Source organism: Petromyzon marinus, chromosome 52 (genome assembly GCF_048934315.1).
Source record: "Petromyzon marinus isolate PM22_M1 ecotype Great Lakes invasive population chromosome 52, UKy_Petmar_22M1.pri1.0, whole genome shotgun sequence".
Classification (NCBI taxonomy): Eukaryota; Metazoa; Chordata; class Hyperoartia; order Petromyzontiformes; family Petromyzontidae; genus Petromyzon; species Petromyzon marinus.
The window spans coordinates 1,806,345-1,950,523 of NC_133718.1; positions in this window are offsets into that span (position 1 = coordinate 1,806,345).

Below are 144,179 nucleotides of genomic sequence, written 5' to 3' on the forward strand. Positions count from 1 at the left end.
AATCTAACACGTGGACAATGAAAAAATCTAACACGTGGACAATGAAAAAATCTTCACGTGGGCAATGAGAAAATCTTCACGTGGATAATAAAAAAAATCTAACACGTGGAAAATGAAAAAATCTAACACGTGGACAATGAAAAAAATCTTCACGTGGACAATGAAAAAATCTAACACGTGGACAATAAAAAAATCTAACACGTGGACAATAAAAAAATCTTCATGTGAACAATTAAAAAATCTTCACGTGGACAATGAAAAAACCTAACACGTGGACAATTAAAAAATCTTCACGTGGACAATGAAAAAATCTAACACATGGACAATGAAAAAATCTTCACGTGGACAATGAAAAAATCTAACACGTGGACAATGAAAAAATCTAACACGTGGACAATGAAAAAACCTATCACGTGGACAATTAAAAAATCTTCACGTGGACAATGAAAAAATCTAACACATGGACAATGAAAAAATCTTCACGTGGACAATAAAAAAATCTAACACGTAGACAATGAAAAAATCTTCACGCGGACAATAAAAAAAGTCTAACATGTGGACAATGAAAAAAATCTTCACGTGGACAATGAAAAAATCTTCACGTGGACAATAAAAAATCTAACATGTGGACAATGAAAAAATCTTCACGTGGACAATGAAAAAATCTTCACGTGGACAATGAAAAAATCTAACACGTGGACAATGAAAAAACCTATCACGTGGACAATTAAAAAATCTTCACGTGGACAATAAAAAAAATCTAACACGTGGACAATGAAAACAATCTAACACGTGGACAATTAAAAAATCTTCACGTGGACAATGAAAAAATCTAACACATGGACAATGGAAAAATCTTCACGTGGACAATGAAAACAATCTAACACGTGGACAATGAAAAAATCTAACACGTGGACAATGAAAAAATCTTCACGTGGACAATGAAACAATCTTCACGTGGACAATAAAAAATCTAACACGTGGACAATGAAAAAATCTTCACGTGGACAATGAAAAAATCTTCACGTGGACAATAAAAAAATCTAACACGTGGACAATAAAAAAATCTAACACGTAGACAATGAAAAAATCTAACACGTGGACAATAAAAAAATCTAACACGTGGGCAATGAAAAAATCTTCACGTGGATAATAAAAAAAATCTTCACGTGGACAATGAAAAAATCTAACACGTGGACAATGAAAAAAATCTTCACGTGGACAATGAAAAAATCTAACACGTGGACAATAAAAAAAATCTAACACATGGACAAATAAAAAATCTTCACGTGGACAATAAAAAAATCTAACACGTGGACAATAAAAAAATCTAACACGTAGACAATGAAAAAATCTAACACGTGGACAATAAAAAATCTAACACGTGGGCAATGAAAAAATCTTCACGTGGATAATAAAAAAAATCTAACACGTGGACAATGAAAAAATCTAACACGTGGACAATGAAAAAAATCTTCACGTGGACAATGAAAAAATCTAACACGTGGACAATAAAAAAATCTAACACGTGGACAATAAAAAAAATCTTCATGTGAACAATTAAAAAATCTTCACGTGGACAATGAAAAAATCTAACACGTGGACAATGAAAAAATCTTCACGTGGACCATGAAAAAATCTTCACGTGGACAATGAAAAAATCTAACACGTGGACAATGAAAAAATCTAACACGTGGACAATGAAAAAACCTAACACGTGGACAATTAAAAAATCTTCACGTGGACAATGAAAAAATCTAACACATGGACAATGAAAAAATCTTCACGTGGACAATAAAAAAAGTCTAACATGTGGACAATGAAAAAAATCTTCACGTGGACAATGAAAAAATCTTCACGTGGACAATAAAAAATCTAACATGTGGACAATGAAAAAATCTTCACGTGGACAATGAAAAAATCTTCACGTGCACAATGAAAAAATCTTCACGTGGACAATAAAAAAATCTAACACGGAGACAATTAAAAAATCTTCACGCGGACAATAAAAAAAGTCTAACATGTGGACAATGAAAAAAATCTTCACGTGGACAATGAAAAAATCTTCACGTGGACAATAAAAAATCTAACATGTGGACAATGAAAAAATCTTCACGTGGACAATGAAAAAATCTTCACGTGCACAATGAAAAAATCTAACACGTAGACAATGAAAAAATCTTCACGCGGACAATAAAAAAAGTCTAACATGTGGACAATGAAAAAAATCTTCACTTGGACAATGAAAAAATCTTCACGTGGACAATAAAAAATCTAACATGTGGACAATGAAAAAATCTTCACGTGGACAATGAAAAAATCTTCACGTGCACAATGAAAAAATCTTCACGTGGACAATAAAAAAATCTAACACGTAGACAATGAAAAAATCTAACACGTGGACAATAAAAAAATCTAACACGTAGACAATGAAAAAATCTAACACGTGGACAATAAAAAAATCTAACACGTGGGCAATGAAAAAATCTTCACGTGGATAATAAAAAAAATCTAAAACGTGGGCAATGAAAAAATCTTCACGTGCACCATGAAAAAATCTTCACGTGGACAATGAAAAAATCTAACACGTGGACAATGAAAAAAATCTAACACGTGGACAATGAAAAAACCTAACACGTGGACAATTAAAAAATCTTCACGTGGACAATGAAAAAATCTAACACATGGACAATGAAAAAATCTTCACGTGGACAATAAAAAAAGTCTAACATGTGGACAATGAAAAAAATCTTCACGTGGACAATGAAAAAATCTTCACGTGGACAATAAAAAATCTAACATGTGGACAATGAAAAAATCTTCACGTGGACAATGAAAAAATCTTCACGTGCACAATGAAAAAATCTTCACGTGGACAATAAAAAAATCTAACACGGAGACAATGAAAAAATCTTCACGCGGACAATAAAAAAAGTCTAACATGTGGACAATGAAAAAAATCTTCACGTGGACAATGAAAAAATCTTCACGTGGACAATAAAAAATCTAACATGTGGACAATGAAAAAATCTTCACGTGGACAATGAAAAAATCTTCACGTGCACAATGAAAAAATCTAACACGTAGACAATGAAAAAATGTTCACGTGGACAATAAAAAAGTCTAACATGTGGACAATTAAAAAAATCTTCACGTGGACAATGAAAAAATCTTCACGTGGACAATAAAAAATCTAACATGTGGACAATGAAAAAATCTTCACGTGGACAATGAAAAAATCTTCACGTGCACAATGAAAAAATCTTCACGTGGACAATAAAAAAATCTAACACGTAGACAATGAAAAAATCTAACACGTGGACAATAAAAAAATCTAACACGTAGACAATGAAAAAATCTAACACGTGGACAATAAAAAAATCTAACACGTGGGCAATGAAAAAATCTTCACGTGGATAATAAAAAAAATCTAACACGTGGAAAATGAAAAAATCTAACACGTGGACAATGAAAAAAATCTTCACGTGGACAATGAAAAAATCTAACACGTGGACAATACAAAAATCTAACACGTGGACAATAAAAAAATCTTCATGTGAACAATTAAAAAATCTTCACGTGGACAATGAAAAAATCTAACACATGGACAATGAAAAAATCTTCACGTGGACAATGAAAAAATCTAACACGTGGACAATGAAAAAATCTAACACGTGGACAATGAAAAAACCTATCACGTGGACAATTAAAAAATATTCACGTGGACAATGAAAAAATCTAACACATGGACAATGAAAAAATCTTCACGTGGACAATAAAAAAATCTAACACGTAGACAATGAAAAAATCTTCACGCGGACAATAAAAAAAGTCTAACATGTGGACAATGAAAAAAATCTTCACGTGGACAATGAAAAAATCTTCACGTGGACAATAAAAAATCTAACATGTGGACAATGAAAAAATCTTCACGTGGACAATGAAAAAATCTTCACGTGGACAATGAAAAAATCTAACACGTGGACAATGAAAAAACCTATCACGTGGACAATTAAAAAATCTTCACGTGGACAATAAAAAAAATCTAACACGTGGACAATGAAAACAATCTAACACGTGGACAATTAAAAAATCTTCACGTGGACAATGAAAAAATCTAACACATGGACAATGGAAAAATCTTCACGTGGACAATGAAAACAATCTAACACGTGGACAATGAAAAAATCTAACACGTGGACAATGAAAAAATCTTCACGTGGACAATGAAAAAATCTTCACGTGGACAATAAAAAATCTAACACGTGGACAATGAAAAAATCTTCACGTGGACAATGAAAAAATCTTCACGTGGACAATAAAAAAATCTAACACGTGGACAATAAAAAAATCTTCATGTGAACAATTAAAAAATCTTCACGTGGACAATGAAAAAATCTAACACGTGGACAATGAAAAAATCTTCACGTGGACAATGAAAAAATCTTCACGTGGACAATGAAAAAATCTAACACGTGGACAATGAAAAAATCTAACACGTGGACAATGAAAAAACCTAACACGTGGACAATTAAAAAATCTTCACGTGGACAATGAAAAAATCTAACACATGGACAATGAAAAAATCTTCACGTGGACAATAAAAAAATCTAACACGTAGACAATGAAAAAATCTTCACGCGGACAATAAAAAAGTCTAACATGTGGACAATGAAAAAAATCTTCACGTGGACAATGAAAATATCTTCACGTGGACAATAAAAAATCTAACATGTGGACAATGAAAAAATCTTCACGTGGACAATGAAAAAATCTTCACGTGGACAATAAAAAAATCTAACACGTGGACAATAAAAAAATCTAACACGTAGACAATGAAAAAATCTAACACGTGGACAATAAAAAAATCTAACACGTGGGCAATGAAAAAATCTTCACGTGGATAATAAAAAAAATCTAACACGTGGACAATGAAAAAATCTAACACGTGGACAATGAAAAAAATCTTCACGTGGACAATGAAAAAATCTAACACGTGGACAATAAAAAAATCTAACACGTGGACAATAAAAAAAATCTTCATGTGAACAATTAAAAAATCTTCACGTGGACAATGAAAAAATCTAACACGTGGACAATGAAAAAATCTTCACGTGGACCATGAAAAAATCTTCACGTGGACAATGAAAAAATCTAACACGTGGACAATGAAAAAATCTAACACGTGGACAATGAAAAAACCTAACACGTGGACAATTAAAAAATCTTCACGTGGACAATGAAAAAATCTAACACATGGACAATGAAAAAATCTTCACGTGGACAATAAAAAAAATCTAACACGTAGACAATGAAAAAATCTTCACGCGGACAATAAAAAAAGTCTAACATGTGGACAATGAAAAAAATCTTCACGTGGACAATGAAAAAATCTTCACGTGGACAATAAAAAATCTAACATGTGGACAATGAAAAAATCTTCACGTGGACAATGAAAAAATCTTCACGTGCACAATGAAAAAATCTTCACGTGGACAATAAAAAAATCTAACACGTAGACAATGAAAAAATCTTCACGCGGACAATAAAAAAAGTCTAACATGTGGACAATGAAAAAAATCTTCACGTGGACAATGAAAAAATCTTCACGTGGACAATAAAAAATCTAACATGTGGACAATGAAAAAAATCTTCACGTGGACAATGAAAAAATCTTCACGTGCACAATGAAAAAATCTAACACGTAGACAATGAAAAAATCTTCACGCGGACAATAAAAAAGTCTAACATGTGGACAATGAAAAAAATCTTCACGTGGACAATGAAAAAATCTTCACGTGGACAATAAAAAATCTAACATGTGGACAATGAAAAAATCTTCACGTGGACAATGAAAAAATCTTCACGTGCACAATGAAAAAATCTTCACGTGGACAATAAAAAAATCTAACACGTAGACAATGAAAAAATCTAACACGTGGACAATAAAAAAATCTAACACGTAGACAATGAAAAAATCTAACACGTGGACAATAAAAAAATCTAACACGTGGGCAATGAAAAAATCTTCACGTGGATAATAAAAAAAATCGAACACGTGGAAAATGAAAAAATCTAACACGTGGACAATGAAAAAAATCTTCACGTGGACAATGAAAAAATCTAACACGTGGACAATAAAAAAATCTAACACGTGGACAATAAAAAAATCTTCATGTGAACAATTAAAAAATCTTCACGTGGACAATGAAAAAATCTAACACATGGACAATGAAAAAATCTTCACGTGGACAATGAAAAAATCTAACACGTGGACAATGAAAAAATCTAACACGTGGACAATGAAAAAACCTATCACGTGGACAATTAAAAAATCTTCACGTGGACAATGAAAAAATCTAACACATGGACAATGAAAAAATCTTCACGTGGACAATAAAAAAATCTAACACGTAGACAATGACAAAATCTTCACGCGGACAATAAAAAAGTCTAACATGTGGACAATGAAAAAAATCTTCACGTGGACAATGAAAAAATCTTCACGTGGACAATAAAAAATCTAACATGTGGACAATGAAAAAATCTTCACGTGGACAATGAAAAAATCTTCACGTGGACAATGAAAAAATCTAACACGTGGACAATGAAAAAACCTATCACGTGGACAATTAAAAAATCTTCACGTGGACAATAAAAAAAATCTTCACGTGGACAATGAAAAAATCTAACACATGGACAATGGAAAAATCTTCACGTGGACAATGAAAACAATCTAACACGTGGACAATGAAAAAATCTAACACGTGGACAATGAAAAAATCTTCACGTGGACAATGAAAAAATCTTCACGTGGACAATGAAAAAATCTAACACGTGGACAATAAAAAAATCTAACACGTGGGCAATGAAAAAATCTTCACGTGGATAATAAAAAAAATCTAACACGTGGACAATGAAAAAATCTAACACGTGGACAATGAAAAAAATCTTCACGTGGACAATGAAAAAATCTAACACGTGGACAATAAAAAAATCTAACACGTGGACAATAAAAAAAATCTTCATGTGAACAATAAAAAAGTCTAACATGTGGACAATGAAAAAAATCTTCACGTGGACAATGAAAACATCTTCACGTGGACAATAAAAAATCTAACATGTGGACAATGAAAAAATCTTCACGTGGACAATGAAAAAATCTTCACGTGGACAATAAAAAATATAACATGTGGACAATGAAAAAATCTTCACGTGGACAATGAAAAAATCTTCACGTGGACAATAAAAAAATCTAACACATGGACAATAAAAAAATCTAACACGTAGACAATGAAAAAATCTAACACGTGGACAATAAAAAAATCTAACACGTGGGCAATGAAAAAATCTTCACGTGGATAATAAAAAAAATCTAACACGTGGACAATGAAAAAATCTAACACGTGGACAATGAAAAAAATCTTCACGTGGACAATGAAAAAATCTAACACGTGGACAATAAAAAAATCTAACACGTGGACAATAAAAAAAAATCTTCATGTGAACAATTAAAAAATCTTCACGTGGACAATGAAAAAATCTAACACGTGGACAATGAAAAAATCTTCACGTGGACCATGAAAAAATCTTCACGTGGACAATGAAAAAATCTAACACGTGGACAATGAAAAAATCTAACACGTGGACAATGAAAAAACCTAACACGTGGACAATTAAAAAATCTTCACGTGGACAATGAAAAAATCTAACACATGGACAATGAAAAAATCTTCACGTGGACAATAAAAAAATCTAACACATGGACAATGGAAAAATCTTCACGTGGACAATGAAAACAATCTAACACGTGGACAATGAAAAAATCTAACACGTGGACAATGAAAAAATCTTCACGCGGACAATAAAAAAAGTCTAACATGTGGACAATGAAAAAAATCTTCACGTGGACAATGAAAAAATCTTCACGTGGACAATAAAAAATCTAACATGTGGACAATGAAAAAATCTTCACGTGGACAATGAAAAAATCTTCACGTGCACATTGAAAAAATCTAACACGTGGACAATGAAAAAACCTATCACGTGGACAATTAAAAAATCTTCACGTGGACAATAAAAAAAATCTAACACGTGGACAATGAAAACAATCTAACACGTGGACAATGAAAAAAATCTAACACGTGGACAATAAAAAAAAATCTTCATGTGAACAATAAAAAAGTCTAACATGTGGACAATGAAAAAAATCTTCACGTGGACAATGAAAACATCTTCACGTGGACAATAAAAAATCTAACATGTGGACAATGAAAAAATCTTCACGTGGACAATGAAAAAATCTTCACGTGGACAATAAAAAATCTAACATGTGGACAATGAAAAAATCTTCACGTGGACAATGAAAAAATCTTCACGTGGACAATAAAAAAATCTAACACGTGGACAATAAAAAAATCTAACACGTAGACAATGAAAAAATCTAACACGTGGACAATAAAAAAATCTAACACGTGGGCAATGAAAAAATCTTCACGTGGATAATAAAAAAAATCTAACACGTGGACAATGAAAAAATCTAACACGTGGACAATGAAAAAAATCTTCACGTGGACAATGAAAAAATCTAACACGTGGACAATAAAAAAATCTAACACGTGGACAATAAAAAAAATCTTCATGTGAACAATTAAAAAATCTTCACGTGGACAATGAAAAAATCTAACACGTGGACAATGAAAAAATCTAACACGTGGACAATGAAAAAACCTAACACGTGGACAATTAAAAAATCTTCACGTGGACAATGAAAAAATCTAACACATGGACAATGAAAAAATCTTCACGTGGACAATAAAAAAATCTAACACATGGACAATGGAAAAATCTTCACGTGGACAATGAAAACAATCTAACACGTGGACAATGAAAAAATCTAACACGTGGACAATGAAAAAATCTTCACGCGGACAATAAAAAAAGTCTAACATGTGGACAATGAAAAAAATCTTCACGTGGACAATGAAAAAATCTTCACGTGGACAATAAAAAATCTAACATGTGGACAATGAAAAAATCTTCACGTGGACAATGAAAAAATCTTCACGTGCACAATGAAAAAATCTAACACGTGGACAATGAAAAAACCTATCACGTGGACAATTAAAAAATCTTCACGTGGACAATAAAAAAAATCTTCACGTGGACAATGAAAAAATCTAACACGTGGACAATGAAAAAATCTTCACGTGGACAATGAAAAAATCTTCACGCGGACAATAAAAAAAGTCTAACATGTGGACAATGAAAAAAATCTTCACGTGGACAATGAAAAAATCTAACACGTGGATAATAAAAAAATCTTCACGTGGACAATGAAAAAAATCTAACACGTGGCACAAGCGTCGTGGTGACGTCACCGCCACTTAGTGGCGAATGGCGGTTGTTGTTGTGTGTGTCAGTATGTGTGTGTGTCAGTGTGTGTGTGTCAGTATGTGTGTGTCAGTATGTGTGTGTCAGTATGGGGAGCGATAGTGTAGCGGTTAGCGCGCTGCGCTATGAACCCGGCGACCCGGGATCGATTCCCGCTCACGGCCAACACCAGTGACGATTATCTGAACCGGTCCCGGGCCTCCGCTAGGTCGACTCAGCCTCAAATGAGTACCGAGTGCGGTGTGTAAACATTGCCACTAGGGAGACAAAGGCGGTCGGGCGTGGTGCTGGCCACCCACCCCTCGTGTACCTTTCCGGCCTTCATAGGTGCTCGCTAACAGCACTTGCCCCTACAGTCTGTTAAGGCTATATGGGGGATCTTTATCTTTGGCGTCAGTATGTGTGTGTCAGTATGTGTGTGTGGAGAGTTTCCCATACCTGGGCAGTGTGCTTATGACCGGCTCCAGTTTAACAGCAGTGGTCTCACTCCGAATCAGTCGAGCGGCAATATCTTTTCATCGGTTGCGTAACGCTGTGTGGAGCTACCTGGTCTGTCGCTCCGCACTAAGCTGCAGGTCTTCTCGGCCACGGTCATTCCCTCCCTTGTCTACGCTTGCGAAACGTGGACCCCCTTAATGGAGCATCTTCGCCGGTTGGAAACATTTAGGCTGGCCTGCCTACGTTCCATCCTGGGTTTAACCAGGCTGGATTGTGTGAGGAGCTCACAAATCCTTGAAAGATCTGGGCAAGGTCCCATCGGTGAGCTCTTCCGGCGGGCAAGGCTGCGATGGCTGGGTCATGTAGCCCGCATGCCCAGCCACCGCATGCCGAAATAACTTTTGTTCGGCCGGATCGAGGGGGCTAAACGGGCGCGGCACGGGCTAGAGAAGAGATGGAGTGATGTGGTACAGGAGGACGTGGAGCTTAGTGGACTTGCCGATGACTGGTACCAGCGGTGTCAAGCTCGGCCTCTGTGGAGGAGGCTCGTGAAGGACGCTACTGGGCAGTTGGAGGCAGTCGCCCTCCAACAACAACGGAGGGCGGAGGAGCGACGCTCACAACAACGAGCGGAGCGCCGGGTGGCTAAAGCACAGCAGATTGGCACAGTAGGGAGCAGAGGTGGTGCATCAGCCAGTCATCTCGGTCATCTTAGTCAGTCGACCCGTGGCACTTGGGTCTGCCCTGTGACCTTCTGCCAGCGGGCGTTCGACACTTCACGTGGCCTCAAGGTGCACATGGCCTGGCACAAGCGTCGTGGTGACGTCACCGCCGTTGTTGTTGTGTGTATGTCAAAGTGACTGACTGGGGTTGTGCAGAGGTCGTGCGGTGGATAGCGCGCTGCGCTGCCTTTCGCACCGTACGGAGCGCCAACCGTGCCAACCGGAGGTGCGCGTGGGGGGGGGGGGCACGAGATAAACACGAACCCGGCGACCCGAGTTCGATTCCCAACACCAGTGACTATAAAGCGAAAGAAGTTCAACATACATACATAAACACGTGTTGCTTCCTGCTCCGTGTGTTTCTCTCTCTGTGTGTGAGTGTCTGTCTCTCGGTGTAATGTTTGTTCCACGCCCTCTGTCAGCGGCTCCACGTTTCTCATCCACGCGTCACGCAACTCCGATTTCACTCACCACTCACCCACTCACCACTCACCCACTCACCACTCACGTTCAAACCAAACCAAGGCATCGACTGTGGGGATTCGTGGCCGGTTGGCGATACGGAAAGTCAAGAGGGGGGCCCTCCCCACCCACCGCCCGTCCCACTCTGCCCCCCACCTCCCTCTCCTCGCCCCCCACCAACACCACTCCCCACCACGCTCACTGCCCATTGTGTTTGTTCCTCCCTCCCCAAGATTTAGTGCGGCGATGATCCGTGAACTCCCCAGCGAGGGCTCCCTAATTCCTCCTGATGGATGCCTTTCATGATCGGCCTGGGCGGCCGATAATGAGAGCCACCGCCACCACCACCGCCACCACCACCACCCCCCCTCCCTCCCCACCTCAACCAAATACCGACGACAGTCACCAATCGCCACGTAAGTGACGGTGACGTCACCAGTGTTGTGAAACTAAAATAAAAAAACTTTTGTTACTTTGCCAGCTAAGGCCCACTGAGCTGCCCCGTAGCTGTTTTTGTCAGACGCGACCCGGCCTATCACAAGATGATAGCCCGGCGAAGTGGTTGATGTCGTCACGTGGAAATGTATATCAAGCCCCAAAATAAAAGCCATCTTCGTCTGTTATACGCCCGCAGGCTGAACGGGTCACGTTTTAACTCGCTTGCTTGGAATGACGTGCCAGGATCTTTAAGGTCCTTTACGAAAGCAGACGACGCGTGTCTAGGCGCGAGCTTGCGAATCTTCAGATTAATTTGAAAAATTCTCAATATCTGTAGTGGTCGTGTATGGAGACGGAGTCGTAGTAGGAAGCAACACGTTTTATTTATATCTTTAACAACACTCGCTAGAACTTAACACGAAGGGGTAATGGCCCCTTCCACCCACAACCTGTGGAGGTACAACCCCCCGGGCTATCTATCCTAGCCACTGACCTACTCCTATAGCCCTCCGGCTGGCTGGAGCTAAGGAGGCTGACCCACCGCTGGCACCGGTGGGTCTCTGACCACTGGCCCGTCCAGACCCGGCCCTTAGAAGGACGTCGGGCTGAGGGAACCTCAGGGTCCTAGCCTCTCGACCTCTGGCACCGCACTGAGCCCCGGCCCTTAGAAGGGCGTCAGGGCTTGGGGTCCAGGGTCTCGTCTCCAGGTGGCTCCTCGACTTGGGCTTGAGGCGAACTGAGCTCTGCTCTCAGGAGCCCGCCTTTTATACGATTCCCCACCGAGGGGCGGGGTTCTGAGGGATCACAGATCCCCCACAGCCCCCTCCCCTCAGGAGGGGTTCTGGTCACAGGTAGTCCAACAGATCTGTGTTTGTTTATCCCGCTTTCTGTCTATGGGCAGGGTTCTGGGGGATCACACACACACACTCACAACACACACACACACACTCACAACACACACACTCAAAACACACACACTCACAACACACACACTCACAACACACACACTCACAACACACACACTCACAATACACACACTCACAACACACACACTCACAACACACACTCACAACACACACACTCACAACACACACACTCACAACACACACACTCACAACACACACACACACACCACACACTCACAACACACACACTCACAACACACAGTCACAACACACACACACACTCCACAGCCTCCACCCCTCAGGCGGGGTCTTGGTCAGGGTTATCAATGATCCCGCTCTGGTAGGTACTGTGTAGCGTCTGTGTGTTTACAGAGAGACCACCACATCTATTTTAGAATTTTTTTAATTAAATAATATATTTTAGTTTTTTTTACCAGGTAACTGTGGAGTGCGCAGGGATTTGGGGGAGGTCTTCATCCAGCAGTGGATTTATCATGGCTGATGATGGTGATGATGATGGTGATGATTTATGCATCCCCGCACCAGCTCGTCCGATCGGCGTTCTAAAACATCTAAAAGCAACAACGGGGCCTCGATTGCGTGTTTGATGTTGGGATGGTTCCGAAACTAAACTTTAAAAAAAAAATTATTACACGCTTTTATTTAAACTCTGTTGTTGTTTTATCCTCACATCTTGTAACTCAATTTTAACCCACTTCCCAATGTGGTATCGACTGCAAACTTGATATACTTATGTCATACTGATGACAATACTATATTCTATCATAAAAATGTTTTTTTACAATATTTTTTATATGTTATGTTTCGGCTTGGCTATAATTGTCCACGCTCAAGTGACGTTGGCTGTAAATCACCACGGCCCCTTACGTGATGGCAAGCTTCGGGGTCACTTCCTGGAGTCAGTACGGTACATTTCATTAAAGCGTGTTTTAGCCCGCCCGGCGGTCCGCTCGTTGTTGTTGTTGTCGTTGTTGTTGCGAGCGTCGCTCCTCTGAGGTTGTTGGAGGGCGACTTCCTCCAAGCGCCCAGCAGCGTCCTGTGTGGAACGTGGTGGGCTGTGCGTGGCGGGATGGATGGAGCTCGGTTAGTGCAGTGCCGGATTATCCGAGTAGCAAAAGTCGCTACATATGTAGTAGCTACTACAGCCAATTTATAACATTTTTGACATACGTTTTTCTGGATTTTTGTTGTTGTTATTCTGTCTCTCATTGTTCCAATAAACCTACCATTAAATCTATAGTCTGATCATTTCTTTGTCAGTGGGCAAACGTACAAAATCAGCAGGGGATCAAATACTATTTTCCCTCACTGTATGTAGTAGCTACGAGCCCCGCACTTTCAAGGGCCCCGCGCTAAACGCTTTCAAGCTATCAATTCCGGTTCAGTGATTCTGCACTTGCTCTATTACTATAGTACTATACCACCTTCAACTTTTATAAACGGCCGGGTGTTTGAGGTTAGCGATTTGTCGTATTAACTGGCTGTATAGCAAAAAAAATACAATTACTTTACTATGCAAGTAAAAAAAATGTGTGTTTTAATATTTATGTGTTTTAATTTTATATTCAGTGCCACTTAATAACAGATGCTACAGGCCCCGCACCAGCTGAATCCGGCACCGGGTTCGTGTGAGTGGCCGGTAAACCTCTCCAGCTGACGCCTCTCTCTCCTATCAAGCGCCGCGGTGGAAACACCAAAACGAAGCCCCCTCCCCTCCCCCCCCCGACTACGAAGAGCGCGGGGCACTCGAAGCCGCAGCAGCCTCCGTCTCGGTCCGCCAGCCCCTCCACAACGAAACAAAAAAACCGCCAGAGCTTTCAACTCTGATTACATCTCCGCTAAGCTGAGCCCAGACGTGCATTTGTTATGATCCCTCCTCCCTCCTCCACCTCCTCTCTCCTCCTCCTCCTCCTCCCCCCTCCTCTCTCCTCTCTCCACCTCCTCCTCCTCTCTCTTCCTCTCTCCTCCACCGCCACCGCCGTCTCTGCCCCAGTGATTGCGGAACCACGTGTCGGTGGCGACAGACGTGGGTCGCTCCATAATGAAGGTGTTTGTTTGTTGTTGTTGTTCGGGTTAGATCGCGTCGATATGAACGCGTCGTGAAGCCCGCCTTGTCAACGTGAACCAGACGTGCTGCTTTGTTGACTGCTGCAGCCGGCCACGTTGAAGTCGGAGAGGAAACCCCCAGAGCGTTCACAACTCGAGACATTTCACAATTGTGGCCACGCATTTTCTGGCCGTCGCCTGATGAAGCCGGTTGCAGTCAGCAATGAAACGCGTCCTATTGCTGCTGAGTGCCACTAACGCTGTGGACCGCGAGATATCCGTCCGGAGAGCCACTGGGAGGCTTCGTATTTTTAAATCACCTTGACTGAAAACTCACTTCATATTTAAAAAAAACTGCTTTTTGTTGGCCTTCCCCCAAGCAGTTTCGATTAGCAACGGTTGGCTACGTACGGTACGAAAGAAGTTTAACACACCGCGCGTACTTCACACGGGAAGGTTACGGGGTTTAAGTCGTGGTCGTGGGTTGACTTGCCACCCCATCCTCCTCACCGCCACCTCTCTCACTCTCTCTCTGTCACTGTGGTGGGTAAAATAGGTACCGGTTTGTGGAGTGATTGTCCTCACGGAAATTAAATTGTCGAGGGGTGACCGCACGATCCGCATCGGCCATGGAAGGCTGTGAGTTTGAAGTCCCAGTCGCGAGGTTAAAGCCCATCCCTTGAAGTCTCCGGGTGCCGATGAAGTGTGTACCGATGTGTGATTTTGTCCGACAGAAATTCCATCTGCCCGGTGTGACCCACCGAAATTCCATCGCCTTCGTGACAAGGTCGAGCGAGGGGTGGTTTCAAACGGCCCCCAACTTGCAGGGGAAGTGCGCTTGACCCGTGGAAATGACACGCGCCCGGCATGGGAACGTGGAATTTCCCACGTCGACTTTGCGCGGGGCTCTCAACGGGGAGGTGAGTTTCGATTTAAAGCTTTCGTGACTGCAAGGATTCATCTTCTTTGGTCCTTTCGGTAAAGTCACGTAGAATGAGAATAAAATAATAAATTGATAAAATAAAATAACACAATAAAATTCTCACGACGTTTCGGCCACAACACAAGGCCGCTTGTGTTGTGGCCGCAACAAGGCCGCTTGTGTTGTGGCCGAAACGTCGTGAGAATTTTATTGTGTTATTTTATTTTATCAATTTATTATTTTACTCTCATTCTACGTGACTTTACCGAAAGAACCAAAGAAGAAGGGGAGGTGAGTATTCGCTGGCACGGCGCTGGGCACTATCATCATGAGCGTTGCACACTTGTGGCAATACCATCATGAGTAGAAACGGTGCCCACCGTGTAAGTGCCGTGTTGTGTTGTGGGAGGAGACGTGAGGGAGCAGGACGCCGTGCAAGTGAACGCCACCATTTGTCGGCATAGAGAAGGCGTCTGTGCGTCGCCAATTCCCGCGTCTCTCCGTCTCTTTCCCTCCTCTCTCTCTTTACGATCAGAGGAAACAAGAAGAAGCTCGGTTTAGTCGACACTTTGCTTCGTTCATCATTTCGTTTTTTTTTTTACCCCATTGCATTGATTTATGTGCTCCCCCCACCACACCCCTCTTTTATAATGAAATATTTTACGTGTTTTACCATTGTGCAACAAAATCAATCTGTGCTACTTTCTCCGTAGACACAAACATCAAGACGAAGAATTACGCTCTGCTCCTCCTCCTTACCCCTTCCCTCTCTACCCCCTCTCTCTCTACCCCCTCTCTCTCTATCCCTTCTCTCTCTACCCCCTCTCTCTCTACCCCCTCTCTCTCTACCCCCTCTCTCTCTACCCCCTCTCTCTCTACCCCCTCTCTCTCTCTACCCCCTCTCTCTCTACCCCCTCTCTCTCCCCCCTCTCCCTACTCTCTCTCTACCCCCTATCTCTACCCCTTCTCTCTCTACCCCCTCTCTCTCTACCCCCTTCTCTCTCTACCCCCTCTCTCTCTAGCCCCTCTCTCTCTACCCCCTCTCTCTCTACCCCCTCTCTCTCTACCCCCTCTCTCTCTACCCCATCTCTCTCTACCCCCTCTCTCTGTACCCCTTCTCTCTCTACCCCTCTCTCTACCCCCTCTCTCTCTACCCCCTCTCTCTCTACCCCCTCTCTCTACCCCTTCTCTCTCTACCCCCTCTCTCTCTACCCCTTCTCTCTCTACCCCCTCTCTCTCTACCCCCTCTCTCTCTACCCCCTCTCTCTCTACCCCATCTCTCTCTACCCCCTCTCTCTGTACCCCTTCTCTCTCTACCCCTCTCTCTACCCCCTCTCTCTCTACTCCTTCCCTCTCTACCCCCTCTCTCTCTCTGCCCCCTCTCTCTCTACCCCCTCTCCCCCCTCTCCCTACTCTCTCTCTCTATGTTACTACGACAAGTACTGAATCTACACCTTGCAGTTCTATAGCCTCCGACGGTAGCTCGTGTCTCCATGCAGAGCTCTCCGTCTACCACCGAGCACACGGCATCCTCCAGCGTCCCCCTCCCCCATCTCTCCATCCCTCTCTCCCTCCGTTTACCCCCCCCTCCTCGCTCTCTCGGAGAATGAGATAGAGGCCCCGTGGCGGGCACTCACCTTGATTCTATATAAGGGGCTGTATTGATCGCGGAGGGAGGGAGGGTGGTGGTGGTGTAGGGGAGTGGGGGTGGAGGGTCCCCAGGGATTGATTGATGCATGGTGGAGGATGGAGTGCTCCACGGTGACGTGAAAGTGCTGCCCCCACCCCCCCCCACCTCGCGACGGGCACGAGGCAGCGCCGTCTAATGCACGGAGACCGCTGCGCGGTCACTAAAACCCGAGCACCATCAGGGGTGGAGAGGGGGGGTGAGGTGGGGGAGTGGGTGGAGAGGGGGGTTGGAGAGGGGGGGGGTGAGGGGTGGGAGAGGGGGGTGGGGTGAGGGGTGGGAGAGGGGGAGTGGGTGGAGAGGGGGGTGGGGTGAGGTGGGGGGTGGAGAGGGGGGTGGGGTGAGGCGGGGGTGGAAAGGGGGGTGGGGTGAGGTGGGGGTGGAGAGGGGGGGTGGGGGGTGGGGGGTGGGGTGTGGGGGGGGGAAGTTGGGGGGAGGTGGTGGGGGCCATGGCCCATTCACGCGGGACCTTTAAACTGCTCGGGCACAACACGCGCTGAGAGCGAAAGCGGCTCTGGCTGTGATGCTGCTGCTGCTGATGATGCTGATGATGCTGATGATGCTGATGATGCTGCTGCTGATGCTGTAACAGCGCATCGCGTGCCGTGGCTGGCGAGAGAGCAGATCGCCTGCTGCTGCTGCGGCTGCTGCTTCTGCGTTGGCAGTGGTGCACAAGCACAGACAACAACAACACATTCACTCACCCACTTACAGTTGGCTACGTACGGTGCGACAGAAGTCCAACATGTACGTACATACAAACGGTCACGTGCTCCACTTACCGCGTGACATCTGCCGGGCCGGGTTTGTCCGCGACGGGACCCCCCCCCCCACTATCGCCCCCCCCCACCCCACTATTGCGCATCACCCCCCTCACTGTCGCCCCCCACCCCAATATCGCCCACCGCCCCCCCCCCCCGCTATCGCCCCCCCTACCCCACTATCGCCCACCGCCCCCCCTCACTATCGCCCCCACCCCAATATCGCCCACCGCCCCCCCCACTATCGCCCACCGCCCCCCCCCCCCCCCCCACTATCGCCCACCGCCCCCCCCCCCCCCACTATCGCCCACCGCCCTCCCCCCCTGCCGAGGAGTTAATCTGACGGTGATAGACCGTCTCTGGCGGAGTTCTCGGTCCATTCGTTAGCGATCGGCTGTCACGACACGGCGAGTGGCACGCGTCCCCCCGGTTGGTTTAAGTGGGGGTGGGGCGAGAGTGAGTGATTGTGAGTGGCAGCTCATCGGGCAATCGAGGCTGCGTTGGCTGGGTCACGTAGCCCGCATGCCCCGCCACGGCATTCCAGAGCGACTTCTGTCAGGCCGCTGATTGGCCGGCTCCGTGATTGAGAGTGTTATCTGCACGTGGGCAGGGCCGGATTTATATTGTGTTTGACCCCTGGGCTGCAGGCACCGCGAAGGCCCCCAGTAATATTTTCAAAAGGAAAACGAAGTTAAAGAAAAAATAAATGTAAATGTTTTACAAGGCTAACAACAAATGAAATTCAGCGTTCACAAAATGAAATAACTTTTCACTTCATCTCCGGAGGCCCTCCAGCTGGCGGAGGACCCTGGGGCTACAGCCCCTAAAGCCCCGTGCCTTGATCCGGCACTGCACGTGGGCGTGAGAACCGCAGCGCTCGGAGAAAGCCCCAGGCGCTCGCGAGCGTTGACGCTCGGTCTGCAGCGATTGTCCAAGCTCTGTAGTCCTACAGCGGGAAGGTTTTGGCCAACTCCACGGACGAGTGTTTATTCAGTTCGCGTTGTGGAGGTCGCGTTACACGGGTCTCCCGTCCGAGTGACCGAGCGGGCGGGCGGGGAGTCTTCTTCGGTCAACGCTTTAACAGGGAGGTTTTATTTATTTATTTTATTTTTCTCCCCGATCCCAAGCAGCTCCGTGAAATTCAAGAATCATAACCGGGGGCTCGGACATCCCCCCCCTCCCCCGCCCTACTACCCCCCCCCCACACCCCTCCCCCCCTCGCCCCCTGGGTGCGAGCTGACAGATTAATTACCGCGCTATCGCACGCGGGCACAGGGCCCTCGGGGGTAGGGGGGGGGGGGTTGCTGTCGAAAAAAAAACCTAAACATTTTTATTTTGATATCCACCTCTTGATCCGTTCGTGCGCTTTCCCCAGGTCCACCCGTGTGTGTGCGCGCGTCTGTTTTGGCGGTGACTCCATCATCCATCAATTTCATCCATCCGTCCGTCCGTTCGTCCACCCGTGGCTCAATTTCTCACTGAAAATGTCGGGGTTTTTGTTTTGTTTTGCTGCTTGCCGGCGGTAAGACGGGACGAGACAGCACACCCGACCGCGACGTCGTCGCCACGGCGCAGAGCGACAGGTATCCTGGATGCGGTGTGCCGGATGCGGCAATATTTTAACTGCCCTGTTGCCCTCACCCCACCAACGCCCCCCCCCAAAAAAAAACCTCCCCACCGTATGTCCGTTCCTGCCATCGAGCGGCCGCGCTGAGAGATAATTGGTGCCGTCTATCACATGCGGTGCCACGGTGGCTAGGAGATGTTGACTACCTCGCCAGGTATACAGGAGGTCGTGGGTTCGATCCCGACCCTGACGCCTGCTGCTGTATATTTGGAGTTTGCGGTGTCTCTCTCTCTCATCATCATCACGGTGGATAGGAGATGTTAACTACCTCGCCTGGTATACAAGAGGTCGTGGATTCGATCCCGACCCTGACGCCTGCTGCTGTATATTTGGAGTTTGCGGTGTCTCTCTCATCATCATCACGGTGGCTAGGAGATGTTAACTACCTCGCCAGGTATACAGGAGGTCGTTGGTTCGATCCCGACCCTGACGCCTGCTGCTGTATATTTGGAGTTTGCGTCTCTTTCTTTCATCATAATCATCACGGTGGCTAGGAGATGTTAACTACCTCGCCTGGTATACAGGAGGTCGTAGGACTCGATCCCAGTGGGGAGCGATCCTGCGGTGAGTGCTGGTGAACGCGTCAGCTCCCGGTAGTCCGGCGTCACCGGAGCCGACTGTCGAGCCAGCGAGGAAGTACCCGCTCCCCTTTTTCGGCAGATTCGCTGCGTACTCACCTTGGGGAATGGCCAGGGGAAGAGAGCGCTTCTCAAATGCAGGGCTAAAGAAACTGTGCTCTCGCGCGGGTCACTTCCATCGTCAATGAAACGCTGACTCCTCTTCGCTCCCCGAGGAGCAGAACGCCGCAACAAGCCCACGCCATGGCGGGCGGTCTTTAGCAGTTTCCTCTAATGTCGCGCAAAGACCACGCATGCCCTGCGGTGATCGTGTGACCACCCCCCTCTCCCCCCCCCTCGTTATTGGGAGGTGTTCTGCTCCATAATAGAGGGGGTTTTATTTTGGAGGGGGTTATAATATGAAATGCGTCGTTAAACCCCGCCACCACCCGAGGCAGCCAATTAGTCAAGCGTTTGTCTACGTCAACAGGACGCGCCAATGAGTTGAACAACTTCAGCACACGCCGGGTTGTGCGTGGCAGAGTCAACCCAGAAATGTGTCTGTTGCCCGACGATGCTGCTTGTTGTAAAATCAGCAGCGAAACGTCTCGAATTGTAACTGCTGCGGTGGGGATTGCTCTCCCAACGCACCCGTGTGCCGAAGTAGTAAATTATTGATTTGAAGCTTTCGTGACTGCAGGAATCCATACTCTTTGGTTCTTTTGTTAAAGTCACGTGGGTATAAAATAAAATAAATCACGACGTTTCGGGAGCAACACAAGCGTCCGTCATCAGGTACTTTGCCACCTGATGACGGACGCTTGTGTTGCGCCCGAAACGTCGTGATTTATTTTATTTTATACCCATGTGACTTTTACCGAAAGAACCAGAGAGTAAATGATTGGCACGTTTTGTTTACCTTGACAAACCTCGCTGATTGGCTGTGTCGGGTGGCGGCGGGTTTAACGACACATTTATATTTATGCGATCTGACCCCAAAAAAAATAATTTGTTTGTGGATAAATATTGGTCGCGAAAGTCTCCTTCCTGTTAAACGGTGTCACTGTAACCCCTCATCTAAACGCCAGGGTGATCTGAGCTGAAGCCTTGCCCATGGTACGGTGACCCCCAATAACCTCTGGCACATTTCACAGATGGCAAGCCAGAATGTTTATTCTGCGTGGAACTGAAAGAATTGCCCTTCGATGTATTGATTATTAAAAGTATCGCCTCGCCTTTTAAAGCTCCTACGAAATATACGGATCCTAGGATGGAATGCGCATTATACGTTTGAATTATTACTTTGTTATTCGTATGAAAAATTATGCCAAATGTATCAAGGGGGCTCTGTGAAATTAGTCACAAACAATGCGAAGCTGGCGAAGGGAGGGAGGGGAGGGAGGGAGGGAGAGAGGGAGGGAGGGAGAGGGGAGGGAGGGAGGGAGGGAGGGAGGGAGGGAGGGAGGGAGGGAGGGAGGGAGGGAGGGAGGGAGGGAGGGAGGGAGGGAGGGAGGGAGGGAGGGAGGGAGGGAGGGAGGGAGGGAGGGAGGGAGGGAGGGAGGGAGGGAGGGAGGGAGGGAGGGAGGGAGGGAGGGAGGGAGGGAGGGAGGGAGGGAGGGAGGGAGGGAGGGAGGGAGGGAGGGAGGGAGGGAGGGAGGGAGGGAGGAACGATTCCCAGAGGCGTCGTCGATTCGTCGCGGTCGGAAATGGAAGTTGAGATTTACGACGCTCCGTCCTGCGGGATCACTCCAGTCGGGTCCCCGGCAGAACATTCCCGACGGCACGGGCAGGGCGAGTGCCCGGGTGGTGGCAGCAACTATTGGCCAAAAGCTAAAAATAAAAACAAGCAAAGGGTCAGGATCCCCCAGGTGGTTCAAAAGGCAGCGGGATTCATGAAAACGATCGGTATCACAAGATTATGAACTTCATGATAGACGTCATAATAAACATCACAACATAATGAACATTATAATAGACATAATACCATCATCATACACGTAATAACATCATCATACACGTAATCACATCATATACATAATCCCATCATAACAGACGTAATAATAGACATCACAAGAAATTGAACTTCATAATAAATAAAAACTTTATTTCCATAGCACTATTCATGCAGTGCACCGTGCTTTACAGGCATGAACAATACAAGTGAAATTGTAGGAAAAATAAAATCACGTTGTAATAAATTTCTAGCAAGGGCGTAATAAAAAAAAACAACACATTAAGAGAATCCCAATTAAAATAAAGTTTTTAAAAAGTTATTTTTGTTTCGATTCATTTAAAAAGTGCTCAATGATTCACAATACATAAACACCATCACAATGGAAGTAACAATAGCCATCACGAGGCGAGGAACGTCTCCCGTTCGCCAAGGCGGGCCATTGTGCTTCACGGACACACACGTGGCGTGCGGTGGTTTCTCGCGCAACGCCCCAGATGATCCTTGATGATCGTGGCAGGCGATGGATGATCGCGGCTCGCCTTTCCCGTCCCGTTGTCGGGGCCCTCGGCTCATCTCACCGCATCCTCGACTTGCGGAGACTTCTCTCTCTCTCTCTCCCTCTCTCGTCAACGCCTCTCCCTGGTCTCTGCCTCTTGTCTCAGTCTCAGCTCTACCTCTGAGACTGAGACACCTTGTTGGGGGGAGAGAGGTGGTGGGGAGGGGGTATGTGGGGAGGGGGGGTGGGGAGGGAGTGGGGGGAGGGGAGTGGGTGGAGGGGGGAGTGCTACCGGTGTGACTGCAGGTGATCTGCATTCAGGAACTGAATTAGCGGAGCGTTTCAGGATCGAATTGCCCCCCCCGCCCCACCCACCCAAAAAAACTGTAAATACTGCGGGCGGTTTGTGGACGCACATACGACAAGTTTACATGCTCCACGACATCACTACCACCGCCACCACCACTACTACCATCACCACCACCGTCATCACCACCACCACTACCATCACACCACCACCGTCACCACCACCGTCACCACCACCACTGTCGCCACCACCACCACCACCACCACCGTCACCACCACCACCACCATCATCACCGTCATCACCACCACCACTGTCGCCACCACCACCACCGTCACCACCACCACCGTCATCACCACCACCACCGTCACCACTACCACCACCATCACCGTCATCACCACCATCACCGTCATCACCACTACCACCACCGTCATCACCACTACCACCACCGTCACCACCACCATCGTCACCACCACCACCACTGTCGCCACCACCACCACCGTCACCACCACCACCACCGTCACCACCACCACCACCACCGTCATCACCACCACTACAGCGGTGTGGGCGCAGGAGTCGTAACGGCCGCTCTTTGCGGATCGTCACATTGTGTAACTGTTTAACATGTAGGCTGTCGCGAACAATATCATCCATGATGAAGCTGGTTGTAATTACTGCCGAAACGTCGTACTCAGATTGTAAATGCTGTGGCTTGGCTCTCCAACACACCGGCGTGCTGTACCAGTGACGATGTGGCCACGTTCTGTTTTCGTGACAACCCTTACTAGTTGGCTGTGTCGGGTGGTGGCGGGTTTAGCGACACATTTATATATTTACGCGATCTAACAAACAAACAAAAACTCTATTATGGATGTTATTGTTGTTGTTGTCATTTCGTTCACTCGTGGCTGCCGTGGGTGTTTTTAAAATTTTAATTATTAGATAGTTTTTTTTTCAATTATTGGATAGCTTTTTTTATTTTCATTATTAGATAGTGTTTATTTTCATTATTCGATATTTTTTTTTATATTTTTTTCATTTTTAGATCGCTTTTTCTGATTTTAATTATTGGATAGGTTTTTTTTTGTCCCGGAGGAGAAACTCTCGTGGAGTTCCACGCTGGAGTAAAGTGGAGATGTCTGAATCCTCGCGGCGCTCGAAGAGGCCGCCTCCGACGCTCCCGGAGCCGACTTGGGAATGTTTATTTAGACCCGAGGGAATCCGATGAGCCGTGAAGCTCTTTCTCACAGGTGTCCAGTAAACTTCGTCCGACAGCGACGCCAGCGAATAACCCCGCGGCGACCATTCTCGCTGTTCAGTGAAGACGTTCTTACTACAATAGCTGGGAGTTTACGGCCTGCCCCATCGCCCGACCCCGTATAGCCGACAACAGATTGATAGGGGAAGTGCTGTACGCGATTAGAGTCAATATAGGGCTGGCATTATGGCACACGAGGGGGTAGGTGGCCTGCAAGACGCCCGACCGCCTTTGTCTCCCCAGTGGCGATATTTACACATCGCACCAGGTACTAATTTGAGGCTGAGACGACCTAGGGGAGGCCCAGGACCGGTTCAGATCATCGCCTCGGTTGTTGGTCGTGAGCGGGAATCGAACCCGCGCCGATGGGTTTGTAACGCAGTACGCGACGTACAATACGACCGCTCCCCCACAAACCAAGATCCCCCGTGTAAAAACTAAACAATCTTTTGTATTTTACCAGGTAAGGAGGCCCCAATGAGCTACACTGGATACACTTTTTTTGCAGAAGCGACCTGGCTGCCGCAAGTGACAGCTCAACGAAGTGGGCTTAACATCAACATCATCATCATCACGTGGCAATGTATAGCAGCTTGCCAAACAACTCGAGACGCGTGATGTTGGTTATAAACGTGGAGGGGAAGAACCGGAGGACCCGGGAGAGATAAAACGACGCGACCACGGGGAGAGAGAGACACGCAAACTCCAAGTTTACATCCATAAAACAGATTTTTTTTTGGGTTAGATCACGTGAATGTAAACGTGTCGTGAAACCCGCCACCACCCGACACAGCCAATTAGTGAGGTTTGTCACGTAAACAACAACAAAAAACCCGTGCCAATTCGTGACTAGTACAGCAAACTGGTGGTGTGTTGGAGAGTACACACACAGCATTTACTAATTCGTGACTAGTACAGCACTAACCGGTTGTGTGTTGGAGAGTACTCACACATCATTTACAATTCGTTTTCCGTGACGTTTCGCCAGTAATTCTTTATAAATCATCTAGACACATACATTGATTTTAAAGCGCTTTTTGTATTTAGGTTGTTACCCTTCCCCCGTAACCTCAAAACCCCTTATTTTAACCTTTATTGTGGAAACAAAAACCTATGTTATGGAGAATATTCAGGATAATAATCATGGTCGCGAAAGCCTAACCACGTGTTAAACAAACCGCACTCTGAACATTTGTAACAGATAACATTGTAGCGCTTGTCTTAGAGTAAGCAAGGCGCTAACGTCGTTTATTATTGTTTATTGTTGTTGTTGTTATTATTAATGCACAGAGAGGTTGGGAAATAAGAGGACGATGGGAGGGAATTCTTCCACAAGGGATCTGTTGTTGTTGTTTATCTGTTCATTAAATGTTAACGAGCACGTGTTGGAGTGTGAACCGTTCTGGGTTACCAGCCCCGATATGAAGAAACGCACATTGCTCGCTGTGGCTACGTTCAGAGTGGTGATGCACAAACAAAGATCATTTTTTAAAATAAAAACAACAACATCACGATTCAATTTTTATTCAATTAGCACGGTGGGCTACGTACGGCGCGAAAGAAGTTCAACATGCTTAGTCGTGTTGTTGAATCTTAGCCATGGATCCCAGCAGCTGTGGTGCAAGGACGAACGCAGTCCAGGGCCGTCGACAGTCGCTGCAGTTGCAGGACACTGCAGTTACATAGAGTTCCATAGAGTTGCATAGAGACCCGAAGAGTTCCATAGAGACCCGTTGAGTTCCATATAGACCCATAGAGTTACACAGAGATACATATGATTGCATAAAGATGCATAGAGTTACTAAAAGATCCATCGATTTACATAAATATCCCTGGAGTTATATCAAGAGCCATAGAGTTGCATAGAGACCCGTAGAGATCGATAAAGATCCATAGAGCTGCATAGAAATCCATAGAGATACATAGAGTTGCTTAGAGACTCACAGCGATCCATAGAGATTCATAGAGTTACGTAGAGAACCATAGAGTTACATAGAGACCCATAGAGTTACATAGAGACCCCTAGAGTTACATAGAGACGCAAAGAGTTGCATAGAGACCCATAGAGTAACATCGAGACCCATAGAGTTACATAGAGACCCATAGAGTTACATAGAGACCCAGAGAGTTACATAGAGACCCATAGAGTTACATAGAGACCCATAGCGTTCCATGGAGACCCATAGAGTTGCAGAGAGACGCACAGAGTTACATAGTGACCCATTGAGTTACATCGAGACCCATAGCATTACATAGAGACCCATAGAGTTACATAGAGACCCATAGAGTTACATAGAGACCCATAGAGTTATATAGAGACCCATAGAGTTACACAGAGACCCATAGAGTTGCATAGAGACCCATAGAGTTGCATAGAGACCCATAGAGTTACGTAGAGACCCATAGAGTTACATAGAGACCCATAGCGTTCCATGGAGACCCATAGAGTTGCATAGAGACGCATAGAGTTACATAGAGACCCATAGAGTTACATAGAGACCCATAGAGTTACATAGAGACCCATAGAGTTACATAGAGACCCATAGAGTTATATAGAGACCCATAGAGTTACATAGAGACCCATAGAGTTGCATAGAGACCCATAGAGTTGCATAGAGCCCCATAGAGTTACATAGAGACCCATAGAGTTACATAGAGACCCATAGCGTTCCATGGAGACCCATAGAGTTGCATAGAGACGCATAGAGTTACATAGAGACCCGTAGAGTTACATCGAGACCCATAGCATTACATAGAGACCCATAGAGTTACATAGAGACCCATCGAGTTACATAGAGACCCATAGAGTTACATAGAGAACCATAGAGTTATATAGAGACCCATAGAGTTACATAGAGACCCATAGAGTTTCATAGAGACCCATAGAGTTGCATAGAGACCCATAGATTTGCATAGAGACCCACAGCGCTCCATGGAGACCCATAGAGTTGCATAGAGACCCATAGAGTTACATAGAGACCCATAGAGTTGCATAGAGACCCATAGCGCTCCATGGAGACCTATAGATTTACATAGAGAACCATAGAGTTACATCGAGACCCATAGAGTTACATGGAGACCTATAGAGTTGCATAGAGAACCATAGAGTTGCATAGAGACCCATAGAGTTACATCGAGACCCATAGAGTTACATGGAGACCTATAGAGTTGCATAGAGAACCATAGAGTTGCATAGAGACCCATAGAGTTACATAGAGACCCATAGAGTTATATAGAGACCCATAGAGTTACATAGAGACCCATAGAGTTATATAGAGACCCATAGAGTTGCAAAGAGACCCATAGAGTTGCAAAGAGACCCATAGAGTTACATGGAGACCTATAGAGTTGCATAGAGACCCATATAGTTACATAGAGAACCATAGAGTTACATAGAGACCCATAGAGTTACATAGAGACCCATAGAGTTACATGGAGACCTATAGAGTTACATAGAGACCCATAGAGTTACATAGAGACCCATAGAGTTACATAGAGACCCATAGAGTTACATAGAGACCCATAGAGTTACATAGAGACCTAAAGACCACAGCGCAGAATCGTCGGTAATGGCGGCAGCGTTAGGACACTGCAGGGTGGAGGGAAACCTGCAACATCATGGACCCTTCTTTTTGCGTGCTCTGAAGAAGAGCCGTTGCCCGAAACGTCGCCTGTTATGTCTAAGGCCACACGCGCGCGCATTGACGAGGAATGGTTTCAGGAAATCCTTCACTGCCCTCGCCAGATTCAAATCGTGCAGCCCCCCCCCTCCCTCTCTCTCTCCTGTCATCCCCCCCAACCCCAGCCCCTCCCCTCGCCTGCCTTCACCCCCCCCCCCCCGCATGTAGGGATGTAATCGCGTGTACACATCAAGGGATCTATCGATCCCGGTCTTTATTAAAGATTAGCTCGCCCCTTGCTGGGGGATTGGCCGCGTGTGGCGAAGCGCTCCGCCGGCTTTGTTACGGGCAGCACGGATCTCAGGCGTCGGGCGGCGGTGGTGGTGGCGGTGGCGGTGGTGGTGGCGGTGGTGGCGGCGGTGGTGGTGGCGGTGGTGGTGGTGGTGGCGGTGGTGGTGGTGGCGGCGGTGGTGGTGGTGGCGGTGGTGCTGGTGGTGGTGGCGGTGGTGGCTGTGGTGGTGGTAGTGGTGGTGGCCGTGGTGGTGGTGGTGGCTGTGGTGGTGGTGGTAGTGGTGGTGGCCGTGGTGGTGGTGGTGGCCGTGGTGGTGGTGGTGGCCGTGGTGGTGGTGGTGGCCGTGGTGGTGGTGGTGGCCGTGGTGGTGGTGTAGCGGTCAGCGCGCCGCACTCCGAACCCGGCGAACCCGAGTTCGATTCCCGTTCGCGGCCAACGCCTGTGACGATTGTCTCGAACCGGTCCTGGGTCTCCCCTAAGTCGGCTCAGCCTCAAATGAGTACCTAGTGCGGTGTAAAAAAAAAATCGCCACTGGGTGATACAAAGGCGGCCGGGCGTGGTTGTTGGCCACCCACCCCCTCGTGTGCCGTGCCGGCCTTCACAGGTGCGGCTGCCGCTCGCTATCAGCACTTGCCCCAACAGCCCGTTGAGGCTACACGGGGGATCTTTGGCCTGCGTCTTTTGATATCAGCGGTGCGAGACGAGAATTGCTTGACTCGGAACGTCGTCGTCGTTTTATCGTCGCCAGTGCGATGACCCCCCCACATCCACCCTCCAACCTGCACATTCTGTCCTCGTGTGTTGGGTTTGTAGCCTTTGAGGCCGACTTCCTCTCGTCCTTAACCCCTTCACGCGACCCACGCGCCCCCACCGGACACGAGACCGTGGAGTTCACCAAAGCGATCGATTGTCATTATCGGTATCCGCCCGTAGAGACGCAGAGACCACGGGCCCAGCGGTAAAACGATGGGAACGATGGGAGGGAGAACTGGCAGTAGAGGACGAGGCTGCAGAGAGCGTGGCCGGGTGGCGTTGAGAGATTGGTGAGCGCGGAGAGATGGGGCATCGCGTCGGCGTGTAGGCACGGGCAGAGAGGGGAGTGGAAACAAGTGACAAGTTATTGCGGTGGACACCTGCGGGTTTCCTGCCCATGGAGGTTGACGATGATGGCGATGGTGATGACGACGAGACGGGCGAATGGTGCAGGAGGGCGCTGGTGGCTACGCTGGAATGCCGCCTGGCAACGTGTTGTTGCCACAAAAGCACCGTGCGTGGTTCATGCAGACTTTTATTTATTTGGTGTTTGAAAATGTTAACACCTTCTGTTTTATTGCCAGAAAGTGGGAAGGCTATTTTTTTTCCCACATACTGGGATACAGTGTTGCTCCCTCGCTCGCGTTTTCTCAATTGGCTGATATCACCTTCATATATAGAGGACCGCAAAGCTTGGGCGCCGGCTCTTGGGGTGGCTGGACATCTGTGAGAAAGAGCTTCATAGCTCATCGGATTCCTCCAGGGTAAAAAAAAAATGTTCTGTTTACGATTTTGGCCGTCTTTGGTTCCTCCTCCAAGCGCCTCCAAGTTGTTCCCTCCCTCACTCCCTCTCTCTGTCTCTCTCTACGAGAGTGAGCGAATGCTGTTGCGGCATTAATAGTTGAGATGATATATACGGCACTGTATATCGATTTAATTCTAACCGATAAAACTCCTCCTCCTCCTCACCGGGAGTTGAATTCCCCCGTGAAAAGTCTCAATGCCACCATCGGATTTCTTCGTGTCGACTTTTCACGCGGGGCGAAGCGGACGGCACTCGACCGAGGGCTCGGCAAAAACCGACGTAACAAGGAGAGACGTTCGGGTTGTTTCTGCGTTTCTCTCCCTCGACGATGATTACTTGACGAGCCGCACTCGCGCTGCGGGTGAACACGAGGCCCATGGCTGTCCCTGAATGAACAACGTCACGAGGCAGTCCTTGCAGAGCCGCGGGCGGCTTCGAAGCCGCCCCACGGCATCATAGACGATAGATGCCACTTATTTATTTATTTACTTATCGCACTAACGACAAATAATCGCATCTAAATCTCGGCTTAAAGCTTTCGTGACTGCAGGAATTCATATTCTTTGGTGGGTCTTTCGGTAAAAGCCACGTAGATAGATAAATAATAAAAACATATCACGACGTTTCGATCGCAACACAATAAATCGTCATCGGTAGCTCTCCCGCTATATTTATTATTTTTCTATCTACGTGGCTTTACCGAAAGACCCAAAGACCATGAATAATCGCGTATATTTATGAACGCGCGATTTAAAACAACAACAACAACATCAAATATACAATTGAGAGGAAGAAGATTATTTGAAAGGATATTTTTCAAGACTTGAAATCCTATCAATGATTCTCACCGATCAATGCACTGGTCACATACAGTATAAACAACAACAACAATCAACATAACTCATACGGCAGGGGTGTGCGATCGTGGTGCCGTGCGTGAAGCTTCCTCAGCAGGGTGTTGGTGGAGGGGATGGATCTCATTGTAACCCCCGTCCCGTTCACTCTGGGTCCAGGCCTTCAATTCTGAAGGCTGGGCCTGCCCTTGCCGCTCCCATCCTGTGCATCTGCCAAGTCATCTCAGTCAGTCACTCAACCCATGGCCACCTGCTGGGTCTGTCCACGTGACCTCCTTGCCAGCAACGAGCCCTTCGACCCTACACGTGGCCCTCCGAGTACACGTGGCCTGGCACAAGCGCCGTGGTGACCTGCACCGCCACTTAGTGGCGAATGACGGCCGTCGTTGTTGTTGTTGTTGGCGGTGGTGTCTCTGTCGGTCATGCGCGCCCGTCACGTGCGACCCCCCTGTGTTTGTGTGTCGGTCATTAGCGCCACCTTTGACCTCGGCAACGCCCGCGACTTTTTGAATCGACAGCCGCTGACGAACACCGGCGGGGAAGCCCTCGCGGCCACAGCCAATCGGTGGGGGCCAGGGGCCGGAGTGAGCGTGAGGCGACGTTAACTACCTCGCCTAGTAGACAGGAGGTCGTGGGTTCGATCCCGACCCTGACGCCTGCTGCTGTATATTTGGAGTTTGCGGTGTCTCTCTCTCTTTCTCTCGCTCCGTGTGCGCATGTATATTTATCAGGGTCCTCCGGGTTTTCCCCTCTACATTTAGAATCAACATCACGCGTTTAGAGTATTTTCCTGCTACTACACATTTCCACGCGATGATGATGCTGATGTTAAGCCACTTTTGTTGAGCTATCATTTGCCATAGCAAGGTCGCTTCTGAAAAAAAATAACAACTCTGTAGCTCCACGAGCCTTACCTGGTAACATACTAATAGTTTCGCAAGTAAAAATAATAAAAAGTTAGGGTGGCGAGGGTGTAGAGGTGGAGGTCATGACCCTGCCGAAATTCGTCGTGAGCTATCCCACTCCTTATCTTCAGCGACCCTATCTGCCCCGTCCCTCTAAGCCAATCTTTGTGCGCGGTGTCCTTTGCTTATTTATTATTTATTAGTACAATCATAGCCAATATCTCGCTAGGGATTGCTGCTTTTTTTTACAGGTCGAAGGGACAAAAGGTCGCGGTCGCACCGCACCCCCACCCAGCCCTAAAGATCTGTCACGGAGTTTGAAGGGAGAAAGTGGATCGCATTGTGGTAGACGTAATGGCTGGCTCGCTCGCTGGCTGTCCGCGGGAGTAGGTGGGTTAGCTTATGGGTGTGGAGGGAATGCGTCCATTTGGAGCCAATACTCCTAAAAACTAAACAATCTTTTGTATTCTACCAGGGAAGGCCCCACTGAGCTCCACTGTATAAGCTCTTTTGCAGAAGCGACCTGGCGCGAGTGGCAGCTCAACGAAGTGGGCTTAACATCATCATCATCACGTGGCAATGTATAGCAGCTTGCCAAACAACTCGAGACGCGTGATGTTGAATCTAAATGTGGAGGGAAAGAACCGGAGGACCCGGAGAAAAATTCACGCGACCACGGGGAGAGAGAGACACGCAAACTCCAAGTTTACATCCATAATACAGATTTTTTTGGGTTAGATCACGTACATATGAACGTATCGTTAAACCCGCCACCACCCGACACGTTCCAATTAGTTCGTCACGTAAACAGAACGTGACAAATCGTTGCTAGAACAGCATACCGGTGTGTTGGAGAGCAAAGCCACAACATTTGCAATCTGAATACGACGTTTCGCCAGCAATTACAACTAGCTTCATCAGGCGACAACAAGATTCCAAGTAAACAGCAGGCGTCAGGGTCGGGATAGAACCCATGCCCTTCCGTATACCAGGCGAGGTAGTTAACATCTCCTAGCCACCGTAATGATGCTGAGAGAGAGACACGCAAACTCCAAATATACACCAGGCGTCAGGGTCGGGATTGAACCCACGACCTCCTGTATACCAGGCAAGGTAGTTAACATCTCCTAGCCACCGTAATTATGCTGAGAGAGAGAGACACGGAAACTCCAAATATACACCAGGCGTCAGGGTCGGGATTGAACCCACGACCTCCTGTATACCAGGCGAGGTAGTTAACATCTCCTAGCCACCGTGATGATGATGAGAGAGAGAGACACGGACACTCCAAATATACAGCAGCAGGCGTCAGGGTCGGGATCGAACCCACGACCTCCTGTATACCAGGCGAGGTAGTTAACATCTCCTAGACACCGCGGCGCGCTCGTGTCTCTCTCTCTCTCCGTCCAATGAAGTGGACCGCACGGTGCTGTCGGTTCGAGAGTGGAGGTCACCCAGAGGTCAGCGTGGCCACTGCCGCTGATTGCCACCACGAAACCTCGACGCTGCTCCCGTGTCCGTCCGTGCGCCCTGCTGCAGTTCGTCGTTGTCGTGAAGTTGACCGACGCGTGACCTTCAAGGACGGCTTTTAAGGCCAATTTTAAGCCCTATGCGTAACTCGCTTGTTGGGGGCCAGCCACCCTCTCCGTTTGTACACTCCCCATGAGATGGCAATAAATATATAGACAGGAGATAGAGAGATGCAGTGAGATGGAAAATATATACAAGAGATAGATATCTTGTGAGATTACAACGAAATAATATTAGAGGTTGAAAACTCATTGCTTTGAAGCTGTTTCAGTTTTTAGCTTGTTGTCCTTAACCCCGCACCTCCGATTAGCGCGGTTGACTACGTACGGTGCGAAAGAAGTTCATCATACATACGTACATATAAAGACGAGATATAGCTGCAGTGAGACCACAGAAGATATATAAACAAGAGAGAGAGAGAGCTGCTGGGGGTGAGGGGGGGGGGAGAGCGACCTCGCCGGGAGAGGGAGAGAGAGAGTGAAAGGGAGTGGGGCGCTACATTGTTAAATATTTATGCTCACATCGTGAGGTTTGTACATTTGGAGTTTGCGTGTCTCTCTCTCTCTCCCCGTGCTCGCGTGGATTTTTCTCCGGGTCCTCCGGATCGCACCCCCCCCCCCTTGCCCCCACATTTGGAATCAACATCACCACGCGCTCAGAGTGTGTTGGCTGCTATGAACGCCCGCATGATGGTGATAAGCCCAATTCGTTGAGCTATCATTTGTGGCAGCCCGGTTGCTTCTGAAAAAAAGAGCGCTACATACCTCCAGTGGGCCTTATTTGACAAAAAATAAAATATTTATATATAAAACCGGGAGCAAGCGAGGGCTTTACCATTCTGGCGAATTGCCCGATGATGCTGGATGTATTTACCAGCGAAACGTCGTACTCAAACTGTAAATGTGGATTCACTCTTCAACACACCGGTGGGCTAAAGTAGTGAATTATTTGTCTTTTTTGTCAACGTGACACTTTTTTTGCTGATTGGCCGTGTCGGGTGGTGGAGGGTTACGACACATTTATAAATAAACGCGATCTAACCCAAAAAAACCTTTATTATGAATAAAATTGGTCGCGAAAGCCTACATGTTAAACTGATTTATATTTGAGTTTATTATCTACTTATTTGCTTCCGCTTTGTGCGCGCGAGACGAGAGCGTTGACAGTTTTTGACGCGAACAGCGGCCAGGATGGGATGGGGGGGGTGTGTCGCCTCTAACTCCTGGTGCAAACCTTGTCCCGTGTGAACCGGGTAGCCAGACACGGAGCACTCTCTGAGAGAGACAGAAACGGAGAAAAAAGACGGAGAGAAAGAGACAGGGAGACAGAAATAGGGAGACAGAAAGAGGGAGAGAGACAGAGAGAAAGAGACGGAGAGAGACAGAGACAGACAGAGAAGCTGCCTGCAAATGCAGCACTTGTCGTAGTTTTGAAAAAAGCGAGAGAGTGAGCGAGAGAAAGAGAGCGACATGGAGTAGGAAGAGAGGGGGTAGAGAGAGAGGGGGGGGGGCAGAGAGGGTGGGTAGAGAGAGAGGGAAGGGGTAAGGAGAGCAGAGCGAGAAATCTTTTGTTAAATCTTTCATTTAAACAGGGGGGGGGGGGGTGGGAGTTTACATAAATCAAAGCATTAAAAAAACGAAATGATGAACGAAGCAAAGCGCCGGCTACACCGAGCATCTTCTTGATTCCTCTGATCGTAACAAAAAAGAGAGAGAGAGAGAGAAACAGCAGAGACGGGTGAAAACCAACAACCAGCGAGACGGCTCTAACACCGAGCCGCAGAGAGCATCCCACGGAGAACAAGGCCCCAATTAGCAAACAACCATGGCTTTTAGGCCTCGCTCCACCCCTAGACCTCGCACCACCCAAACCCACCACCTGTGACAATATTTTTTGTTTGTTTTGGCCAGGTAAGGCCCCACTGAGCTGTGACGTCCTTTTTTTTTAAAGAAGCGACCTGGCCACACGTAATGATAGCTCAACAAAGTGGCTTCTCATCATCATCATGTGGAAATGTATAGCAGCAGCAGCCAAATACTCGAAACACGTGACGTTGATTCTTCACGTGGAGGGGGGGGGGGGAACCGGTGGAACCGGAGAAAAATCCACGCGACCACGGGGAGAGAGAGAGAGACGCAAACTCCAAATATACAGCAGCAGGCATCAGGGTCGGGATCGAACCCACGACCTCCTGTATACAAGGCGAGGTAGTTAACATCTCCTAGCCACCGTGATGATGATGAGAGAGAGATACGCAAACTCCAAATATACAGCAGGCGTTAGGGTCGGGATCGAACCCACAACCTCCTGTATACCAGGCGAGGCAGTTAACATCTCCGAGCCACCGTGATGATGATGAGAGAGAGAGACACCGCAAACTCCACTAATACAGCAGGCGTCAGGGTCGGGATCGAACCCACGTCCTCCTGTATACCCGGCGAGGCAGTTAACACCTCCTAGCCACCGTGTTGATGATGAGAGAGAGAGACACGCAAATTCCACATATACAGCAGGCGTCAGGGTCGGGATCGAGCCCACGACCTCCTGTATACCAGGTGAGGTAGTTAACATCTCCTAGCCACCCTGATGATGAGAGAGAGAGAGACACGCAACCTCCAAATATACAGCAGCAGGCGTCAGGGTCGGGATCGAGCCCACGACCTCCTGTACACCAAGCGAGGTAGTTAACATCTCCTAGCCACCGTGATGATGAGAGAGAGAGACACGCAAACTCCACATATACAGCAGGCGTCAGGGTCGGGATACGTCTGCACAGTCAAACGAATTATTCCTTCGTGCTGTTGCGCTGAGTGGTGCACAGTCAACAATTGCTATCTTTGCTCATTATACATAAACTGTTTCGCCTTCATCGTGGTCGGAGCAACATTCCCGCCTAGCATTGCAGTCACCCCCAGAACGTGGAGTGTGGTGGCCTTCAGTGCGGCCCCTGAAGTGCGTCCACCGACACAACACACACACACACAGTGACAACACCGTCCCATCACCATCATCATTGTCGTGCTGCTGCTGCTGCAAAACCCAACAATGGTTCCAAACAGTGTGGTGACCCTCGCACTGATGATGTCTTAGCGGCGAGAGTGGCACCCCCTCTAAAAATGAGTGAGGAACACTGGGATAGTTGTTGTTGTTAATTTTAGTCTACCGGCAGAGAAACGACCCTGACGCCTGCTGCTGTATATTTGTAGTTTGCGTGTCTCTCTCTCATCATCATCACGGTGGCTAGGAGATGTTAACTACCTCGCCTGGTATACAGGAGGTCGTGGGCTCGATCCCGACCCTGACGTCTGCTGCTGTATATTTGGAGTTTGCGTGTCTCTATCCCAGTGGTCGCGTGGATTTTTAACAAATTCTCCGGTTTTTCCCTCCACATTTACAAACACGCATTTGGCTGCTTTACATTTCGAGAAGATGATGAGCCACTTCGTTGAGATATCATTGGTGGCCACGTCGTTTCTGAAAAAAGAGTTGCATAGCAGCTCAGTGGGGCCTTACCTGGTAAAATAACATCAAATATGAAAAAAATATATAGTGTTTGCCCCTGTCGGGTGGTGGAGGACCTTACGAGGCAGATTTGGCCAGTCTATTACGTGGACAAGCACACAAATCAGTCGTGAATCAATCGATGGACGAGTATACGTAAGGATCTATTCATTCAGTTAACGCTGTCTGCGTTAATAGAGCCGATTCGAATTAAGATGAAGATCTCTGTAAATATGTGTCAGTGTACAAGTGCTCCGTGCGTGTGCGCGTGTACACATTCAACATGCATACACAGACAGCCTCAATTGCCTAGCGCATCACGTCGCACGTGTTTAACAATCAGCGTGGAACGAGTTCGTTTGTGTTTGGGAGGAGTACATTCATGGTGGTGTCAGACTGGAGTTAGGGAAGCCCTGCAAGTTTACCTAAAAACTAAACTGAACATTTTGATTTAAAGCTTTCGTGACTGCAGGGATTCATATTCTTGGTTCTTTCGGTAAAGTCACGTAGAAGGGAAACAATAAAATTGTTTTATATTTGTATTATTTTATTGTTTCCCTTCTACGTGACTTTACCGAAAGAACCAAGAATATGAACTGAACATGTTTGTATTTTACAAACATGTTTTACTATATATTCTTGGTTCTTTCGATAAAGTCACGTAGAAGGGAAACAATAAAATAATAAAAATATAACATTTTTTTTTATTAAATATGAATCCCTGCAGTCACGAAAGCTTTAAATCAAAATGTTTTACTATTTTTTGGAAGCGACCTGGCTATCACAAACGATAGCCCAATGAAGTGGCTTATCACGTGGCAATGTAGAACAGTAGCCAAATACTCGAGAAGCATGATTCGACATGTGGAGGGGAAAAACCGGAGGACCCGGAGAAAAATCCACGTGACCACCATTGGGAGAGAGAGAGAGAGGCGAGGTAGTTAACATCTTCTAGCCAGCACGGCTGCCGAATCCTCTGGCGACTCGTTCCTTATCTGGGACACGCGCCGTGCCTGTCAGAGTGACCACTCCACTGCGTGTCCACCCACCTTGAGCCGCCGGCTGTCAGAGTGACCTCTCCACTGCGTGTCCACCCACCTTGAGCCGCCGGCTGTCAGAGTGACCACTCCACTGCGTGTCCACCCACCTTGAGCCGGCTGTCAGAGTGACCTCTACACTGCGTGTCCACCCACCTTGAGCCGCCGGCTGTCAGAGTGACCACTCCACTGCGTGTCCACCCACCTTGAGCCGGCTGTCAGAGTGACCACTCCACTGCGTGTCCACCCACCTTGAGCCGCCAGCTGTCAGAGTGACCACTCCACTGCGTGTCCACCCACCTTGAGCCGCCGGCTGTCAGAGTGACCTCTACACTGCGTGTCCACCCACCTTGAGCCGGCTGTCAGAGTGACCACTCCACTGCGTGTCCACCCACCTTGAGCCGCCGACTGTCAGAGTGACCACTCCACTGCCTGTCGACACACCTTGAGCCGCCGGCTGTCAGAGTGACCTCTACACTGCGTGTCCACCCACCTTGAGCCGCCGGCTGTCAGAGTGACCTCTACACTGCGTGTCCACCCACCTTGGGCCGCCGGCTATCAGAGTGACCTCTACACTGCGTGTCCACCCACCTTGAGCCGCCGGCTGTCAGAGTGACCACTCCACTGCGTGTCCACCCACCTTGAGCCGCCGGCTGTCAGAGTGACCACTCCACTGCCTGTCCACACACCTTGAGCCGCCGGCTGTCAGAGTGACCACTCCACTGCCTGTCCACCCACCTTGAGCCGCCGGCTGTCAGAGTGACCACTCCACTGCCTGTCCACACACCTTGAGCCGCCGGCTGTCAGAGTGACCTCTCCACTGCCTGTCCACACACCTTGAGCCGACGGCTGTCAGAGTGACCACTCCACTGCCTGTCCACACACCTTGAGCCGCCGGCTGTCAGAGTGACCTCTCCACTGCCTGTCCACACACCTTGAGCCGACGGCTGTCAGAGTGACCACTCCACTGCCTGTCCACACACCTTGAGCCGCCGGCTGTCAGAGTGACCACTCCACTGCCTGTCCACACACCTTGAGCCGACGGCTGTCAGAGTGACCACTCCACTGCCTGTCCACACACCTTGAGCCGCCGGCTGTCAGAGTGACCTCTCCACTGCCTGTCCACACACCTTGAGCCGACGGCTGTCAGAGTGACCACTCCACTGCCTGTCCACACACCTTGAGCCGCCGGCTGTCAGAGTGACCACTCCACTGCGTGTCCACCCACCTTGAGCCGCCGGCTGTCAGAGTGACCACTCCACTGCCTGTCCACCCACCGCGCGCCACTCGCTGTCCGCCCAGCGCCCTGTCCGTCCGATTTATTATTCCAAACCAATTTGCTGTCCGTCCTGCGCTGCTGCTGATCTCATCCCTGACGGCACGTGACCCCTCCCGACCGCTCGCCCGCCCGCCACAAACCACATCCCCTAGAAGCGACAAGACGCCGTACCCCCCAACAGCACCCCCCCTCCCCACCTGCAGAGCACAGTGATGTAGGTCAAGGTCAAGAGGTCGTCACGGTCAGTGCCGCACCGCCACAACCAAGGACGTCGCGGCCTTCCCCCGCTGCTTGTTTACTCGACCTCTATAGAGTGCTCCAAGGGAGACAAAGGCGGCCGCGGGGGGGGGGCGTGGTGCTGGCCACCCACCCCCTCGCGTGCCACAGTGCCAACCTTCGTAGGGGCTCACTAACAGCACTTGACCTAATTGACCGCGAAGGCTATACGGGGGATCTTTGTCTTTGTGTGTGTTGGCCACCCGTCCACTCGTGTGCGGTGCCGGCCTTCGTAGGTGCTGCTCGCCCACATCGCTTGACCCAACACTCTGTTAAGACTATATGGGGGAGCTTTGTCTTTGTGTGTATGAGAAACGAGAACAGACATCGAGGGGACACGGAAAGGTTGGACTCGGCAGCCCTTAAACTGTATCAGATGTCAGTTGTAAACCGATCACGGAGCTATTAAAGTTCATTTTTTTATCATCTCCCCTCTTTGAACCTCCTCCAAACCACCATTCACTTAGCCCCCTTCGACTGCCAAGATGCGAACGCTGAGCGACGTCGGATTTGGATGTCGCTCCGCGTGGCGGTGCGTTGGTTGTTGGTGCTGGACGGGGGACGTCGATGGAAGAGCACGTTTGGATACGTACGGCGCGAAAGAAGTTTAACAGACGTTATTTTAACTCTTTTTTTTCCCACCAGGTGAGGCCACACTGAAGCTATACTGCGTAGCTCTTTTCCAGAAGCGACCTTGGCTACAGATGATAACTCAGCCAAGTGTCTAATTATCATCGTGTGGGCATTTATAGCAGCTACATTACTCTAAATGCGCGTGATATTGATTATAAATGTGGAGGGACGTCAAACATATATAGGCATCGTTAGGGTCGGGATCGAACCCACGACCTCCTGTATACCAGGCGAGGTAGTTTACATCTCCTAGCCACCGTGGAGCCCGATTGTCATCTTTATCATTGGCGACCATCATCATGAAAATAAATAATCATTATAAGTGAACGTCATCATTGTTATCATCCATCATGTCATCATAAATAATCGTCGTCATCATTGTAAATGATAATATACAATTAGAATCAACAGTTTTACATATTAGTATCAATTAACATACATAGTACGTGCAAGCTAGTGTGTGTGTGTGTGTTTGGTTCCAGGTTGTGGAGGGGAAGATCGCCACTGTGCCCTCTGTAACCTCCCTGCCGTGACCCCTTGGTTATAATCGATGGCACTTTGCTTTGACCGCTACACTCCAAGTGATTTTATTATTAACGCTTTAGCCGCAACCCCCACCGAGCAGGTGACGTTGGACTTGCCCAATGCCACTGCTTTAACTCCCCCGTCTTCACCCGGGTGTGCTTGGTTGATTTTTGCCGATGTTCTTGATTCGGACGAAACCAATTCGTGCCGAGGGAGGATTATGGAGGGGGGTGTGGGGGGGGGGCGGTCTCACCAGTCACCGGTCGGTCAGCGGTTAGAGCTCTGCGCTACCAAGCCCGGCGACCCGAGTTCGATTCCCGCTCGCGTCCAACAACAGCGGCGAAATATCTCGAACCGGTTCTGGGCCTCCCCTCGGTCGCTCCAGCCTCACACGAGTGCCCAGTGCGGTGCGTGGTACAAATCGCCACCAGGTAGAGACAAAGGCGGCCGGGGGGGGGCGTGCCGATGGCCACTCCACCCTCCTCGTGTGCCACGGTGCCGGCCTAAGTAGGTGCTCGCCATGACAGCAGCACTTGCCCCGACAGTCTGTTAATGCTATACGGGGGATCTTTGTCTTTGTGTGCTGGCCACCCACCCCCCTCCTGTGCCGTAAACCTCCGATTAGCGTCGGTTGGCTACGTACGGCGCTGCGAATGAAGCTCCAACGTAGTTACACGCCATCGCTGATAATGCTGCTGCTGCTTGGGTCGAGAGGGACTCCCACAAAGTCTCCCTCAAGTCGGGGACGACTCCTTCCGCCAGCAATTGGCGTGAGAAAGGGGGGGGGGGGTGGGTGGTGCTGCAGGGCGTGCGTGACGTCGTCACGTTGCTTTGTGACGTCGTCACGTTGCTTTGTGACGATGTTGGCCGTCACACACACGTGGCGTCGTTTTCGTCGTCCGTTTATCAAGCGATTCGTCTTGTGACCGACGTTATCTCCTCATCATTCTCCCACCTCTCTGACCCTCGGCACCCCCCGCCTCCAGCCACGTCTGCACTCATCCCACCCTTCCCACCCATCCCACCCATCCCACCCATCCCACCCATCCCACCCATCCCACCCATCCCACCCATCAAAATCGTCACCTCTTTCCCCTCTCTCCTGATCGCCGCCTCGAACGATTGACATCCATTTAACGCACTCTGCACGTTGCGGTTCATCCATCATTCGCGGGCGGGTGGGGGGGGGGGGGCAGGGAGGGAAGGGGGTGGGGGCTTGAGACGGCTTGCGGCTCTGCATGTTATCACGGTGGCTAGGAGATGTTGACTACCTCGCCTGATGCACAGGAGGTCGTGGGTTCGATCCCGACCCCGGCGCCTGCTGCTGTATATTTGGAGTTTGCGTGTCTCTCTCATCATCATCATCATCACGGTGGATAAGAGATGATAACTACCTGGCTTGGTATACAGGAGGTCGTGGGATCGATCCCGAACCTGATGCCTACTAAATATTTGGAGTTTGCATGTCTCTCTCTCTCATCATAATCACAGTGGCTAGGAGATGTTAACTACCTGGCTTGGTATACAGGAGGTCGTGGATTCGATCCCGACCCTGATGCCTACTATATATTTAAAGTTTGCGTGTCTCTCTCTCTGTCCCTGTGGTCGATGTGGAATTTTCTCTGGGTTCTCACGTGTTTTCCCCCTCCGCATTTAGAATCAACGTGCGCTCAGAGTGTTTGACTGCTGTATATTTCCACACGATGACGATCAGCTATCATTTGCATCCGCGTCGCTTCTGAAAAAAAAGTGACCCTGTATTGCTTCGGCGGGCCTTGCCTGGTAAAATAAAAATAGTGTAAAGAGTGTTGTCTTGGCCACTGCTCACCACGATGTCTGCAATGTCCCTTTAACATCCTCCATGGGTAGAGTAATCAGCGGTGGACCAATAGACCCAGCGGCGCTGAGATCCATTTGTTGGACATCAACGGGCTCCGCTCAATGATGCGCTATGAAAGCTGCGAGCGGCAATTGCAGCGCGTAGACTGAGCCCAGCACTGTGCTGCCATTAGACGTAACACAGTTGCCGGGAGCCGTCGATATGGGTGAAGTAATTTTTTTTAACGCGTTGAATTCTCGCTCGACGGGCGCATCATCATGGTTTATTTTTGGTGTTGACATCGACCGTAAGGGAAATTGTCATGTGCTCGTGTTGATGGAGTGGTGTTGCGTGCACTGACTTGTCCTGAGTGACAGCAACACGTGATATGTTTAGATCCACCCCGTTGCGATGCAATCCACGCAGCCACCGCCTCCGCCGCTGGTGGTGGTGCTGGAGATGAAACCAGCTCGAGATGAAACCAGCTTGAGATGAATCCAGCTCGAGATGAAACCAGCTTGAGATGAAACCAGCTCGAGATGAATCCAGCTCGGGATGAAACCAGCTCGAAATGAATTCAGCTCGAGATGAAACCAGCTTGAGATGAAACCAGCTCGAGATGAATCCAGCTTGGTATGAAACCAGCTCGAGATGAAACCAGCTCAAGATGAATCCAGCTCGAGATGAAACCATCTCGAGATGAAACCAGCTCGAGATGAATCCAGCTTGGTGTGAAACCAGCTCGAGATGAATCCAGCTCGAGATGAATCCAGCTCGAGATGAAACCAGCTCGAGATGAAACCAGCTTGAGATGAAACCAGCTCGAGATGAATCCAGCTTGGTATGAAACCAGCTCGAGATGAAACCAGCTCAAGATGAATCCAGCTCGAGATGAAACCATCTCGAGATGAAACCAGCTCGAGATGAATCCAGCTCAGTATGAAACCAGCTCAAGATGAAACCAGCTCGAGATGAATCCAGCTCGAGATGAAACCAGCTCGAGATGAAATCAGCTCGAGATGAATCCAGCTCGGTATGAAACCAGCTCGGTATGAATCCAGCTCGAGATGAAACCAGCTCGAGATGAAACCAGCTTGGTATGAATCCAGCTCGAGATAAAACCAGCTCGAGATGAAACCAGCTCGAGATGAAACCAGCTCCAGATGAAACCAGCTCGAGATTAAACCAGCTCGAGATGAAACCAGCTCGAGATGAAACCAGCTCGAGATGAATCCAGCTCGAGATGAAACCAGCTCGAGATGAAACCAGCTCGAGATGAAACCAGCTCGAGATGAATCCAGCTCGAGATGAAACCAGCTCGAGATGAAACCAGCTCGGTAGGAATTCAGCTCGAGATAAAACCAGCTCGAGATGAAACCAGCTCAAGATGAAACCAGCTCGAGATGAAACCAGCTCGAGATGAAACCAGCTCGAGATGAATCCAGCTCGGTATGAAACCAGCTCGGTATGAATCCAGCTCGAGATGAAACCAGCTCGAGATGAAACCAGCTCGGTATGAAACCAGCTCGAGATGAATCCAGCTCGAGATGAAACCAGCTCGAGATGAAACCAGCTTGGTATGAATCCAGCTCGAGATAAAACCAGCTCGAGATGAAACCAGCTCGAGATGAAACCAGCTCCAGATGAAACCAGCTCGAGATGAAACCAGCTCGAGATGAAAGCAGCTCGAGATGAAACCAGCTCGAGATGAATCCAGCTCGAGATGAAACCAGCTGAGATGAAACCAGCTCGAGATGAAACCAGCTCGAGATGAATCCAGCTCGAGATTAAACCAGCTCGAGATGAAACCAGCTCGGTAGGAATCCAGCTCGATATAAAACCAGCTCGAGATGAAACCAGCTCGAGATGAAACCAGCTCGAGATGAATCCAGCTTGAGATGAATCCAGCTCGAGATGAAACCAGCTCGAGATGAATCCAGCTCGAGATGAATCCAGCTCGAGATGAATCCAGCTCGAGATGAAACCAGCTCGAGATGAAACCAGCTCGAGATGAATCCAACTCGAGATGAATCCAGCTCGGTATGAAACCAGCTCGAGATGAAACCAGCTCGAGATGAAACCAGCTCGAGATGAATCCAGCTCGGTATGAAACCAGCTCGAGATGAAACCAGCTCGAGATGAAACCAGCTCGAGATGAATCCAGCTCGAGATGAAACCAGCTCGAGATGAATCCAGCTCGAGATGAAACCAGCTCGAGATGAAACCAGCTCGTGATGAAACCAGCTGGTGATGAAACTAGCTTGTGATGAAACCAGCTCGAGAGGAATCCAGCTCGAGATTAATCCAGCTCGTGATGAAACCAGCTCGAGATGAAACCAGCTCGAGATGAAACCAGCTCGAGATGAAACCAGCTCGAGATCAATCCAGCTCGAGATGAAACCAGCTCGAGATGAAACCAGCTCGAGATGAAAACAGCTCGGTAGGAATCCAGCTCGAGATGAATCCAGCTCGAGATGAAACCAGCTCGAGATGAATCCTGCTCGAGATGAAACCAGCTCGAGATGAATCCAGCTCGAGATGAATCCAGCTCGAGATGAATCCAGCTCGAGATGAAACCAGCTCGAGATGAATCCAGCTCGAGATGAATCCAGCTCGGTATGAATCCAGCTTGAGATGAAACCAGCTCGAGATGAAACCAGCTTGAGATGAATCCAGCTCGGTATGAATCCAGCTCGAGATGAAACCAGCTCGAGATGAATCCAGCTCGAGATGAATCCAGCTCGAGATGAAACCAGCTCGACATGAAACCAGCTCGAGATGAAACCAGCTCGAGATGAATCCAGCTCGAGATGAATCCAGCTCGAGATGAATCCAGCTCGAGATGAATCCAGCTCGCGATGAAACCAGCTCGGTATGAAACCAGCTCGAGATGAAACCAGCTCGAGATGAAACCAGCTCGAGATGAATCCAGCTCGAGATGAAACCAGCTCGAGATGAAACCAGCTCGAGATGAATCCAGCTCGAGATGAATCCAGCTCGAGATGAATCCAGCTCGAGATGAAACCAGCTCGAGATGAATCCAGCTCGAGATGAATCCAGCTCGAGATGAAACCAGCTCGAGATGAATCCTGCTCGAGATGAAACCAGCTCGAGATGAATCCAGCTCGAGATGAATCCAGCTCGAGATGAATCCAGCTCGAGATGAAACCAGCTCGAGATGAATCCAGCTCGAGATGAATCCAGCTCGGTATGAATCCAGCTTGAGATGAAACCAGCTCAAGATGAAACCAGCTTGAGATGAATCCAGCTCGGTATGAATCCAGCTCGAGATGAAACCAGCTCGAGATGAATCCAGCTCGAGATGAATCCAGCTCGAGATGAAACCAGCTCGACATGAAACCAGCTCGAGATGAAACCAGCTCGAGATGAATCCAGCTCGAGATGAATCCAGCTCGAGATGAATCCAGCTCGAGATGAATCCAGCTCGCGATGAAACCAGCTCGGTATGAAACCAGCTCGAGATGAAACCAGCTCGAGATGAAACCAGCTCGAGATGAATCCAGCTCGAGATGAAACCAGCTCGAGATGAAACCAGCTCGAGATGAATCCAGCTCGAGATGAATCCAGCTCGAGATGAAACCAGCTCGAGATGAAACCAGCTCGAGATCAATCCAGCTCGAGATGAAACCAGCTCGAGATGAAACCAGCTCGAGATGAAAACAGCTCGGTAGGAATCCAGCTCGAGATGAATCCAGCTCGAGATGAAACCAGCTCGAGATGAATCCTGCTCGAGATGAAACCAGCTCGAGATGAATCCAGCTCGAGATGAATCCAGCTCGAGATGAATCCAGCTCGAGATGAAACCAGCTCGAGATGAATCCAGCTCGAGATGAATCCAGCTCGTGATGAAACCAGCTCGAGATGAAACCAGCTCGAGATGAAACCAGCTCGAGATGAAACCAGCTCGAGATCAATCCAGCTCGAGATGAAACCAGCTCGAGATGAAACCAGCTCGAGATGAAAACAGCTCGGTAGGAATCCAGCTCGAGATGAATCCAGCTCGAGATGAAACCAGCTCGAGATGAATCCTGCTCGAGATGAAACCAGCTCGAGATGAATCCAGCTCGAGATGAATCCAGCTCGAGATGAATCCAGCTCGAGATGAAACCAGCTCGAGATGAATCCAGCTCGAGATGAATCCAGCTCGGTATGAATCCAGCTTGAGATGAAACCAGCTCGAGATGAAACCAGCTTGAGATGAATCCAGCTCGGTATGAATCCAGCTCGAGATGAAACCAGCTCGAGATGAATCCAGCTCGAGATGAATCCAGCTCGAGATGAAACCAGCTCGACATGAAACCAGCTCGAGATGAAACCAGCTCGAGATGAATCCAGCTCGAGATGAATCCAGCTCGAGATGAATCCAGCTCGAGATGAATCCAGCTCGCGATGAAACCAGCTCGGTATGAAACCAGCTCGAGATGAAACCAGCTCGAGATGAAACCAGCTCGAGATGAATCCAGCTCGAGATGAAACCAGCTCGAGATGAAACCAGCTCGAGATGAATCCAGCTCGAGATGAATCCAGCTCGAGATGAATCCAGCTCGAGATGAAACCAGCTCGAGATGAATCCAGCTCGAGATGAATCCAGCTCGAGATGAAACCAGCTCGAGATGAATCCTGCTCGAGATGAAACCAGCTCGAGATGAATCCAGCTCGAGATGAATCCAGCTCGAGATGAATCCAGCTCGAGATGAAACCAGCTCGAGATGAATCCAGCTCGAGATGAATCCAGCTCGGTATGAATCCAGCTTGAGATGAAACCAGCTCGAGATGAAACCAGCTTGAGATGAATCCAGCTCGGTATGAATCCAGCTCGAGATGAAACCAGCTCGAGATGAATCCAGCTCGAGATGAATCCAGCTCGAGATGAAACCAGCTCGACATGAAACCAGCTCGAGATGAAACCAGCTCGAGATGAATCCAGCTCGAGATGAATCCAGCTCGAGATGAATCCAGCTCGAGATGAATCCAGCTCGCGATGAAACCAGCTCGGTATGAAACCAGCTCGAGATGAAACCAGCTCGAGATGAAACCAGCTCGAGATGAATCCAGCTCGAGATGAAACCAGCTCGAGATGAAACCAGCTCGAGATGAATCCAGCTCGAGATGAATCCAGCTCGAGATGAATCCAGCTCGAGATGAAACCAGCTCGAGATGAATCCAGCTCGAGATGAATCCAGCTCGAGATGAAACCAGCTCAAGATGAATCCTGCTCGAGATGAAACCAGCTCGAGATGAATCCAGCTCGAGATGAATCCAGCTCGAGATGAATCCAGCTTGGTATGAAACCAGCTCGAGATGAATCCAGCTTGGTATGAAACCAGCTCGAGATGAAACCAGCTCAAGATGAATCCAGCTCGAGATGAAACCATCTCGAGATGAAACCAGCTCGAGATGAATCCAGCTCAGTATGAAACCAGCTCAAGATGAAACCAGCTCGAGATGAATCCAGCTCGAGATGAAACCAGCTCCAGATGAAATCAGCTCGAGATGAATCCAGCTCGGTATGAAACCAGCTCGGTATGAATCCAGCTCGAGATGAAACCAGCTCGAGATGAAACCAGCTTGGTATGAATCCAGCTCGAGATAAAACCAGCTCGAGATGAAACCAGCTCGAGATGAAACCAGCTCCAGATGAAACCAGCTCGAGATGAAACCAGCTCGAGATGAAACCAGCTCGAGATGAAACCAGCTCGAGATGAATCCAGCTCGAGATGAAACCAGCTCGAGATGAAACCAGCTCGAGATGAAACCAGCTCGAGATGAATCCAGCTCGAGATGAAACCAGCTCGAGATGAAACCAGCTCGGTAGGAATTCAGCTCGAGATAAAACCAGCTCGAGATGAAACCAGCTCAAGATGAAACCAGCTCGAGATGAAACCAGCTCGAGATGAAACCAGCTCGAGATGAATCCAGCTCGGTATGAAACCAGCTCGGTATGAATCCAGCTCGAGATGAAACCAGCTCGAGATGAAACCAGCTCGGTATGAAACCAGCTCGAGATGAATCCAGCTCGAGATGAAACCAGCTCGAGATGAAACCAGCTTGGTATGAATCCAGCTCGAGATAAAACCAGCTCGAGATGAAACCAGCTCGAGATGAAACCAGCTCCAGATGAAACCAGCTCGAGATGAAACCAGCTCGAGATGAAAGCAGCTCGAGATGAAACCAGCTCGAGATGAATCCAGCTCGAGATGAAACCAGCTGAGATGAAACCAGCTCGAGATGAAACCAGCTCGAGATGAATCCAGCTCGAGATTAAACCAGCTCGAGATGAAACCAGCTCGGTAGGAATCCAGCTCGATATAAAACCAGCTCGAGATGAAACCAGCTCGAGATGAAACCAGCTCGAGATGAATCCAGCTTGAGATGAATCCAGCTCGAGATGAAACCAGCTCGAGATGAATCCAGCTCGAGATGAATCCAGCTCGAGATGAATCCAGCTCGAGATGAAACCAGCTCGAGATGAAACCAGCTCGAGATGAATCCAACTCGAGATGAATCCAGCTCGGTATGAAACCAGCTCGAGATGAAACCAGCTCGAGATGAAACCAGCTCGAGATGAATCCAGCTCGGTATGAAACCAGCTCGAGATGAAACCAGCTCGAGATGAAACCAGCTCGAGATGAATCCAGCTCGAGATGAAACCAGCTCGAGATGAATCCAGCTCGAGATGAAACCAGCTCGAGATGAAACCAGCTCGTGATGAAACCAGCTGGTGATGAAACTAGCTTGTGATGAAACCAGCTCGAGAGGAATCCAGCTCGAGATTAATCCAGCTCGTGATGAAACCAGCTCGAGATGAAACCAGCTCGAGATGAAACCAGCTCGAGATGAAACCAGCTCGTGATCAATCCAGCTCGAGATGAAACCAGCTCGAGATGAAACCAGCTCGAGATGAAAACAGCTCGGTAGGAATCCAGCTCGAGATGAATCCAGCTCGAGATGAAACCAGCTCGAGATGAATCCTGCTCGAGATGAAACCAGCTCGAGATGAATCCAGCTCGAGATGAATCCAGCTCGAGATGAATCCAGCTCGAGATGAAACCAGCTCGAGAAGAATCCAGCTCGAGATGAATCCAGCTCGGTATGAATCCAGCTTGAGATGAAACCAGCTCGAGATGAAACCAGCTTGAGATGAATCCAGCTCGGTATGAATCCAGCTCGAGATGAAACCAGCTCGAGATGAATCCAGCTCGAGATGAATCCAGCTCGAGATGAAACCAGCTCGACATGAAACCAGCTCGAGATGAAACCAGCTCGAGATGAATCCAGCTCGAGATGAATCCAGCTCGAGATGAATCCAGCTCGAGATGAATCCAGCTCGCGATGAAACCAGCTCGGTATGAAACCAGCTCGAGATGAAACCAGCTCGAGATGAAACCAGCTCGAGATGAATCCAGCTCGAGATGAAACCAGCTCGAGATGAAACCAGCTCGAGATGAATCCAGCTCGAGATGAATCCAGCTCGAGATGAATCCAGCTCGAGATGAAACCAGCTCGAGATGAATCCAGCTCGAGATGAATCCAGCTCGAGATGAAACCAGCTCGAGATGAATCCTGCTCGAGATGAAACCAGCTCGAGATGAATCCAGCTCGAGATGAATCCAGCTCGAGATGAATCCAGCTCGAGATGAAACCAGCTCGAGATGAATCCAGCTCGAGATGAATCCAGCTCGGTATGAATCCAGCTTGAGATGAAACCAGCTCGAGATGAAACCAGCTTGAGATGAATCCAGCTCGGTATGAATCCAGCTCGAGATGAAACCAGCTCGAGATGAATCCAGCTCGAGATGAATCCAGCTCGAGATGAAACCAGCTCGACATGAAACCAGCTCGAGATGAAACCAGCTCGAGATGAATCCAGCTCGAGATGAATCCAGCTCGAGATGAATCCAGCTCGAGATGAATCCAGCTCGCGATGAAACCAGCTCGGTATGAAACCAGCTCGAGATGAAACCAGCTCGAGATGAAACCAGCTCGAGATGAATCCAGCTCGAGATGAAACCAGCTCGAGATGAAACCAGCTCGAGATGAATCCAGCTCGAGATGAATCCAGCTCGAGATTAATCCAGCTCGAGATGAAACCAGCTCGAGATGAATCCAGCTCGAGATGAATCCAGCTCGAGATGAAACCAGCTCAAGATGAATCCTGCTCGAGATGAAACCAGCTCGAGATGAATCCAGCTCGAGATGAATCCAGCTCGAGATGAATCCAGCTCGAGATGAAACCAGCTCGAGATGAAACCAGCTCGAGATGAATCCAGCTCGAGATGAATCCAGCTCGAGATGAATCCAGCTCGAGATGAAACCAGATCGAGATGAATCCAGCTCGAGATGAATCCAGCTCGAGATGAAACCAGCTCAAGATGAATCCTGCTCGAGATGAAACCAGCTCGAGATGAATCCAGCTGGAGATGAATCCAGCTCGAGATGAATCCATCTCGAGATGAAACCAGCTCGAGATGAAACCAGCTCGAGATGAATCCAGCTCGAGATGAATCCAGCTCGAGATGAAACCAGCTCGAGATGAATCCAGCTCGAGATGAATCCAGCTCGAGATGAATCCAGCTCGAGATGAATCCAGCTCGCGATGAAACCAGCTCGGTATGAAACCAGCTCGAGATGAAACCAGCTCGAGATGAAACCAGCTCGAGATGAATCCAGCTCGAGATGAAACCAGCTCGAGATGAAACCAGCTCGAGATGAATCCAGCTCGAGATGAATCCAGCTCGAGATGAATCCAGCTCGAGATGAAACCAGCTCGAGATGAATCCAGCTCGAGATGAATCCAGCTCGAGGTGAAACCAGCTCAAGATGAATCCTGCTCGAGATGAAACCAGCTCGAGATGAATCCAGCTCGAGATGAATCCAGCTCGAGATGAATCCAGCTCGAGATGAAACCAGCTCGAGATGAAACCAGCTCGAGATGAATCCAGCTCGAGATGAATCCAGCTCGAGATGAATCCAGCTCGAGATGAAACCAGCTCGAGATGAATCCAGCTCGAGATGAATCCAGCTCGAGATGAAACCAGCTCAAGATGAATCCTGCTCGAGATGAAACCAGCTCGAGATGAATCCAGCTCGAGATGAATCCAGCTCGAGATAAATCCAGCTCGAGATGAAACCAGCTCGAGATGAAACCAGCTCGAGATGAATCCTGCTCGAGATGAATCCAGCTCGAGATGAATCCAGCTCGGTATGAATCCAGCTTGAGATGAAACCAGCTCTAGATGAAACCAGCTTGAGATGAATCCAGCTCGGTATGAATCCAGCTCGAGATGAATTCAGCTCGAGATGAATCCAGCTCGAGATGAATCCAGCTCGAGATGAATCCAGCTCGAGATGAATCCAGCTCGGTATGAATCCAGCTCGGTATGAAACCAGCTCGAGATGAATCCAGCTCGGTATGAAACCAGCTCGAGATTAATCCAGCTCGAGATGAATTCAGCTCGGTATGAAACCAGCTCGAGATGAATCCAGCTCGAGATGAATCCAGCTCGTGATGAATCCAGCTCGAGATGAATCCAGCTCGAGATGAATCCAGCTCGAGATGAATCCAGCTCGAGATGAAACCACCTCGAGATGAATCCAGCTCGAGATGAATCCAGCTCGAGATGAATCCAGCTCGAGATGAATCCAGCTCGAGATGAATCCAGCTCGAGATGAATCCAGCTCGAGATGAATCCAGCTCGAGATGAATCCAGCTCGAGATGAATCCAGCTCGAGATGAATCCAGCTCGAGATGAATCCAGCTCGAGATGAATCCAGCTCGAGATGAATCCAGCTCGAGATGAATCCAGCTCGAGATGAATCCAGCTCGAGATGAAACCAGCTCGAGATGAATCCAGCTCGAGATGAATCCAGCTCGAGATGAAACCAGCTCGAGATGAAACCAGCTCGAGATGAATCCAGCTCGAGATTAATCCAGCTCGAGATGAATCCAGCTCGAGATGAAACCAGCTCGAGATGAATCCAGCTGGAGATGAATCCAGCTCGAGATGAATCCAGCTCGAGATGAAACCAGCTCGAGATGAATCCAGCTCGAGATGAATCCAGCTCGAGATGAATCCAGCTCGAGATGAATCCAGCTCGAGTGCGGGGTGGAGCCCGGGTGGATTGCTGTTGGGAGCAGCTGGGGGTGGTGCCGCGAGGAGGCAGACTTCCAGACTTCATCCAGCAGTGGATTAGCCGTGGCCGATGTTGATGGTGGAGTCTTGGGGAGGGCTTCATCCAGCAGTGGATTGACCATGGCTGATGTTGATGGTGGAGTCTTGAGGAGGGCTTCATCCAGCCGTGGATTGACCATGGCCGATGTTGATGGTGGAGTCTTGAGGAGGGCTTCATCCAGCCGTGGATTGACCATGGCTGATGTTGATGTTGGAGGCTTGGGGAGGCCTTCATCCAGCAGTGGATTGACCATGGCCGGTGTTGATGGTGGAGTCTTGGGGAGGCCTTCATCCAGCAGTGGATTGACCATGGCCGATGTTGATGGTGGAGTCTTGGGGAGGGCTTCATCCAGCAGTGGATTGACCATGGCTGATGTTGATGTTGGAGGCTTGGGGAGGCCTTCATCCAGCAGTGGATTAGCCGTGGCCGATGTTGATGGTGGAGTCTTGGGGAGGCCTTCATCCAGCAGTGGATAGACCTCGGCCAGGCAGTGCCGCACAGACAAAGGCCCCCCTCACCCTGGTGTAGCATTCAACAGACCGTTGGGGCAAGTGCTGTTAGCGAGTCGCACCGATGAAGGCCGCCACGGCGCACGAGGTGGCGCCAACAGCTGCGCCACCGCTCCCCTACCCCCCCCCCCCCCAAGCATTAGCAGCCCCCCACGAGGAGCGGACGATAGAGACCCCGACGACGAAATGACAGCGCAGCGATTTTGCTCACCACCACCCACCCACCCACCACCAGCCATCCACCCAGCCACCCACCGACCCACCACCACCACCCACCCACCACCACCCACCCAGCCACCCACCACCCACCCAGCCACCCACCCCCCACCAGCCACCCACCCACCCACCACCAGCCATCCACCCAGCCACCCACCGACCCACCACCACCCACCCACCACCACCCACCCAGCCACCCACCACCCACCCAGCCACCCACCCCCCACCAGCCACCCACCACCCACCCAGCCACCCACCCCCCACCACCACCCACACACCACCACCCACCCAGCCACCCACCCCCCACCACCACCCACCCACCACTCTTCCCACGGTGAAACACGAGCGCGCGCCGTAGAAAGAGGAAATTGTAATTTGTGTGGATTGATTCGAGAGCGTGGCGCCAGCGAGGGGCCACAGGGGTTGAAGTCGGCAGATAAATGCGTCGGAGAGCCCCCCCCACCACTCCCCCACCACCCACCCACCCGCCACTCAACCAACCCCCAACTCCATTCTCATAACCTCCAGCCCCCACCAGCCTCCTCCAGCCTCCTACAGCCCCTCTACTACCCAAAGACAAAGATCCCCCGTCTAGCCTTAACAGACTGTAGGGGCAAGTGCTGTTAGCGAGCACCTTTGAAGGCCGGCACTGTGGCACACGATGGGGTTGGTGGCCAGCACCACGCCCGGCCCCCTTTGTCTCCCCAGTGGCGATGTTGACACACCGCACCAGGTACTCATTTGAGGCTGAATCGACCTAGGGGAGGCCTAGGATCGATTCATATAATCGTCACCGGTGTTGGCCGTGAGCGGGAATCTTACTCGGGTAGCTGTGTTCATAGAGCAGCGTAGCGCTAACCGCTGCACCACCGCTCCACCCCATCCACCCCCCCCACCAGCCTCCTCCACCCCCTCCGCCTCCAGCCCCCCTCTCCCCCCTCCCCCCACTTGCCCCCCCCCCCACTAGCCCCCCCCCCACCCTCTCCCTCGGGGTTCCGGCAGAGGAACGAGGAGGATCGTAAGCTGCCGTGATGGATCTGGAGACCATTATGGGAATTTACAGGGGGAGACCGTCTCCGACTTAAGTAATGCGGCTCGTGTTTTTTTTCGTGTTTGCCGTTTTACAATTTTTAATTAGCCTCGTGCATAACTAACGGTGCTGGCTCGTAAACTGTTGAAACGCACGTTGATGATTGTGTGTGTGTGTGTAACATATGCGTGTGTGTGTGTGGGAAGTGGTGGCTAGGTGCACGCTAACATAACTTGCCCCAACAGTCTGTCAAGGCTATAGGGGCGATCTTTGTCTTTGGAGCGGTAGCGCAGCAAGAGCGTGCCACGTGACGGCCCGAGTTCGAATCCCGCTCACGGCCAACACCGGAGACGATTGTGTGAACCGTTACTGGGCCTCCCCTAGGTCAACTCAGCCTCGAATGAGTTACCTGGGGCGGTGTGTAAACATCGCCACTCGGGAGACAAAGGCGGCCGGGAACGTCGTGCCGGTCAGCAATCCCCCTGGTGTGTCGTTCTAGTACTTCATAGGTGCTCGCTCACAGCACTTGCCCCAAAAGTCCGTTAAGGCTATACGGGGGATCTTTACCTTTTTGCTGTGAGCGTATTGCGTTTATGTCCATTGATAGCTTCCGTTCGGCCTCGTTCACGGGGATGTGCATGAGGCTGTTGTCCGTTCATCGCGATTGATGGACGCATGGATTGATTGATGGGTGGCACACGGCCCTCACTCCGTCACATCCCCTTGTCCAAACACGTTGCTGTTGTACAATGCGTGATGATATTCGCTCAATGCATATTGATTCGCCTGCTCGCAGAAGGCAGTGAGGTGGTCGCCAACAGCCAAGCTGGTGTCTCGAATTAAACATGTTTCAAGCCATGACCTCTCAAAATACTTGAACTTTGAAAAGTGGATTTATTTGGCAGACTTTCGCTCTGACCCTTATACCGCTCTGGGTTCCAGACTCTCCGGTTTGGTCCCCTCCACATCAAGAATCAACGTCACGTGTTCATTTGGCTGCTGCTGTAAAGTCCCACGTGACGATGATGAAACGCCACTTTCGCTGAGCTATCATTTGTGGCCAGGTCGCTTCTATAAACAGAGCTCAGTAGGCCTTAGGGGCCGTCCATAAATGACGTCACGCTATTTTGGACGATTTTTGACCCCCTGCCCTTCCATCGTCACACGGCGTTACAAAAAGTCAAACCCCCCCCCCTCAAATATGACGTCACAAAGCTCTGCCCCTCATCCCCCCCAAAAAATAAAACATGTTTCAAATCGCTTTAAACTATTGTCATTGTAGTGCGTATTTAATGTGGCGCTGCACTCTGATGTTGTAGGAGAAAACATTTATTAAAAAGTCTATTTAATTAAGTAGAACGTGTTGTCTATATTTATTTAAAGTTGCGCATATTGATGTGACGTCACATTTCTCAACCCCCCCCCCCCTCGTCACACATCGTCACAAATGTCTGAAGACCCCCCCCCCACCCCCCCCAGGTGCGTGACGTCATTCATGGACGGCCCCTTAACTGTCAAAATACAAGTAACATAAATTTTGATTTAAAGCTTTCGTGACTGCAGTAATTCACATTCTTAGTTCTTTCGGTAAAGTCACGTTGAAAGGAAACAACAAAATAATAATATATATAAAACAATAAAAATTCTCACGACGTTTCGACCATAACACAAACGGTCGTCTTCAGGTGTGTTATGGTCGAAACGTCGTGATAATTTTTATTGTTATATATATTTTATTATTTTGTTGTTTCCCTTCAACGTGACTTTACCGAAAGAACTAAGAATACAAGTAACATAGTTTAGTTTTAGTTTGTTTTTTTGGCAGGAGGAATTATTAGAATTGTCAATCCGCGTGTTAACCCAGGAAAGCCTCACCGAGTCTCGTACAGGAGGGTCCGGCAGTAGGGAGCGATGGTCGCTGCTGCACCTCCGATTAGCGCCGTTGGCTGCGTGCGGCGCGAAAGAAGTTCAACGCACGAGCGGCACGCGCACGCGCGGCAACAGCAGCTCATTGCAATCGGTTAATTTGCGGTGAGATTTTTTTTTTTTGCCAAACGTTTGCAAAAGACGAATCCGTGTCGCCAGCGGGCACACCACACACACACACACGCGCACGCGCGCGCGCGCGCACGCTGGGCCTCCCTCTTGCCAACGGCGTCACGGGGGTCTTTAACGTTCCACTGTGAGAGAAGCAGACGGCCTGTAGTGGGGTTTTCTTTTTTACGGTTTTAACACACCACAGTATTAACGGGGGCCGCCACTGGATTCGAACCGTGAACTTCAACACCGTCATCTTGCAACTGATCAGTAGTGGTATGACAACGATGATGATGATGATGTGTAACACAAGGAAAACAACAACAACAACATGATGTGTATTCATATTGTTGGTTCTTTCGGTAAAGTCACGTAGAAGGGAAACAATAAAATAATAAAAATATAAACATTAAAATTATCACGACGTTTCGACTGCAACACAAGCAATCATCATCAGTCACGTAGAAGGGAAACAATAAAATAATAAAAAATATAAAACAATAAAATTATCACGACGTTTCGACTGCAACACAAGCAATCATCATCAGGTGTGAAAACCACAACAAGAAAATGTTCTTGTTGTGGTTTTCACACCTGATGATGATTGCTTGTGTTGCAGTCGAAACGTCGTGATAATTTTAATGTTTATATTTTTATTATTTTATTGTTTCCCTTCTACGTGACTTTACCGAAAGAACCAAGAATATGAATCCCTGCAGTCACGAAAGCTCTAAATCGAAATGTAACATGATGTGTAACAATATATTGAAGGGTGGCACGGTGGTTGGGGCACATGGGTCGCTATCAGAAGGTTACGAGTTCAAATCCCAATCAGGAGGTCGACTCAGATCTTGGTCCTTCTAGGATCCATGAAATGAGTAAAAATAATGATGATGATGATGATAATACTAATCACAATTCATAGCGCGTGCATATTTCGCAAATCGGACGCAACGTTCGATGGGAAACTCGGAGGTGCAAAGGCCGAGCTCGAAGTCCCTCGTAAGCAAACCTGAACAGGTGAACCAGATGGCATCCTAGACAGATGAGAGTCTGGACAGGTGAGAGTCTGGACAGGTGAGGGTCTGGATAGGTGAGAGCCTAAGCAGGTGAGGGTCTGGACAGGTGAGAGTCTGGGCAGGTGAGTTATGGACAGGTGAGAGACTGGATAGGTGAGAGACTGGACAGGTGAGAGTCTGGACAGGTGAGAGTCTGGGCAGGTGAGTTATGGACAGGTGAGAGACTGGATAGGTGAGAGACTGGACAGGTGAGAGTCTGGACAGGTGAGAGACTGGATAGGTGAGAGACTGGACAGGTGAGAGTCTGGACAGGTGAGAGTCTGGACAGGTGAGGTAAAGGACAGGTGAGAGTCTGGACAGGTGAGATTCTGAACAGGTGAGATTATGGACAGGTGAGGGCCTGGACAGGTGAGGGTCTGGACAGGTGAAAGTGAGAGTCTGGACAGGTGAGGGTCTGGATAGGTGAGAGCCTAAGCAGGTGAGGGTCTGGACAGGTGAGAGTCTGGACAGGTGAGTTATGGACAGGTGAGAGACTGGATAGGTGAGAGACTGGACAGGTGAGAGTATGGACAGGTGAGAGACTGGCTAGGTGAGAGACTGGACAGGTGAGATTCTGGACAGGTGAGAGTCTGGACAGGTGAGATAAAGGACAGGTGAGAGTCTGGACAGGTGAGATTCTGAACAGGTGAGATTATGGACAGGTGAGGGCCTGGACAGGTGAGGGTCTGGACAGGTGAAAGTGAGAGTCTGGACAGGTGAGAGTGAGAGTCTGGACAGGTGAGAGTCTGGACAGGTGAGCGTGAGAGTCTGGACAGGTGAGAGTCTGGACAGGTGAGAGTCTGGACAGGTGAGAGTCTGGACAGGTGAGAGTGAGAGTCTGGACGGGCGAGGGCTTTGAGATGTCGCTTGAAGGTGGATGGTACCACTCTGTGGAAAGCCAGAAGTGGTTGTCCAATGGATGTACTCACCATCACCATAGCAACGTGGAATATCCACCACTTGCTATGAATTGGAGATGAGCCACCGTCCTCCAAGTGCTGCCCACCCACACCACCCCATTTGGTACGAGTGAGAAACCGATCCCATGTTCTTGTTTTGTTAACCCGATGATGCGACGTAACGCGATGCGACGTGACACAACATTTATTAAGGGGCTGCTCCGTTGCAATCGTAATGCGATCCCCACAGGCTTCGATCGCACGCACGGCGGTGGTGGCACGCAGTCGAATCTCCACGCGGGCCGCCGCGTGGAGCGAGCGAAGGAAGCGAAGGAAGCGAAGGAAGTGAGTGAAGTGAGTGAAGTGAGTGAAGTGAAGGAAGCAAAGGAAGCGAAGGAAGTGAGTGAAGCGAACAAAGCGAAGGAAGTGAGTGAAGCGAAGGAAGTGAGTGAAGTGAGTGAAGTGAAGGAAGTGAAGGAAGCGAAGGAAGCAAAGGAAGTGAGTGATGTGAAGGAAGTGAACGAAGCGAACCAAGTGAAGGAAGTGAAGGACGTGAACGGAGCGAACGAAGCGAACGAAGTGAAGGAAGTGAGTGAAGTGAAGGAAGTGAATGAAAGCGAATGAATCGGAGCGCTGAGACGACGGCGACGCGGTCAACGAAACGCCGGGAGCTGTCACGCAGCAAAGGTCGTGAGGTCAAATCGAGCGTTGTCTTGACTCAGCCTCTCGCGGTGACTCACAATGAACCAACATCGTCATCGTCATCATGATGATGATGATCCATCATCGTCAACATCAACATCATCGTCGTCGTCATCATCACGATGATCGTCAACTTCATTATCATCGTCTTCATACATTATCAGCCATCGTTATAAATTATCATTAATATAATCATCAATAAATTACCGTCAATTACCACTATGTAGTAATTGACGGTCGTGTGAATGAGCGTGAATATTTTGTGCCACCAAACACTCCACCCCCTCAACTCCCCATTGCTGATGGGGCAGTTGTGGAGAGAGTGGAGAGTTTCCCCCCATACCTGGGCCGTGTGCTCATGACCGGCTCCGGTTTGACAGCCGAGGTCTCACTCCGAATCAGTCGAGCGGCATTACCTTTCAATCCGCTGTGTAACGCCGCTGTGTGGAAACTACCTGGTCCGTCGCTCCACACGAAGCTTCGGGTCTTCTCGGCCACAGCCATGCCCTCCCTTCTCTCTATATTTGCGAAATCTGGACCCATCTAATGGAACATCTTCGCCGGTTATAAACATTCAGGCTGGCCTGCCTGCGATCTATCCTGGGGGGTTTAACCTGCAGGCTGGATTGTGTGAGCAGCTCACAAATCCTTGAAAGATCTGGACACATTCCCACCAGTGAGCTCCTCCGGCAGGCAAGGCTGTGTTGGCTGGGTCACGTAGCCCGCATGCCCAGCCACCGCATGCCCAATCAGATTCTGTTTGGCCATAAAGGAAGCTAATTTGGCGCAGCACGGGCTGAGGAGGAGATGGAGCTGATGCGGTACAGGAGGACGTGGAGCTGAGTAAATTTGCGGATGACCGGTACCAGCGGTGTCACGATCGGCCTCCGTGGCGGAGGCTCGTGAAGGACGCTGCTACTACTGGGCAGTTGCAGGCAGTCGCTCTCCAACAACAACAGAGGGCAGAGAAGCGACGCTCACAACAACGAGCGGAGTACCGGTCGGCTAAACTTCAGCAAGTTGGTACAGCAAGGGGGCACAGGTAGTGCATCTGCCTGTTATCTCCATCAACCCAGAGCAGGGTCGGGATCGAACCCACGACTTCCTGTGTACCAGGCGAGGTAGTAAACATCTCGCCACCAAATTGTATTGTGACGTCTTTACCATCACACGCTTGTTTTTCCCGTGGAGCGTTCGAGCATTGAGGAGTGTGGGCAGCTCTTAGAGGAGCGGTGGTGCAGCGGTTAGCGCGACGCTGCGCTATGAACCCGGCGACCCGAGTTCGATTCCCGCTCACGGCCAACACCCAGTGACGTTTATGTGAACCGGTCCTGGGCCTCTCCTAGGTCAACTCAGTCTCAAATCAGTACCTGGTGCGATTTGCAGACATCGCCACTGTGGAGACAAAGGCGACCAGGCGTGGTGCTGGCCACCCACCCCCTCGTGTGCCGTGTCGGCCTTCGTAGGTGTTCGCTAACAGCACTTGCCCCAACAGTCTATTACAGGCTACACGGGGGATCTTTATCTTCTTTGTCTATGTGCAGCTGATGCGTTGTTGGGGGGCCCCCTTCGGGGAAGCGTCTCGGACCACAATCCGATTCCTCGGCAGGGCAACTCCTGCCGAGCGGCTGATCGTCTCTCCGCTGGAAGCTCGTGGCCCGCATTAGCGACAGCGGCAACAGCAGCAACACAAAGGCGGCGAGAAAACGAAACGCGACGGACACAAACGAATCTTCACGAGTCCTGTAGTGTTCTGTTGCTGGGCGGCGGCGGTGATGGGTGGGTGGGTGAGTGAGTGGGTGGGTGAGTGGGTGGGGGGGGGTGAGTGAGTGGGTGGGTGAGTGGGTGGGGGGCTGGGTGAGTGAGTGAGTGGGTGGGTGAGTGGGTGGGGGGGGTGAGTGAGTGGGTGGGGGGGTGGGTGAGTGAGTGAGTGGGTGGGTGAGTGGGTGGGGGGGTGGGTCAGTGAGTGGGTGGGTGAGTGGGTGGGGGGGTGGGTGAGTGGGTGGGGGGGTGGGTGAGTCAGTGGGTGGGTGAGTGGGTGGGGGGGTGGGGGGGGGTGAAGGCCACGCTGCTGCCCGTGGCTGCCTCTAATCCAGCGGCACCGTGTAGGTAGCAAGTTCAGGGTTGGTGGATCACCGCAAAGATGGCGCGACACTCCCTTCCCGTGGGCGACGAGGAGGCGCCGTAACCCCTGGCACGTTCAGGAAAGGATGGGGGCAGAGGATCGAAAGGGATTGGCGAGATGTTCAGTGGACACATATAATGGGCTCTGTCTGCCCATAGATCGTGACGCCGACGATGGCGATGATGGCGATGATGGCGATGATGAGACGGGGGTTCGGGGTGGCGCCTGAACGGAGTCGTTCCCTGATGCGCGCCGCGGTTTCGGCAGCGAACAAAGACGGAATGATGACGTCGGCAGGTTCCAAGACTCCTTCGCAATGAGGCCCGGCGCATCTGCTGCCCGCACGCAACCCGTCCACAGGATGATGGACGGAGAACTCAAATGCAGTGGCGATGGCACCGCGGGCATTAATAGCCTCCAGCATTGTTAGCCCGTGAGGGCGCAGTGGCGCTAACCGCTGGGCCACCGCTCCTCCCCCCCCCAACCCCACCACCGCCACTTAACAGAATGTTGGGGCAAGTGCTGTTAGCGAGCACCTATAAAAGCCCGAACAGCACACGAGGGGGGTGGGTGGCCAGCACCACGCCCGGCCGCCTTTGTCTCGCCAGTGACGATGTTTATTACACACCTCACCATGTACTCATTTTAGGCTGAGTCGACCTAGGGGAGGCCCAGGACCGGTTCAGATAATCGCCACCGGTGCGCACACTCACCCACGCACACCGCCTGCGGGTCACGTATTTATAATAAACGGACAATTTATATATATATTATATATTTTCATATTTGTGGGATAAATTACGCATTATTTATAAATGTGTCGTAACCCTCTACCACCCGACACGGGCAATCAGCAAAAAAAGTGTCACGTTGACAAAAGACAAATAATTCACTACTTTAGCCCACCGGTGTGTTGAAGAGTGAATCCACAACATTTACAGTTTGAGTAGTACGACGTTTCGCTGGTAAATACATCCAGCATCATCGGGCAATTCGCCAGAATGGTAAAGCCCTCACTTGCTCTATATAAAACCGGGAGCAAGCGAGGGCTTTACCATTCTGGCGAATTGCCCGATGATGCTGGATGTATTTACCAGCGAAACGTCGTACTCAAAAACTGTAAATGTTGTGGATTCACTCTTACAACACACCGGTGGGCTAAAGTAGTGAATTATTTGTCTTTTTGTCAACGTGACACTTTTTTTTTCTGATTGGCCGTGTCGGGTGGTGGAGGGTTACGACACATTTATAAATAAACGCGATCTAACCCAAAAACCTTTATTATGAATAAATTACACATGGCTGCTGCCACGCGAGCGACAAAGAGCGAGAGAGAGGCGCTCCAGGTCCTCTTCTGCCCCAGCCTCGGCGGTCGCCGTGCGCGACACGAACGCCGATCTGACGATTGCCCAGATGGTGCCACCCTCGGTGTTTACGTGGGGGCGGCGGGGGGGGGGCGGGGCTAAGATGTGCGGCAGGGGGGAGCTGGGAGGTGGGGGGGGGCAGGGCTGGTGGGGGATGGGTGGCTGTGTGGGTGGCTCCAGGTTCCACGTGGAATTGCATCGCGCGGGACTGTTATTACATTTGTCTCGAGGGGAATGAGGGCCAATGATAGGGGTCCCATCCTATCCCCGGTGATCTAGCGGTGGGTGGGTGGGTGGGGTGCATCAACCGCATAAATTGTCCAGGGTTAAATGAGTTGGGGTGGGATAGGGCAGTGAGTGGAGATGGTGGTGGTGGTGGGTGGTGGTGGTGGGGTGTGGGGGGTGGAGGGAGATTATTGCAGCTGTATTTGTGTGGCTCGGAGTAAGTGGAAATGTCCTCGCGCGCGCCTGCGACCGCGAGGGGAGCGGTGGCGCAGCGGTTAGCGGCGCTGTGCTCCGAACCCGCCGTAGTCGAGTTCGATTCCCGCTCGCGGCCAATGCCAATGACGATTAGACTGAAGCGGTTTCTGGGCCTCACGTAGGTCGACTCAGCCACGAACGAGTGTCCGGCGCAGCGCAAACCCTCGCGCGCCGTGCCGGCGTCAAGTCGAGTTGGCGATAGCGGCGCCTTTCTCTCCGCGCTACAGATCCGCCGCTCGCAAAGTGCCATCGTCACATCACCGAGTGATGTCCTTCCCCTCTCGCGGTGAAGTAGAGCGGCTTAGTGGGGGCGGGCGCGGAGGGAGGGGGGGGGGATGCCGGGCTGGGGGGGGGGGGGGAACTCCTCTGTTGGAGACAAACCCCCGGGTACCGCAGTCGTAGACAAACGCTCGCTCCTGTCCCGTTCGCGATGTCCCCTCTCGGCAATTCCAAGGTGAAACTCCCGCAGGTGAATGTTGTATTTGCCTGCCTGCCGGTTGCGCCTTTGTCTTTGTCTTCGAGCGCACGTGTCCACGCAAAGCGCCCCCCTCCGCACCCCACTGCCCCTTTTGTTGTCAAATCCACTGCTGGATGAAGTGTTCTCAGATGACCTTCACAGTTGAATGACCATACCGCGGGAAGATGAATGGCTCGGGATGCAGAGGGAGCATCGAAGTACAGCGCAACTAATGTGTTTCGCTGCAGCGCGGTCTGCTGCCCACTATGTCTACTATGGCAACTGTTATGCATTGTTGGTCACCCATACAAGCACTTAAACTAAATAATTTTATAACATTTTACCAGGTAAGGCCCCACTGAGATATGAAGCTCTTTGTAGAAGCGGCCTGGCCACTAATGATAGCTCAACGAAGTGGCTTAGCCGAATAGTTAACATATCCTAGCCACCGTGATGATGATGAGAGAGAGAGACACGCAAACTCCAAATATACAGCAGGCGTCAGGGTCGGGATCGAACCCACGACCTCCTGTGTACCAGGCGATGTTGTTAACATCTCCCAGTCACCGTGATGATGATGAGAGAGAGAGAGACACGCAAACTCCAAATATACAGCAGGCGTCAGGGTCGGGATCGAACCCACGACCTCCTGTGTACCAGGCGATGTTGTTAACATCTCCCAGTCACCGTGATGATGATGAGAGAGAGAGAGAGACACGCAAACTCCATCAAGTTCACATAGATAGGCACAACCCATTACTTGGCTTGCGAGATCGGCCGATGGTCGGTGGTGCAGCATCACCACCCCATGTGAATGGTTGAGAGCGAGCGAGCGAGAGCCTCGCGTGGAGCAGAAGAAATTTAAAGAGCGGAGCGGTGCATGGAGGCGCAGTGGTTTGCTTGCTGATATGCGCGCGTGTGTGTGGGTCGATTCAGCCTCAAATGAGTACCCGGTGCGATGTGTAAACATGTGTAAACATCGCCACTGGGGAGACAAAGGCAGCCCAGGCGACGTGCTGGCCACCCACCCCCTCGTGTGCCGTGTCGGCCTTCATAGGTGGTCGTTAACAGCACTGGCTATAGGCTAGACGAGGGATATTGGTCTTTGTATGTGTGTGTGTGCTGGAGTGTGTGTGTGTGTGTGCTGGAGTGTGTGTGTGTGCTGGAGTGTGTGTGTGTGTGCTGGCTTGTGTGTGTATGTTGGCGTGTGTGTGTGTTGGCGTGTTAGCGTGTGTGTGTGCTGGCTTGTGTGTGTGTGTTGGCGTGTGTGTGTTGGCGTGTGTGTGTATGTGTTGGCGTGTGTGTGTGTGTGTTGGCGTGTGTGTGTGTTGGCGTGTGTGTGTGTGCTGGCTTGTGTGTGTGTGTGTTGGCGTGTGTGTGTTGGCGTGTGTGTGTTGGCGTGTGTGTATGTGTTGGCGTGTGTGTGTGTTGGCGTGTGTGTGCGCGTGCTCTCCCTCTCTCATGTAAATGGGAGTAAATTAAGGGCAGCGCTAATGACGAGTGAAGGCTCCTTCACCTCTCTTGGCGCATGAGAAACCGGGGCCACGTTCCTTGCCCACACCCCGCCAGCCCAACCTCGTCGTGAGACTGGGGGATGATGATGATGATGGACACGTGGGATAACCTCTCAACCCCAATGCCTTATCATCATCGTCAGCCATGGCAAATCAATTCGCAGCCTCTCCCGCACCTCCGATTAGCACGGTTGGCTACATACGGTGCGAAAGAAGTTCAACATAATACAGAGCTGTTGTTATCTATCGTAATTCTCTGATGATAGATATGTCTATCAGTCGACCTATGTATGTGTGTTTACACGGAGGTTATTACAGACAATAGTTTGATACCAAATTACATATAACATGTAACTATGTGTTATACGTAGATTATCATAACCGATATTATGATTCATAGCATTTGTCGTGGATTAGATCGTGAAAGTATATATTTTTTGTTTAAATGACAAATACGCCGACACTATCTAACCCAAAATAAACTATACTCTTGGTTCTTTCGCTAAAGTCACGTACAGTGAGGGAAAACAGTATTTGATCCCCTGCTGATTTTATACGTTTGCCCACTGGCAAAGAAATGATCAGTCTATTATTTTAATGATAGGTTTATTTGAACAGTGAGAAACAGAATAACAACAAAAATCCAGAACAACGCATGTCAAAAATGTTATAAATTGATTTGCATTTTAATGAGGGAAATAAGTATTTGACCCCTCTGCAAAACATGACTTAGTACTTGGTGGCAAAATCCTTGTTGGCAATCACAGAGGTCAGACATTTCTTATAGTTGGCCACCAGGTTTGCACACATCTCAGGAGGGATTTTGTCCCACTCCTCTTTGCAGATCTTCTCCAAGTCATTAAGGTTTCGAGGCTGACGTTTGGCAACTCGAACCTTCAGCTCCCTCCACAGATGTTCTATGGGATTAAGGTCTGGAGACTGGCTAGGCCACTCCAGGACCTTAATGTGCTTCTTCTTGAGCCACTCCTTTGTTGCCTTGGCCGTGTGTTTTGGGTCATTGCCATGCTGGAATACCCATCCACGACCCATTTTCAATGCCCTGGCTGAGGGAAGGAGGTTCTCACCCAAGATTTGACGGTACATGGCCCCGTCCATCGTCCCTTTGATGCGGTGAAGTTGTCCTGTCCCCTTAACAGAAAAACACCCCCAAAGCATAATGTTTCCACCTCCATGTTTGACGGTGGGAATGGTGTTCTTGCGGTCATAGGCAGCATTCCTCCTCCTCCAAACACGGCGAGGTGAGTTGATGCCAAAGAGCTCCATTTCGGTCTCATCTGACCACAACACTTTCACCCAATTGTCCTCTGAATCATTCAGATGTTCATTGGCAAACTTCAGACGGGCATGTATATGTGCTTTCTTGAGCAAGGGGGCCTTGCGGGCGCTGCAGGATTTCAGTCCTTCACGGCGTAGTGTGTTGCCAATTGTTTTCTTGGTGACTATGGTCCCAGCTGTCTTCAGATCATTGACAAGATCCTCCCGTGTAGTTCTGGGCTGATTCCTCACCGTTCTCATGATCATTGCAACTCCACGAGGTGAGATCTTGCATGGAGCCCCAGGCCGAAGGAGATTGACAGTTCTTTTGTGTTTCTTCCATTTGTGAATAATCGCACCAACTGTTGTCACCTTCTCACCAAGCTGCTTGGCAATGGTCTTGTAGCCCATTCTAGCCTTGTGTAGGTCTACAATCCTGTCCCTGACATCCTTGGAGAGCTCTTTGCTCCTAATCTCAGCTCGTTACCTGTGTAGTGTTCGATTTCACTCGGACAACTTCTGTCTTTGTCCGAACACCGCTTTATTTACAACTCTCAGCATGTCCTCCACATTCCACCGTATCCTGGTCGCCACGGCTCGCTCGCCGTGTTTCACTCGACTCGCTCGCCACCTTTGTCTCTCCACTCTCCACGATTACTTCGCTTACTCCGCACTAAGCGACTTCACACACAGCGACTACGCACACAGCGACTACGCACACAGCGACTACGCACACAGCGTCTTCGCACACAGCGACTTCGCACACAGCGAATTCGCACACAGCAACTCCACCCTTCAACTCTTAACTCCAACTCTTGTCTTCCAAACTCTGTCTCTCAAACTCTGTCTTCCAAACTCTCCACACTTCAACTCATCTCCAAGCTCTCCGCTCTTCAACCTCTCTCCAAGCTCCCCACCATTCAACTCAACTCCCTCTGTTGAGGCCGACTCCCGCTCTTATACCCGCTCTCATTACACCCCCAATTAATTAACCCGCGTCCCAACGGCACTCAACGTGACCGTCACCTGTTTCTCGCCAGACTTCCAGATGCCTCTCCAGCCCCGGCAACAGCACCAACCAATCACAGCTGTCCACGGCTCTCCCAGCTTAATTGCCCTAACATAACCTGCACTGTATTCGCCTTCACTACAGGCTAACCCAAGATCACCCGTACTGTCTGTGTGATCATGTAATCATGCTGTTTCCACAACGCACCTTCGTACTCCACTACACCTGTATAAAAGACACCTGGGAGCCAGAAATCTTTCTGATTGAGAAGGGGTCAAATACTTATTTCCCTCATTAAAATGCAAATCAATTTATAACATTTTTGACATGCGTTTTTCTGGATTTTCCTGTTGTTATTCTGTCTCTCTCACTGTTCAAATAAACCTACCATTAAAATTAAAGACTGATCATTTCTTTGTCAGTGGGCAAACATACAAAATCAGCAGGGGATCAAATACTTTTTTCCCTCACTGTAGGTATAAATAAAATAAACCACGACGTTTCGGGCACAACACAATCGTCCGTCATCACACCAACACACACACACCTGATGACGGACGCTTGTGTTGCGCCCGAAACGTCGTGATCGTCGTGATTTATTTTATTTTCTACCTACGTGACTTTACCGAAAGAACCAAAGAGTATGGATTCAAGCAGTCACGAAAGCTTCAAATCAAGATCAAAATAAATTAATTATGAACGACAATCATGAACCGTACTATTTCACAGATAATTATTTATATTCTCCACAACGATGCCCATGTTTATTTTGGGTTATCTGCTGATAATGTGCTCCTCCAAAGATCCCCCGTATAGCCTCTACCAGACCGTTGGGGCAAGTGCTTTTAGCGAGTGCCTACGAAGGCCGGCACGGCACACGAGGGGGTGGGTGGCCAGCACCACGCCCGACCGCCTTTGTCTCCCCAGTGGCGATGTTTACTACACATCGCACCGGGTACTCATTTGAGGCCGAGTCGACCCAGGAGAGGAGCCATGACCGGTTCAGATAATTCGTCACCGGTGTTGGTGGCCGTGAGCTCGAATCGAACTCAGGTCACGGGGTTCGTAGCGCAGCAAAGCGCTAACCGCTACCCCACCGCTCCCCAAAACCGAACCCCCACACCCCCCTCCCCCCGCGCCCCCCCCCACCCCCCTCTCCTCCCCCCGCCCCCCCCCCCCCACAGGCCTCTTCATACTTCATTCGCATTTCACTTCCACGATCGCCATCCGCGTTGCTGTTTGCGTGCCCGGGTCTTGCCGTGCTGCAGGGCGATTCCGATATCGACTACCGGAGGGCCCATTCATAACAATTAAGACACGTTAAGCCAGGTGCGAAGCCACGCACAGTCCGAAGACTCTTATTCAGGAGGGCTGTGCTACATTGGGTTATTATTTTAAGATATATTCATCCAATTAGCGAGGGTTTGTACACGTTGGGAGGAGACTGGAGCATCTGTTACAAACAAAATCCCACGCGTGCGACGGGGTCAGGGGCCGTCCATGAATGACGTCACGCACCTAGGAGGAGTGGGGGAGGGGTCAGACATTTGTGACGATGTGTGACGGGGGGGGGGGGATTTGAGAAATGTGACGTCACATAAAACTGTCCAACTTTAAATAAATATAGACAACACGTTCTCCTTAATGAAATAGACTTTTTAATAAATGTTTTCTCCCACAACATCATAGTGGAGCCGCACATTAAATGCGCACTACAATGACAATAGTTTATAGCGATTTGAAGCATGTTTTATATTTTTTTTTGGGGGGGGCAGAGCTTTGAGACGTCATATTTGAGGGGGGGTCTGACTTTTTGTAACGCCGTGTGACGATGGAGGGGGAGGGGGTCAAAAATCGTCCAAAACAGCGTGACGTCATTTATGGACGGCCCCTAAGGCCTACTGAGCTCTGTTTATAGAAGCGACCTGGCCACAAATGATAGCTCAGCGAAAGTGGCGTTTCATCATCGTCACGTGGGACTTTACAGCAGCAGCCAAATGAACGCGTGACGTTGATTCTTGATGTGGAGGGGACCAAACCGGAGAGTCTGGAACCCAGAGCGGTATAAGGGTCAGAGCAAAAGTCTGCCAAATAAATCCACTTTTCAAAGTTCAAGTATTTTCAGAGGTCATGGCCTGAAACATGTTTAATTCGAGACACCAGCTTGGCTGTTGGCGACCACCTCACTGCCTTCTGCGAGCGGCGAATCAATATGCATTGAGCGAATATCATCACGCATTGTACAACAGCAACGTGTTTGGACAAGGGGAAGGCCCCTTTTTCATTCGTCGTTTGTTGTTATTCTGTTGGTTCACGACTTCACCGTTTTTATTTTGCTGTGGTCGTGTGGATAATTTTCTTGGGCTCCTACGGTTTTTCCCCCTCCACATTTAGAATAAACGTCATGCGTTTCGAATATTTTTGCTGGTGTACATTCTCCACATGATGATGATGATAATAAGCCACTTCGTCGTGCTATCGTTTGTGATAGCCGGGCCGCTTCTGAAAAAATATATTTATATCTCAATGGGGCCTTACCTGGTTAAGATTAAAAAAAAACCATTTAAAGCTGTCGTGACTGCAGGGATTCATATTCTTGGTTCTTTCGGTAAAGTCACGTAGAAGGGAAACAATACAATAATAAAAATATAAAACAATAAAATTCTCACGACGTTTCGACTGCAACACAAACAATCATCATCAGGTGCGAAAACCACAGCAAGAAAATGTTATTGTTTCCCTTCTACGTGACTTTATCGAAAGAACCAAGAATATTAAAAACAAATTGTTTAGTTTCATAATTTTAGAGGAATCCCAGGCGGTTCTGTGCTACCTGTACGAGAAGTGGAGGATTGGATTTTACTTTTTACTCAACTTGCCCTGGTGTCTGTTTATATCCTTTCAAATATTTGACGCTTAATATATTAGGATTTACGATGCCTAACGAGCTGAAAATTTGTACACATTCTCGCCTACCGCGTGACAATTCAAGATTTCATTTCAAAGAACCGGTCTAGGGCCCGCCGATCCTGGGCCTCTTCGTGTTTTTTCGTTTTTTACCTAAATTTATTGCACTATTTCAAATATATTAGAATTCTACAAACAATATTGAAGTATTATTACTATCTGCATTGAGATCTTAGAATGAACATGTACGTCTACAATTTTTTTTAACAACATTAACAATCCAAAATGTTTTTTTTAAACTTAGGTGTTTCAATGCACGCACATTTTTATTTGCGTTCAAAAGTCGAAAATAAATTATTTCGACCTAATTTATTGCGCTCAATAAAAGTGCGTGGCTCGCTTAAGGAGACCATCCACTGTGATTCAGCACATCACATTTCATTAATTCTGGGTGGGGTTAAAAGAAAGTATTTCCTACTTTTGAGTGCGAATATTGTTTTCTTCTTTGACACCTGCACGCACACGCCTCTCGACTTGGTACTCCACTGCGGGGACCCTGTGCGGTAAGGAACCCTTCACGCTAAACACTCCCCCCACCCTCCCCAGTGATACGCGTGGATGTACCGTTCCCCACGTTTAATTACAGCTCCCACACTGCCACTTTAAATCAATTGTGTGGCTGGGGGGGGGGGGGTAGGGGGGCAAAACGCCTCCACGATGGGGGGGGGGAGGGGGCTTCCGCTGGCGTTACCGTCGCCGCCGACGACCCACAGCACGCGTGCGGGTTGAACAAATGTACGTCTGTGTGTTGAACTTCTTTCGCACCGTACGTAGCTAAACGTGCTAATCCGAGGTGTGGGGGGAAGCACAACTAACAAGCAGTTCTGAAGAAGTGAGATTTCGATCTAGATTATTCAAAAGTGCCACAGCTCCCAGTGGTTTCCTAATATCGGAAGGGAAGAGCGTTCCAGACGGCCGCAGAAGCAGCGCATCTGAAAGCGCCGAGCGATGAAACGGCGACCACCGCCTCCAATGAGTACCTGGTGCGGTGTGTAAACATGGCCACTGGGGAGACAAAGGCGGCCGGGCGTGGTGTTGGCCACCCACCCCTCCGTGTACCGTGCCAGCCTTAATAGGTGGGTGGTGGTGGGGGGGGGGGGTGGTGGAGGGAGCTGGGTAGTGGGGGGCTGTATTACACCACCCACCACTCCCCCCCACCAACGCCCTTTTGCAAGCATAAATAATTAACATCCGCGAGCAATTAAGGACGAGCGTACGCGCGAGTGTTTAATGGAGTGCTTAATGCGCAACCTCCACCGAGAAGGTCTCGTGCGGCACGTAATCATTCTGCTGTCCGCGGTGCTGGCGCGATTTGATTAGCGGCCCTGCACTGACGGATCTGCCCCCCACCCCCCCGCTTGATTGCTGGACCCCCACTGGCTTCATTAATTTTCACTCCGGGCCGGGGCGGGCCGGGTGGTTGCTCACGTGCCCACACACCCCCCACTCCCCCTCGTAACTTTATTAACGTGTTGATGATGGGTGCAATTGAAATTTGTCGATGATAATGATGATGGGTGCAATTGAGATTTGTCGATGATGATGATGATGGGTGCAATTGAGATTTGTCGATGATAATGATGATGATGGGTGCAATTGAGATTTGACGATGATAATTATGATAATGGGTGCAATTGAGATTTGTCGATGATAATTAGGATGATGGGTGCGATTAAGATTTGTCGATGATAATTATGATGATGATAATTATGAAGGGTGCGATTGAGATTTGTCGATGATAATAATGATGATGAGTGCGAATGAGATTTGTCGATGATAATGATGATGATGAGTGCAATTGAGATTTGAATCGATTGGCATTGACCCGGGTCACCATCGTGACCCGGGGGTGCCAAAACCTCCATAACTCCGAAACCAGAAGGCCTATGAAGACGGGAGATGTCACTGAGCCCGATACGCACGCCAAATATAGAAATAAAAAATAAAAACGCAAAACACCCATAAAATAAGGGGGACTGCTGGGGATTTGTGCATGGCACCGGATGAGAGAGAGAGACGCAAACTCCAAATATACAGCAGGCGTCAGGGTCGGCATCGAACCCACGACCTCCCGTATATCTGGCGAGGAAGTAAACATCTCTGAGCCACCGTGGCGCGCCGATCTAGCCCAGAACGAAGGTGGGGGGGGGGGGGTAGGTGGGTGGGTGGTGGGTGGTGGTGGGGGGTCGTCTTTGTCTTTGCGCGAGTGAGTGTCAGTTCCACTCCTGCATCATTCACATTTCGACCACCGCACGCCCGCGCGCGCTCACGGGTCCGGAGCGGCAAACGCATTAGCCGCACGCATAATGAAAACGTCGCATCAATCGTTGCGTGTTAAGTGTATTGGGTTGAATCTGAGTGGTCACCTACACAGCGCGTCAATAAGTAGTAGTGGACTCATTGCAACGGGAGAGGTGATGGGGGAATTGTGCGATTTGATGGAGGTGCGTCACCCGTCGTACGTACAATACAAATGCCTTACTTACCATGTCTCAAGACTTCGCTTTTTGTCTTTGCTTGTTTCAGCGGAGGAGTCCCTTGCCTTCTGGTGGAACGCTCGACCGCGATTCCCCTCGCGCCAATCAAAGTTGTGGTGCTTCGTGTGGCAGGCAGGAGGGAACCCGAGACGCCGCAGAGAGCCCAGCACCGCGTGGCCGAGGGTTCTTCCCCCCTCCCTGTCCGCATAGGGGGGGGGGGGGCTCGCCCTCTCTATCCGCGTAGGGGGGGGTCGCCCTCCCTATCCGCGTAGGGGAGGGGTCGCCCTCCCTATCCGCGTAGGGGGGGGCTCGCCCTCTCTATCCGCGTAGGGGGGGGTCGCCCTCCCTATCCGCGTGGGGGGGGGTCGTCCTCCCTATCCGTGTAGGGAGGGGGTCGCCCTCTCTATCCGCGTAGGGGGGGGGTCGCCCTCCCTATCCGTGTAGGGGTCGCCCTCTCTATCCGCGTAGGGGGGGGAGGTCGCCCTCCCTATCCGCGTAGGGGGAGTGGGGTCGCCCTCTCTATCCGCGTGTACCCCCACGTGGGCTGGGATGTAATCTTGGCGAGAGAGCGACTCGCTCAGCGCTGCTGCTGCTGCCCGTGCTCTGGTGGAGTGGCCCCCACCACCCACCGCCGGGGGGGGGGGGGGAAACTACATGTCGGTGATTGGATGATGGATATGTGTGTGTGCGTGTGTCTAGGATATGTGTGTGTGTCTAGGATGTGTGTCTAGGTTATGTGTGTGTGTCTAGGATATGTGTGTGTGTCTAGGATATGTGTGTGTGTGTGTAGGATATGTGTGTGTGTCTAGGATATGTGTGTGTGTCTAGGATATGTGTGTGTGTATGCTATGATTTGTGTGTGTGTCTAGGATATGTGTGTGTCTAGGATATGTGTGTGTGTCTAGGATATGTGTGTGTGTCTAGGATATGTGTGTGTGTGTCTAGGATATGTGTGTGTGTGTCTAGGATATGTGTGTGTGTGTCTAGGATATGTGTGTGTGTCTAGGATATGTGTGTGTGTCTAGGATATGTGTGTGTGTGTCTAGGATATGTGTGTGTCTAGGATATGTGTGTGTGTCTAGGATATGTGTGTGTCTAGGATATGTGTGTGTGTCTAGGATATGTGTTTATGTGTCTAGGATATGTGTGTGTGTGTCTAGGATATGTGTGTGTCTAGGATATGTGTGTGTGTCTAGGATATGTGTGTGTGTGTGTCTAGGATATATGTGTGTGTGTCTAGGATATGTGTGTGTGTGTCTAGGATATGTGTGTGTCTATGCTAGGCGCGCCGTTCAATGTATCGGATGTTGCTGGTCGGGACGTGGCTGACGTGGACGGCACTGAGGGTGGAGGGGAGAGGGGTGGGAGAGTGGAGCGGCTGCCACGGGTAATTTATCGCTGAGTGGCAAGCGAGAGAGCGAGAGGGGTTGGGATGTCTGTACGTTCAACTTCTTTCGCACCGTACGTAGTGAACCGTGCTAATCGGAGGTGCGGGGGAAGGGCAACAAACTAAAGACAATATTCAAGTTAGCATAGTGGTGTAGTTTATAGTGATCTAGTGTAAGTGTATAGGAGTGTAGTGTGTAGTGTAGTGTGTCGTTTGCCGCTAGCGTGTCGACTCAGAACGTCGGCGGTGCACTGGAGTGGAAGCGTGGTGCGGTGGTGGTGCAACTGCGTCACGAGGGTGGTGCGGTGGTGGTGCAACTGCGTCACGAGCGAGGTGCGGTGGTGGTGCAACTGCGTCACGAGCGAGGTGCGGTGGTGGTGCAACTGCGTCACGAGCGAGGTGCGGTGGTGGTGCAACTGCGTCACGAGCGAGGTGCGGTGGTGGTGCAACTGCGTCACGAGCGAGGTGCGGTGGTGGTGCAACTGCGTCACGAGCGAGGTGCGGTGGTGGTGCAACTGCGTCACGAGCGAGGTGCGGTGGTGGTGCAACTGCGTCACGAGCGAGGTGCGGTGGTGGTGCAACTGGGTCACGAGCGTGGTGCGGTGGTGGTGCAACTGCGTCACGAGCGTGGTGCGGTGGTGGTGGTGCAACTGCGTCACGAGCTGGGCATCCAACAGCGGATAGACTACGGCTAAGGATCATGATGACGACGACGACGATGATTCGTAAAAAAATATGCAAGCAACTTGAAATGTGCTTTTTCCAAACGTTTGCATTATTTCGCCACCAACTTTCGTAACTAGTTGTGACAATTCATCTGATGATGATGATGATGAATGTCAAACCAGCCGGATGCGAGGACCAGTGGCGTAGCTGTCGAGAGTACAGGTGGTGCAACTGCTCAGGGGCTCTCGTTTAATTCCCGATGCCAGGGCGCGTATGGACGCGGCGTCACGGAATCCATGCGTGCGCCTGGTTTTTCTTCCTCGGTGTTTTTTTCGTTCTAACGCGCGTCGACTGAAACTCAGCGCCGCCTCAGAAGCAGAAGCAGCAGTAGCAGAAACAGCAGCAGCAGAAGCAGCAGCAGAAGCAGCTACAGAAGCAGCAGCATAAACAGCAGCAGCAGTAGCAGCAGAAGAAGCAGCAGCAGAAGAAGCAGCAGCAGAAACAGCAGCAGATGCAGCAGCAGAAATAGCAGCAAAAGCAGCAACAGAAGAAAGAAGCATCAGAAGCAGCAGCAGAAACAGCAGCAGCAGAAGCAGCAGAAGTAGCAGCAGAAACAGCAGCAGCAGCAGAAGCAGCAGCAGAAACAGCAGCAAAATCAGCAACAGAAGCAGCAGCAGAAGCATCAGAAGCAGCAGCAGAAACAGCATCAGCAGAAGCAGCAGCAGCAACATAAAAAGAAACAGCAGCAGAAGCAGCAGCAGAAGCATCAGAAGCAGCAGCAGAAGCAGCAGCAGAAGCATCAGAAGCAGCAGCAGAAGCAGCAGCAGAAGCAGAATCAACAGCTGCAGAAGCAGCAGCAGCAGAAGCATCAGCGGAGGAGGAGGATGAGGTTTGGTTTGCTCTCAGATTGGCAGTTCCCAAGACGAACCCCGCGCGATCAATAACCCCGCTCCGGCGTGGCCGCTCCCCGTAATTGGGTTCCTGCCTCGTTGCTCTCGTCGACGTCGGCACAAAGCGATCGAACGTTTCGGGGCGGCAGCGGAAAATCCTAGAAAACAAAGCCGCCTCCTCCTCCTGCTGCTGCTGGTGGTGGTGGTGGTACTGGTGGTGGAGGTGGTCATGGTCGTGGTCATCGTCGTGGTGGTGGAGGTGGTGGTCATGGTCGTGGTGGTGGTCGTGGTGGGGGTTGTGGTGGTCGTGGTGGTGGTCATGGTCGTGGTCATTGTGGTGGTGGTGGTGGTGGTCATGGTTCTGTTGGTGGTGGTGGGAGGATCATCGTCAAGTCAGGAAAAAATCCACAGATTTGGGATTAATTTCAACCGGAGCTGTCTGGGACAAACTCCAGAAAATCTCCCCCCGCCCCCCGTTCCATAGGTGGGGGGGGGGGGGGAGGAATCGTGGGAGGTGCGGAGTACGGAAGGGTGGGAGGGGGGAACGGTGTGGGGGGGGGGGGTTGGTGGTCCCCCCCCCACCTTAAAATATTCATAACCACCGGTGGACTATCATCACCCACTTGAGCATCGAACTCTGTGGGAGGCAAATTAATCGGTTGGCCGACGACGATGGGGCTCACGCGCACAGGTAAACACGTTGAGTGTTGGGGCATCAATTCACAGAGTCAGTTTGAGATCCATCCGATAATTATTCTCAGTTGCCGGCTTCTTTTCATTGTTGTTTAACTGCGAAGACCGCGAGCGTAATGGTGCCACGGCAAACACCCGAACGAAACAAAGACGAAGATCCCCGTACCTCCGCCGTGGGTGACCATTGCAACAACGCTGAGGGCTCTCGGAATATTGTTTTTTTTTCCGAGACCAAGGTGCTCTACAAACCTTCGGGCTACTATCAAAGGTTTGTTCGTGAAGCCATCCGGATATATAAACATAGACTTAACTTGAACGAGAAGATGGATACAAATTGAGCAATCATTGAAAGGATGTTATTAAGCAGGTGAAACCTTAACTCCGTTATGGTGTTGCCTTCATATGCGCATCTCCAGTTTCTTCAGCCTCCCACTCCCAGCCCCGCCCACTTACCCCCCCCCCCCCCCCCAAGGCATTTTGTCGTTGCTCATGCCTTGCTCGCCCTGTAATCCCTCTAGCTTGCAGCACCCCCCCTCTCTATCTCTCCTCCCTGGCTCCTCCCCCCTCTCTATCTCTCCTCCCTGGCTCCTCCCCCCTCTCTATCTCTCCTCCCTGGCTCCTCCCCCCTCTCTATCTCTCCTCCCTGGCTCCTCCTCCCTCTCTATCTCTCCTCTCTGGCTCCTCCCCCTCTCTATCTCTCCTCCCTGGCTCCTCCCCCCTCTCTATCTCTCCTCCCTGGCTCCTCCCCCTCTCTATCCCTCCTGCCTGGCTCCTCCCCCCTCTCTATCTCTCCTCTCTGGCTCCTCCTCCCTCTCTATCTCTCCTCCCTGGCTCCTCCCCCCTCTCTTTCTCTCCTCCCTGGTTCCTCCCCCCTCTCTATCTCCCCTCCCTGGCTCCTCCCCCCTCCCTATCTCTCATCCCTGGCTCCTCCCCCCTCTCTATCTCTCCTCCCTGGCTCCTCCCCCCTCTCTATCTCTGATCCCTGGCTCCTCCTCCCTCTCTATCTCTCCTCCCTGGCTCCTCCCCCCTCACTATCTCTCCTCCCTGGCTCCTCCCCCCTCTCTATCTCTCCTCCCTGGCTCCTCCCCCTCTCTATCTCTCCTCCCTGGCTCCTCCCCCCTCTCTATCTCTCCTCCCTGGCTCCTCCCCCCTCTCTATCTCTCCTCCCTGGCTCCACCTCCCTCTCTATCTCTCCTCTCTTGCTCCTCCTCCCTCTCTATCTCTCCTGCCTGGCTCCTCCCCCCTCTCTCTCTCTCCTCCCTGGCTCCTTCCCCCTCTCTATCTCTCCTCCCTGGCTCCTCCCCCCTCTCTATCTCTCCTCCCTGGCTCCACCTCCCTCTCTATCTCTCCTCCCTGGCTCCTCCCCCCTCTCTATCTCTCCTCCCTGGCTCCTCCCCCCTCTCTATCTCTCCTCCCTGGCTCCTCCCCCCTCTCTATCTCTCCTCCCATGCTCCTCCCCCCTCTCTATCTCTCCTCCCTGGCTCCTCCCCCCCTCTCTATCTCTCATCCCTGGCTGCTCCTCCCTCTCTATCTCTCCTCTTTGGCTCCTCCCCCCTCCCTATCTCTCCTCCCTGGCTACTCCCCCCTCTCTATCTCTCCTCCCTGGCTCCTCCCCCCTCTCTATCTCTCCTCCCTGGCTCCTCCCCCCTCTCTATCTCTCATCCCTGGCTCCTTCCCCCTCTCTATCTCTCCTCCCTGGCTCCTCCCCCCTCTCTATCTCTCCTCCCTGGCTCCTCCCCCCTCTCTATCTCTCCTCCCTGGCTCCTCCCCCCTCTCTATCTCTCCTCCCTGGCTCCTCCCCCCTCTCTATCTCTCCTCTCTGGCTCCTCCTCCCTCTCTATCTCTCCTCCCTGGCTCCTCCCCCCTCTCTATCTCTCCTCCCTGGCTCATCCCCCCTCTCTATCTCTCCTCCCTAGCTCCTCCCCCCTCTCTATCTCTCCTCCCTGGCTCCTCCCCCCTCTCTATCTCTCCTCCCTGGCTCCTCCCCCCTCTCTATCTCTCCTCCCTGGCTCCTCCCCCCCTCTCTTATCTACATAGCCTCTTGTCACAGCAGCCTTTTTGCCCACTTCAGCAATTGTTTCTTGCCGTGGTTGTCCCACCTGATAACGGACGCTTGTGCTGCGCCCGAAACGTCGTGATTTAATTTATTTTATTTTATACCTACGTGACTTTACCGAAAGAACCAAAGAGTATGGATCCCTGCAGTCACGAAAACTTCAAATCCTCTCTCTCTCTCTCCCCGTGGTCGCGTGGATTTTCCTCCAGGCCCTCCGGTTTTTCACCCTCCACATTTAGCACCAACATCGCGCGTTTGGAGTGATGTGTCGCCGGCGATAATTGCCCACGCGATGACGACGGACCGCTTCGCCGAGCTATCGTTTGTGATGGCCAGGTGGCGTCTGAAAAAAAACAGCTCGCACGCAACTTCGTTGGAGTTTTACTCACGGAGTGGCAGCCAGACGGAGCGAGGGAAGAGACAAAACGCGCGCACGAGGCGGCAGAGGGAGGCGGCACCGCCACCGAGGAGATGGAGCGACGCAAATCGGCTCGGGGCGCAGGAGCTCGACTGCGCCGCTGCACTTACGGGGCTTGAGGAGGCCTCCATCCAGCAGTGGAGAGAACACGGCTGGCGGGGTAGCGGCGGCGGTAGAGGTGGAGGTGGTGGGGGGAGGGGTGGTGCTGAGTGGGGGGTTGCGGGAGAGGGGGTGAGGAGAGGGTGGGGGTGATGGCAGTGGGGGGGGGGGTGGCGGCGGAGGTGGGGGTGGTGGGGGAGGGTGGGGGCTAGTGGGGGCGAGGGGTGGTGGGGGTATGGTGGCGGGGGAGGTGGGGGTGGTGAGGGGGGGAGTGGTGGGAACGACTGGAGGCGGGGGGGGGGGTGCCTCTCGTAGGCTCTCTCATCACTGAGTGCGAGGTGACCTCCATGAGAAGAACGGGGGGGTGTGGGGGGGGTGCAGAGGAGGCCGGCAGGAAACGCCCGCTCGAGTTTCAGGGGGGGCGGGGTGGGGTGGGGGCGGGGCGGGGCGGGGGCGGGGCGGGGCGGGGGGGTTACTCTGAGTTGTGGGCGTAGCGGTCGAGGGTTAAATCCGCGCTCGAGTTTTGATGTCAACACCAATGGGCTGGAGCCGAAACGTTTTCGCACCCTGACAACTAAAAACTAAAAACATTTGTGGGGGGAAAAAAACACAAAGAGGCCCAGGATCGGCGGGCCCTCGACCGGTTATTTTAAATGAAATCTGGAATTGTCACACGATCATAAGATGTTGAGCGTCAAAGATTTGGAAGAATATGAACAGGCAAGAGAGCAAGTTGAGTTAAAGTGTGTAATAATTAAATAAACCCCATCCTCCACTTCTTGTACAGGGAGCACAGACGCCTGGGTTATCTCTAAAATTATGAAACTACACATTTTTTTCATCTTAACTAGGTAATGCCCATGCTCCATACTCTTTGGTTCTTTCGGTAAAGTCACGTAGGCATCAAATAAAATAAATCACGACGTTTCGATCGCAACACAAGCGGTCGTCCTCAGGCGGAAAAAAATATAATCCACCAGTGGAACCGCTGAACCAGCGAGAGAGCAGCTACTTTATTTAATTTTTCTACCTACCACGTGACTTTACCGAAAGAACCAAAGAGTATGGATTCCTGCAGTCACGAAAGCTTCAAATCAACATTGCTAAGGCCCCATTGAGATATCTTTTTTTTGTCAGAAGCGGCCCGGCTATCACAAACGATAGCTCGACAAAGTGGCTTATCATGATCATGTGGGGAATGTACACCATCCACAAAAACTCGAAACACGTGACGTTGATTCTAAATGTGGAGGGGGGGGGGGGACCGCAGGACACCAAGAAAATTCCACACGACCACAGGGAGATGGACGTGAAAATTCCAAATATACAGCAGCAGGCGTCAGGATCGGAATCGAACCCACGACCTCCTGCATACCGGGCGAGGTAGTTAACATATCACAGCCACCGTGATGGTGATGAGAGAGAGAGAGACGCAGACTCCAAATATACAGCAGGCGTTAGGGTCGGGATCGAAGCCACGACCTCCTGTATACCAGGCGACAACAACAGTAGCTACAACAACCTACTCACCTAAATACGTAGAATACACAGTACACACATAGTACACAGAGTACACACAGTACACAATACACACAGTACACACACAGTACGCACACACAGTACACGCGGTACACACAGTACACAGACTACACACAGTACACACAAAATACACACACAGTATGCACACAGTACACACGGTACACACACAGTACACACAGTACACACACAGTACACACACGCAGTGCACACACAATACACGGAATACGCAGAGCATACACACACAATACACACAGTGCACACACAGTACACACACGCAGTGCACATACAATACACGGAATACACGGAGTATACACACACGGTACACACACAGTACACACAGTACACACACAGTACACACACGCAGTGCACACACAATACACGGAATACACAGAGTATACACACACAGTACACACAGTGCACACACAGTACACACACGCAGTGCACACACAATACACGGAATACACAGAGTATACACACACGTTACACACACAGTACACACAGTGCACACACAGTACACACACGCAGTACACACACACAATACACGGAATACACAGAGTATACACACACGGTACACACACAGTACACACAGTGCACACACAGTACACACACACAGTACACACACGCAGTACACACACAATACACGGAATACACAGAGTATACACACACGGTACACACACAGTACACAAACAGTGCTGTCCCGCGTCCGACTGCATAGGCACGTTCGAGTGAATTCAAATCGCATGATGCCGTTGCGAATCTCTGGTGGAAATATAGGTTAGCCGCAAATCACAGCGTGAAATCGCACGAACCGAACCCCGCAGAGTACGAGGGGAGCCGGGTGTCGCAGGAATAATTCAAAAAAAGTCTGTAAAAACGATTTGAGGCTTAGACGTCGCTATCGGTGTTTATATCTTTGGTGCAGAGGGCACGCGCCACGTGACCTCGACTACGTCTGGCTACCACGTGCTCAGCTGCGGTGGCTAGGAGATGTTAACTACCTCGCCTGGTATACAGGAGGTCGTGGGTTCGATCCCGACCCTGACGATGCCTGCTGTATATTCGGAGTTTGCGTCTCTCTCTCATCATCATCATCACGGTGGCTAGGAGATGTTAACTACCTCGCCTGGTTTACAGGAGGTCGTGGGTTCGATCCCGACCCTGACGATGCCTGCTGTATATTTGGAGTTTGCGTCTCTCTCTCTCATCATCATCATCACGGTGGCTAGGAGATGTTAACTACCTCGCCTGGTTTACAGGAGGTCGTAGGTTCGATCATGACCCTGATGCCTGCTGCTGTATATTTGTAGTTTGCGGTGTCTCTCTCTCTCCACGTGGTCGCGTGGATTTTTCTCCGGTTGCCTCCGGGTTTCCCCTCGACATTTAGAAAGATCCGTTTCGAGTGTTCAGCTGTTGTACACTTCTACGTTACGAGCCACTTCGTTGAGCAGCCAGTTTTTCTTCACAAAGAGAGCTTTGTCATCGCTCAGTGGAGCCTTACCAGGCAAAATAAAAATAAAATATGTTTAACTCTTTGTATAAATGAATTCTCGCCAGCCGGCGAACATTGCCCTGTATCGGCACAAGCGAACACTGTCGTGAAATCATCATCAAGAGGGCAGCCTCGAAGCGAGTGGTGGAAATTCCACCTTTCCTATGGGGGGGGGGGGCGGGGGCTTTGTCCAGAGGACACACAACCACCAACGTTCACAAAGTGGTGCCCCACGTTTATCGACTCCTACGAAGGGATGGATGATTGGCTGCATCAACCCCCCCCCCCCCCAACCAGCCTCGGAGCCTGACTTCTATAAAATCCGGCATGGCCTGAAGTCAGATTGATTGTTGGAAGTTATTTGTCGCGCCCGTGTGTGTGTTTGTGTCTGTGTGGACCCCCCTAATGGAACATCTTCGCTGGTTGGAAACGTTTAGGCTGGCCTGCCTACGATCCATCCTGGGTTTAACCAGGCTGGATTGTGTGAGGAGCTCACAAATCCTTGAAAGATCTGGGCAAGGTCCCATCGGTGAGCTCCTCCGGCAGGCAAGGCTGCGTTGGCTGGGTCATGTAGCCCGCATGCCCAGCCACCGCATGCCTAAACAGCTTTTGTTCGGCCGGATCGAGGGGGCTAAACGGGCGCGGCACGGGCTAGAGAAGAGATGGAGTGATGTGGTACAGGAGAACGTGGAGCTGAGTGGACTTGCCAATGACTGGTATCAGCGGTGTCAAGATCGGCCTCTGTGGAGGAGGCTCGTGAAGGACGCTACTGGGCAGTTGGAGGCAGTCGCCCTCCAACAACGACGGGGGCGGAGGAGCGACGCTCATAACAACGAGCGGAGTGCCGGGTGGCTAAAGCACAACAGGTTGGCACAGTAGGGGGCACAGGTGGTGCATCAGCCACTCATCTCAGTCAGTCGACCCGTGGCACCTGCTGGGTCTGCCCCGTGACCTCCTGCCAGCGGGCGTTCGACACTTCACGTGGCCTCAAGGTGCACATGGCCTGGCACAAGCGTCGTGGTGACGTCACTGCCACTTAGTGGCGAATGGCGGTTGTTGTTGTTGTTGTGTGTACATTTAACGTTTGTGTGTCTGTGTGTACATTTAACGCACGCGGCGACCCCAGTAAGATTCTCACTCACGGCCACCAACACCGGTGACGATTATCTGGACCGGTCCTGGGCCTCCCCAAGGTCGACTTAGCCTCAAAATGAGTACCTGGTGCGGTGTGTAAACATCGCCACTGGGGAGAGAGACAAAGGCGGCCAGGGGAGTGGTTCTCACGCCGTGCGTCCTCCATAGGGTGCGACTCGCTAGCTGCACTTGCCCCAACAGTCCGTTTGTTGCGAGCTATCCTTGTCCTTTGCCTTTGCAAATTTTTCACGCATTTTTTTCTTATTTCTAAAGTCAAACCGCAGTGGGGGGTGGGGATGTGGACGGGGGGATTAGGGGGGTTAGGGGGGTTGAGGGGGGGGGGGTGAGGGCAGTGAGGGGAGGGTGAGGGGAGGGTGGGCCAGTTCCTCCAACAAACGCATTACACGGAATTAGCGAGCTCCACTTTGATCGTCTCGGCTGATTCCCGCGGCTCCCAGCCCCCTCCCCAGCCCCCACCCCAGCCCCCCGCGCCAGCCCCCCGCGCCAGCCCCCACCTCCAGCCCCCTCCCCAGCCCCCACCTCCAGCCCCCCGCGCCAGCCCCCCCGGGTCGCGAGCGATGCAGTCACCAGCGGGGGGGCGGGGCGCAACGTGCGGCGGTGGAACTCCTCCACGACCCCCCCCCCCAGCACACCCCCTCACCCCCCCAGCACCCCCTCACCCCCCCCCAGCACACCCCCTCACCCCCCCGAGCACCCCCTAACCCCCCCAGCACACCCCCTCACCCCCCCGAGCACCCCCTAACCCCCCCAGCACACCCCCTCACCCCCCCCCCCCCAGCACCCCCCGCCTGTGTGAACCTTCCGTGCCGGAGTCATCCACCAGCGCTTTTAGCCAGCGAACGAACCTGGAGTGGACTCCAGCGCGGTGTGCGTGTGTGTGTGTGTGTATGTGTGTGTATGTGTGTGTGTACGTGTGTGTGTGCGTGTGTGTGTGTACGTGTGTGTGTGTGTGTACGTGTGTGTGTGCGTGTGTGTGTGTACGTGTGTATGTGTGTACGTGTGTGTGTGCGTGTGTGTGTGTACGTGTGTATGTGTGTACGTGTGTGTGTGCGTGTGTGTGTGTACGTGTGTATGTGTGTGTGTGTAGTGGGGAGCGATAGTGTAGCGGTTAGCGCGCTGCGCTATGAACCTGGCGACCCGGGTTCGATTCCCGCTCACGGCCAACACCAGTGACGATTATCTGAACCGGTCCCGGGCCTCCCCTAGGTCGACTCAGCCTCAAATGAGTACCTGGTGCGGTGTGTAAACATCGTCACTAGGGAGACAAAGGCGGTCGGGCGTGGTGCTGGCCACCCACCCCCTCGTGTACCGTTCCAGCCTTCATAGGTGCTCGCTAACAGCACTTGCCCCTGCAGTCTGTTAAGGCTATACGGGGGATCCTTGATCTTTGATGTGCGTGTGCGTGCGTGCGTGTGCGTGCGTGTGCGTGTGCGTGCGTGTGCGTGTGCGTGTGCGTGCGTGTGCGTGTGCGTGTGCGTGCGTGTGCGTGTGCGTGTGCGTGCGTGTGCGTGTGCGTGCGTGTGCGTGTGCGTGCGTGTGCGTGCGTGTGCGTGCGTGTGCGTGTGCGTGCGTGTGCGTGCGTGTGCGTGTGCGTGCGTGTGCGTGTGCGTGCGTGTGCGTGTGCGTGTGCGTGCGTGTGCGTGTGCGTGTGTGTGCGTGTGCGTGTGCGTGCGTGTGCGTGTGCGTGTGCGTGTGCGTGCGTGTGCGTGTGCGTGCGTGTGCGTGTGCGTGCGTGTGCGTGTGCGTGTGCGTGCGTGTGCGTGTGCGTGCGTGTGCGTGTGCGTGCGTGTGCGTGTGCGTGTGTGCGTGCGTGTGTGTGTATTTAACGCCATCAAAAACGTAACCTGCAGCGCCTCACCTATTACCATCATTAGGGGAAATAACGGTGATCCAATCTCCGACCCCCAGGAACAGGTTTGCAGATTTGCTGAGCATTTCTGTGAGGTCCTGGGGGAGGGGAAATCCCTCGACATGGGAAACATCGTGGGACAAAGTGAGGATGACCCTGCTGAGGCTGCGGTACCTCAAATATTGGAAGAAGTTACCCCCTGTGAGTGGCTGGCTGAGGTGCCATCTGTTGAGGAAGTACTAAAGGGGATCCAGAGTCTGAGACCAGGAAAGGCACCGGGCAGAGATGATCTCCCAAGCGAAATGCATGAGGGAGGGTGGCGTTTGTGCACAGACTGCCATACATGACATCATAACAACAGTTTGGACCATTGGACCGGTTCCGCAGGAATTGAAGGATGCCCTGGTGGTCCCCCTCTTTAAGAAGGGGGACCGCACAGACTGTAACAACTACAGGGGCATCTCACTCCTCAGTGTGCCGGGAAAAGTCCTGGCAAGGATTATTCAACATCGCCTTGCCAGGCACGCTGAGGAGAGGCTTGCGGAGCCTAAATGTGGTTTCAGGAAAGGGCGGTCCTGCACGGATGCCATATTTTTTGTCCGTCTGCTACAGCAGAGGTGTAGGGAATTCCAACAAGGGTTTAACACGTAGGCTTTCGCGACCAATAATATTCATAATAAAGGTTATTGGGTTAGATCGCGTTATTTTTAAATGTGTCGTAACCCTCCACCACCCGACACGGCCAATCAGCAAAAAAAGTGTCACGTTGACAAAAGACAAATAATTCACTACTTTAGGCCACCGGTGTGTTGATGGGGCAGTTGTGGAGAATGTGGAGAGTTTCCCATATCTGGGCAGTGTGCTTATGACCGGCTCCGGTTTAACAGCAGAATTCCGAATCAGTTGAGCGGCATTATCTTTTCATCGGTTGTGTAACGCTCTGTGGAAGCTACCTGGTCTGTCGCTCCGCACGAAGCTTCAAGTCTTCTCGGCCACAGTCATTCCCTCCCTTCTCTCTATATTTGCGAAACCTGCACCCATCTTATTGAACATCTTCGCCGGTTATAAACATTCAGGCTGGCCTGCCTGCGATCTATCCTGGGGGGTTTAACCTGCAGGCTGGATTGTGTGAGCAGCTCACAAATCCTTGAAAGATCTGGACACATTCCCACCAGTGAGCTCCTCCGGCAGGCAAGGCTGCGTTGGCTGGGTCATGTAGCCCGCATGCCCAGCCACCGCATGCCCAATCAGCTTTTGTTGGGTCGGATCGAGGGGGCTAAACGGGCGCGACACGGGCTAGAGAAGAGATGGAGTGATGTGGTACAGGAGGATGTGGAGCTGAGTGGACTTGCCGATGACTGGTACCAGCGGTGTCAAGATCGGCCTCTGTGGAGGAGGCTCGTGAAGGACGCTACTGGGCAGTTGGAAGCAGTGGCCCTCTAACAACCACGGAGGGCGGAGGAGCGACGCTCACAACAACGAGCGGAGCGCCGGGTGACTAAAGCACAGCATGTTAGCACAGTAGGGGGCACAGGTGGTGCATCAGCCAGTCATCTCAGTCAGTCGACCCGTGGCACCTGGGTCTGCCCCGTGACCTCCTGCCAGCGGGCGTTCGACCCTTCACGTGGCCTCAAGGTGCACATAGCCTGGCACAAGCGTCGTGGTGACGTCACCGCCACTTAATGGCGAATGGCGGTTGTTGTGCATGTGTGTGTGCGCGTGTGTGTGCATGTGTGTGTGCGCGCGCCTCTGTCGGCTCCTTTTCGCTCGAGCGGCGGTGGCGATGCTGGTGAAGGCGGCCTCCTGGGCCGATGGAAGGGCCCGAACCTCGTTCCTCGCCCCCCTTTTATCTCCGGCGTGACCATCCCACGCCCTTCCTCCTCGAACTCTCTGGGCAAGTTCCCGAACCTCTCTGCAGGATCTTGCAATCCATTCCCTTCGCCCTCCTCATCCCGTTGTGACCACTCGCCTCCGCGTTGGCGTCTTTACTCAATGATGACCGCTGCGTCGGCGTCTCAGCTCACGGCTCTCCCTCTCTCTCTCGAACACCGAACGGTCGTGGACGGACCATAAACAAAACAAATAACAACTTTATTTTACGAGGTAATGGCCCCACTGAGCCACGTATATCTCTTTTGCAGAAGCGACCTAGCAATCACAAGTGATGCTAGCTCAACCAAGTGGCTCATCACAATCACGATGTGGACATCCATAGCAGCAGCAAAACGTGGAGGGGGAAAAAAACCCCGAGGAGCCGGAGACAAATCCACGCGACCACGGGGAGAGAGAAAGACGCAAACTCCAAATACACAGCAGCAGGCGTCAAGGTCGGGATCGAACCCACAACCTCCTGTATAGCAGGCGAGGGAGTTAACATCTCCTAGCCACCGTGATGATGATGAGAGAGAGACACCGCAAACTCCAAATATACAGCAGGCGTCCGGGTTGTGTTTGAACCCACGACCTCCTGTAGACCAGGCGAGGTAGTTAACATCTCCTAGCCACCGTGATGATGATGAGAGAGAGACACCGCAAACTCCAAATATACAGCAGGCGTCATGGTCGAGATCAAACCCACAACCTCCTGTATAGCAGGCGAGGTAGTTAACATCTCCTAGCCACCGTGATGATGATGAGAGGGAGAGACGCAAACTCCAAATACACAGTAGACGTCAGGGTCGAGATCGAACTCACGATCTCCTGTATACCAGGCGAGGGAGTTAACATCTCCTAGCCACCGTGATAGTGATGATGAGAGAGAGACACGCAAACTCCAAATACACAGCAGGCGTCAGGGTCGAGATCGACCTCACGATCTCCTGTATACCAGGCGAGGTAGTTAACATCTCGCCACCTCGGCGTCCTTACTGGGGTGGCTCCAGGGTTCTCTCGTCTGACACCCGGACAGACGTGCGGCTGCCCCCCCCTTCCCCACACCCCCCCCCCCCATTCTCCACTTGTCTAACGCCTCGCTGACCCCGAGTTCGGTGCCGATGTCAGCAGAGACATCGGCTGACGGCCTCGCGGCACTCTCCGCCGTGCGGAAGAAGAACGCGAGTGGGGAATAAAAAAAAGAAGAGAGAGAGAGAGAAAAGTGAAAACCGAGGAAGGCAAAGCATGCGCACGTCTGGCCACGCTTCCCCGACACGCGAAGTTTATTTTAATTAGCGCCGGGCAAGCCGACAGGGTAGCCGCAGCGCTTCTTATTCCTGTTCAACTGTGTCCTATTTCGATGATCGTCCGCCTTGCGGAATTGCGTTGCCAACCCATCGATGACGTTGCCCGCATTTCTCTGAGCCGAGAGACCCCCCTCATTGCGACGGCAACTCCACGCGAGAGAGTTCACGTTGAGATCATCTTCGCGAAATTAATGAAATCCCGTCCCCGCCCCCCTCCCCCGTGTTGCAGGCAGACGGACGGGGCGATGCATAAATGCTTTCAGCGTTTATTAGAAAGCGTCAAACAATCTAGAGGCGCATTGTAAACCGAGTAAATATCCGTGCTGCTCTAGAGCGAGCTGTTAAGTCACGAACAGTAAACTGTTCAGCACAGGGCGCCAATCTGAACATCCCCCCTCATAGCCTGTAACAGACTGTTGGGGCAAGTGCTGTTAACGAGTAGCACCTATGAAGGCCGGCACAACACACGAGGGGCTAGGGTGATCAGCACCACGCCCGGCCGCCTTTGTCTCCCGCGTGGCAATATTTACACACAGTACCAGGTGCACATTTGAGGCTGAGTCGACCTAGGGGTGGGGGGGGGCAGGAAATGCCCCGATAATCGTCACAGCCGTTGACAGTGAACGGGAATCCAATCCGGTTGGCCGGGTTCGTAACGCAGCGCGCTGACCACTACGCCACCGCTCCCACGCACTCACGCAAACACGCACACACACGCGGGCGCGCAAACACACACACGCGTCCAACCGAATTTCAGAGATTCGTCTACAATTGGAGACCTTGCCCTAGAAACGTCTGCATTCTCTCGCCCTGGATTCACTTCCGTCTCTCTCGCTCGCTCTCTCTCTCTCTCCAGAAGATTTTGCTTCCTTTTTTTACGCGACACAGACGGAGGAGCTGCCAAAGGGCACGCGCGGCTGAACGCGCTCGAAGCGATTTTTGTGGCAAGCGTTGGGGGCAGCGGAGGTCCGAGGCGGAGAGAGACGGAAGCTTGAGGAGCCCTGAGCGCGCCTTGGCACTGCCGTGGCTCCATTGAGCCGCCGTTTGCTTTGGCGGCTATCGCGGATATCATCATCGTTGTCGTCATCATCGTCGTCGTCATCATCGCCATCATCGTCGTCATCATCATCGTTATCATCGTCGTCATCATCGTCGTCATCATCATCATCATCGTCATCATCATCATCGTCGTCATCATCATCGTCATCATCATCATCATCGTCGTCGTCATGATCATCATCATTGTCGTCATAATCATCATCATCATCGTCATCATCATCATCGTCGTCATCATCATCGTCGTCATCATCATCGTCATCATCATCATCATCGTCGTCGTCATGATCATCATCATTGTCGTCATAATCATCATCATCGTCATCATCGTCGTCGGCTCGAAAAGCGGGGCGCACGCGTCCTTCGAGACCATGTCCGACGTTTCGCGCCGTCTGTCGCCACTTCACCTGCTCTAGAGCTTCCCGTTCAGTTCGCGAAAGAAGCTCCCGGCATGCTGGGGCGAAACGTCGGACGTCGCGACGACTACCGTGCGATGCAGCCCGATAGCACACAATAATGTCAATATATTATATAAACTATAACATTAAAAACCTATGCAGATTTATTTTTATTTTACAAGGTAAGGCCCACTGAGCGGTGAAGCTCTTTTTCCGAAGCGAGCTGGCATTTATAGCAGTGGCCAAATGCTCATCAACGCGTGATGTTGATTCTAAATGATGGGGGAAAAATCCACGCGACCACGGGGAGGGAGAAAGAGAGACGCAAACTCCAATTATACAGCAGGCGTCAGGGTCGTGATCGAACCCACGACCTCCTGTATACCAGGCGAGGTAGTTGGCATCTCTTAGCCACCGTGATGATGAGAGAGAGAGACGCAAACTCCAAATATACAGCAGGCGTCAGGGTCGTGAACGAACCGACGACCTCCTGTATACCAGGCGAGGTAGTTAACATCTCCCTAGCCACCGTGTTGATGATGAGAGAGAGAGACACGCAAACTCCAAATATACAACAGGCGTCAGGGTCGTGATCGAACGCACGACCTCCTGTATACCAGGCGAGGTAGTTGGCATCTCTTAGCCACCGTGATGATGAGAGAGAGAGACGCAAACTCCAAATATACAGCAGGCGTCAGGGTTGTGTTTGAACCCACGACCTCCTGTATACCAGGCGAGGTAGTTAACATCTCCTAGCCACCGTGATGATGAGAGACACGCAAACTCCAAATATACAACAGGCGTCAGGGTCGTTATCGAACCCACGACCTCCTGTAGACCAGGCGAGGTAGTTAACATCTCCTAGCCACCGTGATGATGAGAGAGAGAGAGAGACACGGCAAACTACAATTATACAACAGGCGTCAGGGTCGGGATCAAACCCACAACCTCCTGTACACCAGGCGAGGTAGTTGACATCTCCTAACCACCGTGGTGATGATGATGAGAGAGAGAGAGAGACGCAAACTCCAATTATACAAGAGGCGTCAGGGTTGTGTTTGAACCCACGACCTCCTGCACACCAGACGAGGTAGTGAACATCTCGCCAGCGTCGCGTACAAATCGGCGCGCGCGCCACGTCGGATCGTGAAGGACCCATCTCCGTGGTTTGCCGCTCGCCAAATTGGACGCATAAACGTGCGAGCGTCTGTCCGTGTTTTTGTTTATTTTTTGGATACATACATAAATACATTCATTAATTTACGCACTCCCACGTGGTTGCTATTTGACGTCTAATTTCCCCCCCTGGTCAGTTTCATTTCGTAAAGACTTAGATCAAATTACGCAGACGTATGTGCAATTTAATCAGTTGATTAATTTTAAACTTGGCCACGCACGTGTGTGGTGCAGCGTGTGCGTGCGGACTACACGCTGAAGCACGCATCTCGCTCGCACCCCGACGACCCGAGTTCGATTCCCGCTCACGGCCAACACCGGTGAATATTATCTGAACCGGATCTTGGGCCTCGTCCTAAGTCGAATCAGCCTCGTATGAATACCTGGTGCGGTGTTTAAATGTAGCCACTGGGGAGACAAAGGGGTGCCGGGTCTAGTGCTGGCCACATCATCCCGCCGTTTGCCGTGCCGGCCTTCATAGGTGCTCGCTAACAGCACTTGCCCAAAAAGTTTGTTAAGGCTACACGGGGGATGTTTTATTGTGGGGATTGGGAGTGTGTTGGACAGCGTGCTGCCCTACAAGCCCCAAACAGGACCAGTGTCTGTTATCTGAACCGGTCCTGGGCCTTCGGGAGACCATACAAATTCCACTCACTCTATCTGTAGAACAGGGGGAGATCATACAAACCCCACTCACTCTCACTCTACAGAACTGGGCGAGATCATACAAATTCCACTCACTCTGCAGAACAGCGCGAGATCAACAAACTCCACTCACTCACTCTGTAGAACAGGGGGAGATCGTACAAACTTCACTCACTCACTCTGTAGAACAGGGGGAGATCATACAAACTCCACTCACTCTGTAGAACAGATGGAGATCAAACAAACCCCACTCACTCACTCTGTAGAACAGGGGGAGATCATACAAACTCCACTCACTCTGTAGAACAGATAGAGATCAAACAAACCCCACTCACTCACTCTGTAGAACAGAGGGAGATCATACAAACCCCACTCACTCACTCTGTAGAACAGGGGGAGATCATACAAACTCCACTCACTTACTCTGCAGAACAGGGAGAGATCATACAAACTCTACTCACTCACTCTGTAGAACAGGGGGAGATCATACAAACTCCACTCACTTACTCTGCAGAACAGGGAGAGATCATACAAACTCCACTCACACACTCACTCTACAGAACAGGGGGAAATCATGGAAACTCCACTCACTCACTCTGCAGAACAGGGGGAGATCAAACAAACTCCACTCACTCACTCACTCGGTAGAACAGGGGGAGATCACACAAACTCCACTCACTCACTCTGCAGAACAGGGGAGATCATACAAACTCCACTCACTCTCAATCTGCAGGACAGGGAGAGATCATATAAACTCCACTCAGTCATTCTGCAGAACAGGGGGAGATAATGCAAACTCCACTCACTCACTGTAGAACAGGGGGAGATAATACAAACTCTACACACTCACTCTAAAGGACAAGTGAAGATCATACAAACTCCACTCACTCACTCTACAGAACAGCGCGAGATCATACAAACCCCACTCACTCTCACTCTATAGAACAGGGGGAGATCATACGAACGCCACTCACTCACTTTGTAGGACAGGGGGAGATCATACAAACCCCACTCACTCACTCTGTAGAACAGTGGGAGATCATAAAAACTCCACTCACTTACTCTGCAGAACAGGGAGAGATCATACAAACTCCACTCCCTCACTCTGTAGAACAGGGGGAGATCATACAAACCCCACTCACTCACTCTGTAGAACAGGGGGAGATCATACAAACTCCACTCACTTACTCTGCAGAACAGGGAGAGATCATACAAACTCCACTCACTCACTCACTCTACAGAACAGGGGGAGATCATACAAACCCCACTCACTCACTCTGTAGAACAGGGGGAGATCATACAAACTCTACTCACTCACTCTGTAGAACAGGGAGAGAACATACAAACTCCACTCACTCACTCTGTAGAACAGGGGGAGATCATACAACCTCCACTCACTTACTCTGCAGAACAGGGAGAGAACATACAAACTCCACTCACTCACTCTGCAGAACAGGGGAGATTACACAAACTCCACTCACTCTCACTTTGCAGGACAGGGGGAGATCATACAAACTCCACTCACTCATTTTGCAGAACAGGGAGAGATCATACAAACTCCACTCACTCACTCACTCAGTCTACAGAACAGGGGGAGATCATACAAACTCCACTCACTCACTCACTCTACAGAACAGGGGAGATCATGGAAACTCCACTCACTCACTCTGCAGAACAGGGGGAGATCACACAAACTTCACTCACTCACTCGGTAGAACAGGGCGAGATCACACAAACTCCACTCACTCATTCTGCAGAACAGGGGAGATCATACAAACTCCACTCACTCACTCACTCTGTAGAACAGGGGGAGATCACACAAACGCCACTCACTCACTCTGCAGAACAGGGGAGATCATACAAACTCCACTCACTCTCACTCTGCAGGACAGGGGAAGATCATACAAACTCCACTCACTCACTCTACAGAACAGCGCGAGATCATACAAACTCCACTCACTCTCACTCTATAGAACAGGGGGAGATCATACAAACTCCACTCACTCACTTTGCAGAACAGGGGGAGATCATACAAACTCCACTCACTCACTCTGTAGAACAGGGGGAGATCATACAAACTCTACTCACTCACTCTGCAGAACAGAGGGAGATCATACAAACTCCACTCACTCACACTGTAGACCCGGGGGAGATCACACAAACTCTACTCACTCACTCTGTAGGACAGGAGGAGATCATACAAACTCCACTCACTCACTCACTCTACAGAACAGGGGGAGATCATACAAACGCCACTCACTCACTCTGTAGAACAGGGGGAGATCATACAACCTCCACTCACTTACTCTGCAGAACAGGGAGAGAACATACAAAGTCCACTCACTCACTCTGCAGAACAGGGGAGATCACATAAACTCCACTCACTCTCACTTTGCAGGACAGGGGGAGATCATACAAACTCCATAACTCACTTTGCAGAAGAGGGAGAGATCATACAAACTCCACTCACTCACTCACTCAGTCTACAGAACAGGGGGAGATCATACAAACTCCACTCACTCACTCTACAGAACAGGGGAGATCATGGAAACTCCACTCACTCACTCTGCAGAACAGGGGGAGATCACACAAACTTCACTCACTCACTCGGTAGAACAGGGGGAGATCACACAAACTCCACTCACTCATTCTGCAGAACAGGGGAGATCATACAAACTCCACTCACTCACTCACTCTGTAGAACAGGGGGAGATCACACAAACGCCACTCACTCACTCTACAGAACAGGGGAGATCATACAAACTCCACTCACTCTCACTCTGCAGGACAGGGGAAGATCATACAAACTCCACTCACTCACTCTACCGAACAGCGCGAGATCATACAAACTCCACTCACTCTCACTCTATAGAACAGGGGGAGATCATACAAATTCCACTCACTCACTTTGCAGAACAGGGGGAGATCATACAAACTCCACTCACTCACTCTGTAGAACGTGGGGAGATCATACAAACTCTACTCACTCACTCTGCAGAACAGAGGGAGATCATACAAACTCCACTCACTCTCACTCTGTAGAACAGGGGGAGATCATACAAACTCCACTCACACTCACTCTGTAGAACAGGGGGAGATCATACGAACTCCACTCACTCACTCTGCAGAACAGGGGAGATCATACAAACTCCACTCACTCTCACTCTGCAGGACAGGGAGAGATCATACAAACTCCACTCACTCACACTGTATACCAGGGGGAGATCACACAAACTCCACTCACTCACTCTGTAGGACAGGAGGAGATCATACAAACTCCACTCACTCACTCTGCAGAACAGGGGGAGATAATACAAACTCCACTCACTCACTGTAGAACAGGGGGAGATAATACAAACTCTACACACTCACTCTGTAGGACAGGGGAAGATCATACAAACTCCACTCACTCACTCTACAGAACAGCGCGAGATCATACAAACTCCACTCACTCACTTTGCAAAACAGGGGGAGATCATACAAACTCCACTCACTCACTCTGTAGGACAGGGGGAAATCATACAAACCCCACACACTCACTCTGTAGAACAGGGCGAGATCATACAAACCCCACTCACTCACTGTGTAGAACAGGGAGAGATCATACAAACCCCACTCACTCACTCTGTAGAACAGGGGGAGATCATACCAACTCCACTCATTTACTCTGCATAACAGGGAGAGATCATACAAACTCCACTCACTCACTCACTCTACAGAATAGGGGGAGATCATACAAACTCCACTCAATCACACTTTAGACCAGGGGGAGATCACACAAACTCCACTCAATCACTCTGTAGGACAGGGGAAGATCATACAAACTCCACTTACTAACTTTGTAGAACAGAGGGAGATCATACAAACTCTACTCACTCTGTAGAACAAGGGGAGATAATACAAACTCCACCCACTCACACTCCGTAGAACAGGGGGAGATCATACACACTCCACTCACTCTGTAGAACAGATGGAGATCAAACAAACCCCACTCACTCACTCTGTAGGACAGCGGGAGATCATACAAACCCCCCACACTCTATAGAACAGGGGGAGATCAGTCACTAGCTAATCACTCAGTTATTTCAATGCTAAATTCGCCTAGTTATTTCAATGCTAAATTCTCCTGTTTGATTTGTACTAGGTGCCTCGGTGAATGTGTATGCTCTGACTTTAACATAGCTATTTCTGTGACCAGTTACAAGCGAATCACTCAGCTATTTCAATGCTAAATTCTATGCTAATTCCTTTGTCAAGGGGTGCCTCAGCCATTTCAATGCTAAATTATATGCTAATTCCTTTGTCAAGGCACTTTGTTTCTTCTCACACAGCTTAAAGGTCGTGATCTGAGCGTGACAGTCTCGTCCCTTCACCTGATGAAGGCCGCTTGTGTTGTGGCCGAAACGTCGTGAAAATATTATTGTGTTATTTTATTTTATCAATTTATTATTTTATTCTCATTCTACGTGACTTTACCGAAAGAACCAAAGAAGATAAACCCCACTCACTCACTCTGTAGAACAGGGGGAGATCATACAAACCCCACTCACTCACTCTATAGAACAGGGGGAGATCATACAAACCCCACTCACTCACTCTGTAGAACAGGGGGAAATCATACCAACTCCACTCACTCACTTACTCTGCAGAACAGGGAGAGATAATACAAACTCCACTCACTCACTCACTCTACAGAACAGGGGGAGATCAAACAAACTTCACTCACTCACTCTGCAGAACAGGGGGAGATCACACAATTTCCACTCACTCACTCTGTAGAACAGGGCGAGATCATACAAACTCCACTCACTCACTCTGTAGAACAGGGGGAGATCATACAAACTCCACGCACTCTCACTCTGCAGAATAGGGAGAGATCATACAAACTCCACTCACTCACTCACTCTACAGAACAGGGGGAGATCATACAAACTCTACTCACTCACTCTAGAGAACATGGGGAGATCATACAAACTCCACTCACTCTCACTCTGCAGAACAGGGAGAGATCACACAAACTCCACTCACTCACTCTACAGAACAGGGGGAGATCATACAAACTCTGCTCACTCACTCTGCAAAACAGGGGGAGATCATTCAAACTCCACTCACTCACTCTTCAGAACAGGGGGAGATCATACAAACTCCACTCACTCACTCTGCAGAACAGGGGGAGATTATACAAACTCCACTCACTCACTCTGCAGAACAGGGGAGATCATAAACTCCACTCACTCTCACTCTGCAGGACAGGGAGAGATCATACAAACTCCACTCACTCACACTGTAGACCAGGGGGAGATCATACAAACTCCACTCACTCACTCTGTAGGACAGGGGGAGATCATACAAAGTCCACTCACTCACTCTGCAGAACAGGGGGAGATAATACAAACTCCACTCACTCACTGTAGAACAGGGGGAGATAATACAAACTCTACACACTCACTCTGTAGGACAGGAGAAGATTATACATACTCCTCTCACTCACTTTGCAGAACAGGGGGAGATCATACAAACTCCACTCACTCACTCTGTAGAATAGGGGGAGATCAAACAAACCCCACTCACTGACTCTGTAGGACAGGGGGAGATCATACAAACCCCACTCACTCACTCTACAGAACAGGGGGAGATCATAGAAACTCCACTCACTCACTCTGCAGAGCAGAGGGAGATCACACAAACTCCACTCACTCACTCTGTAGAACAGGGGGAGATCACACAAACTCCAATCACTCACTCTGCAGAACAGGGGAGATCATACAAACTCCACTCACTCTCACTCTGCAGAACAGGGAGAGATCACACAAACTCCACTCACTAACTCTGCAGAACAGGGGAGATAATACAAACTCCACTCACTCACTCACTCTGTAGAACAGGGGGAGATCACACAAACTCCAATCACTCACTCTGCAGAACAGGGGAGATCATACAAACGCCACTCACTCTCACTCTGCAGGACAGGGAGAGATCATACAAACTCCACTCACTCACTCTGCAGAACAGGGGGAGATAATACAAACTCCACTCACTCACTGTAGAACAGGGGGAGATAATACAAACTCTACACACTCACTCTGTAGGACAGGGGAAGATCATACAAACTCCACTCACTCACTCTACAGAACAGCGCGAGATCATACAAACTGCACTCACTCTATAGAACAGGGCGAGATCATACAAACTCCACTAACTCTGCAGAACAGGGGAGATCATACAAACTCCACTCACTCACTCACTCTGTAGAACAGGGGGAGATCACACAAACTCCACTCACTCACTCTGCAGAACAGGGGAGATCATAAAACTCCACTCACTCTCACTCTGCAGGACAGGGGAAGATCATACAAACTCCACTCACTCACTCTACAGAACAGCGCGAGATCATACAAACTCCACTCACTCTCACTCTATAGAACAGGGGGAGATCATACAAACTCCACTCACTCACTTTGCAGAACAAGGGGGAGATCATACAAACTCCACTCACTCACTCTGTAGAACAGGGGGAGATCATACAAACTCTACTCACTCACTCTGTAGAACAAGGGGAGATAATACAAACTCCACCCACTCTATAGAACAGGGGGAGATCATACACACTCCACTCACTCTGTAGAACAAATGGAGATCATACAAACCCCACTCACTCACTCTGTAGGACAGGGGAAGATCATATAAACCCCACTCACTCTGTAGAACAGGGGTAGATCATACAAACCCCACTCTCACTTTGCAGAACAAGGGGAGATAATACAAACTCCACCCACTCACACTCCGTAGAACAGGGGGAGATCATACACACTCCACTCACTCTGTAGAACAGATGGAGATCAAACAAACCCCACTCACTGACTCTGTAGGACAGGGGGAGATCATACAAACCCCACTCACTCACTCACTCTACAGAACAGGGGGAGATCATAGAAACTCCACTCACTCACTCTGCAGAGCAGAGGGAGATCACACAAACTCCACTCACTCACTCTGTAGGACAGGGGAAGATCATACATACTCCACTTACTAACTTTGTAGAACAGAGGGAGATCATACAAACTCTACTCACTCTGTAGAACAAGGGGAGATAATACAAACTCCACCCACTCACACTCCGTAGAACAGGGGGAGATCATACACACTCCACTCACTCTGTAGAACAGATGGAGATCAAACAAACCCCACTCACTCACTCTGTAGGACAGGGGGAGATCATACAAACCCCACTCACTCACTCTGTAGAACACGGGGAGATCATACAAACCCCCCACACTCTATAGAACAGGGGGAGATCAGTCACTAGCTAATCACTCAGTTATTTCAATGCTAAATTCGCCTAGTTATTTCAATGCTAAATTCTCCTGTTTGATTTGTACTAGGTGCCTCGGTGAATGTGTATGCTCTGACTTTAACATAGCTATTTCTGTGACCGGTTACAAGCGAATCACTCAGCTATTTCAATGCTAAATTCTATGCTAATTCCTTTGTCAAGGGGTGCCTCAGCCATTTCAAAACTAAATTATATGCTAATTCCTTTGTCAAGGCACTTTGTTTCTTCTCACACAGCTTAAAGGTCGTGATCTGAGCGTGACAGTCTCGTCCCTTCACCTGATAAAGGCCGCTTGTGTTGTGGCCGAAACGTCGTGAAAATATTATTGTGTTATTTTATTTTATCAATTTATTATTTTATTCTCATTCTACGTGACTTTACCGAAAGAACCAAAGAAGATAAACCCCACTCACTCACTCTGTAGAACAGGGGGAGATCATACAAACCCCACTCACTCACTCTATAGAACAGGGGGAGATCATACAAACCCCACTCACTCACTCTGTAGAACAGGGGGAAATCATACCAACTCCACTCACTCACTTACTCTGCAGAACAGGGAGAGATAATACAAACTCCACTCACTCACTCACTCTACAGAACAGGGGGAGATCATACAAACTTCACTCACTCACTCTGCAGAACAGGGGGAGATCACACAATTTCCACTCACTCACTCTGTAGAACAGGGCGAGATCATACAAACTCCACTCACTCACTCTGTAGAACAGGGGGAGATCATACAAACTCCACGCACTCTCACTCTGCAGAATAGGGAGAGATCATACAAACTCCACTCACTCACTCACTCTACAGAACAGGGGGAGATCATACAAACTCTACTCACTCACTCTAGAGAACATGGGGAGATCATACAAACTCCACTCACTCTCACTCTGCAGAACAGGGAGAGATCACACAAACTCCACTCACTCACTCTACAGAACAGGGGGAGATCATACAAACTCTGCTCACTCACTCTGCAAAACAGGGGGAGATCATTCAAACTCCACTCACTCACTCTTCAGAACAGGGGGAGATCATACAAACTCCACTCACTCACTCTGCAGAACAGGGGGAGATTATACAAACTCCACTCACTCACTCTGCAGAACAGGGGAGATCATAAACTCCACTCACTCTCACTCTGCAGGACAGGGAGAGATCATACAAACTCCACTCACTCACACTGTAGACCAGGGGGAGATCATACAAACTCCACTCACTCACTCTGTAGGACAGGGGGAGATCATACAAAGTCCACTCACTCACTCTGCAGAACAGGGGGAGATAATACAAACTTCACTCACTCACTGTAGAACAGGGGGAGATAATACAAACTCTACACACTCACTCTGTAGGACAGGGGAAGATTATACATACTCCTCTCACTCACTTTGCAGAACAGGGGGAGATCATACAAACTCCACTCACTCACTCTGTAGAATAGGGGGAGATCAAACAAACCCCACTCACTGACTCTGTAGGACAGGGGGAGATCATACAAACCCCACTCACTCACTCTACAGAACAGGGGGAGATCACTCCACTCACTCACTCTGCAGAGCAGAGGGAGATCACACAAACTCCACTCACTCACTCTGTAGAACAGGGGGAGATCACACAAACTCCAATCACTCACTCTGCAGAACAGGGGAGATCATACAAACGCCACTCACTCTCACTCTGCAGGACAGGGAGAGATCATACAAACTCCACTCACTCACTCTGCAGAACAGGGGGAGATAATACAAACTCCACTCACTCACTGTAGAACAGGGGGAGATAATACAAACTCTACACACTCACTCTGTAGGACATGGGAAGATCATACAAACTCCACTCACTCACTCTACAGAACAGCGCGAGATCATACAAACTGCACTCACTCTATAGAACAGGGCGAGATCATACAAACTCCACTAACTCTGCAGAACAGGGGAGATCATACAAACTCCACTCACTCACTCACTCTGTAGAACAGGGGGAGATCACACAAACTCCACTCACTCACTCCTCAGAACAGGGGAGATCATAAAACTCCACTCACTCTCACTCTGCAGGACAGGGGAAGATCATACAAACTCCACTCACTCACTCTACAGAACAGCGCGAGATCATACAAACTCCACTCACTCTCACTCTATAGAACAGGGGGAGATCACACAAACTCCACTCACTCACTTTGCAGAACAAGGGGGAGATCATACAAACTCCACTCACTCACTCTGTAGAACAGGGGGAGATCATACAAACTCTACTCACTCACTCTGTAGAACAAGGGGAGATAATACAAACTCCACCCACTCACACTCCGTAGAACAGGGGGAGATCATACACACTCCACTCACTCTGTAGAACAAATGGAGATCATACAAACCCCACTCACTCACTCTGTAGGACAGGGGAAGATCATATAAACCCCACTCACTCTGTAGAACAGGGGTAGATCATACAAACCCCACTCTCACTTTGCAGAACAGGGGGAGATCATACAAACTCCACTCACTCACTCTGTAGAATAGAGGGAGATCATACAAACTCTACTCACTCACTCTGTAGAACAAGGGGAGATAATACAAACTCCACCCACTCACACTCCGTAGAACAGGGGGAGATCATACACACTCCACTCACTCTGTAGAACAGATGGAGATCAAACAAACCCCACTCACTGACTCTGTAGGACAAGGGGAGATCATACAAACCCCACTCACTCACTCACTCTACAGAACAGGGGGAGATCATAGAAACTCCACTCACTCACTCTGCAGAGCAGAGGGAGATCACACAAACTCCACTCACTCACTCTGTAGAACAGGGGGAGATCACACAAACTCCAATCACTCACTCTGCAGAACAGGGGAGATCATACAAACTCCACTCACTCTCACTCTGCAGGACAGGGAGAGATCATACAAACTCCACTCACTCACTCTGCAGAACAGGGGGAGATAATACAAACTCCACTCACTCACTGTAGAACAGGGGGAGATAATACAAACTCTACACACTCACTCTGTAGGACAGGGGAAGATCATACAAACTCCACTCACTCACTCTACAGAACAGCGCGAGATCACACAAACTCCACTCACTCTGCAGAACAGGGGAGATCATACAAACTCCACTCACTCACTCTGTAGAACAGGGGAAGATCACACAAACTCCACTCACTCACTCTGCAGAACAGGGCAGATCATAAAACTCCACTCACTCTCACTCTGCAGGACAGGGGAAGATCATACAAACTCCACTCACTCACTCTACAGAACAGCGCGACATCATACAAACTCCACTCACTCTCACTCTATAGAACAGGGGGAGATCATACAAACTCCACTCACTCACTCTGTAGAACAGGGGGAGATCATAAAAACTCTACTCACTCACTCTGCAGAACAAGGGGAGATAATACAAACTCCACCCACTCACACTCCGTAGAACAGGGGGAGATCATACACACTCCACTCACTCTGTAGAACAGATGGAGATCATACAAACCCCACTCACTCACTCTGTAGGACAGGGGATGATCATATAAACCCCACTCAATCTGTAGAACAGGGGGAGATCATACAAACCCCACTCTCTCACTCTGTAGAACAGGGGGAAATCATACAAACCTCACTCACTCACTCTGTAGAACAGGGGGAGATCATACAAACTCCACTCACTTACTCTGCAGAACAGGGAGAGATCATACAAACTTCACTCACTCACACTCTGTAGAACAGGGGGAGATCATACACACTCCACTCACTCTGTAGAACAGGGGGAGATCATACAAACTCCACGTAGAAAGGCACTCGAGTATCGAATCGAACACAGGGCCTGCTTGCTGTTAGCTCCGCGTGTTAACCACTGCCCCCCCCCAAGCGTTTTGGGGGGAAGGGGGTGTTGCCCGGCCCCCCCCCCAGGGTACCCACAATGCCCCCCCCCCAACTCCGCCCTCCCCCACCGCTCCCCGCCGATTCTCCAACGCGACACAGCGATGTGCTGACGGGCGACCTTCTTGAAGGACGACCTTCTTCCATCTTCTTCTCTTCTCGCGACTCTAATAGGGCGATGGGGAACGTCGGTGGGGTGATAAAAATCCTGGACGGGGAATATTTTGAAATTCAATCAATAACACGCACGCGCACACACGAGCACAAAGACAAAGACCCCCCGTATAGCTTGTGACAGACTGTTGGGGCAAGTGCTGTTCGCGAGCACCTATTGAAGACCGGCACGGCACACGTGGGGGTGGCCAGCACCACGCGATGTTTCCTGCAAACACCGCACCTGGTACTCATTTGAGGCTGAGTCGACCTAGAGGGGAGGCCCAGAACCGGTTCAGATATGATCGTCGCCGGTGCTGTCACGGTGAGCGGCAATCGAGCTCGAGTCGCCGGAGTTCGTAGCGCAAGCGCTCACCGCTGCACCACCGCTCCCCACACGTGCGCTCGACACTTTGGAAAAAAAATAAAAATTATTGTCGCAATTAACGGAGCGAGGGGGGGCGATGCCATGGGCCCCTTATTTTGTTGCCGGTATCAAAGAACGAAAAATAATTTAAAAAAATGTTTTACACTTTCTGCTTGTTTGCCTGCTCAGCGCGAGTTCCGTGTGTGGTCAATGCAGCAAATTGATTCCTTGCAAAAGGTTTAAACTTGTTGGTGTTCGAACATCTTAACGCAACCCCTGCTGTTCTATTGCCAGAAAGGGTAGAACGCCTATTTTTATTTGTCATAGTTTGTAGTTTTAGTCATACGTGGGGGGGGGGGGGGAACTGTTGGGCGAGCCACGGCAAATTGGAATCTCCCACCGCCACCCTCAGCACGGCACCCGTAGTTGCAGTTCTCAGCAACAACAACAACAACAACAAAAACACCACCACCAAGACTCCACGCGCACTGACACCACCACTACACCACTACTACCCCACCACTATACCACCACCACTACCCCACCACTACACCACCACTACACCACCACTACCCCACCACTACACCACCACTACACCACCACTACACCATCACCACTATACCACTACTACCCCACCACTACCCCACCAATACACCACCACTACCCCACCACTACACCACCACTACCCCATCACCACTACACCACCACTACCCAACCACTATATCACCACTACTCCACCACTACACCACCACTACACCACTACCCCACCACTACACCACCACTACACCACCACTACCCCACCACTACACCACCACTACACCACCACTACCCCACCAATACACCACCACTACCCCACCACTACACCACCACTACCCCACCACTACACCACCACTACCCCACCACTACCCCACCACTACACCACCACTACACCACCACTACACCACTACACCACCACTACACCACCACTACACCACTACACCACCACTACACCACCACTACCCCACCACTACACCACTACACCACCACTACACCACCACTACCCCACCACTACCCCACCACTACACCACCACTACACCACCACTACCCCACCACTACACCACCACTACACCACCACTACCCCACCACTACACCACCACTACACCACCACTACACCACCACTACACCACTACCCCACCACTACACCACCACTACCCCACCACTACACCACCACTACACCACCACTACACCACTACACCACCACTACACCACCACTACACCACCACTACACCACTACCCCACCACTACACCACCACTACACCACCACTACCCCACCACTATACCACCACCACTACACCACCACTACCCCACCACTACCCCACCACTACACCACCACTACCCCACCACTACACCACCACTACACCACCACTACCCCACCACTACACCACCACTACACCACCACTACACCACTACACCACCACTACACCACCACTACACCACTACACCACCACTACACCACCACTACACCACCACTACACCACTACCCCACCACTACACCACCACTACACCACCACTACCCCACCACTATACCACCACCACTACACCACCACTACCCCACCACTACCCCACCACTACACCACCACTACCCCACCACTATACCACCACCACTACACCACCACTACCCCACCACTACCCCACCACTACCCCACCACTACACCACCACTATACCACCACTACACTACCACTACACCACCACTACACCACCACTACACCACCACTACCCCACCACTACCCCACCACTACACCACCACTACACTACCACTATACCGCCACTACACCACCACTACCCCACCACTACACCACTACCCCACCACTACACCACCACTACACCACCACTGGCCGTTCGAGGAGATGCCTTGGTGAAGATTGTAGCGTCATTTGTTGTTGTACTCTACTCGTGTGCTCCCGCATGGACACACACACACACGAGGCCCCACCTTCACCGTGCCACAGCGACCGGCGTTGGTGAAGTATGGTCAGATATCCACCACGAATCGCATCCGGCAGCGGCTATTTACGCTGTCAGTGTAATCTCTGCAACGTATTCATCATGGAGCAGCTGTTACCTATTCACCGCTGGATGGAAGTCATCGCTTATTATGGTTCTGCAGTGTAGCAGAATTTAAAGTCTCCTAACCAACCTTTCATTTAAAGTTTGCGATCCGCGTGCCACTAACAAATTGCCCATGAACCGCATGTGGAGGCCCGTGGAATTGGATGCCACGGAACGACGCATGAGTGGCCATCTCATTAACACAGAGACGGCCATAGCGTAGCAGTGGAAGTGGAGATTTTATGTTTTCACTCTCGATGCCCCCGAATCCACGAGAAGTGGCCGTGCAAATTAAATTGTCACGCGAAAAAAACCTCTCACAACCACATTTGAGCATTCGGATGCAACGGTTGGCTCGAAACTACGTCAAGCATGTCATGCCGTCTTCGGGAAAATCCAGGAAGTCATAAAAAGAAAAAATCCTGGACGTCAGAATAAAATCCACGAAATCAGAAAAAGTATCCAGAACAAACTGAGAAGAAAGATTAATAAAATCCACGAAATCAAAATAAACTAAGAAAAGTGCGAATACAGTATAATCCAGGAAATCAAAATAAAATCCAGAACAAACTCAGAAAAAAGCTGAATAAATCCATGAAATCAAAATGAAATCCAGAGAAATAGGCAGAATAAAATCCAGGAAGTCAGAGACATTGTTAATGATGGTTTAGCATTGACGAGGACCCCCGGTTTTAGCTCGCATCACAGAAACCCAGATACACCACTCACCACTCACTCACCACTCACCACACACTAATTCACCATCCACCACTCACCACACACACTCACCACACACACACACCCACCACTCACTCACCACTCACCACACACTCACTCACCATCCACCACTCACCACACACACTCACCACTCACCACCCACCACAAACTCAACACTCACCACACACACACTCACCACACACCACACACTTACCCACCACTCACCACACACACCCCCACCACACACAACACACAACGCACACACTCACCACTCACCACACACCACACACTCACCCACCACTCACCACACACCACACACACACACTCATCCACCATTCACACACACTCACCACACACCACACACTCACCCACCACTCACCACACACACACGCACCACACACAACACACCACACACACAGTCACCACTCACCACACACCACACACTCACCCACCACTCACGACACACCACACACACACTCACCCACCACTCACCACACACACACTCACCACACACTCACCCACCACTCACCACACACACACCCACCAAACACAACACACCACACACACACTCACCACTCACCACATACACACCCACCACACACAACACACCACACACTCACCACACACAACACACATTCACCACACACATTCACCACACACCACACACATATTCACCACTAACCACACACACACTCACTACTCAGCACACACACGCAAACTCACCACACACACATACACTCACCATACACACACTCACCACACACACACACCACACACACACTCACCACACACACATTCACCACTCATCACACACACACTCACCACTCACTAAAAACTCACCCACCACTCACCACACACCACACACAAACTCACCACACACACACTCACAACACTCACCACACACACTAACCACACACACACTCACCACACACATACTCACTACACACACACTCACCAGACTCACGACACACGCTCAGAATACTCACCACTCACTCACCACGCTCACCACTCACCACACTCACCACTCACCACACACAAAACACACCACACACACTCACCACGCTCACCACTCACCACACTCACCACACACACCACACTCACCACTCACACACCACACACACCACACACACACTCACCACTAAATCACCATGCTCACCACACTCACCACACACACTCATTTAACACATTCACCACACTGACCACACACACATTCACCACACTCACCACACACTCACCACGCACACCACACTCAAGACACATACACACTCACCAAACTCACCACACACACTCACCACACCCACCACACTCACCACTCACCGCACACACTCACTCACCACACACACACTCACCACGCACACACACTCACCACACACTCAATTACCACACTCTCCACACTCACCACATACATATTCACACACCACACACACCACACACACACCACACACACACCACACCCACCACACTCACCACATTCACCACACTCAGCACACACACACTCACCACACCCACCACACTCACCACATTCACCACACACACTCACCACACACACATTCACCACACACTCACCACACACCACACTCACCACACACACACACTCACCAAACTCACCAGAAACACACACCGCACTCACCACACACACTCACCACACACACACACTCACCACACACACTCACCACACACACACACTCATCACACTCACCACACACTCACCACACTAACCAAACACACACTCACCACACTCACCACACACACACCACACTCACCACACATACACACTCACCACACCCACTACACACACACTCAGCACACTCACCACTCACTCACCACGCTCACCACTCACCACACTCACCACACACAACACACACCACACTCACCACTCACTCACCACACTCACCACTCACTCACCACACTCACCACACACTCACTAACCACACACACACCACACACACGCACCACACTCACCACACACACCAAACACACACACTCACCACACAAACGTAACACACACACACTCACCACACTCACCACTCACCAGACACACACTCGCCACACTCAGCACAAACACACACACACCACATCCACCACACACACACACTCACCACATCCACCACTCACCACACACACTCACCACAGCCACCACTAACCACACAAACCACAGTCACCACTTATCACACACACCATACACACTCACCACACTCACCACTCAGCAGACACACACTCGCCACACTCAGCACAAACACACACACACACACCACATCCACCACACACACACACTCACCACATCCACCACTCACCACACACACTCACCACAGTCACCACACTCACCACACACACTCACCACACACACACTTACCACACACACCACACACACACACTAACCACACACACACACACCACACACACGCACCACACTCACCACACTCATCACACACTCATCACACACACTCATCACACACAAACACTCACCACACTCATCACACGCACCACACACACTCACCACACTTACAACACACACTCACCACACTCACCACTCACCACACAACACACACACACCACACTCACCACTCACTCACCACACTCATCACACACTCATTAATCACCCACCACGCTCACCACTCACCATACTCACCACACACACCACACACACTCACCACTAAATCACCATGCTCACCACACTCACCACACACTCATTTACCACACTCACCACACACACATTCGCCACACTCACCACACACTCATCACACACACCACACACGCACCACACATACTCACCACACACACCACACTCACCACATTCACCACATTCAGCACACACACACAGTCACCAAACTCACCACACACACACACTCACCACACACACCACACTCACCACTCACCACATTCACCACACTCAGCACAAACACACACTCACCACACCCACCACACTCACCACACTCACCACGATCAACACACACACACTCAGCACACTCACCAAGCACACTCAATCACCACACTCACCACACACACACTCACCACACACACACACTCACCACACACACAATCACGACACACACTCACCACACACATTCACCACACTCACCAAACTCACTACACACACCACACTCACCACACACACTCACCAAACTCACCACACACACACCACACTAACCACACACACACTCACCACACTCACCACACACACACCACACTCACCACACACACACACTAACCACACCCACCACACTCACCACACACACGCTCACCACACTCACCACTCACCGCACACACACTCACCACACTCAGCACACTCACCACACTCAGCACACACACACTCACCAAACCCACCACACTCACCACACACACCCTCACCACACTCACCACTCACCGCACACACACTCACCACACTCAGCACACACACACTCACCACACCCACCACACTCATCACTCACCACATCCACCACACGCACACACTCACCACAGTCACCATTCACCACACACACACCACTCACACGCACCACACGCACACATACACCAAACACACACACTCACCACACACACGTACCACACACACACTCGCCACACTCAGCACAAACACACACACACCACATCCACCACACACACACTCATCACATCCACCACTCACCACACACACTCACCACAGTCACCACTCACCACACACGCCACAGTCACCACTTATCACACACACCATACACACTCACCACACTCACCACACACACTCTCTACACACAAACACTCACCACACTCACCAAACACACTATCCAGACACACACTTACCACACACACCACACACACACACTAACCACACACACACACACCACACACACGCACCACACTCACCTCACTCATCACACACACTCATCACACACACTCACCACACAAAAACACTCACCACACTCAATAACACACACTCTCCACACACAAACACTCACCACACTCATCACACGCACCACACACACTCACCACACTCACCACACACACACTCACCACACTCACCACACACAACACACACCACACTCACCACTCACTCACTACACTCATCACACACACTCATCAATCACCCACCACGCTCACCACTCACCATACTCACCACACACACCACACACACTCACCACTAAATCACCATGCTCACCACACTCACCACACACACTCATTTACCACACTCACCACACACACATTCACCACACTCACCACACACTCATCACACACACCACACTCACCACACAGTCACCAAACTCACCACACACACCACACCCACCACACTAACCACACACAACACACACACACCACACACACACTCACCACACACACCACACTCACCACATTCACCACATTCAGCACACACACACTCACCACACCCACCACACTGACCACTCACCACATTCACCACACACACACAGTCACCAAACTCACCACACATACACTCACCACACACACCACACTCACCACTCACCACATTCACCACACTCAGCACACACACACACTCACCACACCCACCACACTCACCGCACTCACCACTCACCACGTTCACCACACACACACACTCACCACAATCACCAAACACACTCACTCACCACACTCACCACACACACACTCACCACACACACACACTGACCACACACACAATCACGACGCACACTCACCGCACACATTCACCACACTCACCTCACTCACCACACATTCACTACACACACCACACTCACCACACACACTCACCAAACTCACCACAAACACACCACACTAACCACACACACACTCACCACACTCACCACACACTCACCACACTCACCACACACACCACACTCACCACACTAACCACACACACACTCACCACACTCACCACACACACACCACACACACACACTAACCACACCCACCACACTCACCACACACACGCTCACCACACTCACCACTCACCGCACACACACTCACCACACTCAGCACACTCACCACACTCAGCACACACACACTCACCACATCCACCACACGCACCACACACTCCACAGTCACCATTCACCACACACACTCACCACAGTCACCACTCACCACACTCACCACACTCATCACACACACTCACCACACACACACACCACACACACCACGCACACACACACTAACCACACACACGCACCACACACACACTCACAACACACACCACACACACTCACCACACTCACCACACACACACCACACACACACACTAACCACACCCACCACACTCACCACACACACGCTCACCACACTCACCACTCACCGCACACACACTCACCACACTCAGCACACTCACCACACTCAGCACACACACACTCACCACATCCACCACACGCACCACACACTCCACAGTCACCATTCACCACACACACTCACCACAGTCACCACTCACCACACTCACCACACTCATCACACACACTCACCACACACACACACCACACACACCACGCACACACACACTAACCACACACACGCACCACACACACACTCACAACACACACCACACACACTCACCACACACACTCAACACACACACACTTACCAAACACACTCACCACACACACCACAAACACTCACCACACTCACCACACACACTCACCACACACACACACTTACCAAACACACCACGCACACACCACACGCACACACTCACCACACACACTCACCACACTCACCAAACACACCACACACACACTCACCACACTCAACACACTCACCAAACACACCACACACACTCAACACACTCACCACACACACCACACATTCACCACACTCACCAAACACACCACACACACACTCATCACACTCACCACACTCACCAAACACACCACACACACACTCACCACACTCACCAAACACACCACACACACTCACCACACTCACCACACACTCACCACACACACCACAGACACCACACACACACTAACCACACTCACCACACTCACCACACACACCACACACACCACGCACATACACTCACCACACTCACCACACACACCACACACACTCACCACACTCACCACACTCACCAAACACACCGCACACACCACACACACCACACACACACACACTCACCACACACACACCACACACACCACACTCACACTCACCACACACACACCACACACACTCACCACACTCACCACACACACACTCACCACACACACCACACACACACACCACACACACACACACAACACACACACACCACACACACACCACACACACTCACCACACACACCACAAACACACCACACACACCACACTCACTACACACACCACACACACACACCACACACACACCACACACACACTAACCACACACTCACCACACACACTCACCACACACTCACCACACACACTCACCACACACACACTCACCACACACACACCACACACACCACACACACACACACCACACACACACACCACACACACACTCACCACACACACACTCACCACACACACCACGGCACAGGCGAGCACGCCTGCCCCTTCACTCGCAGGTCGAGACGAGGTCCTGGTCGAGATCCCCGCTCCCCCAGACGGCGCTTCCAGCTCCTCGCTCCCCGCGATCTTCCCCTTCAATCCCCGAGCGGCGCCCACCGATCTCAATTCTTCTCCCGGCGGGCTGCGTTGTTAATTCCGCTCACTGTTCGCCATCCTCCCGGTTCCTTCTCGCTACCGACCAAACTCTTGGCGTCTTCTCGATTCGCCTTCATTTCCACGCGCGTCTGTCCGGTGTGGCTCTCGGTTGAAAGCGAGCCCGAAGTCTGCTGATGAGACACTGCATGGCGAAGTCGATCCAAGGTGGGAGGCCCCCGGGACCGGTTCAGACATTCGTCACTGGCATTGGCCGTGAACGGGAATCAAACTCGGGTCGCCGGGGGTGCGTACCGCAGCTCGCTAACCACTGTGCCACCGTTCCCCAACCAACAATGACAAAGATCCCCCGCGTAGCCTTAACAGACTGTAGGGGCAAGTGCTGTTAGCGAGCACCTATGAAAGCCGGCACGACGCACTAGGGGGTTGGTGGCCAACACCACGCCCGGCCGCCTTTGTCTCCCCAGTGGCTATGATTTTACACACCGCACCAGGTACTCGTGTGAGGCTGAGTCGTACTAAAATGTAAACTGTTTTCATTTGACCAGTTAAGGTCCACTGAGCTCCGTGGCTCTTTTTGAGAAGCGACGTGGCCACAGATGACAGCTCAACAAAGTGACTGATCGTCATCACGTGGACATGGAGATCAGCAGCCACAGACTCGACGTTGATTCCCAAATGTGGAGGGGAAAACCGGAGGACCCGGAGACAACCCACGCGACCACGGGGAGAGAGAGAGAGACGCAAACTCCAAATATACAGCAGCAGGCGTCAGGGTCGGGATCGAACCCACGACCTCCTGTATACCAGGCGAGGTAGTTAACATCTCCTACTCACCGTGATGATGAGAGAGAGACACGCAAACTCCAAATATGCAGCAGCAGGCGTCAGGGTCGGGATCGAACTCACGACCTGCTGTATACCAGGCGAGGTAGTTAACATTTCCTAGCCACCGTGATGATGATGAGAGATAGAGAGAGAGACACGCAAACTCCAAATATACAGCAGCAGGCGTCAGGGTCGGGATCGAACCCACGACCTCCTGTATACCAGGCGAGATAGTTAACATCTTCTAGCCACCGTGATGATGATGATGAGAGAGAGACACCGCAAACTCCAAATATACAGCAGCAGGCGTCAGGGTCGGGATCAAACTCACGACCTCCTGTACACCAGGAGAGGTAGTTAACATCTCATAGCCACCGTGGCGCTATAACCAATACACACACGCGCACGTGCATGCAAATGCTTGCCGAAGCACACGTACACACGAGGAGCATACTTACATTTATTTATTCTATCCGCAGTGACATTTCATGCCCCGTAACTATAATTTACATTCGAAGCATAATTACGAGCAAACGGACTCCCGTTTCAAAAGTCGACATTCACGGCGGAATCGCCGGCCATAAAGTCGCGGGGAGTGTCACCCCGCGTCTGTGTTCGCGCTCAATCACGGCCACGCTAATTGGCAGTAAAGCATCGCAATGTTCGCGGCCAAAAGGCGGGACTGAATTAATTTTCACATCAAAATTTACGCCCGGCCAGCCACTCGGCTAACCGGCCAGCCACACGACCGCCCAGGCACACGTGCAGTCACCCGTCCAGTTACTCAGCCATCCAGTCAACCAATCACCCAGCTACCCTGCCAACTACTCACTCAGACAGCCAGCTACCTATTCAACCGCTCAACCACCCACCCAGCCACTCAGCCACCCAGCCAACCACCCACCCAGACACTCAGTCACCCAGCCAACCACCGGGCCACCCGTCCAAACACTCAGCCACCCACCCAGCCACTCAGCCACCCATCCAAATACTCAGCCACCCAGCCACCAAGCCAACCACCCACTCAGCCACCCAGTCACCCAGCCACCCACTCAGACACCCACTCAGCCACCCAGCCACCCATCCAGCCACCCATCCAAACACTCAGCAACCCACCCAGCCATTCAGCCACCCAGCCACCCAGCCACCCATCCAGCCATCAGCCACCCAGCTAACCACTCATCCACCCACTTAGCCACCCATCCAGCCACCCATCCAAACACTCAGCAACCCAACCAGCCACTCAGCCACCCAGCCACCCATCCAGCCAATCAGCCACCCAGCTAACCACTCATCCACCCACTTAGCCACCCATCCAGCCACTCAGCCACCCAGCTAACCACTCATCCACCCACTTATCCACCCAGCCACCCAGCCAACCATCTACTAAGACACCAGCTCAGACTCCCAACCACCTATCGAACTGCTCAGCCACTTTGTCAGCCATCCACCCATCCAGCCACCCACCCAGCTACCCAGCCATCCAACCACCTAGCCAGCCAGCCACCCAACCACCCACCCACCCAGCTGACCAGCCACCCAACCACCCACCCAGTCACTCTACCTGGTTCTCAATGCACGTGGAAATGCCCCATTGGATGACGCACATACTAAGACGGCCCATGTAGCGCCATGGCCGGCCGCCTTCGTCTCCCCAATATTGACGTTTACACGCTGGACCAAATACTCACTGCTAAGACCGTGCTAACCCAGTAGAAGCCCATGAACGGTATAGCTAGTCGCCACTGATATTACCTACGGCCGAAAATAAAAGTCGGGTTGCTGGGTTCACACTACGTTACACACACACGCTGATCCTGTGTTACACACACACGCTGATCCTGTGTTACACACACACGCTGATCCTGTGTTACACACACACGCTGATCCTGTGTTACACACACACACGCTGATCCTGTGTTAAACAGACACACGCTAATCCTGTGTTAAACACACACACGCTGATCCTGTGTTACACACACACGCTGATCCTGTGTTACACACACACACGCTGATCCTGTGTTACACACACACGCTGATCCTGTGTTACACACACACCCTGATCCTGTGTTAAACACACACACGCTGATCCTGTGTCACACACACACACACACACGCTGATCCTGTGTTACACACACACACATACAGGCTGATTCTGTGTTACACACACACACGCTGATCCTGTGTTACACACACACACGCTGATCCTGTGTTACACACACACACGCTGATCCTGTGTTACACACACACCCTGATCCTGTGTTAAACACACACACGCTGATCCTGTGTTACACACACACGCTGATCCTGTGTTACACACACACACACACCCTGATCCTGTGTTACACACACACGCCGATCCTATGTTACACACACACACACGCCGATCCTGTGTTACACACACGCACACACAGGGACTTACACACACACATGGACCCACGCACACACATCGACTTACAGACACACATCGACTCACACATACATACATAGACTCACACACACAGACATAAGAACTTACACACAGACATATCGACGCACACACACATGGACTCTCACACACATACACACATTGCCGTACACACATCGACAGACACACATAGACTCCCACACAAACATACATGTACTCACACACGCACATAGAGCCACACACACATTGACTGACACACACACATGGACTTACGCACATACACATGTACGTACAGAGAGGCACACATGAACCAAAAACACACACACAGAAAGAAATGGACTTACATTGACTCACATGGAGCGACGCACACACAGCGACTAACACACATGCACACCGAGTGACACAAACACACAGACATATCGACTTACACACACAGACTCACACACACACACATTGACTCACACACAGACACATCGACTTACACACACAGATACATCGACTTACAAAACAAAGATCCCCCGTATAGCCTTAACAGACTGTAGGGGCAAGTGCTGTTAGCACCTATAAAGGCCAGCACCACGCCCGACCGCCTTTGTCTCCCTAGTGGCGATGTTTACACACCGCACAAGGTACTCATTTGAGGCTGAGTCGACCTAGGGGAGGCCCGGTACCGGTTCAGATAATCGTCACTGGTGTTGGCTGTGAGCGGGAAACGAACCCGCGTCGCCAGGTTCATAGCGCAGCGCGCTTACCGCTACACTATCACTCCCCACAACTTACACACACTCACACACACAACAACAACCGCCATTCGCCACTAAGTGGCGGTGACGTCACCACGACGCTTGTGCCAGGCTATGTGCACCCTGAGGCCACATGAAGTGTCGAACGCCCGCTGGCAGGAGGTCACGGGGCAGACCCAGGTGCCACGGGTCGACTGACTGAGATGACTAGCTGATGCACCACCTGTGCCCCCTACTGTGCCAACCTGCTGTGCTTTAGCCACCCGGCGCTCCGCTCGTTGTTCTGAGCGTCGCTCCTCCGTCCTCCGTTGTTGTTGGAGGGCGACTGCCTCCAACTGCCCAGTAGCGTCCTTCACGAGCCTCCTCCACAGAGGCCGATCTTGACACCGCTGGTACCAGTCATCAGCAAGTCCACTCAGCTCCACGTCCTCCTGTACCACATCACTCCATCTCTTCTCTAGCCCGTGCCGCGCCCGCTTAGCCCCCTCAATCCGGCCAAACAAAAGCTGTTTCGGCATGCGGTGGCTGGGCATGCGGGCTACATGACCCAGCCATCGCAGCCTTGCCTGCCGGAGGAGCTCACCGATGGGACCCTGCCCAGATCTTTCAAGGATTTGTGAGCTCCTCCCACAATCCAGTCTGGTTAAACCCAGGATGGATCGTAGGCAGGCCAGCCTAAATGTTTCTAACCAGCGAAGATGCTCCATTAGGGGAGGGAATGACCGTGGCCGAGAAGACCTGAAGCTTAGTGCGGAGCGACAGACCAGGTAGCTTCCACACAGCGTTACGCAACCGATGAAAAGATATTGCCGCTCAACTGATTCGGAGTGAGACCTCTGCTGTTAAACTGGAGCCAGTCATAAGCACACTGCCCAGGTATGGGAAACTCTCCACTCTCTCCACAACTGCCCCATCACCGATTGGGAGTTGTGGGGGTGGAGTGTCCGATGGTACAAAATACCCAGGCAGGTGCTTAGTTTTGGTGGGGCTGATGGTAAGGCCCCACCTCTTAGTGGCACGCTCCAGTCTCAGCAGCAGCGTCTCCAACTCCTCCTCTGACTGAGCAGCTATTACCAAATCATCAGCATACATAACGTGGTTGAGCAATAGGGAGCCATCCCTTGACCGCACCCGGGCATCAATTAGCCTCCCATTATATCTGTACCATATGGAGATTCCCCCAGTACAGCTATTGAAGGCTTCACGAACTACGTGGTCAAAATAGATGTTACATAATGTGGGAGCTAGAGGACATCCCTGTCGCACCCCAAGGTGTACAGGGAATGGCTCTGACTCCCGGCCACGTAGTTTTACCCGGGCCCGCTCACCATCATGAAGGTCCTTAATGATCGTGAGCAGAGGGTCAGGTACTCCAAAAGCACGAAGAACGACCCAGAGCCCAGGCCTACTGATGGTATCATAGGCCTTGACCAGGTCAATAAAGCAGAGATGTAGGTCTTGTTGGAATTCCCTACACCTCTGCTGTAGCAGACGGACAGAAAATATGGCATCTGTGCAGGACCGCCCTTTCCTGAAACCGCATTGGGGCTCCACAAAGCCTCTCCTCAGCGTGCCTGGCAAGGCGATGCTGAATAATCCTTGCCAGGACCTTTCCCGGCACACTGAGGAGTGAGATGCCCCTGTAGTTGTTACAGTCTGTGCGGTCCCCTTTCTTAAAAAGGGGGACCACCAGGGCATCCTTCCAATCCTGCGGAACCCGTCCAGTGGTCCAGACTGTTGTTATGATGTCATATAGGGCAGTCTGTGCACAAACGCCACCCTCCCTCAGCATTTCGCTTGGGAGATCATCTCTGCCCGCTGCCTTTCCTGGTCTCAGACTCCGGATCGCCTTCAATACTTCCTCAGCAGATGGCACCTCAGCCAGCCACTCACAGGGGGTGACTTCTTCCAATATTTGAGGCACCGCAGCCTCAGCAGGGTCATCCTCACCTTGTGCCACGATGTTTTCCTGGCTGTGGGATTTTCCCTCCCCCAGGACCTCACAGAAATGCTCAGCAAATCTGCGAACCTGTTCCTGGGGGTCGGAGATTGGATCACCGTTTTTTCCCCTAATGATGGTAATAGGTGTGGCGCTGCAGGTTACTTTTTTGATGGAGTTAAATAGAGATTTGTGATCACGGGCCACTGAGGCAGACTCCATCTCCTCAGCAACCCGCGACCACCACCCATCCTTGCAGCGCCTCACGGCTCTCCGAACCTCCGAGCGAAGGCTGCGGTAAGCCTCCTCATTCTCTGACGTGGGATTCTGTAGCCGATGACAGTGGGCCTGTCGCTTTTTCTCAACCATCCTGAACACCTCTTCTGTCAGCCAGGGTCTCTGGGGAGGTCTGGACCGCGTACCTAAAGCAGCCATTGCAGCTGCATGAGTCACAGTCCTAAACTTCGCCCATTTACCCTCGACATCAGGAGCAGTCGGGGACGATGCCAATCCCAGCCGCAAGCGATGATGAAATTCTCGCTTGCAACTTTCATCAGATAACTGAGACCAGGCCACTTTATGTTGGAATGGGGTCCTGGGTGTACACCCACCACCGGAGTGGAAGAATGGCAGGCGCATCTTACAGATGACTAGTCGATGGTCAGAGGGCAGATCAGCTCCACGGTAGGTCCTGCTGTCAAGGACATGGGCTCGCATCCGCTGGTCCGTCACTATGTAGTCCAGGAGATGTTCTTGCTTGGACCCGGCATGCATCCATGATGTTGTGTGGATGCGCCGATGCCGGAACAGCGTGTTGGTAATTACAAGCCCATGGGCTGCACAAAAATCTACCAGCCTCCTACTGTTGTTATTGAGCTGATCTGGCCCATGCCCTCCAATCACTCCACACCAGGTGCCAGTATCATGACCAACTCGGGCATTGAAGTCACCCAACATGATGACTCTATCCCGAGGGGCCACTTTAGCCAGCACCTGTGACAGGAGGTCATAGAAGGCATCTGACTTATCGGCTTTGCCTGCATCCCTTCACGGATGTTCATCTTCGGTGGGGGCATAAGTAACCACGACCACCATTCCTCGCCTCCGGTTGATGGGAAGGCGAGCCCAAAGTAGCCTGGGGCTTACAGCTTCCCACAAAGACACACACACACAAAGACACACAAAGACAGCAAAACACACACAAAGACACACACAAAGACAAAAAGACACACACACCAATACAAAGACACACACACCAAGACAAAGACACACACAAAGACACACAAAGACAACAAAACACACAAAGACACACACAAATACAAAGACACTCACACCAAGACAAAGACACACACAAAGATAAAGACACACACAAAGACACACCAAGGCAAAGACACACACAAAGGCACACACACCAAGACAAAGACACACACACAAAGACACACACCAAGACAAAGACACACGCACAAAGACACACACAAAGACAAAGACACACACAAAGACACACATAGACAAAGATCCCCCAACAGCCCTAACAGGCTGTTGGGGCAAGTGGTGTTAGCAAACAGCTCCTATGAAGGCCGGCACGACACACGAGGGGGTGGGTGGCCAGCAACCACGCCCGGCCACCTTTGTCTCCCCAGTGGCGCTGTTTTCATACGCCGCGCTCAATAAATAGTAAACAAAGAGTAACCAGCGAGGGCGAACTAACAACACCACGCACGCGCAGCGTTACTTAGCCAGGGAGGATATAAATACATCACGCAATGGACAATATCGATGTTCATTTAATTCTCAGAACCATGTCGAGGGTCGGGCAAAGGCGGCGGGGGTCGACTCGGTTGAAACGAAATTCAACAAGGTGAGGGTGGTACCAGCAGTAGCCAACACGAGGATTGAGAACCACCAGGCATAGGTATCAACCAGGAGGGAGGAGGGCCGCTTGCCGTGGCAGAAAATTCGGCGATGTGAGGGCGGTGGGGGGGGGGACTCAATATCTTTGATTTGATCCGGCACGGTGGCACTTCGAGGCTGTTCCATCGGCGCGGCCTCCTCCGGCCCTGATCCACCGGCATCGCCGTCCCGCTCGCGGTCTCGAACATTTGACGCTGGCACGTGGGGGGCGACGTCACCGACCTTCGCAAAGTCACGTCAGGCACACGTTGCGGGCTACGCAGTTGCCTCATCGCACGCGTAACTTGACGCGTATCTGAGTGAAGTAAATATCACAGAAACGGGGCTCCGTGTCCAATGCTCTTTTCTGACTCGAGTTTACTGTCGTTCCAAAAAAAAAAGTATTAAAACATAAAAATAATAATTTACGTCTCGTCATGTCACGTTACTTTCTCTGAGGTGCAGAAGACAACCAGCCGCTGTTTTTTACTTTTTGTAGTGACGTAAAAACTGTAACCACGACGTTAGCGCCAGCCACTGTTCCAGGAGTGCGGCTGAGCGCCGGGAACCTCCCTAGGAGGCTCGAGGGACACGTGAACGGGAGCCGGGAGCTGCTGACGTCATGCAGCAGGGGGCGTGGCTGGGGGCGGGGCGAGGCCGCGGCCAGGGGAATAAAAGGGGGAGCCCCGAGAGGGACCGGGGCTCCTCTGTGGGGGTCGTCCTGGGGTCCCGCGTCTCTTCGCTCATCGTTCTATCGGGTTGAGCCTTGGCATCGTGGGTCAGGCAGCGCGTGTGCTGGCTGGCCCGTGCGCGAGAGCTAACTCGCACGCACACGGCGAACAGTATCGCCACGCCTAGTTGTAGAACCCGAAGTGGTTAGAGAGGTTGTTAATAAACTATAGTGCGTGCGCCTCTGTGCATCACACTACACTTTTATTGCTACCCTGTTGTTGATCACAAATCTCACGGTGATTGTCAAGGCGGATGGGGGGGGGGGGGGCTCTCAACTCGTTGCTTTGGCCATCAGATTGGTGGTGGTGGTGGGCAAGGAACCCCCCTCCACCTGACCCCCCCCCCCACGCTAGTTACGCTACTGGGGACCGACTGGTGGCCGGAACTCACAGACCACAGATCTATTCATGGGCGGACAACCTTTGTGAATGTATTTTCGGTAGTTTATTATAAAGATTTTTTTTTATTGTTAATGATATTCACCCGCTATTCCTAATGTGTGGGTCAAAGCGAACCCCCCCCCCCCTTGCACGCCCTCCCCCAAATATTAAAGTCAATCACCGCCTATGCTCATGGCCGTAACCCGCAAGAGGTAATTATGGCCCTACGGTCGATAGCGCAGAGTGGAACTCGCCTCGACGTTCGCGCGGAGGATTTCGCATCACGAAATCCTCCACCACCACCACCCACCCACCACCCCCACCCACCACCCACCACCCCCACCCACCACCACCACCCCCACCCACCACCACCCCCACCCCACCCTCGCTGGCTCACCCCGGGGGCTGTTGTAATGTTGTGGCCTACATCACGCAACCCCGTGCCGTCCCCAGAGTGAGCTGGTGTACGTGGAGTGTGTGTGGCTGTACGCGGGGAGCGGTGGTGTAGCGGCTAGCGCACTGCACTACGAACCCTGGCGAGCCGGCTTCGATTCCCGCTCGCGGCCAACGTCGGTGACGATTAGCTGAACCGGCCCCGGGCCTCCCCTAGGTCGACTCGGCCTCAAATGAGTACCCGGTGCGATATGTAAACATCGCGACTAGGGAGACAAAGGAGGCCGGGCGTGGTACTGTCCACCCACCCCCTCGTGTGCCGTGCCGGTCTTCATAGGTGCTCGCACCTGCCCCAACAGTCTGTTTAGGCTACACGGGAAATATTTGTCTTTGTGTGGCTATACGGGGGATCTTTGTCTTGTGGGTGATGTGCTCGCTAACAACACTTGCCCCGAACGGTCTGGTAAGGCTATACGGGGGATCTTTGTCTTGTGGGTGATGTGCTCGCTAACAACACTTGCCCCGAACGGTCTGGTAAGGCTATACGGGGGATCTTTGTCTTGTGGATGATGTGCTCGCTAACAACACTTGCTCCGAACGGTCTGGTAAGGCTATACGGGGGAACTTTGTCTTTGTGTGATTGGTGGTGGTCACACTTCCCCTCGTGTGCCGTGCCGACGTTCAAGGGTGCTACTCGCGAGCAGCACTCGCCCCAGCAGTCTGTGGCAGGCGACGCGTGGGATCTTGTCACGGAGCCAGATGATGTTGTACCGCGCCTGCAGCCTGCAGGTCGGCAGCGCTTCTTGGTTTTTTGTATTTGGCCACAGACCTCCACGTGAGGGTTAGTCAAAAATAATCGAGCAAGAATTCCCCACCATCGCAGATGTTCTTTTATTTTGACAGCGTTCGTTCGAATCTCACCCCCCCCCCCCCCTTACCCTCTGACAGCCTGGGAGTGGTGGCGAACTTGGATATCGGCAAAATTCGATTTATTCTCGCCGGCGATCGTCACGCCGTGGGGGGCGGGGAGAGGTGGGGGGGTCTGCGCAGGTCACGGGGATGACGATGATCATGACAATGATGGCGATTACATTATGAGACCTCCTTTTCCAGTAACAAGATATAGTAATAGGTTTTACTCTTTTAACTGGCACAAAAAACTGACACCTTTATTCAAGGCATCATGTCTGCAATAATCGCAACACAACCAGTCAAAATGTAAACAAAAAGACAACTCTGATAATAATATGCACTGTCCTTGAATTTGATTGGTCCACACCCGAGACGGCTTTCTTTAGAGCCTAGTCTCCACTGGTGTTGGACCAGAAGACGCCAAAAGGCGTACAATTCAAAAACAGCGCACTATCAGAGTATTGAGGGCTCGGGGTGAGCATTTACATTATGAGACCTCCTTTGCCAGTAACAAGATATAGTGATAGGTTTTACCCTTTTAACCGTGGAGACTACTAGGCTCTAAAGAAAGTCGTCTCGGGTGTGGACCAATCAAATTCAAGGACAGTGCATATTATTATCAGAGTTGTCTTTTTGTTTGCATTTTTACTTCTTGTGATGTGGTTATTGCAGACATGATGCCTTGAATGAAGGTGTCAGTTTTTTGTGCCAGTTAAAAGGGTAAAACCTATTACTAAATGATGGCGATGATCATGACGATGATGACGATGATGACGATGATCATGACGATAATGACGACGATGATCATGACGATGATCATGACGATGACAGGGCTATCATCGTCATGATGATGCCGATGACAATGATAGCCCCGCCTCGCAAACTGAATCGAGCAGCAGCAGCTCGCTGTGCCCCGTGGCTATGGATCACAGCAAGCTGCTGCTGCTGCTGATTGCTGCTGATTGCTGCTGCTGCTGCCGATTGCTGCTGCTACTGGTTGCTGCTGCTGCTGACTGCTGCTGCTGCTGATTGCTGCTGCTGCTGATTGCTGCTGCTGATTGCTGCTGCTGCTGATTGCTGCTGCTGCTGCTGCTGATTGCTGCTGCTGCTGATTGCTGCTGCTGATTGCTGCTGCTGCTGATTGCTGCTGCTGCTGATTGCTGCTGATTGCTGGTGGTGGTGTTTGTGGTGCTTGTGGTGTTTCCGGACTCCGAGAGCTCGGATTCCCGTGCGCAATATTCCTCGAGGGCCGTGCTGTACTTCATTCTCTGCAGCGTCGATGTCTTCCCGTTTGTTTTGTTGTTGCGCCACGGTGGCTAGGAGATGTTAACAACCTCGCCTGGTGTACAGGAGGTCGTGGGGTCCATCCCAACTCTGACGCCTGCTGTATATTTGGAGTGTGCGTGTCTCTCACTCTCTCTCTCTGTGGAGATGTTAACTACCTCGCCTGATGTACAGGAGGTCGTGGGGTCGATTTTTCTCCGGGTCCTCCGGTTTTTTTCCCCTCCACGTTCCGAATCGCGCGTTTGGAGTATTTGGCTACTGCTATGAATTCGCACGTGATGAGACAACTTCGTTGAGCTGTCATTCGTGGTAGCCAGGTCGCTTCTGAAAAATGAGCTACGTAGCTCAGTGGGGCCTTACCTGGTCAAATAAAATTTTATCTACAGTAGTTTAGTTTGCTGCTGCTGCTCCTGCTGCTCACGCAACACCACGGATCTGCCGTGCAACATAGCCAGGTAAATGGCCACAACGGGAACCACCATCGTCCGTGTAGCAACATCGAACAATGGCAAGCAAACCTTCTCCCTGTGGTTACAGCAGCAGTGGCAGCGGCAGCAGGGACTACAGCAGCAGCAGCAGGAACCACAGCAACAGCAGGAACCACAGCAACAGCAGGGACTGCAGCAGCAGCAGCAGCAGCAGGAACCACAGCAACAGCAGGAACCACAGCAACAGCAGGGACTGCAGCAGCAGCAGCAGGACAGCAGCAGCAGCAGGACAGCAGCAGCAGGGACTACAGCAGCAGCAGGACAGCAGAAGCAGGGACTGTAGCAGAAGCAGGGACTGCAGGACAGCAGCAGCAGCAGGAACTGCAGAAGCGGCATGGACTGCAGCAGCAGCAGCAGGAACCACAGCTACAGCAGGGACTGCAGCAGGACAGCAACAGCAGGGACTACAGCAGCAGCAGGACAGCAGCAGGGACTGCAGCAGCAGCAGCGTGCGGGCTACAGCGAGGAGGAGAAGCAGGCGAGAATGACCGCGCGAGTGGAGACCTCAGCCAGCAATCTCGACAGCTTGCGCCGGACACTCGGCAGGACGCAGGTGATGGGGGCAGCGTGCGTAGGGAAGAGGCTGGAGGATTACGGAGCTGAGTGGCCTTGCCGTGTGACCGCTGCCGGCGGTGTCACGATCGGGCCTCCGTGGAGGAGGCTCGTGGAGGACGCTGCTACTGGGCGGTGCCAGGCTAGGTGCACTTCGAGGCTACTGGGCAGTTGGAGGCAGTCGCCATCCAGCAACAACAACGGAGGGCGGAGGAGCGACGCTCACAACAACGAGCGGAGCGCCGTGCGGCTAAAGCTCAGCAAGTTGGCAGGAACCACGTGTTTCAATAAACTCTACATCCGAGGTGTCTACTTCCTTAGAGCCAAATGTGTAGTGTAAAGTCGTATAGTCTATAGTGTAGGGTATAGTGAAGTGTAGTGTATAGTGTAGTGTATAGTATTGTAGTGTATGATCGTGTATAGTAGTGTAGTGCATTGTAGTGTAGTGTGTAGTGTAGTCTGTAGTGTGGTGTATAGTAGTGTAGTGTATAGTGTAATGTATAGTAGTATCGTGTATAGTGTAGTGTATAGTATTGTAGTGTGTGATAGTGTATAGTAGTATAGTGCATAGTAGTGTAGTGTATAGTGTAGAGGGTAGTGTATAGTAGTGTAGTGTATAGTAGTGTAGTGTATAGTGTAGTGTATAGTAGTGTAGTGTAAAGTGTAGTGTATAGTGAAGTGTAGTGTATAGTATTGTAGTGTATGATAGTGTATAGTAGTGTAGTGCATACAGTGAGGGAAAGAAGTATTTGATCCCCTGCTGATTTTGTACGTTTGCCCACTGACAAATAAATTATCAGTCTATAATTTTAATGGTAGGTTTATTTGAACAGTGAGAGACAGAATAACATCAACAAAATCCAGAAAAACGCATGTCAAAAATGTTATAAATTGATTTGCATTTTAATGAGGGAAATAAGTATTTGACCCCCTCTCAATAAGAAAGATTTCTGGCTCCCAGGTGTCTTTTATACAGGTAACGAGCTGAGATTAGGAGCACACTCTTAAAGGGAGTGCTCCTAATCTCAGCTTGTTACCTGTATAAAAGACACCTGTCCACAGAAGCAATCAATCAATCAGATTCCAAACTCTCCACCATGGCCAAGACCAAAAAGCTCTCCAAAGATTTTATTTTTCGATTTCAAGCTTTCGTGACTGCAAGGATTCATCTTCTTTAGTTCTTTTGGTAAAGTCACGTAGAATGAGAATAAAATAATACATTTATAAAATAAAATAACACAATTAAATTCGTGAGAATAAAATAACAAATGCATGAAATAAAATAACACAATAAAATTTTCACGAATTTTATTGTGTTATTTTATTTTATTAATTTATTATTTTATTCTCATTCTACGTGACTTTACCGAAAGAATCAAAGAAGACTCTCCAACGATGTCAGGGACAAGATTGTAGACCTACACAAGGCTGGAATGAGCTACAAGACCATTGCCAAGCAGCTTGGTGAGAAGGTGACAACAGTTGGTGCGATTATTAGCAAATGGAAGAAACACAAAAGAACTGTCAATCTCCCTCAGCCTGGGGCTCCATGCAAGATCTCACCTCGTGGAGTTGCAATGATCATAAGAACGGTGAGGAATCAGCCGAGAACGGTGAGGAATCACCCGAGAACGGTGAGGAGTGTAGTGTATAGTAGTGTAGTGTATAATAGTGTAGTGTATAGTAGTGTAGTGTATAGTAGTGTAGTGTATCGTAGAGGAGTGTATAGTAGTGTAGTGTATAGTAGTGTATAGTGGCGTAGTGTATAGTAGTGGAGTGTATAGTAGTGTAGTGTATACTAGTGTAGTGTATAGTGGCGTATTGTATAGTAGTGTAGTGTAGATTGGTGTAGTGTAGATTGGTGTAGTATATAGTGGTGTAGTGTAGAGTGGTGTAGTGTATAGTGGTGTAGTGTATAGTAGTGTAGTGTACAGTGTAGTGTACATTAGTGTTATGTATAGTGGTGTAGTATATAGTGGTGTAGTGTAGAGTGGTGTAGTGTATAGTAGTGTAGTGTATAATGTAGTATATAGTGTAGTGTATAGTAGTGTAGTGTATAGTGGTGTAATATATGGTGGTGTAGTGTAGAGTGGTGTAGTGTATAGTAGTGGTGTATAGTAGTGTAGTGTATAGTGTAGTATATAGTAGTGTAGTGTATAGTAGTGTAGTATATAGTGTAGTGTATAGTAGTGTAGTGCCTCCATAGAACCCAATCTGTTCGCTTACCGAACATTCCCCTGTTAACGACGGGCTGCCGTAGGTACATGTCAAATATTAATTAACGCATTGATTAATCATGTTACTTTTTATATTACGTGCTCATAATGTCGTTCGTATCTTTATGTATTAATATCCATTTTTTAAACATTAGCAAGTACGTTTTGTAGGTGACAAAGGGCTAACTTTCGCTGCTATCTGAACGCCTTTAACGTACATCTCCTGTACATCGCTTCACAACCGGTTTTTCATGGAACCAATCGCCGTCGTGTGGCGGAGGGCTTCCACTCTCTGAGAATTGCATCGACCGGTGCAACCGTGACCACGTTCCTCCCGGATCCCCGTTCATACCCCCTCGAGCCAATCCCCGGTGGTGTTGGTGGTGGTGGTGGTAGCGGTGTTGGTGGTGGCAGTGGTGGTGGTAGCGGTGGTGGCAGTGGTGGTAGTGGTGGTGGTGGCGGTGTTGGTGGTGGCGGTGGTGGTAGCGGTGTTGGTGGTGGTGGTAGTGGTGTTGGTGGTGGCGGTGTTGGTGGTGGCGGTGACTGTGGTGATGGCGGTAGTGGTGGTGGAGGTGGCAGTGGTGACGACGGTGGTGGTGGTCATGGTGGAGTTGGTGGCGGTGAAGAAGGTGGCGGTGGCTGTTGTGGTGGCGGTGTTGGTGGTGACGGTGGTGGTGGCTCCAGTTTAACAGCAGAGGTCTCACTCCGAATCAGTCGAGCGGCATTATCTTTTCATCGGTTGCGTAACGCTGTGTGGAAGCTACCTGGTCTGTCGCTCCGCACTAAGCTTCAGGTGTTCTCGGCCACGGTCATTCCCTCCCTTCTCTACGCTTGCGAAACGTGGACCCCCCTAATGGAACATCTTCGCCGGTTTGAAACATTTAGGCTAGCCTGCCTACGATCCATCCTGGGTTTAACCAGGCTGGATTTTGTGAGGAGCTCACAAATCCTTGAAAGATCTGGGAAAGGTCCCATCGGTGAGCTCCTCTGGCAGGCAAGGCTGCGTTGGCTGGGTCATGTAGCCCGCATGCCCAGCCACCGCATGCCGAAACAGCTTTGTTCGGCCGGATCGAGGGGGCTAAACGGGCGCGGCACGGGCTAGCGAAGGGATGGAGTGATGTGGTACAGGAGGACGTGGAGCTGAGCGGACTTGCCGATGACTGGTACCAGCGGTGTCAAGATCGGCCTCTGTGGAGGAGGCTCGTGAAGGATGCTACTGGGCAGTTGGAGGCAGTCGCCCTCCAACAACAACGGAGGGCGGAGGAGCGACGCTCACAACAACGAGCGAAGCACCGGGTGACTAAAGCACAGCAGGTTGGCACAGTAGAGGGCACAGGTGGTGCATCAGCCAGTCATCTTAGTCAGTCGACCCGTGGCACTTGCTGGGTCTGCCCCGTGACCTCCTGCCAGCGGGCGTTCGACACTTCACGTGGCCTCAAGGTGCACATAGCCTGGCACAAGCGTCGTGGTGACGTCACCGCCACTTAGTGGCGAATGGCGGTTGTTGGTGGTGGCGGTAGTGGTGGCGGAGGTGGCGGTGGCGACGGTGCTGGTGGTGGCAGTGGTGATGGTGGTGGTGGCGTGGGAATAATTCAAATAACGGTGCAATTACCACGCGCGCCGATGTTCCTCCGAGGCGAGGTAGCAGAGAGCAGTTGTCCGCGTCACACGAAAATGTCACGTTTGCAATTACCGGAGTTTCGGCTGATTAACCTTTTTCGCTGGCGGTGAGGTATGTGTGTGTATGCGTGTGTGCGTGGGGGAGCGGTGGTGCGGCGGTTAGCAAGCTGCACTACACATCCGGTGACCCGGGTTCGATTCCCTTGCACGGCCAACACCGGTGACGATTAATGATCTGAACCGGTCCGGTGCCTCCCCAAGGTCGACTCAGCCTCAAATGAGAACCTGGGGCGGTGTGTCAACATCGCCACTGGGGATACAAAGGCGGCCGGGCGTGGTTGCTGGCCACCCACCCCCTCGTGTGCCGTGCCGGCCTTCATAGGTGCTCGCTAACAGCACTTGTTCCAACACATCTGTTTTAAGGCTCCACCGGGGGACCCGTGTATTTGTCTGTGCACGCACGCGCTGGTGTCTGTCGTGTTTCTGTTATTCGCAGGCCGTGTTAACGGTGCCGGTAGAAAGAAGAAGAAGAATTAACCAGGATACGTGGCTCTCCTCCACAGCCACTTGAGCCGAATGATTAAAGCCCAGAGGTGCTGGAGGGGTGGAACAGTTAAAACGTGCAAAGCAGAGGCTCAATTCCTCGGCAATTTTTGGAGTTGTGCGTAGCTCGAGGCGTGCCTTGTGCGTAGCTCGAGGCGTGCCTTGTGCGTAGCTCGAGGCGTGCCTTGTGCGTAGCTCGAGGCGTGCTTTGTGCGTAACTCGAGGCCTGCTTTGTGCGTAGCTCGAGGAGTGCTTTGTGCGTAGCTCGAGCCGTGCTTTGTGCGTAGCTCGAGGCGTGCCTTGTGCGTAGCTCGAGGAGTGCTTTGTGCGTAACTCGAGGCGTGCTTTGTGCGTAGCTCGAGGCGTGCTTTGTGTGTAACTCGAGGCGTGCTTTGTGCGTAGCTCGAGCCGTGCTTTGTGCGTAGCTCGAGGCGTGCTTTGTGCGTAACTCGAGGCGTGCTTTGTGCGTAGCTCGAGGAGTGCTTTGTGCGTAACTCGAGGCGTGCTTTGTGCGTACCTCGAGCCGTGCTTTGTGCGTAGCTCGAGGCGTGCTTTGTGCGTAACTCGAGGCGTGCTTTGTGTGTAGCTCGAGGAGTGCTTTGTGCGCGAGCGTTTCGGTGAAATATTTAATTTTCGTTTCCTCCGTGAGGGTTCCCCCCCCCCTCTTCTCCCCACCCACGCCGCGTGTTGTAATGGTGAACATTCTTCAAGTGAACCGTCCGCGTCGGGTGGAGGGGGGAACACGACACACATATTTAATTCTCGCCACGTTCCTACCCGACAAAGAAAATATTAAATCAAGAATCGATGGGTGGCGAAAGCCCAACTGCGTGTTAAGTGAGTCCGTGGGTCTCTCTGAGAGTCCCCGGCTCCCTCTCTCTCTCTCGCTCCATCCAACTGGGGGTGTGTCGGGGAACGAGACACGGACTCAACACAAACTACAATGCAGGGAATCGTAGTGTAGTGTATCGGAATGTAGTATATAGTAGTGTGGTGTATAGCAGTTGAGTGTGTAGCGCAGTGTATAGTGTAGTGTATAGTGTAGTGTGTATTGTAGTGTGTATTGTAGTGTATAGTGTAGTGTGTATTGTAGTGTAAAGTGTAGTGTATAGTGTAGTGTATAGTGTAGTGTGTATTGTAGTGTACAGTGTAGTGTGTATTGTAGTGTATAGTGTAGTGTGTATTGTAGTGTAAAGTTTAGTGTATAGTGTAGTGTGTATTGTAGTGTAAAGTGTAGTGTATAGTGTAGTGTATAGTGTAGTGTGTATTGTAGTGTACAGTGTAGTGTGTATTGTAGTGTATAGTGTAGTGTGTATTGTAGTGTAAAGTTTAGTGTATAGTGTAGTGTGTATTGTAGTGTATAGTGTAGTGTATACTGTAGTGTATAGTGTAGTGTATAGTTGAGTGTGTATTGTAGTGTAACCTGTAGTGTATAGTGTAGTGTGTATTGTAGTGTATAGTGTAGTGTATAGTGTAGTGTGTATTGTAGTGTATAGTGTAGTGCATAGTGTAGTGTGTATTGTAGTGCATAGTGTAGTGTGTATTGTAGTGTATAGTGTAGTGTAGTATGTAGTGTATAGTGTAGTGTGTATATTAGTGTATAGTGTAGTGTGTATTGTAGTGTATAGTGTAGTGTGTATTGTAGTGTAGTGTATAGTGTAGTGTGTATTGTAGTGTACAGTGTAGTGTGTATTGTGGTGGCATAGTGTAGTGTGTATTGTGGTGTATAGTGCAGTGTGTACTGTAGTCTATAGTGTAGTGTATATTGTAGTGTATAGTGTTGTGTGTATTGTGTTTAGTGTAGTGTGTATTGTAGTGTATAGTGTAGTGTGTATTGTAGTGTATAGTGTAGTGTGTATTGTAGTGTATAGTGTAGTGTATACTGTAGTGTATAGTGTAGTGTATAGTTGAGAGTGTATTGTAGTGTAACGTGTAGTGTATAGTGTAGTTTGTATTGTAGTGTATAGTGTAGTGCATAGTGTAGTGTGTATTGTAGTGCATAGTGTAGTGTGTATTGTAGTGTATAGTGTAGTGTAGTATGTAGTGTATAGTGTAGTGTATAGTGTAGTGTGTATTGTAGTGTATAGTGTAGTGTATAGTGTAGTGTGTATTGTAGTGTATTGTGTAGTGCATAGTGTAGTGTATAGTGTAGTGTGTATTGTGGTGTATAGTGTAGTGTATAGTGTAGTGTTTATTGTAGTGTATAGTGTAGTGTATAGTGTAGTGTATATTGTAGTGTACAGTGTAGTGTGTATTGTAGTGTACAGTGTAATGTGTATTGTGGTGGCATAGTGTAGTGTGTATTGTAGTGTATAGTGCAGTGTGTATTGTGGTGTATAGTGTAGTGTATAGTGTAGTGTATAGTGTAGTGTGTATTGTAGTGTATAGTGTAGTGTGTATTGTAGTGCATAGTGTAGTGTATATTGTAGTGCATAGTGTAGTGTGTATTGTAGTGCATAGTGTAGTGTGTATTGTAGTGTATATTGTAGTGTATAGTGTAGTGTTTATTGTAATGTATAGTGTAGTATGTATTGTAGTATATCGTGTAGTGTGTATTGTAGTGCAAAGTGTAGTGTGTATTGTAGTATATAGTGTAGTGTGTATTGTAGTGTATAATGTAGTGTGTATTATAGTGTATAGTGTAGTGTGTATTGTGGTATATAGTGTAGTGTGTATTGTAGTGCATAATGTAGTGTGTATTGTAGTATATAGTGTAGTGTGTATTGTAGAGTATAGTGTAGTGTGTATTATAGTGTAGATGAGCTATAAAGCTCTTTTTTTCACCACAGATGTCCAGTAGGGGCAGAACATTACAAAAACAAACAGTACAACAAAACAATGGAGTAAAAATTATAGGCCATTGTAAACAAATAACTTTTTAAAATGTATCCATATATACAAATAAAACAAAACACATTTTTTTTAAATCCTACTAGGTAAGGCCCACTGAGCCATTAGCTTCTTTTTTTCTTAAGCGGCCTGGCCACAAATGATAGCTGAACGAAGCGGCTTATCGTTGTGCCAATCCACAGCAGGAAAATAATCTAAATAAGCTCGATTATGATCTAAATAAAAAAAGACTATAACCTGAACAATCTAAGACTGGCTGTCTAGGGCTCCCTCCTGTGGAGGTCATACCACCAGCAGTGGAGTGAGCGGGAAATTGCAGGGCTGTCCCTTTAACTCCGCTTATTCAAGTTGCCTTTTTAGTTTTTGAACATTTAATACTTTATAGATTTCGCGATTTCACAAACGGCACCCTGGCTACGGGATTTGTCGGACCAATTTTTTTTTATATTCAGAGATGGAATTTAGCAAAATTGTTTGAAAAATAAGATTTAATATCATGGGGTATATTAAATCATTAATGGGCAACGCCGTTGTAATGGCTTGGCATGTTACAGCATCGTAGCAGTTCTCATTATTACTGCCATCATCACTGTTGATACCATCGACTCGCTGCACTTGATAACAACTGCATCTGTGTAAGTTTATGGGTCTATATGTAAGTCCATGGGTTTTTTTGTAAGTCTATGGGTCCCGATGTGAGTCTTTGGGTCTCTGTGTAAGTCTATGGGTCCCTATGTGAGTCTATGGATCTCTGTGTGAGTCTATGGTCTCTTTGCGAGTCTATGGGTCATCTCTATGTGAGTCTATGGGTATATGTGTGGGTCTATGGGTCTCTATGTGAGTCTGTGTGTCTACGTGTGAGTCTATGGGTCCCTATGTAATTCTATGGATCTCTGTGTGAGTCTATGGTCTCTTTGCGAGTCTATGGGTCATCTCTATGTGAGTCTATGGGTATATGTGTGAGTCTATGGGTCTCTATATGAGTCTGTGTGTCTACGTGCGTCTATGGGTCTCTATATGAGTATATTGGTCTCTATGTGAGTCTATGGATCTCTGTGTGAGTCTATGGGTCTCTATGCGAGTCTGTGTCATCTCTATGTGAGTCTATGGGTCTCTATGTGAGTCTATAGTTATATATGTGAGTCTATGGGTATCTATGTGAGTATGTGTGTCTACGTGTTTGTCTATGGGTCTCGATGTGAGTATATTGGTCTCTATGTGAGTCTATGGATCTCTGTGTGAGTCTATGGTTCTATGTGTGAGTCTATTGGCCTCTATGTGAGTCTACGGGTCTCTACGTGAGTCGACTCGCTTCCGAAACTCGAGAACCCAGATTAATCACGGGCAGGGTCTGAAACTCGGATTGAAGCCCCGAGTCTCAGCGGTGCTGGCTCAGCTCTCTGCCCTCTGTACCACGTGGGAGCCCATCTCATGGAATATGCTCACTGCCTCAGCACAGGTCGTTCCGTTCGCACTGCGGACAGAATTCCGGCAGACTTTGTAATTGGCCGTGTGTGTGTGTGTATTAAAAAAAGAGATTGAATTTGGCAATGACTTCATTTTTATACTTATATATAGCACAGACATGGGCAAAGTACGGCCCCCGGGCCGTATACGGCCCATTGGGCTTTTTAATCCGGCCCGCCGAACTTATCCAAATATTATTATTAAATTAAAATTTACCTTTCTCCTGTAATGCCCCCATTTCCCCATTAGATGGCGCACTTTGACCGGGAGTGTGGTGCATAGGGCTCGAAAGGGCACATGATCTCGCAATGCATTGTGGGCCGTCAGCGCCATTTTCAGGATTTGTTTACATTGCTGAGTTAGATACGGTGCTCACTTCACTTTTTCGCTTTGCCCTGTGAGCCCTTCTGTAAAATGAGCGGATCAAGGAAACGAAAAGTGGACAATGAGTGCCGAGTGTTTAACACGGAGTGGACAACAAAGTACTTTTTCACTGAAGTCCAATCGAAGGCTGTATGCCTGATATGCCGAGAAACTGTCGCAGTTTTCAAGGAGTACAACATCAGCCATCACTTTGCTACGAAGCATGCTAAATACACTAGCAAGCAGTCAACGCAAGAACGGGAGGCTACGGCTCAGAGATTGGCGGCTAATTTACAGACTCAGCAACATTTTTTTCTCCGACAAACTGCGATTCAAGAGTCAACTACCAAGGCAAGTTTTTTGGTGGCATTCGAAATAGCAAAGGCTAGCAAGCCTTTCTCCGAAGGCGAGTTTGTAAAAGAATGCATGGTACAGACAGCAGGCATCTTGTGTCCGGAGATCAAAAGCAAATTTGAAAAAGTCAGTTTATCACGCAGGACTGTGACTCGCCGTGTGGAACTGATTGATGAAAATATAGCAGGCCAATTAAACAAAAAGTCTGATTCCTTTGAGTTATATTCACTAGCACTGGATGAAAGTACGTGTCGGGGCTGATGCCCCCCCCCCCTCCTCCTCTCCCCCTTGGACCTCCTCCCCTTCACGCCGGGCTGCCGCCGATCGAGTCATCGGCCTCCCCGCACCACCAACGTCCTCTCTGTGGGACATGGCTCGTGGCTGGCTCTCCACCGCCTCGCGTTATTCTGCCTCCCACCCCCCCGTGTAAACCACCACTCACGCTGCGGGGGCTGCGGGCGCGCGCACACCCGGACCCGTTGCCCACCACGTGCACGCACAGCCACCCGTACTCGCTGCTCACTCACCACGTGCACGCGCTACACAATAGCTGTATGAATAAACACGCGCCGTGTACCACGCGGCGCAGCTTCACTCGCCCCCACGCTCAAATTGCACACCACGCTGACGCCTCCTCCACACACACACAGTACAGTAATCGCACGACGTCGGTGTTCTAGGCTAAAGTTTATTACTGGCGCGACTGTAAGCAAACCTTGCGTGGCCCGGAGCCAAAACCATCCAGCGAGCAGCGTCCCAGCTGTGCCCCACCCTCCTCACCTATCTCTAACTAAGCCCTCTGGGAGCTCTCGCACTATCCCTCACCCCTCTTACGTACTCACGATTTCTCACGGACGCGCTGGGAGTTGGAAGGACGAGGGTCCAGGTGGTCCCTGTCTGGGTCGTGCAATAGCTGCGCTCGTGAGCGTCACTCGGACGCTCGAGCGGCTGGAAGGCTGGCTGCCTCGCTCGCTGACTTCAGGAGAAGAGACCCACGGTCGGCCTCTTCCCCCCTTTGATGCCTTCCCACATTAAAGGGATCCCTGGCTAAGCTGGGCGGCCCTCTCGGCCAATCGGGCGCTTCCCTGCGTCCCTCAGCTTTTTGTGCTTTCCCTTCAGCCCGCTCGCTGCCCCGCCACCCTGTGCCCTAGTCCACTGTCTACGTACTCGTCCTCCTCGTGCTGCCCCTCCTGCTGCTCGCTGGGAGCTCGGCTCCCCCCCTGAGGCCCCCTTCCCCTGTGCTGGGTGTGTCCTCGTTGCGGTTCTCAGTGAGCTCGCCGTGGCCGTACAATTTTAAGTTAATCCACGGCGCCGCAGTGACATTCGGCCTGGGGGGGGGGGGGGGGGGGTGGGTCTGCCAATTCCCTGGCCCTGAGAAACCGTGGAACACCCCCAGGAGGGGGGGGGGGGCTCTCGGGTAAAAACTCAGGGGGCAGGTGACCCCCCCCCCCCCCCCACGAGGCCCTACGTGAGTGCGTGTGTGTGTTCAGAGCGGGGTGCTGGAGGAAGAGCAGCGTCGGCCCCGTCGCTCGGAGGTGGCGGCGTCGCGGCCACGGAGTGGGCAGGACGGCCTCGCTGCTGCTGCTGCTGCTGCGGCACCACGGTGGCAGGCACGGCTCCGACGGAGCGGCTTCGCTGCTGCTGCGGCACCACGTACGGACGTTAAAGACACTGCTCAGCTCATCATTTTTATCCGAGGCATTGACGACAGTTTTTTTGCGATAACAGAGGAGTTTTTTTTACCATGGTGTCCCGTGAAAGGAACAACGCGGGGAGAGGACTTGTATAACCAGGTGTGTCTGCTGTCATCGAAAGAATGAAGCTACCTTGGAGTAAACTTGTCGATGTCACAACGAACGGATGGATCGCCAAATATTTAACTGGAAACAAATGTTGGGCTGCTGAAAAGAATCCAGAATAAAGTGAAAGAGGAAAACCCTGACCAGGATCTTATTTTCCTTCACTGCAATCATCCATCAGGAATCCCTGTGTAAGTCTGTATTGCAGCTTAGTCATGTCGTGAATCCAGCCGTAAAACGAGTTAACTTTATACGAGCAAGGGGACGTCAGCACCGTCAGTTTATTACGTTCCTGGAGGAAACTGATGCCGATCATCAGGACTTGCTGTACTACTCTCGTGTCCGCTGGTTAAGTTTGGGGAAAGTGTGACAACGAGTGTGGGAGCTGAAAGAGGACATCATCGCATTTTTGGAGTTGATGGGGAAATCTGACGAATTCCCTGAGCTAAGCGACAAGAACTGGCTTAGTGACTTTGCGTTTGCTGTGGACATATTTTCACACATGAATGAGCTGAATGTGAAACTGCAGGGGAAAGATCAGTTTGTTCACGACATGTACAAACATGTGAAAGCCTTTAAATCCAAGCTCACTTTGTTCTCCAGGCAAATTGCGAGCAAATCTTTCGCTCATTTCCCCCACACTTGCCATGCAGGAAGAGGCACCGCGAAACGCAAAAAAATACAGCAAATCACTTGAGGACCTGCACGGAGAATCCTGCCGTAGGTTCTCTGATTTAGAAAACATTGAACAGTCACTTCAGCTGGTGTCCTGTCCCCTGTCACAAGACTCTGAAACAGCACCACAGGAGCTGCAGTTGGAACTGATAGATCTTCAGTCTGACTCCGTCCTAAAGGAGAAGTTCAACTCTGTTAAACTGAGTGACTTTTATGCTTCACTTAATAGAGCCACGTTTCCAAACCTCCGGAGGACTGCACAGAAGATGCTGACTTTGTTTGGCTCGACTTATGTGTGTGAGCAGACATTCAGCGTCATGAACGCCAACAAAGCCCGTCACACAGATCAAAGTTAACGGATCAGCACCTCAGATCTATCCTGAGAATTGCCACAACCAAAATAACTCCAGACTTGGATGCACTGGCAAAAATGGGAGATCAACAACACTGTTCCCACTGAAACTGAAAGTGACGATGTGTTGCTGCAGCGAGGTTGGAGCCAAATCTCCGACACACAGCCTGCATGGCTGCTCCAACCTGTTAATGTGGATAATAAAGAAGTTCAAGTGAGGTCATTGGTTTGGGCGCAGGCCACAGATGTTTTCATGATGTTTGATCAGTCACGTTACGACATGTTTTTGTATCGTTCATGTTCGTGCAATTTGTTCAATTGCCTTGCAAATAAATGCTTTGCTACCTGTTAAAGGCCAAATCCTTTCATGTAACGATTTTTACACGTCATTTATATTAGTTCACGCAAACACTCCATCCATCTGTTCCTGGCCCGGCCCCTCTGTCAAATTTTAGAACCCATTGTGGCCCGCGAGTCAAAAAATTTGCCCACCCCTGATACAGCATCATTCATGAGGCTGATTGTAATTAAAGGTGGTACGTCACTATACTCGGATTGCAAATGTCGTGGCTTGACTCTTCAATGCTGAACCCGTCACTAATTGTCACGTTCTGTTTACGTGACGAACCTTACTGGTTGGCTGTGTCGGGTGGTGGCGGGTTTAATGACACATTGATATTATTTTCGCGATGTAATCCAACAAAAAAAAAACCTCTGTTATGGATAAATTCATGCCATTTTCATCTCACAACGCTGTACATTAATTATTCCCACATTCTCATGAAGGGCTAAATCAAAATTCCAACGATTCAAAATCACAATATTTATTCATACAGGAGGAATCCGATGAGCTATCAAGCTCGTTTTCACAGATGTCCAGTCGGGGCACGGAGTCAGCACGTAACAACAACAAACACGATCGGAGTGCAAAGTACAAGAAAGGTAAATAAATAAATCAAACACAAACAACACTGAACCATCCCCATCCTACCAGGCAAAGCCCACTGAGGTGTTAACTTATTTCTCAGAAGCGACCTGGCCACAAGTGATAGCCGCTCAATAAAGTGGCCCATCGTGTGAACATTTATAGCACAATAAAATAATCGAAATAATCCCAATAGATCATGGGACCTCTTTGCCAGTGTCAAAATATAAGAAGAGGTTTTCCCCTTTTTTCTGGCAACAAAACAGCTGTGTTAAGATGTTAAAACACCAAACTGAAACCTTTTACAAGGAATCATGTTTGCATTAACCACAACACTTGTGGTGAAAAGACAATGCCTATACTGTCAGAGCATGTTTTTTGTTTGTATTTTCACCACAAGTATCTGTGGTTAATGCAGACACGATTCCTTGCATAAGGTTTCAGTTTGGTGTTTGAACATCTTAACACAAACTGTTTTGTTGCCAGAAAAAAAGGGGACAACCTATTCGTAAATCTCAACAGATGTTCCTTAATGTGGAGGGAAAAGCCTCAAACGTAAATCAATATTAATAATATGCATTTATATAATGTTCATAATTGTTATTATATCTCCCATAGAGGGCAAGGTCAGGCTCCATTCAGTTCACTTGTTTCCATTCAGTCGCTTCCTGCCGCGTTCTGTCGTTTTCTGACCCGCCCCCACGGGACGTCTGTGAAAAAGAGCTTCATAGCTCATCGGATTCCTCCTGCAGTCCAAGCAAACATCCTGATTCCTCATTGAAACTTTGCAACGCGGTTGCCACCAACTCGGCGTGAGCTCGCCCGAGGTCGCCGGAGCTGAGAAGTGTAAAGACGACTTGAAACGCTTGTCTTGGGCTGGTTTCTTTGTTGGATGAGACACGTTCACTCGAACAGGCGGAGACTCGGGACCGCAACAGCCCCGAGTCTCCCGCGCATCTCTCTTCTGTACGGCCCGAGGCCACGCCCCCCATTCCCGAACCTTCTCGCTGGTTCTAGACCACTCGCTCGACCAGCAGACTCTACCGTCCTCTTTCATCACCTGGCCACGTTCCCATTCTCGATCATTCCCGTAGCCACCAGTCCCTTCGTACTGCAGGCTGACTCCCCTGTTACTACTTCCCGTGGCCACTAGCCCATTCGCACTGCAGGCTGACTCCCCTGTTACTACCTCCCGTGGCCACCAGTCCCTCTACACTGCAGGCTGACTCCCCTGTCATTACCTCCCGTGGCCACTAGTGCATTCGCACTGTAGGCTGACTCCCCTGTTACTACCTCCCGTGGCCACCAGTCCCTTTGCACTGCAGGCTGACTCCCCTGTCATTACCTCCCGTGGCCACTAGTGCATTCGCACTGTAGGCTGACTCCCCTGTTACTACCTCCCATGACCACCAGTCCCTTCACACTGCAGGCTGACTCCTCTGTCATTACCTCCCGTGGCCACTAGCCCATTCGTACTGCAGGCTGACTCCCCTGTTACTACCTCCCGTGGCCACCAGTCCCTTCGCACTGCAAGCTGACTCCCCTGTCATTACCTCCCGTAGCCACTAGCCCATTCACACTGTAGGCTGACTCCCCTGTCAACTTGGCTTGAGCCTGGTCAGTACGTGCGGTCGCGATGACCACCATCACCACAGAGCATGCAACGGTGGCTAGGAGATGTTAACTCCCTCGCCTGGTATGCAGGAGGTTGTTGGTTTGATCCCGACCCTGACGCCTATATCCAGTGTGTATCAAAAAAATGTTAACACTTACATAGTACTCTGGTTTTTAATTTGAAAAAGAACGGACAATGCAATGGGACATGATAACAAATGTACGTAAAGAGCGTCCAAAGGTCAAAGAGTCTCCCACTTATTCTTAGTTTTTTCGGTAAAGTCACGTTGAAGAGAAACAACAAAATAACAAAATATATATAAAACAATAAAAAATTCTCACGACGTTTCGATCATAACTCAAACGGTCATCATCAGGTGTGTCGGTTTGCATAAATTCATTTTTAAAACGGCACCATCCATCACAGAAGAATTCTCTCATCAAGACTCTGTATCATAGAGCCCAATGCATATCCGACCAGGAACACATAAGCAGTGAACTCAAGCACGTACACCAAGCTCTTAGGGCTAATGGTTACTCCGACTATACAATCCGCAAAGCTATCACTCAAACCATGAAGAAGAACCCTCTTGAGGAGCCTTTCAAAACCATCACTTTACCCTACATTGCTGGGATCACAAAAAAGATCTCCAAAATCTTGAATAAACACAAGATCCAGGTCCGTTTCAACACATTACATAAAATCCGTGATCTGGTTCCGTCTGTAAAAGATGTGATTCCGGACATACAATACCCTGGTGTCTACAAACTAAGTTGCCTCTGTGGTAGTAGTTACATTGGAGAAACCAAACGCCATGTCTCGGACCGCATTCGTGAACACAAAGCAGACCTTAAACACGGTAGGACCAACACCTCGGCCGTGGCAGATCATTGTTATAATTCAGTAGGCTCACATGCCATTGACTTTTCCAAGACGGAGGTTCTTTGTAAGCCATCTGGCTTCCATGAGAGATTCGTTCATTAGGCTATCCACATATACAAGCACAGAGACAATTTCAACCGAGAAGATGGATTCTATCTTAGCAATCATTGGAAAGATTTGATAAATCATTTCAGTTCTTGATTGATTGTTCACGCTTACAGTGGCTTTCAGACAGCATACATTATAAAAAAATTCGTCTCCCCCCTCCTCTTTAAAAAAAAAAATAGATGGACTAGTCCTGGGCAAACTGCCAATTGCTGCGCGTGACGCCAACGTTTTTTATAAATAAATAAATGTGCCGTTTTAAAAATAAATTTATGCAAACCGACACACCTGATGATGACCGTTTGAGTTATGGTCGAAACGTCGTGAGAATTTTTTATTGTTTTATATATATTTTGTTATTTTGTTGTTTCTCTTCAACGTGACTTTACCGAAAAAACTAAGAATATGAATTACTGCAGTCACGAAAGCTTTAAAGCAAAATTTAGTCTCCCACTTGTTCGCCATCGTTGTCAACGCGTGCCTGGGATCTTCTCCAGGTGATCTCCAGTGCCCGGAGGCAGCACGTGGCCCGTGGTGTTGTAGCAAACCCTCCCAAGTGTTCACATTTTTTTGAAGCACCCAGTATTTGAAGTTTGCATGTCTCTCTTTTCCTCTCTGTGGTGGTCGTCTAGATTTTTTTCCGAGTCCTCCGGTTGTTTCCCCCTCCGCGTTTAGACTCGACATCGCGCGTTTAGAGTATTTGGCTGCTGTACATTTCCACGTGATGATGACGATGAGCCACTTCGTTGAGCTATCATTTGTGATGGCCAGGTCGCTTCTGAAAAAAATTGCTATATATAGCTCAGTGAGCCTTACCTGCAAAATAAAAAAAATAGTTTCCATGGGACCTTTTTTCTAAGTATAAACAAATCACGACACAAGCAACACAAGCAATCGTCATCAGGTGCAACAAACACAGCAAGATAAATTACTCAAGTAGGCGAGAGAGAGCCATTGTGGCTAGAGGTTTTACAGGTAGTCCCCGACTTACGATGGAGATGCGTTACGGCGACCCCATCGTAAGGCGAAAATATCGTAAGTCGAAAATGGCCTAACCTACCCAGGAGTCTTAAAGAATGGTGATAATTTAGATAAAAAGCGCAATTTACAGTACCGTACTGTATTAACTATATACTGTATGTATTTATTAATTACAATACTGTATTGCACAGTAAAATTTAAAGTAAAAAACAAGGTAAACTCTTAGCCTACCTATATGAACTGCAATTTCATAGAAAGTTTTTTTTTCAGGAAACAATCCTATCTGCTACAACAAAAAAACTTTTAACATGCATTGAACGTACGTGTCGTATCGTGGTAACCCTAAAATGAAATCGCTAAAGCTACGTATCATACACGCATTGAACGTATCGTAACGTATCATATTCTGCTGTACTCACCATGATCCTGTCCGTCGTCTGCACACTTGAACGATGTTTAGGTCGTTGATGGCTACATTAACTTAGTTGTCGGAAGAGGAGGATGGCGATGATAAAGTTACAGCATCGTACCTCGCAGTACGCTGCTGCGTTTGCCTGCCGCGCGAAATAAAAAAAATATATTTTTCAATTTTGTCATATCGCTATCGCCATCGTAAGATCGAAATATCGTAAGTCGGAACCATCGCAAGTTGGGGACTACCTGTATAGGTAAGAAAGGGGGTGGGAGCAAGGGGGGAGAGAGAGAGGGGGGGGTAGGGGAGGGGGGGGGGCTGATGAGGATTGCTTGTATTGCGATCGAAACGTCGTGATTGTTTTATTTTATACCTACCACGTGACTTTACCGAAAGAACCAAAGAGTATGGATTCCTGCAATCACGAAAGCTTCAAATCAAGATTGTTGTCTCTGGTGTAGGCCAATCAGTTTCAAAGACAATGCCTCAAATATTATCAGAGCTTGTTTGTTTGCATGTTCACCACAAATACTGTGTGTGGATAATGCGGACTTAGTTCCTTGCAAAAGGCAATCTATCTGGTGTTTGAACATCTTAGCACAACTCCTGTTTATTATTGCCAGAAAGGGTAAACGCCTCTGCTTGTTTATCAGAGCTCTAGTTGTGGGCGGCTGAGGTGAGCTGCTGGCAGGAGGTTGGGGTCGCAGCCTCCAACATCCTGCCTTGTCTGCAGGGGTCATCATCCTCCCCCTCCTTCTCCCCCTCCTCCTCCCCCTCCTCCTCCTCCCCCTCCTTCTCCCCCTCCTCCTCCCCCTCCTTCTCCCCCTCCTCCTCCCCCTCCTCCTCCTCCCCCTCCTTCTCCCCCTCCTCCTCCCCCTCCTCCTCCCTCTCCTCCTCCCCCTCTTCCTCCCCCTCCTTCTCCCCCTCCTTCTCCCCCTCCTCCTCCCCCTCCTCCTCCCCCTCCTTCTCCCCCTCCTCCTCCTCGCCCTCCTCCTCCCCCTTCTTCTCCCCCTCCTCCTCCCCCTCCTCTCCCTCGCGTGGCCTCCACGCGGGACGTCCTTGCGGGTAAACAATTGTCACCATTGCACCATTTATCAGTGAGGCTAACAGTTGGGGTTTTAATTTTTTGGGGGGCGGGGATGATTTTCAGATAGTATTCTGCACGTGGTCTACTTCGGGGGGGGGGGGTGGTGGAGGGGCGTGGGGTGGTGGAGGGCGCGGGGGGGTGGAGGGGGGGCGCGGGGGGTTGGAGGGGGGGAGGGCGCGGGGGTGGTGGAGGGAGGGTGTGGGGGGTGGAGGGGGGAGTGGTGGGGGGGTGGAGGAGGGGGGGTGGTGGGAGGGTGGAGGAGGGGGGGTGGAGGAGGGGGTGGAGGTGGGGGGGTGGAGGGGTGGAGGAGGGGGTGGAGGTGGGGGGGGTGGAGGAGGGGGGGGGCGGTGAAGTGGTGGCAAAGAGACCACAACACGAGCGGCCAGAGTGCTGGAGGAAATCCTCAATTCACACGTCAGTCGCAACTCAGCAGTGAGAATAACAAGGCGCATGGATCGCCGCCGCCACGAATGGCGAGGCAGGCGAGGCCTCCGTCAAGTGGGGATTCCGGCAGCGCTGGGCCCTGGCGATCCAGCGGCCACCGGTCGCTCCACGCATGCGGCCGTCTATTTCCATACGTCCCCAAAAGCCCAGCTCGGTTATTAAGTACACTTGACCGAGCCGGCGTATGTTGCAAATAGTCACTCACTGATGTTATTGTCGTTGTCGTGATATTCGATGGCGATGCGTGCACACGTGCGCGTGGTGGTATCGACGAACGCACACTTAGTCCAAGTCCTGACTTGGTGGGGTAGTGGGGGTGTTGAAGCAGCCCATCATCTCCTTCGTGGTCGATAAAATTAGCACCACTTCGTAGGGGAAGTCAACGGTGGTTTACCTATGGAGAGACTCCCCCCTCACCCCCACCGTATGAATGTGGAATTTCCACCGCTGGTTCTGCATAGCCGGGAGCAGGAGATAGACACCAATGTTTCAATGCTCATTTGAGCAGCAGCAGCAGGGATTCGCCGTGTGGGTCGCTTTTCGTTTTCCCTTCGTGTGAATGTGGAGACGCGGCACGGCGTTCTGCTGCCATGCGCTTTCGCACCCGATGAGTCCGCAGTTTTCGCGCGCGATAACAAAGCCGCTGTGGCGTGAGAGTCCCCCCCACACGCCTCACGGTGGCTAGGAGATGTTAGCTGCCTCGCCTGGTATACAGGAGGTTCGTGGGTTTGATCCCGACCCTGACGCCTGCTGCTGAATATGTGGGGTTTGTGTTTCTGTCTCTCTCATCATCATCACGGTGGCTAGGAGATGTTAACTACCTCGCCTGGTATACAGGAGGTCGTGGGTTTGATCCCGACCCTGACGCCTGCTGCTGAATATGTGGGGTTTGTGTTTCTGTCTCTATCACCATCATCACGGTGGCTAGGAGATGTTAACTACCTCGCCTGGTATACAGGAGGTCGTGGGTTCA